At 37.9% G+C, this 144,179-nt stretch overlaps 1 protein-coding gene and 2 pseudogenes across 4 annotated transcripts; 1 reads left to right on the plus strand and 2 right to left on the minus strand.

Annotated features, from left to right (window-relative positions):
- Positions 1-23,829: 23,829 nt before the first annotated feature.
- On the minus strand, positions 23,830-24,580 carry LOC311618294 (ferritin light chain-like; annotated as a pseudogene). Its single transcript has 2 exons — positions 24,480-24,580; positions 23,830-24,258 (listed from the first exon to the last, which is right to left on the minus strand). The product of its transcript is annotated as a ferritin light chain-like (transcript).
- A 647-nt stretch (positions 24,581-25,227) lies between these two features.
- On the plus strand, positions 25,228-25,760 carry LOC311615714 (cell division control protein 42 homolog; annotated as a pseudogene). Its single transcript has one exon. The product of its transcript is annotated as a cell division control protein 42 homolog (transcript).
- Positions 25,761-31,849: 6,089 nt separating this feature from the next.
- PTGFR (prostaglandin F receptor) lies at positions 31,850-74,116 on the minus strand. 2 transcript variants are annotated; one of them, XM_084872184.1, is made up of 3 exons: positions 73,820-74,116; positions 71,449-72,318; positions 31,850-38,537 (listed from the first exon to the last, which is right to left on the minus strand). In XM_084872184.1, the coding sequence occupies exons 2-3, from the start codon at positions 72,244-72,246 to the stop codon at positions 38,208-38,210; spliced, it is 1,128 nt and encodes a 375-aa protein (XP_084728310.1). In that variant the 5' UTR covers positions 72,247-72,318; positions 73,820-74,116; the 3' UTR covers positions 31,850-38,207. The 2 variants fall into 2 exon arrangements, with proteins under 2 accessions (XP_084728310.1, XP_084728309.1); XM_084872183.1 differs by having other exon boundaries at positions 73,605-74,116.
- Between the last annotated feature and the right edge of the window lie 70,063 nt (positions 74,117-144,179).

Raw genomic sequence — 144,179 nt, forward strand, 5'->3', positions numbered from 1 at the left:
TATTTTATATCCAATGGTAACTTAGGTTATTATATTAAATAATTTTTTTAAAATCTATACAAATTTCTAAATAGTTGACTTTGTTATTGAAATATCCGGCCTTGGTTGTAATTTGTGTCATTAATTACGTGTGTTTTTTATATTTTACAATTTTTGTTTCTATCAAGTTATCTGTATATTTTAACACCTTTTCCCATGAAATAGTCAAGCTTATATATTCTGCTAGAACGACTCATGGCTATTATTGTCATTGTGAAGCATACTTATTGATATAAAATTATTCTGTTTAATGATTTGTATTGGATTACCCTTTCTTTGCAATTTAATATTGCTTCCTTTACTTTTCATTTCTAGTTGACCTATAATGTTTTATTATCCCTTCATTTTTTAATGGTTATGTTACTACTTTAGATATACCTTTTATAAACAACATATTTTTGAAATATGTTTTTTTAATTAATATGAGAATGTTGCTGTGTAATAGGGGAGATTAACTTATTTATGTTCATTTTCATAATTAATATAACTATTCTCTAAATTCACACTTTCTCTTTTTAAAATAAGAGCCCTGGTTAGGTGGTTCAGTAGGTTGGAACATCATCCCATACACCAAAAGGTTGAGGGTTCAATTCCCTGTCAGGCACATACCTAGATTGCAAGTCCAATTCCCAGTCAAGATCTGGACTCCATGTCCCTTTACATGCGAGAAGTTTCCACCTGGCTCCCCAATGCTTTCAAAATTCATATTTCTTGTATAGTGTACTCATTGTGTTGTTGGCCCTCCTTCAAGTCATCCTGAACCCTCTGCGCAGGTTGTGGCAACTCTCCCTTTATCTCTGTCTAAAATTCAATAAACATATCTTCCAGTGAGGATATGGATATATATATATATATATATATATATATATATATATATATATATATATATATTTGTAAATTCTTAATTTTTTGCATTTTATTATCTAACCTAAATTTTAGTTTTTACCTACTCCTGTCATTTAACAGCTATATATCCTGTTTTAAAATATGTTGCTAATCACATTAGTATTAAGAAGTAAAAACACTATAATTTTCTGATTATTAAAATTGGTAATGAATTTGCCTTACCCCATTCCATTTAATGTGGGAATTTACTTAGGTTTTCTTCTCTCTATACTACATTTGTAAATGTAACCCCAGGAGTTCACTATATATTAGTCACATAAATTTATTATTTTCAATATTACATGTGTTTTTATTATAAATTACTTTTGATTTTTACAATGTTTTAAAGCCATCTTACCTAATAATAGACAAACATGTAAACTGACCATACCTCTGCTATGCCACCAGCCAATCAGAAGTGATATGCTAACTAACCCAACAAAGATGGCAGTTAATTTGCATGAATAGGCGCTGAGTGACAGGGGCAGGATGCTTGCATCATTGCCACAGTGATGATGCAGGTGTTCTGCCACACCCTGGTTCCTGAGGGCCTCTGGGCAGCATCGGAAGACAGGGCCTGAGCAGAAAGGGGCTGGGCCAGAGTGGAAAGGCAGTGCTATAGCCAGGGAAAGGAAAGCTCATTCTAGCACAAATCTTTGTGCTTAGGAGCTGCTAGTATTTTAAATAATTGCCTATAATTTATTTTGTATTGGAATGTTTTCTATGCCCATCACATTCTTTCAATACCACATTCTTAGGTTAAAAACCTTTATTTCTCTGTTTACTTGTATAATCCTTAAAATATTTCTCAAGAAGCATACTTTTAGGATATAGCCGGTGTACTCTTATGTATCTGAATATATACATTCAGCATTATATATGAACAACTTGATTGAATATAATTTTATTTCATCAAAAGTTTTCACTTCAAAACTTTGTAAATATTGGCTCCAACTGTTATTAATGAACATCTGGGTTGTTTCCACCTTTTGAAAATACATTTGGGTACAAGTTTTTGTTTGAATACCTGTTTCAATTCATCTGGGTATAGTCTTAGAAGTGGAATTGCAGGATCATATGCTTAATTCTCTGTTTAACTTGTTAAGAAAACTCCAAAGTGTTTTCCACAACAGATTCTCTATTTTACTTTCTCACCAGCTATGTACAAGGACTCCAATTTCTTTATATCCTTACCAACATTTGTTACTGGTTTTTAATCTTATGATAGCCATCTTACAAGTATAAAATGATATTTCATTGTGATTCCACAAGGTTTTAATTACTATAATTTAGTAATAAATTTAATATCTGCTTTAGCAAGTATCTTTTCTTATTTTTCTTTGGAAACAATATGGTTGTTTTTGCTTATTTTTCCAAGTAGACTTTATATAAATGAACTTCAGATAATCATTTGCTTTTCTCAATGGACTTTATATAAATTTTTAGGTTTCAAAAAAATACTAAATGATGTAATTTTCATTAGTATTGGGCTAAGTTTAAAGTTAACTTAGGTATAATTAACATCTTAACAATTTTCAAAGATTCTTTTATGTCTCTCAATACAATTTTTTTTCATTTTTATTAAATTTATCCCTACACACTTGACACTAACTGGTTTGGCTACCATACAGGAAAGACAGCCACACTGTAATTTTATTTTGCAACTGGTAATCTAAAGGCTGAATGTGGACTAAAAGCAAGATATCTTATTCTGAATATTTTTTATTTAAAAAATTTTAATTAACATTTTATACTTCTTTTGAAAAACAGGAGATTTGTCCTATTCCCACAAATTGCCACTTGGCTGGACTTAACTTGCTCTGTCTCCTTTGCATAGGAAATACTCTCTCCAATTTAATTTCATCTTCACCGCCCCTTGTTTTATTACAAAATTCAGCCTGAGTAAGAAGAAATAAATATCAGCATTTACTTAGTTTGATTATTTATCTTTTCTAATAACAAAGCTAGAAAAGTAGACCATGTCTTAGTATTTATAATATGATTAAATATAATCATATTTACAAAATATGTTCACTGCTACTTTAATTCTAAAAGCCTTTCATTACCAGAGATAGTCAACAATGAGAATCAGAAAAGTAGAAAAATAACTACCTATAGTTTTTACACCCAGGAACAACTTCCTCCATCTACCTGTAATCCTATCTAGAATTCAATTGAGAGGCACTTGAAATAGTAATGAGGACAGAGTAAAGAGAACATTTAAATGATTAACCTTATCATGGTACCTATCCCATTCAGCTTTCAGTGAGAGACATGCCAGCTCTTTAAGACCTTTAAGAGTACTCACTGTCAAACGTCATTCACTGCTTTAAAGTATTTAAAATAAACACAAGATCTCACTCATTTGTGGAATATAATGAACATAAACTGATGAACAAAAAGAGATCCAGAGACAGAGAAGCATTGATCAGACCATCAAACCTCAGAGGGAAGGTAAGGGGAAGAGATCAACCAAAGCACTTGTATGCATGCATATAAGCCTAACCAATGGACACAGACATCAGGGGTTAAGAGCATGAGTGTGTGTGTGTGTGTGTGTGTGTGTGTGTGTGTGTGTGTGGAGGGGGGCGCAGTGGGGGGAAATAAGGACACATATGTAATACTTTAATCAATGAAGAAAAAAATAAAAAGATAAAATAAACCTACTTACTAAGATCTATGGTTAGCTTGTTCGGCCTACCTTCCACTGTTGAAGCTCAGTGTTCAACAAAATTTAAAACCTGTCATTCTAGAGGGTCTAAATACAAGAGAGTAATGTGCTAACAGATTCATTAAAAGAATAAATTGCTTTCTCAGTCATTTCAAAATCAATGGGGTAGTACTTACTGACATTAATTTATAGTAATTATTTTAATAATAAATTTGAGTTTCATTTAACAGGCACACAATGGGCACTTTGTGGGTATTACTCTGAGTACTGTTCTCAGAAGAAGGCTAGTTTTTTATGCAGTTCTTGGAGGATCGTTTCCATATACTTTCATGACCAATGACAGCAGTGAGTACTCAGGTCTGCATTTGAATATATGTTGATCCCAAGTGTAGACTCTGAAGTTAAATGGAGCTGTCAATCATATTGGGAGTTGGCAGTATTCTCCTTATGGAATCTTCCCAACTACGGAGCATCCTTATCCTTCACTCAGTTACGTCCAAGCCCTCCAACATTCCTTGATCAGTTACCAGAAACCGGCAAATCCTCCTCCTAAACCGACTAGCCTTCCTCTTCAGCTATAGTTTTATTTGTTTTTTTTAGCTGAGCATGTTGTTATCTGAAATAAGGGTGTACTGTCCCAAAGTCCTGGCAAGAACTGGAGGTTCTATGACAAAATTCTGGTCAGTGGATATTGGTAGAAGTGTTTTGTAAAACTTGAAAAAATTGATTGATAGGAGTTGCTAGTTGCCATACTAGTTGGGGCCATTCCCCCCCCCCCATTATACCTTTCCTCCTTCTGCAACAGAGACATGATTAGTGAAGCTCCTTCAGCCTTTCTGGATCATGGTGACCTGAGGAAGGAAACCACACCCCTCACTGGTGAAACATAGGGATTCGCCCTATCTGGTTTGGCTCGGTGGATAGAGCGTCGACCTGCAGACTGAAAGTTCCCAGGTTCTTTTCCAGTCAAGGGCATGTACTTTGGTTGTGGGTACATCCCCAGTAGGAGGTGTGCAAGAGACAGCTGATCGATGTTTCTCTCTCATTAATGTTTCTAGCTCTCTATCCCTTTCCCTTCCTCTCTGTAAAAAATAAATAAAATATATTTTTAAAATTAAAAAAAAAAACATAATAAAATATATTTTAGAAAATTAAATAAACACACACACATAGGGATTAGAGTTGTGCTTCCAATGGAAGCTATGTTGCTGACATACTAACCTTGGTTTACCAATTTCCAGTTCTCTTTGATGTAAAAGTACAATAATTTTATCTTTAAATAAGCCAGTATCATTTGGGTTTATTTATAAACTAATTTAAATTAATGCATCAGTTTTTCAAATACTTATTAATTGTCCTGAAAACTAATTTATTCTCAATCAGAAATAGTAGTGTTGGAGACACTAATGGTGTATTTCATAAAATTAAAACAAATATCCCAAAAATTTATATGGAATCACAAAAGACCCCGAATAGCTTCAGGAATCACACCACCTGATATCAAACTACACTGAGTGGCCAGATTATTATGATCTCTGAACACATAATAATCTGGCCACTCAGTGTGTGTGTGTGTGTGTGTGTGTGTGTGTGTGTGTGTGTATTAGAAGCCCGGTGCATGAATTCCTGAATGGGTGGGATCCGGCCAGCCTAGCCTGGGGGAGGGGACATGGGCAGTTGGCTGGCCTACCTGTTGGTCAAACTCCTGGTTGAGGAGACAATTTGCATATTAGCCCTTTATTAGAGATCATAATAATCTGGCCACTCAAAGTATTATATGATGTCAATTGCTTATAAATTTTCTTTACTGTTCTTTCAATAATATGGAGATTAATTTCATTTGATACAATCACTCTCACTTTGTCTCAGAGATGATTTTTTATTTACCTTCTCTCTTTTCTGGAATTTCCTCTTCAACCTTCCATCCTTTCTTTTTGTCATTCTATATAGTCTATCCACCACTGTCCATCTTGATTGCATGCTAAACTAGAGTTTTCTCATTCTTTTTATCCTGAGTTAATTAATCCTAATGCTATCATGGAAAGGATAGAAGTATAAATTTAAGTTCTGACCTTACCATTTATAATCTATGTAGTTTGGCAGCCTTCCTAACTTCTCTGAGTTCAGTATCTTCATATTTATAGTATAGTTCTTACCCCTGGAGATGACCGACCCTTTTCCATCTTTCTCTTCCCTAGTCTGTGCCTAGTAGTCTGGCATCAATGGACTGCATCCATAGACTCCCTTGCTAGTGTAGCCTAGCACAGGGTTATAATAGGAGATAGTTAAGTGCGGTATTTCTTCCCTGTTTTCCCCCTCTCCCTGCTTCTGTACTATAATATTCAGGCAGTGGCTGAATCTCTCAGGCCTGCAGTTCCTGCCCCCTCCACCGTGGCTCCAACTTCCCTTGGACTCTAGTGAGATGCCCCTTGACCCTTCTAATCTCCTCATCATAATAATTTGCCACTGTTTCTGGGATGCATGTACCTCGGCATCATTTGTTGGTTCCTTTAACATTGTCCCTACATTTGTTAAAGTACTAAAGTAACTTAACACACAGCACATAGCTTCTACTAATAGCTATTATAACTAAGAGCTATTATATCACCTCTCCAAAGTTTGCAAGAGAACCAAATATTTATCTAGAAGTATGCTTTGAAATTCATTCCCTTCCCACATATTTGAAATATACTTGATATCTTGAAAGTATTTAGACACCAACACTAGTATTACATGTTTCATGGTAGTCAGCAGTTTTTAATACACACTTTTAAAATGACATCTAGGCCAATTTAATGGAATTATTTGTATACATCACTTTAGCACTGAGATAAATATTATTTATAAAAGCTTTTAGGATGAGTATAAAAATGAGATATCATTTATTTTACTGGAATATAAAAAATTGAATGGTGTTTATTGGAACATTAGTTATGAAGTTTGAAAAGTTGAGTAAACACATCCGCAAAAATATTTACTGTGGTTTCCCAATGGTAAAGTGCCTTAAATCACATGGCGTTACAAGCTTTAAAGATGTCAGTAGGTATAACAAGCTGCTGTATGATCTCTGGTCAATATTCATCCAGAATGTCTAATAGACAAAACTGATAATCAGTTTCCATGTATTTTAACTTATCATAGACCCGTTTGTTTCTTTCTCTCAGTCTCCTCCTCATCATGACCCTCGCTCACCCCTAGCACCTGCATTTGCATTGGCACACACACACAAACACACAGCGACTGTGTAGGAGACGCTACTCACCCTTCAGTAGTGAAAAAAAAAATGAGAATCAGAAAGGCCATTGAGTGCAACAAAATAGAGTTTTTAAAAGCTATGTGTATTAACTTTAGAATTGTACCAAACACTATCTTTTGAATAAGTGAATATTTACAATATACCTACTGTGTCTTTGCATATTCATTGCCACAGATGTCGTTTCGTTTTATAATAGGTTCACAAAAAATCCCATGTGAAAGAATTAACCCATCCACCTTGCAGATAAAGAGGTTGGCTCAGAGAGGGCAATGCAATAAATGTTTGCTGTCCATTAACCCTTCAGCTTCTACATTGTGTATGTACAGATGTTTAGGACTTCACAGAACAGTATGTGATAATACTGTACTTGCCAAAGATTGAGGACATATAGTTAAATCTAAATATCTCCCCTTGCTGTCATATCTCTGTGTGATACAAAAGTGCTACCTACTGTTCAATAACCACTTCTTGACAGAATCAATTCAAGGTCATGACTTATTAATCTCAGGTTATTTCTACTACTGATTTTTTTTTTACCACAGATATCTCTACTGCTAACTACTTCTAGCTGAATACATTGTTTCATATGTGTGCTTGTATTCCTTTAACTAAATATGTTAGTACTAGAGGCCCGATGCACAAAATTCAGCCCGATTGCCTCGCAGCCCCACCCACTGGTCGTTACAGAAGGTCATTCTGCCATCCAGTCTAATTAGCATATTAGCTCTTTATTATATAGCATGCGTGGGTTTACATATAAATAAACTATGTTTTAAATATTAAAATACTTTCAGCAATCTTAATCAGGTGATGGTAACCTGACACTCTTTTCTGTCTAATACAAAGTCTATAATTCAATCTCTTTGAAATGATGCAAACTAGTTTTTCAGTGGCACTCAGACCTGTTTTTATCAAATGTAATCTGGACTCATTCATTTGGCAATACTAACTCCTTCTAAGACCAATTCTGGATGCCAGGGCTATAAGAGAACAGACAAGGTTTCTAATGGGACCTAACTTTTAGAGTGGGGCACCAACGAGGAAGAGCCAGGCAAACTAATAAACAAAATGACCAAGGTAATAGATGTCAAAGAAATTAAAAAAACACACACAAAAAAAACAGAATATCTGATTGCAGTGGAGGCATGAGAGTGGGGAGAGAACAGTATTTTAGTCATAGTGATCAAGGAAGGCCTCTCTGAAAAGAGAGAATTAATCAGAGACCTGATTAAGAGAATGATCCAACCATCACTTACAGCTCAGAGGAGATTAGAACCCTTGCAGGTAACAAGCCTGTCTTGTTGGAGGAATAGAAAGAAGGCCAGTGCTGCTCAATATCATGGCCTGAAGTCAGAGGACACAGGGTCTAAAGTGGAGAATCTTATTAGTGAGTGTTATTACTCTTTTAAAAAGAATTGAAATTTAATGCCAACTCTCTCATAAATCCTTATCTGTTAGTAATGAGCAATGACATTGGACCTACACAGTATAAGTAGGGTTCAAATGCACATAAATTACTTCTTAGCTTATCAGGAATTAAAATGGGATTACGGAAGGAAAGCCTTCTTTAATTATTTAATTTGAGCTCCATGAATATGTTCTGGAAGGTTTGGGTTATTGGAAGTCTAACTATTGAACAAAGAGAAAGTTACTAATCTAGTTACGTGCACTATGCATACACTATTATCTACATAGACATATTTATGTATTATATATAGACAAAAAGATATATGGATGAATGGTTGGATGGAGGAATGGATGAGTGGATGGATGAACAGATAGATCCTGGATCAGGATTTAAAATAAATGAAGATAAATGTAAAATAAGTTAGGCAATGGCACTCAAGAATCATCAATTTTGCACATGGAAATGATTCAGCAAATACTGATTTCTCCCCTGCTTTTAAAATATTAATTGTTTTTTAAATGCCACAAAATTCCTGGAATTTCAAGATGTCCTACTTGTTTAAGAATTTTTTTTCCAAAATAAATTTAAAACAGCTCAATTCCCTTTTATAAATCAGTGGGTAGTTCAGTAATAGCTTACTTAATGTTTCCATCTAGAAAAAAAAAATACAAACTTATTCCATTTTTCCTTCTTGGATAAAAGATTTGCCTCTGATACAGTCCAGACCTTTGAAACCAAAATATCTATTCATAGATTTGGGGGGAATGAAAGAACACATCCTGGGGAGATTTCATTTTCACGCACACATAAAAGTTGATTCACCCACCCCTTCTACTGCTTCAGCTTTCTGAAGAGATCTTGAGCACTTTCAAGGGAGGCACAAGCATTTGATACTCTTTCTCCCCCAGGGAGAAGTAAGTTTTGTGCCTGGAAGTGATTTATCCTCCCAAAGGCAACAAGATGGTTACCGGGCTGTTACTGGTTGGAGCCAAAATGGAGTGCACTAGTGTAATGTTCTCTAACACCTCATTACAGGCATATGCCACATGCTTGGCATTCTTGCAGAAAATATAAAAAGTCAATATGCTCAAACTTCTTCCAGTGGCATGTAATGGATTGTTCACTGAGGAAAACATTCTCAATTTTCTTCATGAAAGCTAGAAGCTTTGTTTTATCAACAGTATGTCCCAAGTACCTAAAATAGTACCTACCACAGACTGGGAAAAATAAATATTTAATGAATAAATGAAAGTTGGCAGGTGCTCCGCTATGATGGGTTATTTATATTCAAATTAGATTAGATTGGTTAATTGTATCCAAATTAGTTAGACAGAAATCCTCATTCAAGATTTTAACATGAACTTAAAAAAAAAAAAAAAGTTTATGATTGACATGTTTCTGGGCCAGGCCTATGCACTGCATTTGAATGGCTACGTTTTGCTCATCAGTCTTGGCATGACAATTCTGAAATGCTTTTGTTTGGAATTTGTACTAAGGATAAAGAGCCATGCTGAGCAAGCTGCACGAAAGCAATCTGCAGGAAAAGAAAACTCAGTTTCTCCAGATGAATCTACAGGAAAGTTGCTGTGTGTTGAAGCTCAAATTTCTTAGCACAGTTCTTCATGCATAATGAATCATTGAAAAGCAATTTGAAGCAAGAATGTTTCACACAAAATGATTTATCACAGGATTGGAGTTATTGTCACTTGCTCTTCCTGCGTGTTTTAACAGCCACAGGAGTGCAGCTGTTGATGTGTCAATACCTCTACGATGTCCTCAACTGCTAACTAGTGCCTTTTAGCCATAAGAACCAGTACAACATGGGGTTATAGGCATGAAATACCTCTACGATGTCCTCAACTGCTGACCAGTGCCTTTTAGCCATAAGAACCAGTACAACATGGGGTTATAGGCATGACCTATGCATACACACTGCCTCCTTACCAGTGGTATAAGCTTGCACCATGAGACTCTTTTTGCCTCAGGTTTCTCATCTCTAAAACGTAAATGATAATAGTACACACTGCACTTACCTCTTGGGAATCTGCACTGCAATGTCATTTTCTTATTATCAGAACCCAATTTACAGTATTTTTTTGTTAATGAATTGAAATTGCTTCATTCATTGAGATTTATTTATAAAAAAAAGCTTCAGTTAATCTGAATAATAATTATGATAAATCACAGCTACAAAAAACTTTCCCCCAAATCTCAATGATTAAACCAAAAGAGGTTTATTCTTTGCTGATGAAACAGTGCAATACTGGAGGGAGGAGTCCCTCTGTCACACAGTCAGTCAGAGACTCAGGCTGACAAAGGCTCCACCATCTTCAACACATGGCTCCTAAGGCTGCCCCTAGACAATGACATTCCCCCAATACTTGAGGGGGGAAAAAAGATACACAGGATCATGCAAGAGGTTTTAGGAGCCAGTCCTAGACAGGTATATATTGCTTCAGTCTACATTCCATTGGCCAGAACTTGTACACTCCTAACTGCAAGTGCCTGAAAAAATCTAGTCTCCTCCATGGCCAGGACAAAATGAAATGAATTTAATGAACATATAGCCCTGTTTTTACCAGTGTCTCTTTCCAGGGCCTCCTGTCCTGCTATGATGTCTTGATCTACATCTTGATATAATAGTGAAGAAACCTGGATGGGGAAAATTGCAACCATCACTTTCTAAGTGGCACCTCAAAATATGAAAATCTCATGTTATTCTTGCAACAGGAAGAAATAAATATTGTTTAAGATATGGTAGAGGTGGAAAATGATTATAACAAAAATGTGGAAGTGAAAACTAAAGTTTGCAAACTGCTAAAAGTCTCCTCATCTAGGACTGCAGCATTTGCCTTGTAGGAATTTCCAAAATGAAAAGTGCTTATGGCCTAAGTATGTATTTCAATGGACCCTAAGTGTACATACAACCTTTTGACTCCTTTGTTTCTCCTCCTGCTTTAACTGTAATATGTAGAAAAGCACTGAAAATAAAATTTTTAATTATGTGGGAAGTTTTTCTAGAATACCAATAAAAAACAGCTAAGTTATTTAAATGAGATTTTATATTATTTGTCCAGTAAGTCTCCATGTTAAAGAATTATTAAGAATTTCCAAACTGTGACAACAGAGCATAAACCATACACAGGATGCTTTTGAGGACAGAGTCCTATTTTCACAGACTACCCACCCTTGAAGCCAGCTCTGTCTGCATGTCTATCCTCACTGTCTTAGTTGCTGTACTTTACAGTAATTACATTAACAAATCTTGAAATTAAATTATGTGAGTTCTTTACCTTTAATCTTGCTCTCCAGAATCCTTTTGGTTATTCTATTCTTTTGCCTTGCCATGTACTTCTTGAATCTGTTTATAAATATCTATAAAATAGTTGGCTGAGATTTTGATTAGGCTTACATTGAATCTATAAATCAAATTGGGAAGAACTGACATCTAAACAATATCAAGTATTCCAATCCATCAACACAGTATATCTTTGCATTAATGTACATGATTTTAAATTTTCCCTTTTTAAAAAAATATATTTTACTGATCTTCCTCAGAGAGGGAGAAGGATAGAGAGCTAGAAACTTCGATAAGAGAGAAACATCGACCAGCTGCCTCCTGCACACCCCCCACCGGGGATGTGCCCGCGACCAATGCACATACCCATGACAGGAATCAAACCCGGGACCCCTCAGTCTTCAGACCGATGCTCTATCCACTGAGCCAAACCGGTTTTGGAAAATTTTCCCTTTTTAATGTTTATAGTCTTTGGCATATACATCCTGCTCATACTTTTTTTTTAGCTTTCTACATAAAGTTTTTATTTTTGTTGGTACTATTATAAATGATATATATATATATATATATATTATTTTTTTTCAAATTCCAATTGTTCATTGCTGGTGTATAGAAATATGACTGACTTTATGTGTATAAACCTTATACCCTGTGACCTTGTAAAACTCACTTATTGTTTCTAAGAATTTTTTAGTAGAGTTTTTGGGATTTTTCTGTGTAGACATTCATGTCATCTGAAAGTAATGATATCCTTATTTCTTCCTTTCCAATTTTCTATATATAGGTATACCTCCAACTATACTCCATAGGCCTCTATCTCTGTAGGATTTTTCCAGCATTATGGAAATAAAAATTGTGCCCAATGTACTATCATTCAGGAATTTAATCCATATACTTTTGTTCTTCTTTAGGAAATAAGCAATGATATAAAAGCAGATTAAATCCAGTAAACATATCTGCATCTTTGCCATCCAATTCTTACCTCTAATTCAATATAGCACTATTCATCTTGATTTTGTTTATATTTGTACATGAAACAGCAATTTTCAATCTTTGTTCCCTCCCTCATACCCAAATTTTAATTTAATTTAATTTTTAAAATCATTGGACTGTTCACCACCCAATTGGAGATTTAAGTTGTCCACATAAATCTTTATTTTGTGTGATTAAACCAAATAGCTTCCTAATAATCCACCATAATTTGCTATAAGAACTCCCAGTTGTATCTTATAACTGAATGGTCTGGGACTTTTCTGCCTCTTTTTTTGTTAATGTAAGTTGACATAAACCTAGTTATTCATATCTCCTGTTGAATTATAATTTTAATGGGTAAATGATGGGAGATGATTAACTTCTTCTCAGTAGACTATAGGTAGTTGGTTACCAGTACCCCCTGGACCTGGCCTCCCTTAACTTAGCCAAGAATTAAAGCACTTCACTTATACTATAGGAATTAATTAGATTATGCTATGGGAATAAATTATAGAGAATTTGGAAGGAAACTACCTAAAGGATTTTCCTTCTCCCTCAGCAACTCACTTTCAGTTTAACTGGTCATATAATTGGTGATAGAAGGGACTTGACATGGAGTGATGAATACAATATAATATATATGACATATTATAGAATTTTATACCTGAAACCTATATAATTTCATTAACTAATGTCACCTCAATAAATTCCATAAAATTTTTTTAACCTGGGTCCATAATAAGCATTCATTAAACCTTAAAATATATTGTTAATTGTTATTAGTCTTGGGAACATTTATATTTTCATAGGTATAAAAACTTTTAGAAAAAAATAAAACTTCTTATTAAGAATAACAGCAAGCAATTGATAAGGATTTGTGTGTGTGTGTGTTGGGTGGCAGGGGAGGGGGAGTGCTCAATAAATGAAAAAGAAAAATTCTTTCACATTAGTCTACAAAAGATCTCCTTCTACAATGATGTGAAATTATATTAAGGTTTAAGTAAATAGTTTAAAATGTATTTTTATCCTTGCTTAATATTTTCTTTTCGTAGCTTAAAGTATTAGACAAAATAAACACTTTAAAAAGCTATTTTTACAATATGTTAAATTCTCTTTTAAGTATGACTTAATAAAATAGACATGCATTTGTTTCTACATGTTGTTTTTGGTTTCAAACTCTAAAGGACTAGCAAGTTATATTTTTTGTTTTGTTCTGTTTTGAGAATTTTCTTCATTCTCAAGTGGCCAACAAAGGGAATATACAAATATCTCCAACAAATGAAGTTTTAGGATTCTTTCTCTTCTTCATAATGTGCACGACATATGTTGTATATCTATTACTCTTAGCATATCAACACATGTTAAGATTTTTTTTAACAGTTCACTAACAGAATAATTTGTTTTAATTAACTAATATAAAGGACAAGGCTGAGGATAAAAACGTAATGCTAAAATCTGCCAACCCTTCCTCTTTCCCAGATATGAAATGCTCTATTAAAAATTCTTCAAGAAAAAAATTTATGTCAGGCCTTTTGTACAGCAGGCCTGATGTACAGCAGGCCTTTCCTGGTTCTACAAGGCAGTATGTAATCTATTACCATTTAGAAGGTGCTGGAATCAAAACAGAGCGAGTCAAGACAGTAATTGGTCATGTCATCAACCAATAAAGTGAATTAGACTTTTTGTTGGCTTATTCCCTCCTTAGGAGCTTCCCTAGATTTTGAAGTCAAAGGACATTAAATTTCTCTAACAGTCAAATAAACAGCATGATGAAGAAAACTGATAGTAATGTCGGCAAAATGCTAAATGAAAGATTTTCCCAATACAGAGATGGGACCTCTCTGTTTTCAGACAGGGCTTCATGAGTAGCATTCCTGATCATAAGATACCAAGAGTTTTTAAAGATTTTTACAAAATTAATTTCATTTCTGTTCTTAGGAAGATACTAGCTACTGAGTTATCTTTTGTGTTTTCTGTCTTCTGGTTCTAAATTGCTGCTTTAGTTTAAACATGGGGGGTGGAGGGGGCACAAAACAGAGTACAAGAGTATATAAGAAGTGAAGTATAAAACTGAAATGTACTCCAAGTCCTGAAAATCTAACAAGTGGCAAATGTGTCATTTAGACAAATTCAATTGATGATAAAGTCCAGTTATAGTAAGTACTCAAACAATATGTGAAATAAATAAATGTTAGAAAATCTCCAGAAGATCACCATAATATTGATTTTCCCTATCAGCTTTATTCTTCATGTGAAAAGTTATCTATCTAGCACCAAACTGGGATAGGAATCTCAAAGTGTGATCTGATTTGCTTTACCTTATAGTCAAAAGAGGACACAAAGTCTGAAACAGCTGATATTTTTCACACTTTAAACTTTTGGAAAACATGTATTAAGACAACATGATCATATCTATTGGTATTGCTCTTCTCAATGAATTCTTCTTTCCATTTTTTAAATATATATATTTGTATTGATTTTGAAGAGAAAGGGAGAGTGAGAAATAAAAACATCAATGATGAGAGAGAATCATTGATCTTCTGCCTCCTGCATGCCCCACACTGGGGACTGAGCCTGCAATCTAGGCATGTGCCCTGAATGAAAACTGAACCATTACTTCCTGCTTCACAGGTCAAGGCTTGACCACTGAGCCATGCTGGTTGGATTTCTTTTCATTTATTCATTTATTCATTTAACTGCATTTATTCAAAATCACAGTGTGATAGGCAACAAGGGTATTGATTATGAGGTAACTGGTGCACTGGAGCAGAGAAACTGCTACATCCTTTTACTTACATTTTCAGCATAAAACGCACAGGGGTTAATAATGTATAAAAAACAGTATTTGAGTTCCAATTCTGGCCCTTAATAATAACTTGGTGTCATTTTATCCCCTTGGGCCTCCATTGCAGAAGTACAATAATAATACCACAGAACTATTATGATGATAAAGTGTGACCACATATAAAAAAAATTTAGTGGTAGTCATTAACATTAATTAGGTGTGTAATATGTGCCAGGCATTATGCTGAAATCTTCTCAAGCATAATCTCACTTTAAATTTTTAAAGAACTTTAAAAGTAGAAGTTATTTTTCTCTGTTCTGTGTCAATACTTCTTGCATTATGGTAGCTTTACAGTAAGTCTCATAGTAATTTTGAAATCAAGTGGTGTAAATCCTTCAACTTTGCTTTTCTTTGTCAAGATTATATTGGCAATTCTAGATCTATTACATTTTCATATAAATTTTAGAACATGTTCATCGTTTTCTCTAGAAAGAAATCTTGCTCCTTGTAGCTTCTTCTAACAAAATACATGACAATATATTATCACTAGAGGCCCAGTGCACAAAATTCATGCATGATGGAAGGTGGGGGGGGGGGAGAGGAGTGTTCCTCAGCTCAGCCTGCACCCTCTCTAATCTGGGACTCCTTGGGGGATGTCCAACTGCCAGGTTAGGCCCAATCTCACATCCCTCTCACAATCCAAGACTGTTGGCTCCTAACTGCTCACCTGTCTGCCAGCCTGATTGCCCCTAACTGCTCCCCTGATGGCCTAATCACTCCCAACTGCCCTCCCCTGCAGGTTTGGTCTTCCCAACTGCCCTCCTCTGCAGGCCTGGTCGCCCACAACTGCCATCCCTGCCAGCCATCTTGTAGTGACCATCTTGTGGTGGCCATTTTGTGACAATGTGAGGATGGCCATCTTTGTGATGACATCACAGCTGCCATCATGCGACGACATCACATAGTGCCACCTAGGCTTTTATTATATAGAATTATTTATTTAAGTGACTATTACTCTTCTACTAGAAGATCCTGCACAGAAATTCATGTACTTTATTTATCTTATTCTTAGAACCCAGCCTTTTATTTTAGGAAGTATATATTTTATGCCATTAATTGTTTACTGGCTGATGGAAACAATTAAGTCAGCCTTGGATTGCTTATTGTGGTTTCTTTGAAAGAGAATATATTTCTCATAAGTTTTCCCCTGCAAAGCAGAGGCTCCAAAGGAAGTGTACTTTGTATTTTAGCCATCTTAGACAATTGAACCTGTCCCTCACTCCTTAACTAACAATTAAATAATTTATTTCCCTAAACAGATCCATTTGTTTTTAATATCCAAATTGATAATTAACTTAAGGGTTAGATTATGTTTGTTTCCACCAAAAGACAAAATACTTTCTTAGATTATCCAATTTGAGAAAAATAGCTGAGGTACAAAGCATTGCTCTGAGAAATTAAAGAACTATATTATAGTCCTGATCATAGACAAGACTAAGATGTCCATTTTCCCAAAATGATCTTATAGTCAATATAATCTTTACTAAATTTCAGCAGGATTTTTGGATAAATTGATGAACTGATTTAATATTTATATATAAATATAAAGCATTTAAAATTGCACATAATCTTGAAAAAAGAAAAGCCAAGTTGAAGGATTTCTGCCTGCTTTCAAATTCACTTTGCAAGTTATCATAAAACTACTGTAATACAAAAATGTAGTGTTGACAAAGGATAACCAATGGAAAAAAATAGTAGAGTCTAGGGATAGACCCACACATACACATTCAATTGATTTTCAACTAAGGTGTCAAGACAATTTAATGGGATCTGGAAAGTGTTTTTAACAAGTGATATGGGAACAATTAGATATTCATATAGAAATAAACAAACTTTGGCCCTTTCATACCCAATATACAAAAAAAAATCATTCAATAAAATGTATAAAGCTAACATAAAAATCATAGCCAAAAGCTCTTAGATTAAAATATAAAAATATATATTTTCTTTTAAGTAGGCAAAGATTTCCTGAATAGTAAGTACACAAGAAGAAAAAAACAATCTTGGGCTTCAACAAAATGTAAAAATTTTATTCATCCAAAGGTGTCACTAAAAAAATAAATAGGCAAGTCACAGATTGCAAAAAAAAAATTCCATACATATAGTTGACAGAATATTTATACATAGATTACATGAAGAACTCTTATAAAAACAATAAAACAGCCAAAAAAAAGCACAAATAAAAAATGGGCAAAAGATTTTATTAGACACTTTACAAAAGAATGTATACAAATGGTCAATAGAATATAAAAAGATACTTAACATTCAATACAACTCCACTCATATTTAGCTAAGAAAAATGAAAGCATGAATATAAAAAAGACTTATCTTTATTCGCCAAAACATGACTTATTATCTATATACTAGAGGCCCGGTGCGCGAAATTCATACATGGGGATGTGTCCCTCAGCCCCGCCTGCTTGCTCTCCAATCTGGGACCCCTCAAGGGAGGATGTCTGACTGCCTTGTAGGATTGGACCTAAGTGGGCAGTCTGACATCCCTCTCACAATTCAGGGCTGCTGGCTCCCAACTGCTTGCCTGCCTGCCTTCTTGATTGTCCCTAACAGCTTCTGCCTGCCAGCCTGGTCACCCCTTAAACATTCCCCTGCCAGCCTGATTGATGCCTAGCTCCTCCACTGTTTGCCCATAACTGCCCTCCCCTGTAGGCCTGAACATCTATAATACTCTCATCATAAAGATAATTTTTTTAAAAAGAAGCAGCCAATCATTTTATTTTTTAAAAATTCTTCATTGTTTAAAGTATTACATATAGTATTACATATGTCTTTTCCCCCCCATTGACCTCTCCCTGACTACCCCATCCACCAGCACATGCCTTCACCCCACTAGTGTCTGTCCATTGGTTATGCTTATACGCATGCACACAAATCTTTTGGTTGATCTCTTACCACTCTCCTCCCCTGCCTTCCTTCTAAGGTTAAACAGTCTGTTCAATGCTTATCTATCTCTGGATATATTTTTGTTTGTTATCAGTTTATGTTTGTTATATTCCACAAATGAGTGAGACCATGTGATATTTTTCTTTCTCCAACTGGAAGCCAATCATTTTAATTAAGTTACTATCTTATTAACCACACATCTAAATTTTAAAATAAAACTTTATATGAAATTTTTACACAAATGCACTGCCTTCCCAGCAATCAGAAAGTAGCCCCCGTGTTGCAAACTACAATACTTGATCACCCCATACTTGTTCTGTTTTTCACCAGCTCTTAGGTAAATGGCTCTTCTCTAAAGTGAAATGAGGTACTAACAAGATAACATTAGACTTGGATAATCATCTTCAATAAGTATTTTTGGAGTGCACATTGCTTTTATGGTAACATACTATAACCATAGAACAAATTAATCCAAAATCTTTAAGATTAAAGATCATAATCAATTTCTTCACACAATAAAAAAAATGGATATGCATATTTACAATTTAAAAAATTCAATACCTAAACCAATTAATAACTTTTGCTAAATTTAAAATGCTGAACTTGACTCAGTAAGAAAGAATGTAGAATATAAAAATATTTGAAATGTAGAATATAAAAATATTTGGGGAGAAATATAAATGTAGTTTAAGAAAATAAGGGTTATCTTCTGCAATATCCCTAACCATGTTATAGTAGGAAACCAATAAAAATTTGGCCTAGTTGATGATTTTCTGAAACTGATGTAACTCATGAAAATGAGTTAGTGGAGGAAGCATGCTGGACAAGTGGTCAGAAGACCTGACATCTCTTAATCACCAACTACATGACTCACTAGCCAAGGGACCTTGAACAAGCACTTACCTTGACTGTAAGTGAACTAAACACTTGGGACTAGTAAAAACTACTCTTTGCCCTACTGGATTTGGGATTACTGTGACTATTGCTTTTATTTTCATTCCTCAACCACCCTTTACAAGGTAAATATATACTGAGTTCTGGAAGGTAGGTCCTATGGAGAATGCAAAGACAAATAAAGCAAGAAGCTTTTTCTCCACAAGATTTTAAAATGTATATAAATAACCAGAGTAAAAAATACAGTATATAAGCCATAAAATGATAAGACAAAGTACACTAAGCATTCAAAGAATAAAGAAATTATACCTTAATTTGGCATTGTGGTAACTTTAAGGCAATGGTTGTGCCAATTGAGACAAGTAAAAAAAAAATTTAAGTTGGAATTTTTTTCTTTTTTTTTCTTTTCTTTTTTTTATTGTTTAAATTTTACATATGTCTCCTTTTTCTCCAATTGACCCACCCCCCCAGCCATTCCCACCTCAGGCAAGCCCCCACCCCCACAGTGTCTGTGTCCATTGGTTATGCTAATATACATACATAAAGTCCTTTAGTTGCTGTCTAACTTCCCAGACAAGTAGAATTTCAATAGGTGGAAATGTAAAAAGGGATTTTAGTTAAAGGAAGTGCTTGAGCAAAATTGCAATGACAATTTTTTTTAAAGGGCAAATTTTAAAAAAAAGTGAACTAAACACATTTACCCAGATATGTAATGGAGAGCGAGAAATGGTCTAAACTAGCTGGAAATCATATTATATAGATTAACCAGGACTGGAGTAAATTAAGCCTCATTAAATATTAGGTATTTATACTTTTAATATATACCTACAGACAATAATTAGGCTTCTGAAAAGAGTGGGTTTTAAGGAATATCATCCTCAATGAAACCAGTGGCTTTCTCATTATTCTTTTTTTTATTGAAGTATAATTGGTACACAACATTATGATTCTGTTCTCTTACCCATGAACTCCATTTTCACTTGTTTTGTTTTAGATTTTACATATATTGAGACCCTCATTATTCTTCTTTGAGGTTCAAAACATCAATTTTTCGCTCCAACAAATTTTCAGTCAGCAATTCAGAATGTAAAAACTAAAGCAGTTTGAATCCAAGTATAACACTTTATTGATTAAACTGAAATTATGCAAACCTGGGAGAAATATACAGTACTATGTGTGTGTGATATAATGTACATGTACTTTCATGTTACATGAACAGGCACTTTAACTTAATGTGTGAGGGTCAGAGTCAGACTCAACTGTGCACCAATCGTGGTTGACATGATTATAAACTTTTCTCAGTGTCAGATTTATAATCTGATCAGACTTATAAAACTGATCAAGAATCCCTATTTTACAGTGATATTGTATGGATTAAATGAAAAAATATATATATACATCAGCATCAGCACAGTTCTGGTAAAGGTGAGGCCACCTGTTAAATAGAATCTTTACTAAAATAATTATTACTTTTTTTTCCAGAGGAGTCATATCATTGTGTAGTTAAGTTGAAATTGAACTCATACTTGGCAAAAAAAAAAAGGAAGTGTAAAAGGTATGTAATTAGTAATAAAGAAATATGTGTAGAACATATTTCTATGTTCATTAGATATGTCTATTCCTCTATATTATTATATACACAAAAGCTTAAATACTGTGCTTCATAGGTGCTATTCAGGTTGTCAAGCACAGTTCTCACTCATTGACTTAAGTGCTGGCTTCAGAAACGAACCAGCCTTTGACAAGCCACTCTTGGTGTGACTGTTATCAAAATATCAGATAGTCATTGTTTCCCATTTCTCTTTTGAGTGTTCTGCTCTAATTTAGAAGAATAAGCACCCTAATAAATGGGGAACAATCCTATACTTTCCTTATTTGGTTTATACTTTCCTTATTTTTACCTTTTACTGCAGTCAGTCTTCCACATCAAAAACTTATAAAAACCCTTGGATTAACATAAGGAATCCAAGTGGAAGAAATGCTCTCCTTCCATGCTGTGCTTCCATTCCTTCTACCCACCTTAAATATGTACTGATGGGAGTGTCCTGATAACTCTTGCCCAGGGCCCAAACTGTCCTGGAGAACGGATACATTGAAGTGTTTAATCTGTTTCATTTCTAGAATCCTCCATGGACTTTCATAAATTTCCAAGTTGATTTTATTCACATCAGAAATAGTTTCAGTTCTAGTTTTGGAGACACAGAATTCTAAAACATAATTTAAGATTAATAAACATTTATGCTCATCAAAGCAGCTTGAGTTTATCCCAAATGGAATCACATATCTGGCCTAATCTGTTAAATAATCATTGTTATTTATTTTATCAAGACACAAGACTCATGATTTGTAAATAAAAAGCACATTGCAAATGGATTTTCTCTTGATCTACTTCTCCCTGCCTCCATCTCCACTTTTAAAATTTTCCACATTGATTTCTAAAACACTCAGTAAAATATTCTCCACCTAGTGGATTCCATAATACACTGTGATGATCAATGAATATTGAAGAGGCACACACCAAAGAGACTGTGTTCGTTTTATTAGTGATTAATGTACTTGACTATTCTGGAAAGGTTAGGCCTCATGGGACGCTGATATTTTTAAAACTTATTTAAAACATCAAAAGCATAGTCAATATCTCTAAAATATCAACCACATTGATTCCAGAAATACCTTACAGAAGTATTTAAGAGATGTGTGATTAATGATTTAAAATCTTTAGCAAAAGATCTTCTATAATGGGTTTTATTTAGCTAATTCCAGGACACAGTGTTAAAAAAAAAAAAAAAAAATCCTGTTTGCTAAAAGCATTTAATAAAATCAATTGATTTACAAACTAATAATAAAAAATTAAGAACAAAGCAGAGCTTCTTGGAATATTATTTGCAGGAGGAATAAGCTGTAGAATAGAAGAAATAACATAGTTAGGCACACAACTCACTTTTTTTTTTTTTTCCTTCCAGCAATAGGCATTATGTGAAAACTGAACCAAGATCAAAGACAGGCATTTTAGGGAAAATAAAAAATGAGTCAAAGAAGGAAAGACACACGGAAAGAACAATAAAGCATTTCTGTTTTTCTTCTATATTAAGAGGAAGTGAGGAAAGCTGAGAGGATGGGCATCTGCAATGAGTAGGCCAAGGTCATTGTGGCAGTCCCCTTACTTGACTATTCATGCAGTCAGGTTGATAGGTCAACAGCTGTGGTTGGTTTCAGGGCAGACCAGCTTCAATTCTGGAATCTCCAAAACCTGGAATCTTTCTCCTTTTTTTGTTTTCACTCCACTTGTTATTCCATCCTCACCCTTTCTCACTGTTTTTTTGCAGTGTTTTTGACAAGATTCTGATTTTCCCCCCTAAAACTATGATTATCTTTTAAATGATATATTTGATTCCTAAGAATTCATATTTTTTGTAAACAAGTTGGTCCATATTATGTCTTTCTAGAAAAAGAAAAGGGCTACTATCAATAGTTTTTTGATATTACTTAATCTTCTTTTAAGTCTATGTAAATATCTTTTCTTGGATAGCTAGTGCCCTGCTATCTCTACAGATATTAACTTTGTTTATACTTAATGGAATGCATGGTAAGAGTAAAATTGTAGGCACAATATGGCGTATAATCATATTTCCAGAAGTATCTTAAAATCTTAGCTCAGAAACTTTTATTCCAAGGAGGACTATCTTGAATTATAGCCACGGCACTTTGCCCCTGCAGGTTCTCTCTTGCAAATTTATAAATCAATAGCACCACTGCAAAACTACTGCTATAAAAGCAACTGCACTGTACTAACTAGACATAAATCTAGTTTAAAACTTTGTTTAAAACATGGGTTAGGGTTGTGTTTTTAAATTTTCTGTGGTGAGACAATAGATTCCCTGTTTCCTCAACACTTCTCTGTGACTTTTGTATCGAGCAACAACGGCGTGAGGTAAGCTGTGAAGTTGTTGGTAGAGGCACCACAGCTGCAGCAAGAAATGCCATTGGAGTTAAGTCACAAGGAAGCCTACTCTGTTAGCTAATTGAGATTTCCTAAGGACAGGGTAAACTTTTCTTCGTCTTTGGTAGTCACTGGAAGAGTGACCCACTTCTGATTAGAAACTCTCAGTGCTATAGGTTCAACCATCAATGTGATGATGGCATTGTACTCATTCCTTCTTTCTCTTTCTGCTACAGCTTCATGGGGAGGTGGGGAAAGGACAGAAAGAGCAGCATCCATTTCTGAAGATAGTGTAGAACTTTGTTCCTTCCAAGATCACAGATTGTCTAAATAGGCTAAAATCAGCCATTCTCCTTCTCCAAGTAATTGACAATAAGAACAAGGCACCATAACTATGCTATTACAATCAAGATGGAGATTTTACTAGTATTTCAGTGGTCCACATGTCTGACAGTCTAGAAGATTTAATCTGCAAAATTTCCATGGATTTCTATAGAAAAACATTTTTTTTTTTTTCCCCTGCAAAAAGCTTTATTGTTTCATTTGGTCTGGTCGAATGCATGGGAGAGGGCTGGTTAAAATAATGGCTAGTAGTTTCGGGAAGAGGCTCGGGTAAAAGCCAGAGACACCAGGAGGATGAGGTGGGGGGGGGGGGGGTGGAGGGTGGCGCGGAGGGGGCGGGGGGGCGTGCTCTGAAAGGGCTCTGGGCTCCAAAGGCTGCTAGTCGTGCTTGAGGGTGAACCTTTCGAAGAGACACTCGCCCAGCCCAGTCTGGTGCTGGGACCTGCGGATGTTAGTCAGGTGGCCGCTCATCTTCTTGATCAGTTTCACCTCCTCACCCAGGAAGTGGTTCTCCAGGAAGTCGCAGAGATGAGGGTCTGCACAGGTAGAAGCCAGGACCTGCAGCTCCAAAAGGGCCTGGTTCAGGCTCTTCTCCAAGGCCAGGGCGCCTTCCATGGCCCTGAGCTTTGCCCAGTCATCCTGGGAAGGTTTCTGCACGTCCTGGGAGAGAATGCGTCCGCCTCGCTTGTTTTGCATCTTTAAGAGATGCTCAGTGCCCTTGTGCTTCTTCTCTACCAATCCCGGAAGAGGTGCCCCACACCCTCCAAAGCCACATCATTGCGGTCGAAATAGTAGCCCACCAGAAACCTATTTGCCTCAATAGATAGAGCGTCAGTCTGGGGACTGAAACGTCCCAGGTTCGATTCCAGTCAAGGGCATGTACCTTGGTTGTGGGCACATCTCCAGTGGGAGGTGTGCAGGAGGCAGCTGATCAATGTTTCTCTCTCATTGATGTTTCTAACTCTCTATCCCTCTCCCTTCCTCTCTGTAAAAAATCAATAAAATATATATTTTTAAAATAGTAGCCCAGAGAAAGGTAGGTGTAGTGGGCCCACAGATGCAGGTTGACCAAGAGACTGACTGCAGTCTCCACCTCGGTGGAATAATTCTGACGAATTTGGAAGCTCATGGTTGTTCAGCAATAAGGAGTTAAGGTAGAAAAAAACAAACAAACAAACAAACAAAAAAACAGTGTGTTGGCTGGTCCCGGAGGTGGTTCTGAAGGTGGTGACTGGGTGAGACGCAGGAGGGAGGTCGGAGGCTGGAAGAACGGGCATCCCTGGGTCTGTTCCACCCAAACACTGTTGAAGCAAGAGACAGATCCAACATTTCTTAATTAAACAGGCATATAAGAGAAACCAATCAGTTAGCCCGAAACATACTATGCCCAAATTACTTTCTCCATTTTCTTTGTTCTATTTTCTATTTTACTGGTAAAGGACACATTTTTAAAAAAAACTGTGTCTTTCCACTGGGTTATTCTGGGTTATGAATTATACTAGAAACCTGATTTCATAGACTAATTCTACATATTTTTACTATTAATTCATGCTTAAGTTTACTTATTTTTGCTGTAGGAAGAGAAATTGTGAGAATTAGAGATGAATGACAGATGATCACAGAGAGCACAAATTTGGTCTAAGACAAAAGTTCTCTGCAAGCCAGAAGGGATTTCTTAAATGCCTGTCAGAATGAGGCAGTGCTGCCAACACCCTGGTGAAGAAGCTGAGGTCATCATCGGATTTGAAATAAAGTGGGTGGAAAACTGTTTCAGCAATGCAGACAAGTAAGTGGCATTGTGTGGGTGACGGTGTTGTTGGTAAAACATGTCTCCCGATATCCTACATAACAAACAAATTTCAGTCTGAGTGTGTACCCACTGCTTTTGACAACTATGCAGTCACAGTTATGGTTGGTGGAGAGCCATATACTCTTGGACTTTCTGGTACTGCAGGGCAAGAGGAGTGTGACAAATTATGACCGCAGAGTTACCCACAAACAGTTGTTCTTCTAGTCTGTTTATCAGTGGGCTCTCCATCCTCACGTGAAAATGTGAAAGAAAAATGGGTGCCTGGGAAAACTCACCCCTGTCTAAAGACCCCTTTCTTGCTTGTTGGGACCCAAATTGCTCTCATAGATGACCCCTCTACCATTGAGAAACTTGCAAGAACAAACAGAAACCTATCACACCAGAGGATGCTGAAAAGCAGGCCGGTGACCTGAAGGCTGTCAGGTACGTAGAGAGTTCTGCACTCACACAGAGAGGTCTAGAGAATGACTATCTGGGTGCATATATCTCTTTGAATTAGTGTTTTCAATTTCTTTGCATAAACATCTGAAGTGGAATTGCTGGATCATTTGGTAATTTATTTTTTTGTTTCTTCTTGAAGAAATGTTATACTGTTTTCCATGATTGGAACCTGCTGGCAAGGGGGAGGGCCTTCTGCCCGCTTTCCGGTCCCTAGTCTTGCCCCACTGCCACCCCAGTTCCCCCGTGGTTCCCCACTGGCCATCCAGTGATCGGAGCCTGTAGGCTGGGGGCGGGACTGAGAGGATGTCAATGCACCTCATAGCGACTGGTCAGTCAGTCGATCAGTCCTTCCAGTTGTTATACCATTATGGTCACTGGCCTTTTATTATATAGGACGTGTCAAGCAAGTGGAGGTTGGACCACAGACTTTTTCTCAGGTGGTATTGATCATTACAAATTTAACAAAGACTGTCTTACTTACCTGCTTGCAAAATTTACTCAGAATTACAATTGAAATGTTGAATTTCGGGGCATGGTAACAATCTTGTAAACAATTACTGGTAATGCTTATTATGAGAGTTGAATTCCAAGAGCAATGTTTTAATATAATGGTAGATCATCTTCCATTCTTAAAATATGCAGACATTTTTTTCTCTGAAGCTAAAGACAGTAAAATCATTCTTTCTCCATCATGCTTACTCCCCACAAATCAGGATTATGGAAAGTTCCTAAGTACAAATACAGGTGAGTGACAGCAATATCAGCCTCTAAGCTAAGTGGTTGATGTTACTTCATTAGGCCAGAGGGAATTGCTGTCTCGAATCTTGGTTGAATCACAAGCCATGATAAGTTCTCCTAATATGTTGGGAGCCATCAGAGTTGAGACAAGCAACTCTGTCTTAAGAAAATACAACTCCATCTTAGAATTAAGTTCCTTCTAGCAGAAGTTATGCGGTGCCCTGCGGGTTTGGCCAGAAGCTAAAGATTAACCTGCCACTTACATCTTGCTCCAGAGGATCTCTGCAACTCCCCTTCCTGATCCTCCCCCATAACTAGCCCAGGCCTTGGAATGTTACACCTTGGAATGTTACACCACCCTGGCAGTTAGCCAATCCTGTGTTGCCAGGTACCTTACCACCTTGTCACTCAGTGCCTAAACCAATTATACACTGTCAAAGACCCCGCTGCATAGGCAACCCTGCCCCCCTTTGTTCCTGCTGTATATATACTGTTGTTCCAAAAATAAAGTTTGAGGCTTGATCAGAACTTTGTCTTGCCTCCATTTCTCTGTGCCCCTGTCCCTTCTTTTCATCCTCCACAGGTCCTCCCTCTCCCCACGTTGCTGTGCCCCGCGGGTCGGGGCACTAATACATAAAGGCAAGCTGGTCCAAAATATATTTTTATTTAAGATGAACATAAACTGTAGTGAGCTTAAATAAGTATATCACCAACAATCTTATGTTCACAGGCATAGAGGATGGGCTGACACAGTGGTGGGCAGACTGCTGCTCGCGAGCCACATACAGCTCTTTGGCCTCTTGAGTGTGGCTCTTCCATAAAATACCACGGCCTGGGCAAGTCTATTTTGAAGAAGTGGCGTTAGAAGTTTAAGTTTAAAAAATTTGGCTCTCAAAAGAAATTTCTATCATTGTACTGTTGATATTTGGCTCTGTTGACTAATGAGTTTGCCAACCACTGGGCTAACATGTTTAGGGAAACATCTTTAGAGGCTAACATTTTTAGAGACAATGGCCAGTTGTTACCACTTCCTTATTCCACAAAACCACAGCCACCACATAAAACCAAGCTCCTTTTCACTCAAGGCCTCGGCACATAGAGTTCTTGATCATCACAAGTTTCTGATTATTGCAATCAATTAGGGCTGGGAGGTGGGTTCCACAAATCAAAAGAGAATAAGCTCCTCAGGAGCCATAGATCGACCTGAAGAATTCAACCTCATGGGAAATGCCATTTTTTTCTTGAGGCATCACTAAAAGCGTCACTAATAAACAATTTTAATATGTGCCTAACCACAACTTGGAAAGCAGATCCCTATGTAGTGCTTCTAATTTTAGATCCTTTCATTCTTAGTAAATTTTTGAACTCTGTTTTGCATTTTCCTTTGAGACTTGCTCTGAGGAAACCTTTAATCTTATAAAACCAAAATCATAAAGTGATGACAAATTGTCATAATCTTCAGGAGACTGTATCTTATTGCTGTTTTCAACTCTTCTAATAATCCAGGTTTTATAATTTAGTGTATTTGGCACTGAGATTTCACAATGATGTATTTAAAGTGACTACTTAAAACATTTCTTATCTGTGTTTATGCTTGCTTTTGTTAGTCTCCCAGTAACCAATGATATATGAAACTTAAAAGGGAGAGGAACTTTCCTGGGTAGAATTGTATTTTTAAAAGGAACAGCCTGGGCTTTTGCTTCTGTAGTTTTTTCCTCCCTTACTTTACAAATGCCATTGAACCAGTTTGGCTCAGTGGTAGAGCATCGGTCTGTGGACTGAAAGGTCTCAGGTTCAATTCCGGTCAAGGGCATGTACATTGATTGCGGGCACATCCCCAGTAGGGGGTGTGCAGGAGGCAGCTGGTCGATGTTTCTAGCTCTCTATCTCTCTTCCTTCCTCTCTGTAAAAAATCAATAAAATATATATTTTTAAAAATGCCTTTTATTTGGACTTGCATAAAAGTCTTTCATTTTTAATGTCCATAGAATGATATTTTGTGTTCAAGCATTTTTATTTAGTTTTGGCCCACTTATTCACTACTTTCATTCTAATGTAGGAAGGAAAATGTAAAGTTTATCCAAATAGCTTTATACTTTTTTTTTTTTTTTTTTAGGAAAGGGGTCTTCTGGTTATAATTATAAAATATAAGTAATATTTTCAGACTACTATGGAAATTTTGCCTGCTCACATAACAACAAAAATCCTTTTCATACTAGTAAGAGGTTGGCAACCAGCTAAACTGTGGCCTCACTTATTTGCCTTTTTGTATATTATTTTCACTGTCAATTTGTATCATCCCATGTTCATTCATTCATTCCCTTTCTGCATGGCTCTTACATTTTTCAGGACCAATTTGTTTGGGATTCGGGATGGTTGGGGAGAGAGAGCATTTAGAAAAAATTAAGTTGCCAGTACTGACATAGTGATACAATCCTGTATTATCAAAAAGCTTTATGATTCTCTGTATGTTTTATATTGTGCCATCTGTGGCTGATCAGCCTAGTTAAGTAGGTCAGTGTTTCTCAAAGTGTGTTCCTCAGACCAGCATTGCCTGAGACCTTCCTCAATAGAAATGTAAATTTCTGGGCCTACCCAGGACCTACTGAATCAATCAGTCACTGGGTTGGGGCCCTACAATCTGACTGAGTAAGCCTTCCGTGTAAAAGTGCTGCATGCTAATTTTTAAGAAATGCTGGATAACAAACCTGAATTGGCTCAATCCTTGTACAGGCCAGTTACTGTACCTTTACCTTAATGGCACTGTCTGTACTCTTGTTGTGGGCTAAATTGTGCCTTTCCTAAATGCTTATGTTTAAGTCACAAACCCCAGTTTCTCAGAAAGTGACTGAATTTAGAGATAGGATTATTAAAGAGGTAACTGGGGTTAAATGAGGTCACTAGAGTTGTTTTAATCCAATATGACTCGTATCCTTGTTTAAAGAGGAAATTGGATACAGACAAAAGACCATGTGAAGATAAAGAGAAAAGACAGAAAAAAAAATCAACCCTCCAACACCTTGATCTCAGACTTCTAACCTCCAGAATGTGAGGAAATAAACTGCTATTATTTAAGCCACTCGAGTCTATAATATTTGGTTATAGCAGCCCTGGCAAACTAATACACCTTCTAATTAATTTACTTAACCATCTGGAAACTGTTGTTGGTCACAGAAGGCATATAGGAAAAAAGGGGGAAAAAGCATTACATAACAGTACATTCTTTACTAGAAACACAATTCAAAGGCCAGGTCCCGATGACACCTATATGACAAACTTGTTATGAGTAACTGGAAAGGAGCAAATGGAAGGCCAAATACGAGCTGCAGGCCCAGGGAAGTCTGGGTGATGTAGGGAAGGAACTTGCCTCTCAGTCACACTTGGGAACAGGTCATTAGCCAGAGTAGGCATGGCCACTGAAAGCACAGAAACATTTGGGACACTTAAGCTCCTAAATAAAGGTGTCCCCTCTCTTGCCTCTTAGTTCTCTTAGTACTCTTGTTGCAGGGGGGGGGGTGTGCTTTCTTGGCTCCCCTACATTTGTACATGTGGCCCCACAGCCATTGTGGACCAGACACGCAATGGTCTAATGGACCATAACTAGCCTGAGGCTACACCAGACCCAGCTCTGCCATGTAATGGAAGCTCTGGACGCTGGCTTTGCTTCTCGTTCTCCTGAATCCCCTGCTGCACCTCTCCTAGGAGTGGATTAAGGGAAATGGGACTTTAGAACCGAGGGGTGTAATTCCATGCATATATAGCTCTCTGCCACCTCTCATCCTCCTGTGGGGGCCTCCAGAAATGTTTCTTCCAGCGGCAAAAAGTGACTTTAAACAAGAAACAAAACAATGAATTCAGAAAAGATTAATTCTGCACCCAAGCAAAAAGCGGAAATCCTTGTGTGGTGAAAGACCCTTCAATGCAGAAAAAAATGGCAGCCTAGCAGAAGAGTATTTGTAACATATATAAGAAATTAAGTGTGAATAACTGCTTTAGACTAAATTGCACCCTCCCCTATGCCCCCCCCATGCATATGTTTAAGGTATAAAAAGGTTCATGTACTCCACAATGTGACGGGACTGGGAAACGGGACAGTTGGGAGGTGATCAGGTTTAGATAAGGTCATGAGGACAGGGTCTCCATGATGGGATCAGTGCCTTATAAGAAGAAACAACTGTCTCTCACTCCCTGCAGCATAACAATACAGCAAGAAGAAGGCTAGGAAGAGGGGCCTCACAAAGTGTCTAGTCATAGATCTCGCCTCCAGAAATGTAAGAAATAAAGTTCTGTTATTTAAGCCACCTAGCCTGTGGTATTTTGCTATCACAGCCCAAACTAAATGTAATATTGTGATGCATCAGTCATATATATTGGGTCATCATTCAGATGACCAAAATATACAGCACTTCTCATATCTATTTGGTCTTCCTCCAAAATTCCTAGCTCACAGGTTCCAAATTCCTTGGACTCTCATAAGTGTTGAGAGTTATAAAGGGGGTATTTTTTGCTAATGGAGCCAACCGTGTTATTAAAAGGGTTGGAACTTTCAGTCCCACCCCCACATCTCTAGGGTGGGGAGAGTAGCTAGAGATGGAGTTCAATCATTGGCGATCAACAATTTAATCAACCATGCCTAGGTCATGAAACCTCCATAAAAACCCAAAAGGATGGGGTTCAGAGAACTTCTGGGTTCATAGACATGCAGGTGCATGATGAGGAGTGAGCCCAGAGAGAAAGGAAGAGAAGCGCCACACTCCTTCCTACACACCTTGCCTTTTGCCTCTTCTCCATCTGACGATTACTGAGTTATATCCTCTTACAATGAGCCAGCAATCTTGTAATTTGTTTCTCTGAGTTCTGCAAGTTTTCCCAGCAAATTAATTGAATATAAGGAGGGAGTTGTGGGAACCTCAGATTTATAGCCAGACAGCCAGAAGTACAAATAACAACCTGGACTTTCAATTGGCATTCTGAGTTGGGAGATCACTGGAACCCCCAATCTATAGCCAGTTAGCCAGAAGTACAAGTAAGAGCGTGGGTTTGCAGCTGGCATCTGACAAGCGGGGAGACCAGGGAGAAGAAACAGTCCTGGAGGACTGGACACTTAACCTATGGAACCTGATGCAGGTGTCCAAAAATTGTTTATTGGGGGAACCCCCTACACACACACACACACACACACACACACACACACATTAGAATTGGGTCCAGGAACCTGAAAGACTGAGATGATACCCTAAATATGTCCAGTCTTCCCGTAAGTCAGTAAAAAAAAAAAAAATGAACATATTAAGAAGAAATAAAGGTCAGGAACAGGAAATATGCAGAAGAAGAACAAATGACTAACGAAAGTATGAAAAGAAGCTCAACTTCATTAGCGATGTGAAATACAAGTAACATAACAACAAATGACGCAAATATGATTTATTTTTTCCAATCAGATCAGTGACAATGAAAAGATTACTGAAATACAAAGTGGGTGATGTCAGAAATAGGGCGTTTTCTCTTAGCAGAGAATGGGAGCGCACATTGCACAATTTAGCAGCACATATCAGCAATGAAAATGAGCATACTTTAACCCCTCCCCCCTGCCCAATTCCACAAAACACATACACAAAAAAGGTGTCAGGACGTTCATCTTGAAATGGTATTCTTGGGGGGGGGGGGGGGGAAGAATACCATTATTTGAAAGTAGCGAGTAACTTGAAACAAAAGCAACTCTCCTTCAAAGAAAGTTGTTAATACTATTCAGCTGTTGAAAAGGATATTATTCTGTATGAATTAATTGATGGGAACTAAAAACGTGCACAACACAACAGCACATCCAATATGATCTCATTGTTTTTAAACTAAAATTATATTGGTGTGTAGAAGTGTGTAGCATTGCCTCATTTAATGTGGGAAAGTTCACATGATAACAAAAGAGTATTTTTTTTCAATTTTTATTGAATGTTTTGGCTGACATTAAGGGTAAATTTTGTTAATTTGAATTAAATATCAAACACGAAGGCTGAATGTATACTCTTTTATAAGTAGAAAGGTAAAATATACTCCAAATCCAAAATATATTTCCTTTAGCTTTCAATAATTCTGCCTTCAGTTTCTTAATAAGATGTATGGCAAATGGTATTTTCGTTATTCTTTCATAAACTATCTAGATTAAATAATATACTTTAGCAAGTAGTTGTTGTTGTTTTTTATAGCATCAAGACCTTCAGACTACTTTCGCATAATTGCATGTCATGTCTTTATCATATTTACTTTTAGTTACTATTTTTGCAGGGCAGAAACACAGCCCTGCAGAAACTCTTTGCAGTAACTCTCTGTGGAAACTTTAAACAGAACGCTCGAGACATAAATTTACAGCTCCAGATTAGTAAGATCTAATTTTAGCCGCGATTCTGATTTACTTCCTATACTGTGATGACTGGGTTCAAAATGAAGGAACTGTTCTCACGTGGGAGAACAAGAGGGGGAAAGTAGCTTAATCTTGCTCTAGTTCTCTTCTATTCCTCAGGTTTTCTGACAGTTTAATTCACTTCAATGGCATGGGGTATATCAAGGTACACATATTTCTATCACAAGGAAACTGAAAGTACAAAGACAAAACTATATTTCAGACATGTTTATTTATTAGAAAAGCAACAATTTCAGGCAATGCTACAACTAGGCAGTGTATTGGCATTACATGGGAATGTTTCACTTCTCTCATTTTTTTAAATATATATTTTATTGATTTTTTTATAGAGAGGAAGGGAGAGAGATAGAGAGCTAGAAACGTCGATGAGAGAGAAACATCGACCAGCTGCCTCTTGCACACCCCCACCGAGGATGTGCCTGCAACCAATGTACATGCCCTTGACCAGAATCGAACCCGGGACCTTTCAGTCCATAGACCAACGCTCTACCGCTGAGCCAAACCGGTTTCGGCACACTTCTCTCATTTTTAAGAACCAAGGTTTCCGCTCTTTATTTTACAGTGTTTTTTTTTTTTTGTATCATCTAAAATGTCTATTAACTGCAAACAGCATAGGAGGCATGTATATGGCATTATTTCTGCCTTTTCTTTTATAGATTGCAAGATACCTAAAAGGAGTGAATCCTAAAGGTTTTCCTCCAATGATGTTCCTAAATAATAATTTTTTTTTAAATTTAAAAGACAAACACATGTGCTTCCAGTTTGAATTACATTAGAAAGGCATGAATGAAAAAAAAAAATTACCTAATGTAGAAATCATTAGTGCTGTCCACCAATTATTTTCAGCTCTTCTCCTGGGCATATCATATTGCATTTATCTGCCCCCATGGAAGTGGCAGGGCCGTATTACTAGCTTTGGCTAAAGAAGTGTGAGCAAAGTAATATGCATTCCCGCCAGGTGGAAGCTCTAGGAGCCAGGGCATGATGCACCATGCCGACTTGTCCCCTGCTGCGTGACAAACAGCAACATACACGGTGGCATCTGCTTTGTCTCCTGAGGTCTCTGAGGGATTACAAGGAGCAGAGCTTCCTTTCTGAGTGGCAGGGGCCATAGGTGAGATACAAACATGTGTGGATTTATGGCACTGAGACAAATATAGCTTGGCTATCCTGATACATCTAGGTCACTGTGTTCTGGAAATGACCAGTTTCCCATGATAATTATGACCTATCTGGGTCAGGTGAGATAGGAAAAAGAAGATGATATCACAGAGGGGTGAGCAGAAGATGCATAGCTAAAGATAATAACAGTAAACAAGTTTAATTTCTTCCATCTCATAGCACAGCTCAACCATGTGTGTGCCACAAGAATTCTGAAAACATATTACCTGACTACTTAGACAGGGACACTTAACTCTTTTTCCTTAGGAAAACAAAAGTGACAAGTGCCAACACAATAGCTGTCCAGTGTGAATGAATCAAAATTATACCTATTTTTTGTCACATCACACACAAAAAAAATAGTTTTTGGTGTGCCATAGAATTTTAGTAATTAGTTTATGTGTGCTATGAGATGAAAATGGTTGAAAAATCGCTGGCATAGCAAATAAAAATGGGAGTTTAGGTTCAAGAGTTGCAACTTTTAAATGACTTTCCTAAAAAATAACCACTCTTGATAAACACCAGTCCAAGTTTATTATAAAATAATTTGTTTGAAGCTTTAAACTAGTCACAGCACGAAAATTATGATTGGCACACTGATGCAAGCCACAAAACATACATATCCCTAGTTACTCTCCAACTCCATCCAACAAGTATGAAGAGCACAACATACATTTATTCACGTGAGACATTCATCTACTCTTAGTAGCTGTGTGAGTAACAAGTTATGTCAGTAACAAGTTGAAGTCCAACATTATTTACTAGATGGTAAAATATTCTGACACCCAGATGAAGAAAGAAAATGTATATTTACATTCTATATATTTGATTGACCTTAGTTTATTAATTTGAGCAATGATGACGATACAGGTGAATGTAGCAAGCAAGTTGTACAGAAAGTTCACTCTATGTATTAAGCAAGTGCTCTTACTTGGGTTATAAAATTAGACACACAACTAAAGCAGGTTTTTCTTTTTAAGTCTGAAAATGGGCAAACAAGACCATTTGTTATATAAATGTGTGTGTGTTGTGTTTGTGAACTTTTAAGTATCTTCCACTTCCACAATACAGATAAGTAGAAGCAAATTTCTGCCTTTAGGGGAAAAAAATTAAAGCATATTTCTATTACCTAGTTAAATCCACCAGTAAAAAGTCTGGTTCATGGCTAATTATGAGTCAGCATTATCTGGTTCTGATTTCATAATTATTATATAAAAGCCCATTTTCTATTGGATTTTTTTTCTTTTTCTTTCTTTGGTCTTATTTTTTTAAGACTTCATTAATTTCAGAAAAAGCTTGGCATTTTCAAGTGATTTGCCCATAATAATATAATTCCCCAGAAATAAGATGACAAATAGTATAAGTTGCTTAGCTACTACTTTACTCAATGACAAGGGAAATCCAGTTACTCTGGTCTAAATATGAATTTTAAAACAGGGCTTGAAATGTCAAAATTGGTAAACTGGTTGAACATTATTTGTACTATTTATGTCTAGTAATAAGAACAAATATGTTTCTACTTTGAACATTTATATGAAAGTTATTAGTGAATGCTCCACTCTATTATTCATGATACAATAAAATGTACTAACTACATGGAAATACGCATAATAGCAGGAATAAAATTCTGAAGTCAGATATGCATATGGTTGTATTCATTTCCTTGGGTGAAAGCCTAAAACAATGTAAACGAGTATTCTTTTACTAAACTTATTTCCAATTTTTGGTGTCTATTTCTTGGATTTAGCATCATCATAAAACACTTTAGTTGTCTTGAACCTGTGCTCAAATAATATAGATAATTATTCCAGGATATGCACAGAGTGAGTTTCCTGTCACTTCCCAAACCTTGCATGCTCATGTGGTCATGTCCTAGGATCTTCTCCATATGGGTACACAGTGGCCTGGGCATCACAGCAATAGAACAATGACTGTGCCATTCGATTAGGAGAAGGCTCCAGGAAAGAGGACTGGGACTCTGGATGAGTTTCTCCCTCACACCTCTCCCAGGTCATGATTCATGGAAGTGTTTGCTGCAGCCTCCTACCCAGCATAAGGAAGAAGGATGGAGCTTTGGTTCCCTAGCCTCAGTTCACAGGACACCCACACTCTTAAGCAGCTGTAAGAAATAGATATAGTCTCTGAACCATCTCAAAGTTCTTCTGGGCTTTACATACTCTTGAAACACAAAAGAACATTTATATAATACTAGAGACCTGGTGCATGGGTTCATGCACTGGTGAGGGTCATGGTCTATGGATCAGCTGACTGAGGGAGCACCACTCATCCTGGTCAACTGAGGGGTGCTCCCACTGTGGGAGCGTACTGACCACCTGGGGGGCAACTCCTGGTGGTCATTCTGGTCGTTCCACCATTTGGTTGCTGAGCTTTTATATGTATAGATAACAGCAATCATAAATTGCAATGGTTTTTAAGAGCATATACACTGGATATATAAATATATATACATACACAAATATATGCATATATATCTCACAGTAAACATGTAATTATCAATTTAAATTAAAAATGTACAAAATCTTTGCAATTCCAGGCTTATTTCATACCAAGAATTCTTGTGATTTAATTAGGCAAGTATTTATTGAGCATATACTATGTGCTCTATAAATGAGAAAAAACTAAATTTGTATGATTATTTATTTACTGATCTTAAATTGAGAATATGTGTGTCAGTGTGTATATATATGTTTCCCTTTAAATTCACTGAAAAAAAAATGCTTGCCTTTAAGTCTTCAGTGAAACAATTTGCTTAATTTATTTTAACTTATTCATGAGAATTTTCCAAAATTCACAAAAGTAGACAATAACTTCCAATGTACATTACCAATCAAAAGCAAAAACCTGTGAATATAATTTAAGTCTAGTTGAACTGCACAAATTTCCTGGAGAATTTGAAATCAGTCTCACAGGAAACATTAATTTTAAAACATACCCCAGTTAATGAAAACAAAGAATTCTTTTACAGTTCCATTATAAAGCAGAACTACCTGCTTATGCTCTGATGGACCCAGGACATTTTGAATGATTACTAAAACTCCATGGGTTGAATTATACAAACAAGTGAAGAAAAAGTCTAAAGTATTCATGAAAAATTTGGGGAAAGTTTATTACCCCTTGATCTCTTGGTTAACCATTATAATAATCTCCAAATGTCTGGCTTGTTGCCAGTCCTCCCTTTAACACTGGTAGCCCCGGCTTTAGAAGATTCTGTCTTACAGATTTAATGAAGGTGCTTTTGACAGAAATTTTTGATGTCCTTTGGGGTGTGTGTGTGTGTGTGTGTGTGTACACATGGAAAGCAAAAACACATTACCTATAGATAGCCTTTGCATATTTACATATAGATTGTGTTTCTCAAAATAAAGTGCCTGTGCCAAGCTTCTTTGCACCTATCACTTAGTTGAAGTTCTGTTTGCATGATCAATGGCAGAGCTTCTCAGGAACTGTGATAATGCAAATCGCCTCCATATGTGCTAAGATAGAGCCTTTGTTTCTCTAAAAATTATTTTTTGCACTAGAATTTTCAGAGGAAAGGGGGATTATTTGTAAACTAGGCAAATCTACAACTTACCAAGAAACCACTCACCTTCATAATAACCAATGCAAGCAGTCACATTTGTGACAAATATGACAAAGATAGGCTCATTCTAACAGGTTCACAAGATCAGGCAAACTGACAGCCACACCTGGTCTCTATTGAGGTCATTATAATAAGCCACAATGATTCCCACGTGGCATGACCATACCTATATTGGCTGAGGCTACAGGATCAGGCCAGATCAAAATGTGAGAGCGCTTCATTTCATAAAGCCTAGTCTATAAGGAACAGCTACGGAGCAGGGACCCCAAATAGCCATTTCATGGTGGTGGTAGTTTTCAGATGCTCTTTGGCAAATAGGCCAAGTGAATGCTTTAGGACTCAACAGAGTCACTCATTCCAAAAGCAGAAAATAAAATTGTTTTCAACTTGCCTTCCATGGCATTATTTCATATGTTTATCTGCAGTTGGCAAAACAAGTGAAAAGGTGCAATTAAACAGTTAATTTCACAAATTTCAAACACTGAATCTGACCAAAGTGCCCCCCCCAAACTATTTGCTGAAGCCTGAATATTCCAGTTAGGCTTTAAATAGTTATCCAAATAATTAAAATATTGCCAAAACTTTTCTTAAGTTTGTCCCATACCTATGCTGACTTGCTGTCCTATTAAACTGGGTGATTGCTGATTTACTTTTTCTGCAACTGGTGACTCAGAAATCGCAGCAACCTTTAAGGAATTTTTTATGGAGCTAAGTTCCCACATATGTAAGCTGATGACATGCACTCCACAGCAGCGGCGGGCAAGCTTGTAGAGATTCTTAAGGACTGCCTTCCGTAGAAGAATGTACACCCACGGATCTAAAATTTGATTCCACGTTGCCATTCGAAGAGCAAAGAGTGTTGTTTCACAGGTCTCCATGGAATGATTTCCATTTATTCCAATGTTGGCCATTGTCAGCTGCAAAACAAACAAGGGAAATCAGTTGATAGACATGTTCTCAGTCCTGCAGTTTTCTTGTGTTTATTTTTAAGTTAACCAGCTATGTTACATGCTATTCATTTCATCTTCCACAATGGGATGTTATTTTACAAAATACTGACAAAAAGAAATGAACAACAGCAGAAACATTGATGCATACATCTGAACCCTTTGAATTGAAATTGACATCAGAACTACAAAAATTATAATTTATATGGTAAGTCAAATGTACACAAATAGAAAGACCCTAGAGGGCAAACACCGATACTAGTAACTGGCGGTTCTGAGAATAGTAAGTTCAAAAGCCAACACACATTTGTATATTTCAAAGAAAAAAATTAAAATGTATTTGTATAAATAAAGTGTAATTAAGTAAAAGTATAGATAAGCTAAACATAGGAATTTTAAAAAATAAATTTAAAGTATTTTATATTAATTTGTACCTGGCCTATCATATTTTTCTGAAATGTTACTTTTAGAATTTTCTGTAACTACAATGGTACCAATGTCTTCTATTTTGTTTTGCCTTTTCTACATCTCTCATAACCTTAACTTTGCTAAAACATTCCAAGGTATATCATGGAATTTTCTAAGGGCTTTGAGAAAATGAGTTCCCCTCTGTAACTACCACTCAGATTTGATGTAGATTTTGGTCTCGTATCCATTTTCTGACTGCCCATAATGAAAAAGAGACCATTTTGTGGAATAAATTCCATAAACAGTCCCCACTATATGTTAGATCTGGTCTAATCACTGAGCTCAGCTTTGGCTTCTAATTAAACATCTGCAGCACAATCGTTGAAAAGAATTTGGCTATAAAAACAGATAAATGAACAAAAGGTGAAACTGAAAAACTAAGGGGGGCTTAGACTATTATACCACCAGGTTAAAGAGAGGATGTAACAAAATCTAAAACCCAAATAAGAAGAAAAGTAAGTCTTCTTGGTCTTCTTAATGGACATCTATCAGAAGGAAACGTCTTACTTGGGCCTGATGATACTAATGGTTGAAGGATAAATGTCCCTTGTCAACACCATTATTTACACAACAAAGTACAAGCTACTCTTTAACTGGTTCCCTGATTATGCATCTGAAGTGCACATCTACAATCCAATCTCCCTGCAAATATGTGAGGGTCAAAGAAATGCATGGAAAGAAACGTTTATGTTCATTGCCAACTGCAAAGAATGAAATAGATAACACTTGCAATAAAATCTACAGTCTTTTAGGCCATATAATACAATATGTCAATGGTTAAGGTTGCAATATGAATGAATCTGTGAATCTGCCAGGCTACTTTACTCACAGATAACAGAGCTTATGTGCACTAAGGAATCCTTCTGGAAGTTATTCCATCATCCCTTCCCCCTACATCTGAATATCTTGTAGTCCGTATCAGGACTCCAGAGCCTTCTCACAATGAAAAGCAATGGTAAATCAAGAATTATGCTTCTGTCCATTTGCGTAGTCATAAAATCAAACCAATACAGCAGGGAGTCCTTTTTGAGTGTCTACTGTGTCCAGGTACCATGCTGGATGCTAGTGATGCTGGAATTAATATTTAAGAAATCCTATATAACATATGATATATTTTGCTTATGTATCTAGTTCTCATTTCAGTCTCTCACACTAAAATATACTCTTGAAAGCATATTTTTGTCTGTTTCTCTGCAGCCCCAGCAATGTGCAGACAGTAGGGAAGTTGATATCTGTTGAATGAACAAAGGCCCTAGGAGGCAAAAGCAAAATTATGATGTTGTAAATAATAAAGGCATGTCAAATATATCACAAGCAGGGCTATTTATTGGCACATGATCCCTATGTGGTTATTAAAAGGTGTGCTTTTTTGCAATTTTTCTAGTAGATCAAAACTTCAGTTATTCAGATTTGACTAATTTTTAATTTCTGGCAATTCTAACTGCAGATTTTCTGAATTTCCCCTTAGCATTATTTTTATGGAAATTTAAATGAATATATAATCAAAACCATATCTGGTGGAATGTCCAACTTGTTTAGGTACAAAACCATTATTTAGGTTATTAACATATATTTTCACACAAACAATTTCTATGACAATTATACATGGTCTCACCTAGTCAGTGAAGCAGGTATTTTCACATGTAGTTATCTTATTCCAAGAGCCAGACCATTCCTTTCCTCCTTTCTGTCATCATAGAAGACTAATTCAGGGACTGTTATTTGGGGACTAAAAGAGCACCCTGAAGTATAATTCACTGGTTTACAAGTGATAGCCCCTTATAACATTGTCATCCAGAGACTGCTCTTTAGGTTTGGCACTTGAATAATCACAGAAATGGGGACTAATTGTGTGATTACATTACAGTCTTCCTGAATCATCAAAATGGTCCATTTGGAAGCTTTGCCAAAAGGCCATTCTATTACATCTCCATGTGAGAAGTTTAATCTTTGTGTTAATTGGATAACTACTGTCACAGCACCTCTGAGTATTAGCAAATGAGAAATGTCATTTTATTTTAACCTCAATGGCAATTTTGGAAAAGGCAGCTCAGACAAATCACTAAATCCACCTGTGTTCAGCACATGACTCTTAGACTTAAACATATTTGTGCTAATTTAACTTAATCGTGTTTATTTTTGCAAAATATTATTTCATTTCTGCCATAGTGATTACAAGAATCTTCAGAAAAAAATAAAAAGAAAAAAACACATACTCTTGTGCAACTCCAGAATAATAGGTTTAGAAAAGAAAACAGGTAACAAACTGAAACTCAGAGGCTCTCATAGAATATATCTTTTCAATTATGAGCTTTATTCAGACCTAAATTATATTCATGGCTACATTGTTGAATATAGAAGGCAATAACATTTCAGTCATTTACCACTTATTGGATACTCATTAAAACTAATTATTTTGCACATGATGAATGATTCAGAGTTAAGACAGAAATATTACAATAAGGAGGAATAAAAGAACAAAGGGGTATGGTAATTCTTATTCCACAACTTTTTAACAGCTGGGAAATGTTGCCCACCCCAAACTATACCTCAGTGTTCCAAAATATAAACAGTTGTGCAAATAAACTTTTTCCAGCTGGATTTGTTGGTAGAGGCTTAACCAATAACCAAAATGACAACACACTCCTGACTCTGCCCAAAGACTTTGAAAGTTGCAAAGAAACAAGAAAAGAGGACATGCAGTGAGTAAACTGCTCTCTTCAAAATGGGACATTCCCAAATCTAACACTTTATATTCCTCTTCACCCCTTCATGATAATGAGAAAATGGTGTATACAATAAATAAATAAATAAACTGAACAGTACATAGGGGGAAAAGATGTATAATACCTGAAAAAAAAAGTTAATCTTTCTAGAAAAGGTTCATGCATAGGATCCATGTACAATATTTTCATTTGCTATTCCAGTCCCTTCTCCCAGACCTGCACTATTTTTGAGTCTGTTTATTGGAAAGCCTTATGCCACAACTCCTTGGAATAACTGTCCATGGTTCTCTGCTGCTAATCCTTACAAAATACTATTGCAATTTCTTTCTATGACACTTTTCAAGGGAATAAAATATAGTCATTTATCCCAGAATACCAAAATAATAAACATTAAAAATAAATAAAATGTATATGTCATGTGGCATGTGGTGAGTTAAGGGGGAAAATCCTATATAATAAAGAGGTAATATGCAAATTGACCCTCGCACCCTTGCGCAAGATGGCCACCCCCATGTGGTCAAAGATGGCCACCACAAGATGGCTAGCAGGGGAGAGCAATTGTGGGTGATCAGGCCAGCAGAGGAGGGCAGTTAGAGGCAACAGGCCAGCAGGGAAGAGTAGTTGGGGTCAAACAGGCCAACAGGGGAGGGCATTTGTGAGCGACCAGGCAGGCAGGGAGAGCAATTCAAGACAACCGTAGGGGGAAGAAGTTAAGGGAGACTAGGCCTACAGGATAGACATTTGGGGGAACCAGGCCTGCAGGGGAGAGCAGTTGGGGGCAATAAGGCCAGCAGGGGAGGGCAGTTGTGGGCCATCAGGCTGGCAGGGGAGGGCAGTTGGGGTGATCAGGCTGGCAGGGGAGGGCAGTTGGGGTGATCAGGCTGGCAGGGGAGGGCAGTTGGGGTGATCAGGCTGGCAGGGGAGCAGTTAGGAGCCAGCAGTCATGGATTGTCCCCAGAGGGGTCCCAGATGGGTGAGGGTGCAAGTTGGGTTGAGGGACACCCTCTCCCCCTATCTCCTGTGTACAAATTTTATGCACCAGGCCTCTAGTTATTCAATATATATGCTACTATCCACTTGATAACAGCCTACTGGCCTAACTCTGATCAAATTTACCCTCTTCCATGTAGTTTTCATCATTTAAGATACATGTCTTACCTTGACTTGCTTCCCTGAGCAAACCAGACTTCTGACCACAAAACTGGGAGATGATAAAGTGGGCACTACCTCACACTGCTAAGTCTGTGGGGATTTGTTACATGGCCATTGAAAACTAATACAGTACTTATGAGGGACTTAAATTAGGAAACCGTAAAATTTATATACAAAAATCTACAACAATCATTACACTCAATGCAAAAAACATAGATGTTTTAAGATCTGATAGAGAAGGGTGCCCATTATTGCTACCACTGCTTGACGTAGTATCAAAATTCCTGGTTAATGCTATAAGGAAAAAATGAAGTATATGAGAATTTAAAGAAAAGAGACAAACTTTAGTTATCTGGAAGTGATTAGAATAAATATATACATAAAACCAATAAGAGAGTTCAGCAGTACATGACCAACTTAGAAAACCAAAAACGCTTCTCTACACTAACATTATTAACTATAAACTATAATAAAAATACCAAAAAGAGAGCATAGAAATTATAAAGTACTTAGAATTTACTTAAGAAATAAACACCTTTAAAGACACAATTTTAACTTCTGTTCTCTATTTTTCAAACTTCATATTATGAACATATATTATTTTGCTAATGAAAATATACCATATCAATTGTGACGTTCGACATATTTAGAACATTGGCACCAATCAGAACAGCACAGGCAATTAATAGGTAGTTCAGCCACACAGGCCTGTGCCTGATGAAAAAACCTTGCACCTTATTAATTAATTATTTGAGTAAGTTACGCGAATTATATATATATATATCCCAGAACTGGCTGGGAAGGACAAGCTTTAGCCTTCTACTTTCTCTGAAGAATTTCTCTCAAGATTTTTTCCTGTACTCAGGACAAAGGGAATAGAACAAATACATTGAGAGCAATAAGGCAAGGTGGCTTATTTAAAGGATTGCAGGGAACAAAATCTAGAGCTGGCATAGAGGGAGAAGAACGTGTCTAAGGAGCTGGAGAACAGGAAAATAAGCAAGGGGAGTATCACGTGGCCTGCACCTGACCAGCAGGCTACCCATCCTATCCAGACTGAGGGGACAGAGTTAAAAAGTGTAGCTCAGACTACATCTCCTCGCATGAGCTCAGTTGCTCCAAGAATGTGAATGCTGCAGACCTTGCCATTACCTGTTTTCAAATTATGAAATGATAAGGTTAAAAATTCCTCATGGAGCTTGATTCTCAGACCCAGGGAGTCATCAAAAGATAGTAATTAAAGCACATCAACATATTTTATAAGTACTTTTACAAAATCCACCAGATTAGTAAGTATATTTAACACAAAGAGCAGCTTATGAGGTCAACTTGCTTTTACTTTATAAACACATTTATAACTAAGCTACTGAGACACCTTCTATATACTGTAATTATGATTGATCCTAAACTGAAGACGAATCATCACCAAACCACACTAATGATTCACTCATATGACTAAGAAAGGTCTAAATAATCTAACAAGTAGGTCTGAAAATGACCACCAAAAGCATCTTTATGGTTCTTCTTCCCTTAGAGAATTGTCAGCAAAATTTCATCCTTATACTACTGTAAAATTGGGCTCCAATTCCAACTCCCTTCTCTCCATTATATAAATTCTCTGTAATTTTTTCCATCAAGCTATCAAGTTTTGTGGTATTATTTGCAATACCAGAAAACCAAGCCCTTCTTCTGTGGTTATATAGAAGATATTGTACTCTCAAGAGGTTTTGCAAATAATACCACAAAAAATGGCCTTACAAAAAAACATGACTTTTCCCAGAATAAACAAGAGGCGATAAACATAAGTAATTCACAAGAAATTAGGCTTTGCATTCAGGTAAAAGATTTGCTAAAAACGGTGGACTGAACTAGCCTTCAAATTTTCCCAGAGGGGTTAAATAGAAAAAGATACAAGAATCAAAACTACCCTAATCTCAAATTGCAAAAGTCCCAAATCCCAAAAGTTAAAATGGATTATGGTTGGCTTCTTAGAGAAGAATTGATCTTATTAAAAACATTTATATCCAGAAGCACAGAAAAGAAAAAAAAGGTGGTACTCACCTAAAATGACATTTGCTACAAGTTAATGGAAAAGAAATCGGTGTGAAGAAAAGGTGAAGTAATTTCACCCAGTGAAGAAAAGAAAAGAAAGTTTGTAAATCAAAAGATAAGAATTTCATTTCTAGAAGAGAACTCAGTACTTCACTGAGCCCGAAGACCACCAGAGACAACAGTGAACCTCAAAGCAAGGAAACTTTGGTCGAGAATTCTCTACCCTTAGTCGTTTGGCATAGACTAAACACAGATGAAGTTCCTCATCACAGCTGTTCCTTCGAAGGCCGTGGGCACTTCCCCACAGGGTTCTTTGGTAATAGAGTGGTTCTGCTGATGTCTTTCCAAATAAACTACAAATCCCTTTGAAGTTAGTATCCCATTTTAGTATGTTTATATGCCCATGTAACACATGCGCAAATGTCCATGGTAGTCACTGAATGAATGTTTTTTTTAATTACAACTGCGTTTAGTGAAACTCAGTACCAAATGGAATAATGGTTAGGACAGTAATAACAACCATCACACAGCACCTCTCACTAGACGCTTACCAAGTAGGCATCATGTGAAAACTCAAGTTATGTAATTAAAAGGGTGATATACCGTAGTCGTTATTATTATCCATAGCTTTAAAAACTTAAAATTGAAGCTCACAAAGATCCTTAATAAATTTCCAAAGGATATGTGGACAGTATGTCCACACTCAGGTGCTGAAAATTTTCTGCACCTACAATAGGCTCTAGAAGCTCACCTAATTAGAATTAGACATTCAAGCTGGGACCGGTTTGGCTCAATGGATAGAGCGTTGGCTTGGGGACTGAGGGGCCCCGGGTTCGATTCCAGTCAAGGGCATGTACCTTGGTTGCCGGCATATCCCCAGTAGGGGGTGTGCAGCTGATCGATGACTCTCTCTCATTGATGTTTCTAACTCTATCTCTCCCTTCCTCTCTGTACAAGAATCAATAAAATATTTATTTTTTTAAAAAAGAAAGAAAGAAGTAGACATTCAAGTATAAGCTCAGGTGATTCAGTGTCATCATATGATGTAGAGTCAACACTAAGGAAGATATGAAGATACCCATTGAATCAGGCAACATAAATTGATATGTCTTTGCATATAGCCAATGCCTGTTAAATATTTGGAAGTGAATGCAGAACTGAAGTGGGAAATTCAATTACTTTTCCAAGTCAGACCGATGAAGGTCCTAACAATGAAATAACCACTGGTCCTTTCTTTCCAATAACAGAAGCTAGAGAATCGTTAAGCACCTTGACTCAGAAGCACAGCCTCTTCTTGAGTCAGAATTTGCTGAGGCTCATTAGGTGGGGCCATTTCTCTTTCTATGCCCAGGAAGATTCACTTCTGTGGGGAAATTTTAGAATATTCCAAGGTCCTAGAGAAAAGTTCTGCAAAATAAATTGATATTCTGTGTTCATGTTTTACGCAGCTTAAACAGTGAGAACTTTGACATTAAAGCCAATGGTATTTTTAAATTCCAGATTCAAAGCCTAAATAAATTCCAAGCAAGGGAAATGGAAACTCCATACCCATAGCCCATCTGACATGTAAGATACACTCTCCTATAAGAGTCTGTGCATGTACATCCTCATACTAAAATCACAAATGCAGCAAAGGCTGAAAATTTCTCTTTTGCAGTAAATAATTATTAGGGCATTTCTCTGGGGTCAAGAAACAAAATCATTTTAAAATATATTTTATTGATTTTTTAGAGAGGAAGGGAGAGAGATAGAAAACTAGAAACATCAATGAGAGAGAAACATCGATCAGCTGCCTCTTGCACACCCGCTACCGGGATGTGCCCGCAACCAAGGTACATGCCCTTGACTGGAATTGAATCCGGGACCTCTCAATCTCCAGACCAACACTCTTCCACTGAGCCAAACCGGTTTTGGCCACTGAGCCAAACCGGTTTCGGCAAGAAACAAAATCATTTTATAACTAAAACATGGAATGATCTAATTTGTATGTGTTCACACGTGTGGGTGATTAAAAGAGAGCCAAATAACTTTATCTCAAAAGCAAAATGCAAATTGATAATTTCATATTCTTAACTAAATGAAAGATAGTCAAAATGCCCTTTGCTAAACCAGCAGAAAAATATATTGAGATTATCAAGCAAGTAGAATAAAGTATAGCTAAATATGTTCTCTTTAAAATTTTTGCCACAAAATAGAATTTTATTTCATGAGAATCATTTTGAAAGTATTTTCCTTGTTACCCAAAAGCTAATCCTAATTTAACAATGATTTATTATTTGCTTTGCTTCCCAATATAAGTTCTAGCAAAGTAATTAATTCACTGTTCCTGTGTCAAATGAAATTTTAAGCAAACAACTTTCTGCTATATTTCTGCTCCATTGTAACCCATTTTCTGTCCAGCAACCAACAAGCTCTTCTTAAGCCATGCATCAGGTTATATATTTCACTTGTTAAGAAACCCTCAAATAGTTTCCCACCAAATTTTAACCCAAACTCTCCAAGGCCTACAAAGTTCTAGACAATCTGGCCCTCCCTTTCTTCCTCTCTATCCTCAAGTCCTACCACCTTGACCTAAGATCCCTTTGTTCTAGTTAATAGCCTTTCTTTTGTCCCTCACTACAAGATTTTAAAATTTTTATAAGGGGGGGGGGCGGCGGAGATCAACTTGTTGTTCACTTATTTATGCATTCACTTTTGATTCTTGTATGTGCCCTGACTGGAGATCAAACCCCAAACATTGGCATATCAGGAAGATGCTCTAACCCACTGAGCTACCTGGCCAGGGCCCCAGCACTGGTTTTTGTGCTAATTTTTCCCTCTGCCTGCCCACCCTGTCTCATTGCTAGCTCCTTTTGTCATCGAGGGCTGTCCTCATGAGAAGGTCTTCTTTGACCATCCAACCTAAAAGAGCTCTATCTCCACCCTCAGGAACAGAACTTTCCACTATTTGAAAACATCCTGTTATTTGTTTACTTATCTCTCTCCAAAGAGCTCCAACCCCTGGCGTTCCCTCTCCTTACCCCTCCCCTGGGAGAATGTAACCTCTTTGGAAGAGGGTATGCTGCCCTTCTCATCAGCACCATAGCTTTAGCACCTGGAACTATTTGATACACAGAGGGCACTGAGAAAGATGTTTAATGAATAGAAGAATGAGCATTTCTAAACGTATTATATTTATGGATTTAATTACTTTTTTGCAGTGACTTCTCACTAAGGTCACATCTTCCGTTCTCTTTAAAAGTCAAAGGCAATGGCATCCTCCAGCTGCCAACATGCCTGGGTCTGTCTGCAAACAGTAGTGTCTTGATGGCAAAACTGTCAGATTTTGCAAGACGTTTGAAATAAACAAGCTGTTCAGTAAGACATGAACACATTTTCAAGATAAAACTTTGTTTTGTTGTAATCAGAATTCTGAAACTGGCTCCTCATGGCACTCTGGTTTTAATCAAAGCCTCACTGGTCCCCCACAACACCCAGCAAGGACTTTTCTCCTCTAGATGGGGCTTTAACCTTTCGATGACAAAAGAGGAGAAAAAAAGATGTCTCAGAGGGTAAAAAAAATTCTGCACAAAATCTAGGTTACTTTTAATACTCAAAACCAACTAACAAAGCTGCCATGTTATTTTTCATTTGATTTTTTAAATTTGTCCAGATTAATTGAGACCCATTTAGGTAGGGGACAGAGAAAGGTAGGTGGCTAAGTGCATTGTCAATGCTCTGGAAGGAAGAAGCAAAGCAAATATTTTGTTCTTAATCCTCACCTAAGGATATTTTTTCCATTGATTTTTTTTAGAGAGAGTGGAAGGGGGAGGTGATGGGGAATTTTAACTAATTGATTCTGACATTCTAAAATCACATTTTAAGCAAGAACTTTACATTTAAAATGGTCATCACAAATATAAGTAATATTTCAAAAACTTTACTCTTTTCTTTCAAAAATAATATCTTACAAATAAAATCCTTATGTGATATCATATGCAATTATATGCCAGAGCTATAAGAATGTTGTTACTAATTTCATTTATGATTAAAGGATTCTAACATATGAGCTGCATATTCCTAGAGCCTTCTGGGCACTGCAGGAAATAGAGTAGGAGAATGTGACCTTTATTCTGTCCTGATTATATAGAATTAGATGTATTTTATCCATAGAAAGAGAGATTTAAAATGTGCACTAAAATAAGCAAAGCAGGTTTCCTAAGGAAAATCATTATAACTTAAATAAAAACAAATCAAGATTTTTCTGAACTAGTAAACTCAGATTTGGATCCATGTAATGTGCTGAAATAACACATTCTTCTTAGAAACATGATTTTTAGCCGCCAGTCACATATACTTTTGACTACACTCCATGCTAAACTATGAAATATTGGCATTATACTTATGAAACAATGGGCTTCCTTCTAGCAATTTTAGAAGAAAAAAATACCTGATATCTTACTTAATGAGCATTTATATATGAGTGTTCGGTTTTACTTATTTTAATTATAAAAGCCTTATTTAAGGAACCACTTTTACCTGTTCTTAGAGTCATGGCAGCACATTCATTCTTCCCTCCCCACTTCTGGTGGGTAGGTCTGTCACTGAGTAGGGAGGCCTACGACTGGGGTTCTCCCTCTACCCACCGCAGGGAAGGATCCTGACTGTTTCCCACCAATCCAGGTGGTCTTCCCAGATACTGACCATCCCAGGCCAGTATGGCTCAGTTGATTGGAGCGTCATTCTCAGACCCAGAGGGTTGTGATTCGATTCCCAGTTAGGCATGTACAGGAGGCAACTGACCGATGTTTCTCACATCGATGTTTCTCTCCTGCTCCCTTCCTCTCTCTCTCTCTAAAAATCAATAAAACATATCCTCAGATGAGGATTAAAATATATATATATATATACAGTATATTGACCTTTATTCTTAAAGTTAAAATAGTTTTTTAGTGTCTTGGCCTTATTGTAGGATTCATATGGAGATGGGGGGAGGGATGGTAACAGACAAATATCTCAGAACTCATCGGTTTCTATGCTTTGCTTGGTACCTGATTACACAGTGCATCATTCAGAAATCACTCTGAAGCATGATTCTTGACTCATAGCTTCCTTGTCTGTTTATGCTGCTTACTAGATAAATAATCTCTGAGTGAGTTGAATGGATTTCAACGTGAGTTAGGCAACCATGTAATACAAACCAAGAGGTCCAAGAGAAAAGTGGCATCAGTGCAGCGGTCACATATTACTGTCAATTCGTACTTAAGGGAGGTGTTAGAGACAAGGGCAGCAATACAGGCAGAACAGGTTATCCATTCATCTTTATGACCAAGTACAAAATGGTTTGCTAAACAGACAATGTAGAAATCCACATCAATCTAAAATTGTCTAAGTAAGCAGACTGGCTTTTATATTACTACTATTTGCCTTAGACACACAAACCTAAAGTGGGCAATAGGGAGAAGGTAAGCAGCACACAATGGAAATTAATCCTAGACACACTGCTGTCTTTCCCACCATCCAAAAAAGCTTTCCGCAAGCTGGCTTCAGCATCTGTATCCATAGGTCAGCCTGCTATGAGCTTAGAGAGATGAAGGGAAAAGGCAAAGATCTCCTCTAAGTGCCATGAATTTAGAACTGCTTGCTATATTTTATTGACTGAAAACAGCAGTTCTTTATATTCCCTTGAAATAAGGTACAGTCTGCTTTAGACTTTCAGTGGAGAAAAATATCACCACGTGCTCTATAACAGCTTTAAAACCACCTGGTACTATCAAAGTTTATAAAGACTATAGAATTTTTAAAAAATTCTTGGGTATATAGGGCAGTTTTTTTTTGTTCAGAAATAGTACATGAGAGAAATATTGACATTGTCAGTCACAAAATGTCATTAGAGAAGCATGGAAAGGTTAAACTGTATCAGAAACTGATCTTCTGTCCACGGCAATGAGCACAGGAATACTGACAGAGAAGCCTGTTGCTACTTCTGTGCTGCAATTTGGAAATGAGGAGTCAGAAGGCATGCACGCAGTTCTTGCTTCCTATATGCAGTTCTAACCCACGTTTTCCCCAAAAGCGCATTCTAATTGAAGCAGATCCAAAGGAAATGCGAGGTGGGAGAAATGTTCTCAGAAGTTCCTTCCTAGTCTTGGCCAATTCCAAACTAAAAACCCTGCCTGAGCAGAACTGGGAAAGGGCCAGTCCAATTACAGGTGGAGTCTGCAGTGGAATTTTCCTGGGTTGAGGCAGAACTGACCTGTTTTCTAAACTGAAAATATAGCCATGGTCTTCGATTATTTCACTCCCTACTGATTTAACTTCATATTTCCCAAGTTAATGAACCAACGCAGTTACTAGAATACAGGCAATATAATAGAGGAAATTGACTCCTGACGGTATTTTGTTGTTGTTGTTGTTGTTGTTGTTGTTGTTTTTACTATCAGATAACTGGGACTAAGCCCAGAGGTAGTGGGGGCATGACAGTGGCAAAGAAATGCTCTACTTATTCAGTTTGAATATTATCATGATTCTGTATTGCATTAATAAGAATGGCATTAGAGCCTTAGCCGGTTTACCTCGGTGGATAGAGCCTGCAGACCAAAGGGTCAGGGTTCAATTCCTGTCAAGGGCACATACCTTGGTTGCAGGTATGGTCAGGGTTCATGCAGGAGACAATCAATGTGTTTCTCTCACATCAATGTTTCTCTCTGTCTTTCCCTCGCCCAATCTCCCTAAAAATCAATAAAAAAAAAAATATCCTCGGGTAAGGATTAACAACAACAACAACAACAACAAAAATGGCATTAGAAGTTTTGTAGACGATACCAGTAATAGTAAATGCACAAGAAAATGCAACATACTCAAAAAGTCTATGTTATAATTTCAATAATAATACTTACCTTCAGTATAAGATAAAGAAGAATTCAAGGCAAAATGGTTTAAAGTGGAGAGGGAAGGTTACCTGATATTTATAAAAGGAGTAAATTCCCAACAAAGATAGAACAGACATGAATGTTTGATCTCTGGTGACATTACACTGAAATCCAAAACCACTGAAACCTATTAGAAATAAATATATAAACTGAGAAAACACAAATGTTATGAAATTCTAAGTTCTCATTATTTGTTACGATAGTTAAAAATAAGGAAATGGGACCTTATAAAATATCCTTGATTTAACAGCTATGGATTGTACTTTGTAACTTAAAAAAGAGAGAGAGAGAGAGAGAGAAAATGTGGATTCTTTCATAAGCCCATAAAAATATTTATGAAATCTGATAAGAAGTTGACTAATTTGAAAACTGTAAGTTTTAAAAGTTAGTATAAGAAATTGTTAAGTTATTAAACTATACAATGCTCTGTACGTCTATGGGATTTCCTTCTGGAGAGATAAAAATATTCTGGACAAGATAGTGGTGGTGGTTGCACAACACTGTGAATGTGCTCATTGAAAATAAATCATACCATTTAAAGTGGTTAAAATAGTAAAATTTTATGTGAATTTTGTCACAATAAAAATAGAAGTGTTGGCCAACGCCAGGTTCAAGACCCAGTCCAGACAAAGAAATGCTCCCATAAAGCCTGAAAAATCAGGACGAAAAGCCGTGGAGCTGGGGCGCAAGAGGCACGCACCCACCGCCTCCGGAGGCAGGCAGACAGCGGCGCTCAGGGCACTCAGCAGCTGCTTTTCTCATATTTGGAGAAACAGAGGAAGTCATTTCTACAGAGTACAAGAGTTAAACCTGGTCATGGGAGAAGCACCTTCCTGATCAAGGCATTTCTTCACCCAGGACCCACATTTAGGATTCAAATTCTTGAAGTATTTCCTAAAAAGAGGAGGTAAGATGGCGGAAGAATAGATGGGCGGATTCTGAGCCCTCTCCCGAAGCAGAAAGAGAGAGCAACTGAGGGTCTTGTGCTGTGAGTGTTTATTGGCAAGCTGGGAGACAGCGAACACCAGAAGAAACTGCTGGGGGGCTGCTGACAGAGGTGCCCCTCACAGGGAAGCACCCACGCGGGCTGTGTCCCTGCCCGGAGCTACCTACCGGCTTGGACGGGGAAACCTCGCCATCTTGAGAGGAAGATAGGATCGTGTCAGAGGCCTGAATATCCACAGCCGCAGCGACCACCAAGCATCTGTGACCCCCAGAACGCGGATCCCAAGCGGCGCGAACACTTGCCCTCACAGGATTGCCCCACTGCTCAGCGAAAAGGATTACTGTTCTACAGTCTTTATCTATCCTTCTTTCTCCAACGCTTTATTCTATCTCAACCCTACCTTTATGCCCTCACCCTCTTTCCAATCTTTTCCTTTGATACCCTGTTTATCTTAACCCTTTCCTGCTCTAGATTTCCCCCATTCCATCTGTCTACCCCCTCCTAAAATTTCACCCTACTTGTATATATCTAATTTCCAACTACCTGCTCCAAACCCATTCACACCTCCCTCGCAGTTGTCCTAAAAACAAAAAAAAAACAAAAAAAACAAAACAGTCTTACTCTCTAACTCTGAAGTTGTATGTTGAATGTTAACTTTACTGAAGTTGTATGCTTTTCTTTTATAAGATTGATTTGCCTATGCTTTTTGTTTGATTGCATGTTTTTGTTAGCTGGGTTCTAGTCACCCTTATTGGTGGTTATTAATATCGCAAACACATTTCGATTCAGTGCCTTGTGTGTTGTACCTGGTTGTGTTGTATTTTGTGCCTTTAAATCAAAGCAGGAGAGAGAGAACTACACAACCAGACATCATAGATCATGGGGAGACCAAAAAACAGCCCGCATATGAAAGAAAAGCAGGCTTCACCAGAAAAGGAAGTAAACGATATAGAGGCAAGCAACCTACCAGAGCAAGAATTCAGAGTAACAATCTTAAGATGGCTAAAAAGAATGGAAGACAAATTTGACAATTTGAGTAAGACCCAAGAGGAAATGAAAAAAACCCAAGAGGAAATGAAGATGACTCAAGATGAAATGAAAAATGACATCACTACTATGAAGAACTCAATAGATAGCATCAAGAGCAGACTAGAAGAAGCAGAGGATCGCATCAGTGAGCTAGAAGACAAGATGGAAAAAAATACCCAATTAGAGCAGCTTCTAGAAAAAAAAATTAAAAAGCAGGAGGAGAGCCTACGGGAGCTTTGGGACAATGCAAAACAAAACAATATTCGAATAATAGGGGTTCCGGAAGGAAAGAAAACCGAGGTAGACATGGAAAATGTATTTCAAGAAATAATGACAGAAAATTTTCCTGAGATAGAGAAGAAAAAACCCACACAAATCCAAGATGCTCGCAGAGTCCCAAGCAAAATGGATCCCAGAAGACCGACGCCAAGACATATTATAATTAAATTGGCAAACACCAATGACAAAGTTAGAATCTTAAAAGCAGCCAGAGAGAGACAGAAAGTTACATATAAAGGAACCCCCATCAGACTAACAACTGATTTCTCAACAGAAACTTATCAGGCCAGAAGGGAATGGGATGAAATATACAAAGTCATGCAAAGAAAGGGTCTGAATCCAAGAATACTGTACCCAGCAAGACTATCAATCAAAATTGAAGGGGAAATCAGGAGCTTCACAGACAAAAAAAGACTAAAGGAATTTATCTCCTCCAAACCAGCAATGCAAGAAATGCTCAAAGGTCTACTGTAAAAATAAATAAATAGGAAGCGAAGAACGAACACAGGGGTATAGAATAAAAATGGCATCAAATGAGTACCTATCATTAATAACATTAAATGTAAATGGTTTAAATGCTCCAATCAAAAGACATAGGGTAACAGATTGGATAAGAAAACAAGACCCATACATCTGCTGTCTACAAGAAACCCACCTCAGAAAAAGAGATGCACGCAGACTGAGGGTGAAGGGATGGAAAAAGGTTTTCCAGGCAAATGGAAATGAAAAGAAAGCTGGGGTAGCAATACTTATATCTGACAAATTAGATCTCAGAGTGAAGGACATAACAAGAGACAATGAAGGCCACTTCATAATACTAAAGGGAGCAATCAAACAAGAAGAAATAACCCTGGTAAATATATATGCACCCAATACGGGAGCACCCAAATACATAAAAAAACTGCTGGAGGACATTAAGGGAGAGATTAACAGCAATACAATCATAGTAGGAGATTTTAATACCCCACTGTCACCCTTCGACAAATCATCCAAACAAAAAATCAGCAAAGAAATATCAATCCTAAATGACTCACTAGACCAGATGGAATTAATTGACATCTTCAGAACATTCCACCCCAAAGCCACAGAATATACATTCTTCTCAAATGCACATGGGACATTCTCAAAGATAGACCACATTTTGGGACATAGGCAAAGTCTCTTCAAATTCAAGAAGATAGAAATCATATCAAGCATCTTCTCAGACCATAATGGCATAAAACTGGAAATTAACTACAATAAAAATAATCCAAAGAAATCAAACACATGGAGACTAAACAGCATGCTATTAAACAAGGACTGGGTTACCAGAGAAATCAAGGAAGAAATTAAAAACATCCTGGAAACAAATGACAATGAAAACACAACAATCCAAAATCTATGGGACACAGCAAAAGCAGTTTTGAGAGGGAAGTTCATATCCTTACAAGCCTATTGCAAAAAACTAGAAAAAAGTGTAACAAATGATCTAACTCTACAACTCAAAGAGTTAGAAAAAGAGCAACAAGAAAAGCCCAGTGTAAGTAGAAGGAAGGAAATAACAAAAATCAGAGCACAGATAAACGACATAGAGACCAAAGAAACAATACATAAGATCAACAAAACCAAGAGCTGGTTCTTTGAAAGGATAAACAAGATAGATGGACCTCTAGCCAGACTAACCAAGAAACAAAGAGAGAGGACCCAAATAAACAAAATCAGAAATGAAAGAGGTGAAATAACAACAGACCCCACCGAAATACAACGGATTGTTACAAAATACTATGAACAACTCTACTCCAACAAACTGAACAACCTGGAGGAAATGGACATATTCCTAGAAAAATATAATCTTCCAAAACTCAATCAGGAAGAATCTAAAAATCTCAATAAACCAGTGACTTGGGAAGAAATTGAAACAGTCATCAAAAAGCTTCCAGCAAACAAAAGCCCAGGGCCAGATGGCTTCACAGGAGAGTTTTACCAAACATTCAAGGAAGAACTAAAAACTATCCTCCTCAGACTATTCCAAAAAATCCAAGAGGAAGGAACACTTCCAAATTCCTTCTATGAAGCCAGCATCACCCTAATACCAAAACCAGATAAAGACAACTCAATGAAAGAGAATTACAGACCAATATCCCTCATGAACATAGATGCTAAAATCCTCAACAAAATTCTAGCAAATCGACTCCGGAAGAGCATCACAAAGATCATACACCACGACCAAGTAGGATTTATTCCAGGAATGCAAGGATGGTACAATATCCGCAAATCAATAAACGTGATACATCACATAAACAAATTGAAAGATAAAAAATCATATAGTCATATCAATTGATGCAGAAAAAGCATTCGATAAAATCCAACACCCTTTTCTGATAAAAACTCTTAACAAGGTGGGAGTACAAGGATCATACCTCAACATAATAAAAGCTATATATGATAAACCCACAGCCAACATTATACTCAATGGGCAAAAACTAAAACCATTCCCTCTAAGAACAGGAACAAGACAGGGATGCCCACTCTCGCCACTCCTGTTTGACATAGTACTGGAAGTACTAGCCATTGCAATTAGACAAGAGGAGGAAATAAAAGGCATCCAAATTGGAAAAGAAGAAGTAAAGTTATCCTTATTTGCCGATGACATGATATTGTACATAAAAAACCCAAAAGACTCCATTAAAAAACTAATTGACTTAATAAATGAATTTGGTAATGTAGCAGGATACAAAATTAATGCCAAGAAATCCATGGCTTTTCTATACACCAACAGAGAAACTGCAGAAACAGAGACTAAAAAAGCAATTCCATTTACCATCGCACCAAAAAAATTAAGATATCTAGGAATAACTTTAACTAAGGAAGTAAAGGACCTATATGGGGAAAACTACACGACACTGAAAAAAGAGATAGAGGAAGATGTAAGGAGATGGAAGAACATACCATGTTCATGGATTGGTAGGATCAACATCATCAAAATGTCCATACTTCCTAAAGCAATCTATAGGTTCAATGCACTCCCCATTAAAATACCAACGACATATTTCACCGACCTAGAAAGAACTCTCCAAAAGTTCATTTGGAACAATAAAAGACCCCGAATAGCCACAGCAATCCTGAGAAAGAAGAGTAAAGTAGGAGGGATCTCAATACCAGACTTCAAACTATATTACAAAGCCACTGTTCTCAAAACAGCCTGGTACTGGCACAAGAACAGACATATAGATCAATGGAATCGAATTGAGAACCCAGATATCAACCCAAATCACTATGCTCAACTAATATTTGACAAAGGAGGCACGAATATACAATGGAGTCAAGACAGTTTCTTCAATAAATGGTGTTGGGAAAATTGGACAGACACATGCAAAAGAATGAAACTAGATCACCAACTTACACCATTCACAAAAATAAACTCAAAATGGATACAGGACTTAAACATCAGACGGGAAACCATAAAAATACTAGAAGCATCCACAGGCAGCAAAATCTCAGACGTATGCCAAAAGAACTTCTTCACTGATACTACCCCTAGGGCAATGGAAGCTAAAGAGAAAATAAACAAATGGGACTACAGCAAAATAAAAAGCTTTTTTACAGCAAAAGAAACCATCAACAAAACAACAAGAAATCCCACAGTGTGGGAGAACATATTTGCAAATGATACCACTGATAAAGGTTTAATCTCCAACATCTACAAACAGCTTATACAACTAAATAAAAGGAAGATAAATAATCCAATTAAAAAATGGGCAATGGACCTAAATAGAACATTTTCAAAAGAAGACAGAAGGAAGGCCAAAAGGCACATGAAAACATGCTCAAAGTCACTAATTGTCCGAGAGATGCAAATCAAAACAACAATGCGGTACCATCTCACACCTGTCAGAATGGCCAACATCAACAAATCAACAAACGACAAGTGTTGGCGAGGTTGCGGAGAAAAAGGAACCCTCGTGCACTGCTGGTGGGAATGTAGACTGGTGCAACCACTGTGGAGAACAGTGTGGAGTTTCCTCAAAAAACTGAAAATGGAACTCCCATTTGACCCAGTAATCCCACTTCTAGGAATATATCCCAAGAAACTAGAAACACCAATCAGAAAGGATATATGCACCCCTATGTTCATAGCAGCACAATCTACAATAGCCAGAATTTGGAAACAGCCTAAGTGTCCGTCAGCAGATGATTGGATCCAAAAACTTTGGTACATCTACACAATGGAATACTATGCGGCCATAAAAAATAAGGAATTCTCATCATTTGCAGCAAACTGGATGGAACTGGAGAACATCATGCTGAGTGAAATAAGCCAATCAATGAAAGAGAAACACCACATGACCTCACTCATTTGTGGATAACAAAGAGCATTATAAACTGATGAACCAAAAGATAGATATAGAGACAGTAAATCAACAAGTAGACTGTCAAATTACAGCGGGGAGGGGAGGAAGATCTGGGGGAGATAATAGATCAACCGAAGGACTTTTATACATGCATATAAGTATAACCAATGGACACAAAACTCTGGGGAGGGAGGGGATGTGTGGGAGGGAGGGTGGGGGGCAAAAAAAAAAATCAATAAAATATATTAAAAAAAAAAAAAATAGAAGTGTTAAGTCAGTGCTTTCTTATATACTGTTATGAAGAAACTGCTGAATTAGTATTCAAAACATGACTTTACTAATAGGGCAGGTAGATAATGATATCAAATGGGAGTACTCTACATTGTAATTGATACACTGCACACAAGTCTCAATAAAATCTGAAGATGGCAGTTGTATATAAAGTTAAAGATAGCTCAGTAAGATGTAATACAGAGTCCAGAAAGATCCAAACACACTTAAGAATTTCAGATATAATAAAGGTAGACATTTAAAACAATTGCAGGCAGATCATTCAATAAGTAATTTTGAGACAACTAGTTAACCATTCAAAAGAAAATTCATATTATTAACTTGCAAACTAAACCAAAATAAACTATAAATGTACTAAAACCAAGAGCACAAAAAATGAAATGGCATAAGTGCTATACGATTAAAAAGATGAATACTGATATCGCCTTAGCCTGAGAAAAGTATCTCCTAACATGAAACAGAAAGCCGTAACCACAAAAGAAATTATTGATTGATTCATTACTTTTATAAATTAAAATACTAAATGAAAAGGCTAACCATGAGCCTGGGGAAACAATTGCTTTTATATTGGAACTAGAAGCCTGATGCATGAAATTCGTTTACTCAGAGGCGATCACTCAGCCCAGCCTGTGCTCTCTCACAGTCTGTGACCCCTCAGGGGATGTCCACCTGCCAGCTTAGGCCTGAAAGGTGTAATGACCAACGTAGGAGCTTCCCCGTTGGTGGTCAGTGCACTCCCTCAGGGTGAGCACACTCAGCCAGAAGCTCGCAGTCCGCAGTCTGGGACCCCTCGCTCCTACTGCCCGCCTGCAGAGGAGGCGGGAAAGGCTCCTGCCATCACTGTTGCACTCCCTAGCCATGAGCCCAGCTTCTGGCTAAGCGGTGCTCCCCCATGGGAGCACACTCACCACGAAGGGGCAGCTCCTGCATTGAGCCATCTGCCCCCTGGTGGTCAGTGCACATCATAGTGACCAGTTATTCCACTGTTCAATCAATTTGCATATTAGGGTTTTATTATATAGGATAATATCAGTTTTTTGTTATCCAGACAGTACTTGAAAATCATTTAAAAATTCCAACACATTCACAGAAGAAAGAAGATAGTACCCAGTAATATAAGAATATAAAGTTTAGCTACTTTATTAATCAAAGAAATTAAACTAATAACTTTTCCTTCTTGGCTGAGGAAAAGAATGCTAATAGTGGTTACCTGTGTGCTTTGAAAGATTTTTTTTTAATTTTAATTTATAGCTTACCATATTTTATTTTTACTATAAGATGTTATAAAGAAAACAATGCCTTGTTAAAAGTAGTTTGAGGAAATATAATACACAAAATTTAATATTCCTCAATACAGAGAATAAGTCTATGGGGAAAAGGGAGAGCTAATCTTTCCAATCGCTTTCCTAAAACATGCAAGTGCCTCTCTCGGCCCTTCCACCTGCATGCGGCCAGCTTGCTGCTCCTGCATAGCCTTCTCCATGCTCCTCTCCCGTCCCCTGCATTGTCTCTCATCATTCGTGTGCTTTTTATTTTCCTTGCTTTCTGGTCTGCTGCTGCCATGAATATAAATGCAAGAAGAAAACTAAGGGAATATCTAATCAAGGTAATAACAGTAATAACTACTGTTGCTGCAGCTGCTACAGCAGCACTATTATTTAAGATTTATCGATGTACCTTGGGGCCCAAAGATTTCTCCACTATTACTAATGCAATTAACCCTCTGCCTTGCTCCCAGGCAAGGCCAGGAAAATATGATAGTTATTTTTGTTCTATAGTAAAAGTGGAAAGAAATAAAAAGAAGGATATGTGTAAGAGTTGGTGATTGGAGAAGAGAGTTCAAAGATGGTGGTTAAAATAAAGGAGCTAGAAAGTATTATTGTTAGAATTTGCCCCTGAATTATTTTCCCAGGTCAGGTTTCTGTATCTCTGATTCATTTTCAACTGGAGAGACACCCAGCTTTTTGTCAGCAAAGGCCTGCTGAAAGAATAAATCAAATTAACAAGTAAATTAAAGCATACATGAATTTTTAAATTTTATTCATTGATACAGTATTATTAATATTCACAGCAATTTTCTTCCTTATATTCAGCCCTCTAACACTTCCTTAACCTAAATTCTTAGAAAGAGTTGGTGATTTTTGTAATGTTCTATTTCACCATTTATTTCTGTTCTAGTCTGGAGTCACTTTTGTTATCAAAAGGCTGAATAAAATACTAATTTGAATTATTAATTTTTCATGATCTGAATTAATGAAGCTCATGTTTCATTTCATTAGAAAAATTTCCTAGTATTTAATATTAATTTATTACAACCTACTGTATTCTAATTTTGCCCAAGCCTATCTCAAATACTAAAGAGTTTCTTATTCACTGATTTTTGTAGCACTGGGACACATATACAATATCTCTTTTTTTTTTTGGTTTTTACAATTTACATTATTTAACTTAGGATCACATTTATTTCCAGTAATTTTTCCTTCTAAATGATGTACTATAGAATGTTTTCCCTTTTATAAGTAATCAAAAATAATCTCATCCATATACATTCACAACAGAATACCTGCTATTCTAACAGGAAATATAATTGAACATCTTCATATTTCAATTTCCTACACATGTCCTCTCTTTTCATTTTCTGGAAGTACTGCTGTTTAAAGCCCTAGGTACTGTGAAAAGTTAAATCACAGAGATTGTTATTCTAGTATCTAGAACACTGCCTGGCACATGGTAATAAATATTTGTCAAATAAATATACATATAATTACTTGTGGAGCACCAAATTGGAAGTGAAAGCTCCCTATTAGAGCATCCATTATTCATTTAATATCTAATTTAAAAGTGCTTTTGATTATCTTATTAACAAAATTATTGGCTGGCAGCATCAATATTTAATAGTCACATCAACAATAATGAGATAAATATATAGATATATAGATAGATATAGATATAGATAGATATAGGTATAAGTATAGGTATAGGTATAGGTATATGTATAGGTATAGGTATAGGTATAGGTATAGGTATAGGTATAGGTATAGGTATAGGTATAGGTATAGGTATAGATAGATATAGATATAGATATAGATATAGATATAGATATAGATATAGATATAGGTATAGATCTCTATCTATATATAAAAGCCTAAGTAACCATCTAACCATTTGACCATCCAACTGGTAACTATGACGCAAAAAGACCACCAGGGGGGGCAGATGTTCAACCCAGGAGCTGCAGAGCTGCGGTGACTTGGCAGCTGTGGTTCTCAGATGACACACCCAGAACCAGGGAGGAGGGAGCCTGATTTGGGGGTGTGTCATCTGAGAATCACCCTCTCACAATACAAGACCTCTCGAGGGATATCAGAGAGCCAGTTTCAGTCCGATCCCTGCAGGCCAAGCTGAGGGACCCCACCGGTGCACGAATCTGTGCACTGGGCCTCTAGTAATAGTATAATAACTGAAGGATATGGTACTTTCTAGGTCAGGCACTATTCAAATTACATATATTAACTCATTTAGTCTTGACAACAACCCAGTGAGGCAGGTACTATTACTATATCTATTTCACAAAGGAGGAGATTGAGGCAGAGTGGTTATAGTCACATAGCCAGGAAGTAGGAGAAATAGGACTTGAACCCAAACTCTTGAGAGGAAAAAAAAATTTGTTTTTACTGATTCCAAGAGAGGAAGGGAGAGGTAGAGATAGAAACCCTGATGAGAGAGTAACATTGATTGGTTGCCTCCTGCATGCCCCCTACTGGGGATCAACCCAGCCATGTGCCCTGACTGGGAATCTGACCTCCTCGGGCATGGGATGATGCTCAATCAACTGAGCCACACTGGCTGGATGTACCCATACTCAACTACTACATTATATTGCCTCTCCACGAGCTAATATCTTAACTATTAGAATGGGTATGTTGCTTACTCCAACTGAATTATAAGTTCTTTTAGGAAAGAACTTTATATTTAAATCCTTGCAAATATGACCCCAAGAGTAGTGCCTTATATATAATGCTCTCAATAATTTTTTGTTTGCTCCTTTTAACTGGATTCCAATAATGTATAAATTAATACCTTATACATCGTTATCATCATAAATTACTAGTTTATTTAAGTTTGAATAACATGTGAAAGATGAGTGGATGACATCTTCACTTCTGGTGAGATAGTGAAGTAACTTGATTGGAAATGTCCAAGAAAGTTTTCTGAAGCTACGGGCTCCCTCTGTTCCTTTCCACTACAACCAAACCCTCCTAATAGAGGAGCAAATAGAAAACATCTAAAGTAACATAGATAACTGTTTCTAATTGAGATGGTGGGTGGCAACAATAGCAATAGGCTTTCTGAGGATTCTTGGATTTTATTGAGCATTTACTATGTGCCAATGGCTATGTTATAAGATTGTAAAAAGGTCGCATTTTTTTTTGTTAGTACTTTAAAGTACTACCCTTATAATAAGTTCACAGATATACAAAATTGGCTTAGAGTGACACCAGGTCACAGCGAAGAGGTGGTGGGGCTGGGACCCTGTCTTTTGCCTGCACTTGGATACCTGTAGTATTCTAAAGGGAAGGCTTAACTGGGGACCATGCACAAAAAGCTAAAATAAATCCTCTTACATAACCTGACTATCTCTGCCTCCTTCACCATCACACCACAGCCACACCACAGCCTGAATTGTATTTGGCATTCCACAGTCTGAATTGTATTTGGGGGTTCAATAGCAGGAAAAGTGAGAAGAGTCACCTCCCTCTTTGCACAAAGCCACAAGTGCATCCACTCCTCTGTGGCAGCATCCTTATTTCCAGGACAGAGGACACACCGAATGACAAATTTACACAAGTTTTGAAAGGTAATATTTGCACACAGAAGAGACACATTTCTCCTATTAGAAAAAAAGTCCCCTCTAAATATAGGTAAATAGCACTGATATACTAGGTAAAATTGGGTGTGATTAGAAATGCCTTGCAAAGCAGACACAAATGGAATACATTTTATATACCTCCTGTAAGGATAAGACTAAGCAAATAAAATTAAAATTGGTAATGCAAAGATATTTTAGGCTTATCAATGTCTTGAATTGTTCTTCAAATGTTTGGGAGCCTAATAAAAACCCCAAAACACATATATCGACAAGATCTTTATACCCAGGAGGTTATAAATTTAATCCACATGTTTCTGATTTATTTAGACTTGAATCACTCAAGTGATGGTTTATAAGTACTGTCTCAGTGTCTACAGTCTCTTTGGGATTTTTATAAGACTTTCTCCATAAAAACAGGAAGTCATGCTTTGCCAAAAGTAAATGAATTTAAATACCAAAATATTCTAGACCACTGTGCATATCAGGAGCAACAGATTTTAGGGTAAATTCTCAACCTAGGGCTGTCTTGTTTTAATAGATTGGCCTTTGCTGATCCACTCTTACACCATACATCTCCATGAAAGGGGATAATATTCTCAAATGAGTTTAATTCCAAAGGCTCATACATACCTCAGTATATTGATTAAGTCACTGAAAACCTATGTGCAATAAAGTCTGTATTTCATATTTTGATACTGTATGAACAATGGACTTCTGGAAGATTGTCCTGAGCAAAACTCTGCAGGAAATAGACTCTGAAACAGAAATCTCATGTAGAAAGTTTTTTGGGGAGTGTGAGGCGGTGATGGGGGCAGGATTTGGCATAGAGAAAAGCAAAATTGCAATCCAGGTGCAAGAAAGGCCCCAGAAAGCTCTGTAGCATGGAGGACCCTTCTGAAATGTCCCAAATGAGGCAAGGGGGTACATTCTCTGTATCCCTATATCCATCTGTCACTGCCCACAGAGCGACCAAAGAGAAGGGAGCAAACCATGGGGAAGGCAGCTCCCCTTGGTGGAGGGTAATTTCTCCAAGAGCAAGACTCACCCAAAAGGTAGCTGGGTGGGGCACCACAGTGTCCACTAAATAGGTCTGTTGGAGTTTTCTGAGAATTACTCCTCTGTGAATATAAAACCTACCATTAGCAATACAAAATGAGCCATCGGTTCACTGAGCCAGCTGGTAGAGACTTGGGGTAAGCAAACCTGTTTTATAGAAAACATTCAACACTTCCTATAGAGATTGTATTTATGACAATGAGAGAGAAATATTTGTAGATCTTTACTCAAAGAAATTTTGTCTCCTGACAGGATGCCCTCAAAGATAAAGCATCAATAAAAAAAAAAAAATACATTTGGGCGGAGAAATGTGTGCATCCACAGAGAGAAGCAATGCTAAAGATGATGGGACAAAAATAACTTAGAGTAAGTCATATAACCTAGTGTAACACTTCTCATTCTATACTTGATTCCTAGTTTATTCATTCAACAAACATTGGTTTATGGCCTACTGTTTGTAGAAACTAAAACACAAACCAATAATGCAGAACCTAGCCACCAAGGACCAAGACTAACAGAGGGAATCGCTTGTAAACAAATCGCTTGTAAACAAATATATATATACCTAATATGCTAAGTGTCCAACCATTCAACCATTTGACTGGTTGCTATGATGTGCACTGACCATCAGGGGGGCAGATGCTCCGATTGGTAGGTTAGTTTGCTGCTGGGATCTGGCCGATTGGGACTCGGTGAGACAGGCTGGACATACCCTGGAACCCTCCTGCAGTCCCTCCCAGGCTGGCCAACCTCCTGAGGTCCCTCCCCAGTCTCTAAAATAGTTCTTCTAATTAATTTATTTTCAGTGTGCACAAATCCATGCACCGGGCCTCTAGTATTACCATAATAGAATAACATGATCATAGTTGATCCATGAAATTCCTCTGGGTGCTGACAAAATTCCTAGATTCTAGCACCAAATTCAAACAGTGGAATGTTTAGGATTCTCCAGAACTCCACTCCCAGCTAATACTACTGGGGACCTCAGGTCACATTTGCCTGTCTCTGACCCTTCCAGTGCAAATTCCAACTGGAGGTAGAAGTGTCCCTGAGGCTGACCAACTGAGTCGTGCCCTTATTGGAGAGTGGCTCCCGAGTGGAGACGAGTACTGCCACGGACTGAGTGAGCCCTTCCTTACACAAAATTCATTTAACAAATTCTCCCTGACCCCAAGGATGTGCCTAGCATTGGTCCAGGAACTGAGGATAGCAATAAACAAGGTCCCTCCGCTCAAGGAGCTCCCAACCCTACAGACAGAAGCCAAGAAAGGTAGCCTATGTCATCAGAAACTACTAATAAGTGCTAGGAGAGATATAAAGCAGAGGGAGGGAAGAAAGGAGAGAGAGGGTGCACTTTAAGATAGCCTAGATAGAGCAGGTGACATTTAAGAGAGGAGTCAGGAAGAGGACACCAAAGCTCAGGGACAGGAATGTGCTCCCAAATAGTCTAGAGTCGTGGTAACCAAACTGCAGCTCGTGAGCCACATGCGGCTCTTTGGCCCCTGGAGTGTGGCTCTTCCACAAAATACCATGGCCTGGGCGAGTCTATTTGAAGAAGCGGTGTCAGAAGAAGTTTAAGTTTCAAAAATTTGGCTCTCAAAAGAAATTTCAATCGCTGTACTATTGATATTTGTCTCCGTTGACTAATGAGTTTGCCGACCCCTGGCCTAGAGCTAGTCCTCTGCCAGTGACTGTCATCGACCTCACGCCATTTATTCTATCCCCACCCAAACACAAAAGCAGCCTGAATTCCCATCATGTACACTATGTTAATATAGTTCTAAAATATACTTGTTCTTCTTGATATGAATTTTGAGTTCTAAGGGTCTGGGTTGTTTTAAGAATTTTCTAGAATAGAAAAGAACCCAAATGTCATCATCAGTCCTTTATCCAGACAACATCATGGCTGCTTCCAAATTCCAAACATGGGAACACATGCCGCTTCCGAAGGAAACCCCCTGAAACAAGGTATGACAGTAATGCCTCTAAAGTCAGCAGCAGCCCAGGAATAAATCAAAAAGACATACCTTCCAGGTTCTGACACAAAACTACAAAAGAATCCATTTTGTTTTTAACTTTAGAATGAAATCCTTTAGCAGCCCTTCCTTTTGGGTCATTTAGATGTAATGGTGGATTGATTGTTCAATTAATTTTCTTAACTGGGTAAATCATTTGCATATGGACATGTTATATATGTGCATGTGTATACATTTTCACATTTCCTTTATACTTAAATGTGTAATCCACTAACCATTTCTTTCGGCGTAGTGGCAAATGCACAGACACTACACAGGTTTCCATGACACAGCTATTAAATACGAAAATGAGGGCCCACCTTTCAAAGAAAACAATCCTCACTGTGAGTCAAGATGTGCTATGACGTTGCTTGGCTCCATCATTTGCCATTGTCCCTCTCAGACCTGGTCATTATGCTGCCAATACCTTTGGTAATTCAGTCAAAGTTCAGTTAACCACCTAAGACTTTGATTTATATTGACAAACATCTTAGTGACCAAATGTTTAACTACATTGACTAGAAATACTAACATAAACTCTTAGAAAAATCATATTCAAACTCTACAGCTGTAATAAAACATATTTCTGAGGTAAAACTCACCTACATAAGAAACCATTTGGTTCTTCATATACTTTATACTTCCTTTCCCAATTCAAAATGATCCTCTATCTCAGAAGAGAAGGTAAAAGAAGTTTAATAGTGTCAGAAGTGTATAGTTGCTAACTTAGGGAACAGATGAAAAACTACCATTTGGTTACAGTATTTGTTTTATTAACTGCTACCTACAAAACTCAGAATCCACATTCTGGTCAATCATTTGCAATCTCTTGACATTCATACTACTTAGGTTACAGTCAGCCAGTCAACAAGTATTTATTGCTCTACCAAGCTGGTGAAATAAGCATAGCAATAATAATAAATTCCTTTTAGAGCTATATATCCTAGAAATGAAACTTTTAAAAGAATCATTACCTGTATAAAAACAGAAACAAATAATATTAAGGAAATATTACTTGATAGCACTAGTAAATGTCTTTTTCCCCTCACTTAAGAAACATTGAATGTCTTGAAGAGTTATTTATTAGGGAAAGTGATTCACCTCATATGCACACAACACAATTTATTATTACTATTAGACTCTGAAAGATTTTTGTATTAACTTATTACTAAATGGAATTATCAGCTAATAAATGCCTATTGTGCTTTTCTGTATTTTTCAGTTGGGATTATAATTAGGATAATTGATATGTGTTAACCACGTTTAAAATTATAAAACCCAGATATTATAAAAATACTATAAAAAGTCATTAACAATATATATTTTAAATTAATACTATGATTGTACTACTGATCTCAATCCACACACATATATTTTTCCCTTAGGAAAAATGACACAAATTAAAAAGAAAAACACCACAGGGGATTTTTAGGGCACATAATGGTGGAAATATGGCAATATATATTTTCAACAGCCACACAATGTAAAATACTAAAGAAAACCCTAATGTAAACTAGAGACTTTAATCAATAAAAATGTATTCAGTACTTACTCATAAATTGTAACAAATGTATGTCACCAATGCAAGATGTTAATAAGGATGACTGGGGGTTAGATGGAGATATGAGGGGGTAAATGTGAACTCTGTGCTTTCCATTTTGTTTTACAGTAAATCTAAAACTAATCAAGAAAAACAAAGCCTTTTAAAAACACAGAGATGAGATAGAGAGAGAGAGGGAGAGAGAGAGAGAGAAGTCAAACATCATGACCATCTTGCCTTTGTATTGGTTAAACTCAGTCATCAAAATTAATAAAGTATACCCTTTGTCATCAGCTACAAATTTAAATCATTTTAAAAATGATGCCACTATTGATAAATTTTGTGCAGTAAGTCCTATTAAACACAGATTCTATCATCTAAATTTGCTCCTCTTGGTGTGTGAACCTGTACCTTCTGTCCAGTTTCCAGATTGAAAGTGACAGTGACAACAGGTGGAAGAGTGTGTAGAGACATTCATTCAAATTACAAATCCAACAATTCCTATTTATCCATTAAGACAGAAGGCAGTGGTATAAATTAGAGCATTGGCCTAGAAGCGATCATTATCATACCTGTATGGGATTCTGGTTTCAGAGGTATTTGTAAAACTTAAGAAGCTTTTAAAATACAGGGTAGAGAAAGATGGCTCCGTCATTAACAACTATACAACTCCTCCTGGGCATTTAAGGAAAAAAAGGAGAAATGTTTCAACTGAGAGATATTCATGTTGGCTGTTATTTTGGCATTCCCAAGCCTGACTTTTTATTAGGGTTCGATTTAGAGCTGTCTGAATGGCCTTCACCTAATGCCCAAGGCACTTATGTCCAGACCACTAACTGTATAAGCCCTTTAGCCTGAACTTGCCAGGAAGACCCATTCTGCACAAGAGAAACCAGGAATGTAAAGAATGCTTGAAATAAAATATCAATCTACCAAGGAGTTCCTGTGGTATACCTACTAGGCATCTAACACAGAAATAATTTTCATAATATAAAGCATTTTAGAAGTATTAATACCGTGGTGTCATAGATGTCTCAATAATTCATAGCTAAATACAATGTTGACCTCAGAAAATGTTTCATGAAAATAAAATTGTTTTCACTAGGAAATATATTAAAAATGTGAGTGAAATGGTAATGTCCATTTTAATAGTGAAGGAATCCAAGAATTCAGAAAAATACATTAGAGAAAAACTTAAAACCAAAATATCCATGGCAAAAATGATATTTCCTACCTCCCATAGTCTTACAATAGTTAACCTATCACTCTGCTTTATCAAAATCAGAGCCAGAACTAAGCAGAATTTTAAAGGTAACTCAGAACAAATAAAAACTAAAATATTAGTGATTACCTCAGGTGTCCATATTATCTGTCTCTCTCTGAGTTCATATTTTACTTTTTAAGGTTTTTCTCCAGAACTAGGACCTTACTTAAAAAATAAATAAAATTAAAAAAAAATCTTTAAATATTTTCAACTACCTCTTTTCTCACCTTCTTGGTATTCCCTTTCCAACTTCCAAATCAATTTCAGTTCTATTCAAACTCACTTTCTATTTTGAAAACCTACTGCATTTCAAAGTTAAGTTAAGAAGAAGAAGAAGAAGAAGAAGAAGAAGAAGAAGAAGAAGAAGAAGAAGAAGAAGAAAAGAAGTATTATTCTAAGGAAATTTCCTGAGTCAAGCGGCATAAATTAAGCTCTTCAGGAATGAACACTGAAGTGATTCCAAGGGTTGACAGAACTGTTCTCAGCTAAGACTCAACTAACTATACCATGACCACAAGCACAGATCAGATCCGGGTTTGAGTTCACTTAAGGCCTCCGACATTGATAACAAGCAGGCCTCAAAATTTTGCCTTACCACTGACAGACCCAGTTTAGCCTCACCTTGGCTGGGTTCCTAGGACAGATTCAGGAACAACATAAAAAGAAATACTATTCAACAGGCTAAATTCAAATTATGAGAAAATAATATGAACAGAAATAAAAAAGTATTCAAAAGTTGAAATCCTTCTATAAAATAAAATTAGGTGTCACAGGATCTGTCTGTGTCAGCAGCTCTCACACACTTTTCTGTGCATCAGGGATTGTTTATTAAACTCCACTGGCAACAGTTCTTGGACAATGGACCTGTTGGAGCCTTGGGAAAACTGTATGAGTAACAAACCCCTTCATACTACCGTGCAGGGTCTGACCATGCCCTGCGTGTTATGTCTACCTTGGTCTTACCCTTTGCCTCACCTCTACCTGTATGTCACCTGTATCACTGTCTGGATACCAGCCTATTTCCCCGTTGGTACAGAAAAATGAATGAAAACTATCTTTGCTGCCATCAGTAGCTATGGACAGGTGGATTTTTTTTTCTTTCATGGCGTGTGGTCACTCTTTCTATCCTAAAAGAAAACGTTGAAGGGCATTAAGGTCACACTTGTCAAACATAAATATTTTTTTCCTCTACTTGCAAAATAACATAAATGACTTATATGTGTTGCCCATTCCTTAACCTAAGCCTTCACTTCTAAAAACAACAAGCTGTTAAACACAGCTTTTGGATAATTTTTTTTTAAAAGAATGAATGACAAGGGTGGAATTTCTCCACTCTCCTGTCGATCATATCTCTCCTTGCACTACTGGCTTTGTGAACGAGAGATTTCTTCACCTGATCTAGGTGTACAGTTCACCTGAACTATCCAGCTATCTCCACTCATCACCACCCTTGGCCAGCTGAGAGCTGGTCATTGTGTGTTTAGAAGAACCCAGTGGCTAATATGCCTTTTCTATAAATTAAAAGTCTGTGTGATTTTCTAACAAGACTGACTGGAGTCCACTCCAATATTGTATTTTAGAGTTGGTCATTTCCCCCCACACACACACACATTTTAGAAACTAATCATATTCAGTACATTAAAATGATGTTACTTCTGTTAAAATTACTTTAAACTGCACTGCAACTATACTGTTAGAATTACTTAGCAAAGACATCACTTTCACCTCGGGGCTTGTGGGGAAGGGACACTGTGTTTCACCAATAGCTCCATTCACAGCCAGGGCCGAGTGCTGACATACGTTTTAAGGAGGCACAAACCACAGCATTTAAAAGATTGAGCAGCGTCACCCACCAAGACTAATAACTTTGCAAAAGACAGCAAATCTTGTTCTGAACACGGAAACACAGAAGAAAGCAACACTCGTCCAGAGGTTCGGCACAGGCTCTTACCAGAAACGGGCTCCAGCAGATGCAGGAGACGCACATGATAGCCAGGAGCTGGATGATCATTTCGAAATGGTGAGACCTGCCTTGTCTGTGCTGCTGACTTCTAAACTTCACTCTTAAGAGGGTAACTCCTGTGACGGCATTGCACACGAAGGAAACCCCGAGGGCTAAGAGCCCCAGGAAAGAAAAGAGGAGAAGGTAAAACCTATCTTCCCAGTCTTGGATATGTTCTGTTTTGTAGAAACACCAGGTCCTCGAGGCTTGAATCTGATAGTCTCGGTGCCCGAGGATGGGCAGCAAAGCCACGAAAACAGCAAACAAGCACACCCCGGCCAGCATCACTTTCACGTGCTTGGACGTGATTTTTGTAGAATGGAATATCGGTTTGGTGACTCCGATGCACCTCTCGATGGCCATCGCGCTGCCTAGGAAAAGGGGGCACAGGCCAGAAAACACCATGGAGATGCCAAAAATACTGCACAGGATGTTTGACTGGTCGAAGCGGATCCAGTCTTTGTCGGAGGCATATACGAACACGGCTATCGTCCCGTTGACGAGGTGGCCAAAGAAGTCTGTGATTACCAGGCCACTAGCCAAGAGCAGAAAGGACGCTTTGGACTTCTGCCTGAATCTCTGATAGGCCTTCATGAGTATGGCGATGGCGAGGCTGTTTGATAAGATCCCCACCGTCATGAAGATTATGGAGAAAAAGACAGAGAGCCGGTTGCCCGTCTGGCACGTTGTATTGGAAAGGAGCCCAGCTGCGGGAGACACTGGCTGTTTGGAAGTGTTCATGGACATGGTTGTGGAGATAGACGGGGGCTGCTCAAGTCATCTCCCTCTGAGAAGAGTGCAGGCTTGTCCTCCCGGCATCTGTGGCATAAAGACAGAGGAATGAGAGCACTGCAGAACTGCTCCTCCAGCGCAGAAGGCCGAAGGGCCCCAGTCCCTTGTGGTAGGCATCAGATGCAGCCGACCTATCCTAAGCAGGGTTGCATCATCCTGAAGGCAGCACACCTCTGCCCGTGGTCCCCTGTCTCATTTTCCAGGAAAAGAAGCTGCCGAGACTGGGGCTCCCTTGATTAACCTCCTGATGGGTTTGCAAAGTCACTAACAAGATGAGATTGAAACCCAGTAAAGTGTGAAAAAGCCCCAGAGTCTATGTAAATAACTAGATGACCTTCTAAAGTTTCTAGGGTTTTTTGTTTGTTTGCTTTTGTTTGGTTGTGTTTTTTTTGGGGGGAGGGGGGTTCCCAAATGGGCTTTGTCCCCAAACTGCAGATTATTGCTTGGATAAACGACCTGTTTGCCAGGCAGACAAAACAAGCTTCCCCAAACCTTGGGAGGAGGCAGCAAGGTCACTGGTGCTACATGGGGCTTTCCTCAATTAAGTTCTGAAACTATTTTGATTGAGATCAAATAACAGCTCACCGCACGCACCAGAAGGCAGAGCGGTGAGTCTCTAGGAAGGCTTTCTGGGGCAGCTGCCACCTGCGCAGAAATCCCAGGAAGGGAGGCGAGCTGCGTGCGAGGCGCACATCTGCCCAGAGGATGTTGGTTAAGCTACAGCTTAAGCATAGCCACGTAGCAACGTCCAATGCGAAGTATGTTTCGTCGCTCTTTGCTTCATGCCTTGAGGCCTGAGTCACAGACCCTCAATACCCACGACCAGACCCACCCCGCCCCCGAGGTAGTCCCATTGGCCTTTTCCCAAGCAGCTTTTCCCGGAGGCTGGGAATGCTTGGAACCAGCCTGCCCGGGGACCCGCCCGACTGGGTCTGCCCAGGCTGCCTCCTTCAAATCTTACTCACCGCCCGCCTTTCTCACATTACTGCCCCTCTCCGCCCCCGTGTGTCTGTTTGCAACATCCTTCCCAAACCTCCTTCCTTGCTGAAACTTTCTGCAATCGCTCAAACAGCAGCGGGCCGGTTTTCCTCCCACCACCCTGGGGGACGCCAAAAGCCAGATTTCCTCCCACCCACCCTCGGGGGGGCGCCAAAGGCCGGTTTTCCTCCCACCCCGAGGGGCTCGGGGCCCCAAAGGCCAGCGCTGGCCAAGGTGCCGGACTCAGGGTCTGCCGGGGCGGGGGCAGGGAACCACAGGCGCAAAGGGGATCATCTCCTTCTTGCCTGTTTTCCCTCTTCTGAGATCCTGTCTACCTGCTCCTCCAGCCGCTGCTGAGAATGGGAACGGATCCGCCCGAGTACCCTTCTGTCTATGGGTCTCCCCACCGCGGGCATCTGGTCCAAACTTGTGGCCACACGCAGGCTTAGGCGCCCTCCTGGGCGTCCAGGGCTGGGGTGGCTACAGCTCGGTGGCAGTTGAGCATCCGGAGGCCAATGCTTGGGAATCCGGCGGCTGGAGGGGTGGTTACCTGGCATCCCGGGCTCCGGAGGGCTCACGGCGGAGCAGAGGAGCGCGCCGCTCCGTGCGCCATCGCCACGGTGCCCGGCGCAGCGCTGCGCTCCCGGCTCCGGCTCGGGCTCCAGCTGAGTCCCGCTGCCGGCCCCGCCGAACGCTCCCCCTGCGCGGAACCTGCGGGTCCTGCTCGTTTCCTCGGATCCCTCGGATCCCTCGGCACCTAGCGGCGCTCGCAGCCTGGGAGGGATGGAGGACAAGGGTGACCTCCGCCCCTTTCTCTTCTCTCTCCTCTCCGCCCCCTTTTCCGTGAGCCCAGAGATGGACTGAGAGATGGAGATGAGGGCATCGCGCTCCCAGGCTATGCCCCCACCACCACCACCACCACCACCACCACCACCACTCCCCCAGCATCAAAGCTGCTCTCCTAGCCTGACCACTTGGCGAAGAAAAGTTTTGTTACAAACTCGTTTTCAAGCTCAAGGCGCCATCTCGAAGGCTGCAAAATGGGAATCGGGGGAGGTGAGGACAGCTTACAAACAGCTGTGGTAACAGCGTGTTGGACTGTCAGATTGTAATTTGTTTGCAGACTGAACTGACCCCACATCCAGCTCGAATAGGGTAGGGAAACCAGGTAGAAAGATGGAGCCGGTGATGGGGTATGTGAGGAAGGGCTTTGGGGCTGATAGCCTCAGGGAGTTAAAAACGGGGATTCAAGCCACATGTTGTGAATGGAAACAGTCACTGCTTAGGTTCGCTGTCACTTAGAGGACTGGACTGCATTTCAAGCTACTAAGTAATGTGGGGAAAGGAAGGGATGTGGGGTATTCTTAAAGGGCACCTGCAGATAAGGGATTAGAAACGTTTTAATTATTTAAAAAGAATATGTTTAAAAAGTGATGTGTTTACCCAAAGAGATGTGAACCTAGCAGATATTGTGGGGATCATTTTCTGATCAATAAGTATCCACTACTTGGTTAGAAATTACAATTTTAGCCATTTTAATTCTATAACTGCTTTTTGTTGATATCGTTTTGACCCATACCTATTAAGTAGGCCTCATTTTCCAGATAAACACTGAGGGCATCTATCACTGACCTTTGCTCTTTTTATTTTAGAGCAGTATTGCCACTACCTATGGCAAAAATCAGTGCCACATGGAAATAAACCCTCTTTTCTCCATTCTAAAGCCAGAAGGGACCTCTAAATTCCTGTAAATTGAAAAGGATAATAAAATGCTTAAGCAAGATAACATAAATTAGCCATTAACTGTAGAAAAGAACAATTGCACAGTTTTCCCCTGTAATAGATATTGAAATTTTTTTAATGATATGATTGTAACTTGTAAAATAAATCATTACTCGTGTATGGTTGGGAAATTAGACAATTTGAGTAATCAAATATTTTGTTTAGCAGAGTAATATTTTATCGAGATGGCTAGTATCCAAAAAAGAAAAGAATATGTAATAAGCCACAGTAAAAAAAATGTGAATGGCATAGAGCACTATTCTTTCTTTTTAATGATTAATAGCACTTAATCAGTTTACATTGCAATTATCTGTTTACTTTTGTCTCCCACACCGAAGCAAATTTCTGCAGAGATCTTGTTTATCTCTCCATCCTCACCTAGGACTATGCCTGGTCACTTATCAAATGTTGTTTGAGTTCATCAATGTTACAGTCAGCATTCCAGTATATATATTGTAGTTTGATATCTTTCACTGGGACACTTCACTAACATCAGAGGCTTTATCTACTGGGTGAAAAAAGAAAAAAATTTATTCGTGCAATGTCAAATCATAACATTCATTATGTAATATATTAAAAATATTGATTTGGTTTTCAGAGTACTAGATAAATTCCATTTTTTAAATGGATATTTATTTTGCATATATTCTTAGAGTTCCGTTTTTAGAATCAATTCCTTTGTCAAGATCCATTTAATCTGGATATCTGTAAAAGATTCTAAAGCACTCACACCTCTTCTCCTCAAGATAGAAAGAATATGTTATCATTAGTAGTAATATGGGAAATTAAACAACTAAATATCCTTAAAAGAAAAATACAGACACACACACACACACACACACACACACACACACTCACACACGTGCTCAAGTTAGGGAGAAGAGCTAGTTAATCAGCAGATCAGGGAAATAAGCAGATCAAAAGTTAGTAGATGTTGGGGGAAGGCTGAAAAAGTCTTCTGAAAAGCAGTAGTTGGTATTGTTATTTCTGAGAAGTGGACACTCACGTTAAACTATTCATTTATACCTTCAAATTTCTTGAGGACCTCCTTTGTGTCTGGCACTGTTTGTAGGAGGCAGGGGTACAGCTGTGCGAACAAAGCATAGCAGCCCCAGCTCTGCATGGCTTCTAAGCCAGAGGAAGGCACTTAACTTCGGAGTGTGCATGCATGCTCAAAATCTTCATGTGATTTTATATGTCCAGGACTCCTTGTGTTAAATGTCAGCCTGTCCATGGAAGACAGCATACCAAGACAGGTGTGTGTGTGGCAATCACTCTCATTCAGGAGATACAGGATGCTTTGCTCAGAAGATGTGACACTGAGGTTGAAATGAGAACCTTATAAAAATCAGAGGAACTGTTGGAAGTTGATTTTTATAGTTTTAATAAAAATGTCAAGAAAAGCTTTTCCTGAATTCGCCATAAAGATTAATAGCAGAAACATGCCCCAGTTTGATAGTAATGAAAAGAATAATAACTCCTTTTGTCTTTTATTTTTATTATTTAAACATTTGGTACATAAAAAGTAACATGTAACACATTTAGAAGTCATAAACCATAATATAAAATAAACACCCATGTATCTACTACCTAGTGTAAGGATTGCTGAAGCAAAGTACCACAAACTGGGTGGATTAAACAAAAAAATAATTTTTTTTTTTTTTTACAGTCTGGAGACTAGCAGTTTAAAAACAAGGTGTTGGCAGGGTTGGTTCCTTCTAAGGGCTATGAGGGAGAATACGTTTTATCTTGCAGTCAGAATGATCTAAGTATAAGCTCCAAGACCAGACTGGTCAAGCTCATATTCAAGATCCTCCACTTATAACTACAATAGTTTTATAATTTTAGGAAATTACTGAATTCTTTTATGCTTTGGTTTTTCTCATTTCAACAGTGCATAAAAGAATACTAATACCCTCCTCACGGGCTTGTTATGAAATAAAGTTAATTTCAGTGCTTTGGAGAGTACCTGGTGTATCATTTGCGGTAGAAATGATCATTTCTTTATAACATGCAAAAGGGTTCTGTTGGGCCACAACTTACAACCATAAAGTGGCTTTCCTTTACTCATCATTTTCCCCAAGGAGATTCTCAGAGGCCTCAGTTCAGAAGAGGTTAATTTTTTTAAATATAAGTTAGCTTTGGAAAAACTGTTAAACAAATATTAAACAGAATTCTTCACCAAAGAATAGATACTCATGTGCCCTGTGAATCTTGTAGAAGGGAGAAGATGCTCAGTAGGCCCCACTGGAGTGGGTCCCACTGGAAAGCATTGCTTAGGAAGTGCTATTGTCACCCTAACGATCAACTCTGAATGCCTTCACGTGTTTTTCAAGGCCCTTCCTAATCACCCCAGCTATCCCTTTCACTGGAGCTTAACCCTCATTCCTTGCCCCTACAACTCTATGCCTCAGCAGCACTAACATTCTCAGCTCCTGAAACCTGCCTGTTGGCTTTCACTCACCCCCTATTTTGAACAATTTTTCTTCAGCCCTTCATGCAATGCCTGGCTCCTATTCAGGCTTCATGGCTAGCTCCCCACACATTTGTGTGCTTTCTGTACACCATGCTATCTGTATGTCTGCATTACCACTATGTTTCCTGCGCCCTGCACATACTGTGGAGGTACTCAGGAATGAATGAATGAATGAATGAATGAACACAAGTAGGCATGCCACAGATATGGAAACCTAAGTGCAAAACGTTAAGTAACTTGCCTGATTAGAATGGCAAACACGTGGGACAAAACCAAGTCTTGTTTTACTACAAACCCGTATACTTACCAACTTTTCCAATTGCCTCTGGGCTTAATAAATCACCAAGTCCTGTCCTTTACACAGAGGGTTTGTTTCTACTAATCCTACCACCAGAAAAAAACAGATGCCTGTGTTGTTTTTCTTTTAGTGCAATAAGTTTTGCAACAATCCATCTACCCTCTTTCACAACATTCAAAGCCAACAGTGGCACTGCTAAGCGCTAATGTTCTTGTTAACTCTTCATGACAAGAGCAGAACAGAAAGTCTGTGAGGTGGAAAGGAGGGAAAGGTTGGATTGATAAAATTCATTGATTTCCTGCCCGGTGCCCAGCACTGTGACAGGGTTTTTTCATGCACACATTAACACCCCAGGTGGTTATTTTTATCCTCATTGTACAGAGAACAGGTGAGAAAACCGAGCCCAAAATGCATAAATTATTTGCCTAAGATCACAAAGCTATGCTGAAAGCGAGATACAACACAAACCTGATATCATATGCTCTGCTCTTGAGAGCATTCGGGGAATGAGACCCTCTTACAACTCCTGTCTATCTCCATACCTACCCTTCAGCGGGACCCTGCTCCTGGCCACTCCTTCCAGAGCCAGGGTGCCAATCACTATTTGTTATTTATTCTACGAATTTATTGGACTCTTAAAGTGAGCAAGCATGATGCTAAGGCTCTTAAAGTGCAGATATCATGTTTCTGCCCTGGAGTGGCATGCTAGTTCTTATTAATAACCCCAAATTTATTTCCAATTTGCCTTCATCCTTTTGCACTTTTGGAACTTTTCTTCCTGACTTATCTGATTTCAATATTTGATACAGCTATCTAGGATTCAGTAAAAAAACAAAAACAAATTTAATCTACCTAGTAAACTATTGCTTTGCATGGCCTTGAGTGGATGGGCCCAACACATAGTGTTTGACAAGAGTGAAAGTAACAAGCAACAGTTTGTTGCATGGAAGGGAATGGACCAGATACAGCATCACAGAAATGCCTGAAGGCACTAAGGATCCCAGCACAGTGGGACAAAAAAGGAGAGTTAGGCAAAGACACTTTGCCTCTTTCACGTTTTTGTTCCTGCTTGCATATGAAAATATATAGAATTTATATCTATTGAGAACTATGTCTCTAGGACCAAGCTAAACACTTTACATGTGTATTTTTTAATTAACTTTCACAAGAATGCTAATAAATAAATAAAAGGGGGGGGGGCAAAACCATGATCCTCATTTTGCACATGCAGTAACTGAGGCACAGAAAGATTAAGGGGTTAACTTACAAAACAGTAGAGGAGGAATTCAGTCCCAGGTCTGATCAACTCAACTGTAGACAAGTGACCCCTAAAGATCTTAAGCCAGGATACTTTCAACACCTGGATGAGGATGGATGAGAGGTGTGGCCTGCCCTGGCCCAGACAAGTCTCACCCGGAGTGGGAATGGCAGCAGATATGCCTGCTGCTGAGATGCCACAGGGTGTGTGCCTGACCCCAATCCTACCCAAGCCAGGCCCCTTCCTAGAGGAAGAATGGCAGCAACTTTGGGGTGGAATGGGGGAAGGGAGACTGGCTGGGATCCAGGACTTGGGGAATGGGTGGCTGAGAACCCATCCCCGAAAGGCCCATCCCAGCGAGGTGGGGTTGTGCAGGAAGGAATCAGAGGTTTTAAGCCCTGGAGTATGCTGCATTGTCCCAAAGTCAAAGATAAAATTCTTCAGGATTTCAAGATTGCACTGGCTGCATGCCCAAGAAGTTCAGCTCTTTGTACTGTTTCCACGGCTGTGAAGGCTCCTCTTTTAGGGAAAGCGGTTTTCTTTTTGTGCTGAGTTAGAGGAACACTGAGCCTACCAGTATGTCCCTCGCCAATCTCAACTTGACTTGTCATTCAAGATTAATTGTCAGTGTGTGTGTGTGTGTTTTTTAAAATGGTTGATTTTCTTTACTTTTCCAAGGGTGATCTCATTATTCTTCATGGTGGTTTCAGATTCGCTTTGGCTTTGGATGCGGATGTTTTGAAGCTTCACTAAAGCAAAGTTCAAGTGAAAATCATGGACAAGTACTAATACAGTCAAGGACTCAAGATGACCCCTGGTAACCACAAAAGGATATTCTAAGATAGCCACCCGTCCCTGCACAACCCCGTGAATCCAACCACAGTGTGCACGGGAGTCCTGCTGCTTATCATTCTTAGTGAGTTTGACCTTAAAATAACCAATCAAAAATTTATAAAATAAAAGAAGGCAGTGATATCAGTTGAAATTCAGTTGGCCTTGAGTCCTTACAAGGGATTATACAATGTAGTATACCTGAAATTAATATAATATTCTATGTCAACTGAAAAGTAAAATATATATATATATATATATATATATATATATATATATATATATATATTTAAAGAAAAAAGAATGAATAAATTGAAAACAAAAATCAATGACAAACCTTTTCTTGCATACATAATAATCGGCATTATTCTTCCAAACTGTTTGGTGCTCTATTCCTAATTTAGAAGGTGTCTCTGAGTTTATATTTACCCTATCCAAGGTTTATTTCCATTCAAAATGATTTAACTGAATTGGCCAGATATGTATTATCTTGTAGAAAATAACTGCTAGCAAATCTGTGAAATAGTTTCTCTTCCTGATGGTAGGCTTTTGCACTGCCACTATCTATTCCTCCTTCTACTGTCCCTTCTGTTTAATCCCCCCGGCCTTTTTCATTAGACAATCAGGCACACTCCTACTTTAGGGGATTTGTACTATTGTTCCCTCATCCTGGAATAGTTTTCCACAGATATATATCCACTTGTCTGTCTCTTCACCAACTTCCTGTCTTTGTTCAAATCTCATGGTCAGTGAGGTCTATTCCACCGAATCCTACTTATACCATAAACTGCCCCCCATGCCTCACCAGCCCCTCTACATGAACCAGGCCCTCTCTGTCCCTCTTACCCTGAGCTTCCATTTTTCTTTTCACACAGCACTTATTATCTGATTTATTTCTTATTGTAATTGTTTACTGTCTGTCTCCTTCTCTAGAATTAAATCTCCAGGAATGCTTTTGTTTTCCATGGCCTTTATAACAAATTACCACACATTTGGGAGCTTAAAATAACAAATTTGTCCTCTTACAATTCTTGGGGGCAAATTGGTTTCACTGGATTAAAGTCAACGTGTGGGCAGGGAAGCTCAGGGGACGGTCTGTTTTTCTCTTTTTCTTCTTCTCATAGCCACCCACATTACTTGGGTCCTGGGCCCTTTCCATGACTTCAGAGCACATCACTCCAATCTCTGTTACATCATCACATTGCCCTTTCCTTTTCTGAAGGAAAATCTTGCTCTGCCTCCTTCTTGTAAATACACTTATAATTAGATTTAGGGTTCACCTGGATAGTCTAGGATAGTCTTCCATCTTCTCTAGATTTTTAACTTAACCATATCTGCAAAGTCGTTTCTGCCATGTAAAATAACATAGTCACAGGCTCAGGGATCATGATGGACATCTTTGGTGGATATTATTTAGCCTACCATGAGAACAGGAATTTGTCTATTTTGTTCCCTCAGGTATCTCAAACTAAAACCTGGAACACAGTAGGGACTCAATAAGTATCTATTGGATTAGTAATGTTAAACTATTGAATAAAGTAGAATCATAGAAGTAGTTTAAATATTTAGGTCGCAGCTTGAACGAATCATATGCAATTTTAAGAATCATTCACAGAGAATTCCACAAACTGCTAGATGCATCCAAATAAGCCATCCAGCCTAGTGTTACCTAATCCTTTTATCTCTGCCACATCTTAGAATATTTTTTCTCTGCAAGAAATGAGTTCTCTCCTCAATTGAAAATTGACTAAATGATGAGATCGAAATATGAGCTTCCCTTCTATTTTCTCTTTTTATTTTTATTTTAACTTTCTGTTTTGTCTATACACTATAAAATATATATGAATGACTAATTCTTGAGATACATACATTTGGAGTTACTAAATCAGAATGTTTAGCTAGCCAGTCAACAGTTGTTGAATGACCTATTGGTCTCGCATGCTCCCAGAAAAGAATTACAACTTCAGATAATACTCTACAATATTAACTTTCAAAAATGTTTATTTTGTCACTTGATTGTTTGGGAGTCATAAACAATCAAATAACAACTTAAAGCAATGGTCAGCTATTAGGTCTTTAAACCACCATGTTGAGCAATGTATCAAGTTATGAATATAGGCTTTATTTATTTATTCATTTGTTTTATTCCACACAAAAATCTGACTGTGGCTTAAAAGGTGCTGTTTTAATAAACAGATGGTTAAATGAAAATACAAGTTTAGAATTCAAAATCAAGACTGGGAAAAATACAAATAAGAGATCAGGATATCAATACCAGGGAAGCTTAAACGCATATTTTATCAGCATAATAGAATTTCTGTATCTGAGCCTCATATTTGGATCTAAGCTTCTGAACAGATATTTATATAAAGGAAGAAATAGCCATGTGGTTGTTGCAAAGAGAGAAGGAAAGGGGAAATGTCAGTTCTTTTAGGGAGCAAAAGTTGTTCTTAGCATATGAGTGAAAGATATGATGATGAAATGTGCAAATCACGATACTGACATATAATATGCAATGATGACTAAGAACACTACAGTCACAAACATCTGGGTTAAAAACCAGCCCCTCAGTTTTCTCACCTGTTAATAGATATTTAAAAAATCTAGTTTATCATCTTATTGTAAATAGTAAATTATTTGATACATGCAAAGCAATTGAACACGGATAACAATATCTACCTTAAAGAATCCCTGTACAAAGTCAGTGATGCAAGTGATGAAAAATGATCATTGTCAGACACTATACTAGTCCAGAAAGGACATGATAGATGCTTGGACCAGGTTGTAGAAATATAAAAAGTGGTTGAACATATTTTGAAGGTAAAGACAATAGGGGAGGAAAGAAAGAGAGTCAAAGTTTATCTTAGCTAAGAAGGGTAACGTGAGGGGTAGAGAAGATTTGGTGAGAAAGGTAGGAATTCAGCTGCAGATAGGGTAAGTTTTAGATATTCCTATGTGGTGCAATGGAAAGAGATATCTACAAGGCTATTACGTATTGATTTTAAAATGCTCAATTGTCATTTATTTTCCAGGTAATTTTAAAACTATGAAAGGTTAATTGTATAACACTCTTTACCCATTTTTCTCTTTTATCATCTGTTTATTTCAAAATCATACATCTTGGGCTATCTTCCTACACCTTACAAGAAATGTGGATATAAAATACTATGTAGAATTTGTTGTTAAGAGAACAATGATTCTTATGTCTTGACATTTCAATTTGGATTGCAAGAGGTGATCGTTAACTATTTTATTCCATTCCTATGTTCTTGAGAAGAATTTCTTTCAGGAATAGGTTATTCCAGTAATCATAACATAAAATTTCTTTATTAAATAAATTCATAAATTTTTACATTCTTTCTTGCATCACTCTAATGTTTTTCCAGACCTTTTAATTCTATCACAGGACTTTTCCATGAGTTATCTTCAGCCAAATTCCTAAAGTTGTGCTTGGTTTTTATATTGTATTGCTTCCCAAATGCTCTGTGAGTGATTTACTGACTAACAGAAAATCCTCTAGAAATGAATATGTACATATAAATATTCTATGCAATATACAGTGTGCATTCAACTCCACCACCAATTGATAATATATTATTACTAATAATAACAGTGCTATGTTCTCTTTCACTTATTTGGAGATAACAAATATTTTTGGAAAATAATCCAAAATATAGAATTGCTAAGATTCTAAATCAAGTTAGAATAATACAATTGCTATATTCCACCAACAATATATATTTATAGTATATATAATTATATGTACTTTATTAATATTGTATATTTAAATAATTATAATATATAATTATATATTTTAATAAACTTATATACTACATATTTTATTATATGTAATATATATTATATACATTGTATGATATGTCATGCATAATACATTAAATATTGCATTATCTATAATAATAAAAGTATAATATGCAAATTGACCAAACACACCATTTGGATGACCTTCTGGATGACCTTCCAGATGAAGCTGGGCTGCGAAGGCAGCTGAGGCAGCCAGGGCTGCAAAGGCCTACTCTTGCACATATTTTGTGCATTGGGCCTTCTCATATATATATATTATATTATATATAACAATATATTATATATATACAAATAGTGTATATAATTGTATAGTATAAATATATATTTGTATATATTTATTTATTTTTTAATATATTTTATTGATTTTTTATATTTGTATATATTTATATCTTTATATAATAATATTTACTTTTAATTAAATTAATCATTATATTGTATCATATACCGCTAATAGAATATAGCAATTGTATTGTATTGCTCTCTCTTGATTTAGATTTTAGACTTTCATCAATTCTATATTTTGGGTTTATTTTCCAAAAATATTGGTTATCTCCAAATAAATGCCAGAGAACGTAGTGTCTCTACACAAACAGAATGTTGTTGAGCAGCAGTCCTAGCATTAAGGGAAGAGATGTCCACAAATGTGTTTAAAAAAAATAGCCTTTCACAGAACAAATAAGTGTGTTTGTTTAGCTGTTAAGCAAGTTAACCGGGTTTCTTTTATCCTGGGGGATTCCTCAGGGGCTTTACTGTGCCAATGGGTTTGTTCTGCAGCTCCTCTGTAAGGGCATTTAACGTGCTGTTTCCCAAGCTTCTGTGGCTACCAACCTTGGTTCTCCCTTCTGAGAGCATTTCAACACACAGTTTAGAAAGGCTGCTCTGCAACACTGAAGGCATCTGCACTAAATTACCAACAAATATGGCTGGTGTGGCTCAATTGGTTGGGTGATATCCCATGCACCAAAAGGTCATTGGTTTAGTTCCTGGTCTGGGCACAGGCCTGGGTTGTGGGCTTGATCCCTAGTGGGAGCATGCAGAAGGAGTTTCTCTCTCTCCCCCTTCCTCTCTCTATAAAAATCAAAATATATATATATATATATTTTTTAAATATTAACAAATAAGGATTCCTACTCTGACAGCTACTACTCACCATTACTTTAGACAAGTGATTTTCAACCTTTTTCAACTCATGGCACACATCAACTAATTACTAAAATTCTGCAGCATATTTTTGCCGATCTGACAAAAAAAATAGGTATAATTTTGATTCATTGACAGTTATTGTGTTAGCTGTCATCATTTTTTTATTTGACAATCCAAAAAAAAAAAAAGACATCAGTTCCCTTGATTAAATAGTCAGGTATTGCATGTTTTTAAATTCTTGTGGCGCGCTAGTGTGCCTCAGTACACCAGTTAAAAATTGCTGCTCTTAGATGACCTAACCAATGCAATAAGAGGAAAAGAATAAGAGGTAAATATTGAAAAGGGAAAAAAATGCTATTTGTAAATTATATGATTGCCTACATAAAAAAAATTCAAGATCAAGATATATAATTAAAACCTCAAAAAAGACAATAACAGATAAATTGCTAGATATAAAATAAGTATGTGTGTAAACTGATTTCTACTGTCAATGAGTTCATAATTTGTCCAGACAGACTTATGTGTAGTCAGAAATAACAGCTAAAGTTGTCAGAAGACACAGCCTTTGCTAATTTAAAATAGCAATGTTTCTTAAATAAATTGTTCAAATTATTGATCTGTTTTTTTAAATATTCAATGCCTGCCTATCAAATGTCTATGCTGGGGATAGGGTAAGTAACAGCCTGAAAGCTTTTCAAGTAGCAAAATACTGCATTCTTCATCACCAATTTTTTCCTGTTGTTCAAGAAATCTCATAATAATTCCATCTACTGGGTAAGGAGTCAACAAAAAGAATTGTTCTACCTATTCGGGAGATGAGAGACTAAGAATGAGGCCCACTGTTAATAAGAAATCCCTTAGCCCCAAAGATTTATAAAGATCACTAGTAACAGAATATTTTTTGCAAAAAGTTCCAACAAAAGCAAACAAAAGTATATATATCATCCCTACAGGCCTATAAAACCTAGTTAGTCATACAAGAAGACTTACGGTATTAAAATAGGTAGACCAAAGGGAAAAAAACTATAAAATTAAAATACAGGATTGAGGAAAATGTGGTCACATTCAAGTATGATAAAAGCTGAAAAAATACTATACCACAGGCACATCTGTGAGCAAAGGCTTGGGTGATAGCCAGTGGAAGAGGAAGGAGGAAAAAGCAGAGCAGTCCTCTCTCACCCTCAAGCCCTTGACTCTCAGTTACTGAGACACTTTTGTGTATAGGAAGGTGACTCCACAAAGTAACGTTCTGAGTTGCCAACAGTTTCCTGAGATAATTTTATAACTGGGAGATTAAGAACACAGGAATTGTCCCCAATTTTTTTTTCTGCAGTTACCTCCCTGTTCTGCCTTGTCACTCTCTCCCCTCCATTCAATCACCTGGAGCTGTGGTCAGCAAACTGCGGCTTGCGAGCCACATATGGCTCTTTGGCCCCTTGAGTGAGGCTCTTCCACAAAATACTACGGCCTGGGCGAGTCTATTTTGAAGAAGTGGTATTAGAAGTTTAAGTTTAAAAAATTTGGCTCTCAAAAGAAATTTCTATCGTTGTACTGTTGATATTTGGCTCTGTTGACTAATGAGTTTGCCGACCACTAACCTGGAGCATTCAAACATACTCTGAATTACAGCTTTACTACTTTCAAGTGTAAAAATAATTAATCTATTTCACAAGCACCAAGGAGGATATGTACCTTAAGAAAGGATATGTATTTTTAAAGTATGTATTATGTATACATATACTTACATATAAATATGTAATCATACATATTTCATTTATATAATCATATATTTCTATATAATCATGCATATTTATACATAATAAAATCATAAAGTCTATAACATAGAATTACACATATTTATGTATATAAAATCATTTATTTAGTTAGTTATTCATGGGCCCTGCTTTCAAGATGCTCAAAATCTAGAGAAGAATAAAACACAGGCTACTGCAATTGTGTCTGACAATTCTTTGCCTCTAGTTTTACTGCCTTTCAATCCACCCAGGAGCCTGGATGATCTTTCTAAAAAGCCAGATCTCATCAAGACCCTCCTTTGCTTTGAAGCCTGCATTGCTATTGGAATAAAATGAAAACTGGTGAGCATGCCCCAAACCCACCAAATCTAGGCCCTGCTGCTTCTGCAGCTTCATCCTTTCTCATCACCTCACCATCCTCCTCTTCCTCCCCTCTTCCTGGATCCTACATTCCCAGCCACATTAAGAGACATGCATTTCCTTGAAAGAACCTGGCTTCGCTTATGGAACTCTCTCTGCCCAGAATACCATTCCTTCTGTTCTACCTGGTAAAGCTCCATCTTGCCGGGCATCCCAAGCATCATCTCTTCTATGAAAGTTTTCATTGGCATCAACAGACAGAAACACACACACACACACACACACACACACACACACACACACACAATGCCTTTATCATTCTCCATAGTATTGCAACACCATTCCACCACTGAGTCATAATACCTACCACACTGTACTGTGTGCTATTCAGATCCCCACCTCAAAACTGAGGCACTGAATCCCAGCCGAACGCTGGGAAATTGTCCTTGGTTAAAATGAACCTTTTTGCATAGGGCAGCTAAGATTTCATCATTAGTCAATAAAAAAAGGTGGACTACAAAGACCCCCTTGTTTCAAAGTGAGACAACTGGGAAATGCCTCCCCTGATCCAGATCTCCTGGGAAGACTGTATGGTAACAGTTCAACTTCTTCCACTGCCCAGTTCTCCTCCTCCACTTTCCTACAGGAATACATTAGTGTACTCCCCAATAAACTCTCTTTCAGAATGTATTTCCCTGGGATATTAAGACACTCTGTCTTACTGGTCAGTGGTAATGGATAATGATGTGCAACTAAATATAATGTGCAATTTTTGCATCATGTCCTGGTAATGGATAAATGTGCCCTCCTTTGTCCTGCTCTGTCTGCCCACTGGTTGTGATGTGGATGTAGTGACTGTGGTTTGGATGTTCTTTGACCATTTGGACAAGGCCAATACCTTGGGATGGCAGAGCCTAAGTTCAGTATCGAGGAACTGCTCTATTAATATTGGGCTCAGAGTGGTAAAGAAAAGAGATTCCATTTCAGTTTAGTTTAAGTCTTCATATCTTGGAATCTATGATATAGTATTCTGAACCTTTATAGCAACACTTGCCAAAAGCTACTTTGTTTAGAGTATTATAGAGAGAGGAAGGTGTTGGTGTCTAATAGACACATTAGACAAATTTAAATTGTCTAATGATCAATATTTTAAATTCAAATTTTTTTCCAAATTTGTCAAATGTATCTATTAACCAAGATATTTTTTCTAAGATATTTTTCTTTTACATCTTTATAGAGCTGTCATAAACTTATGGTCCTCCAGTAAGAGACTGTGGGAAGCCAGGATTCTAAGTTCCTCAGACTTCCAACCTCTCCCCTGCCCCTAGCCCCTTCCTGGCTGTCTGATTCTTAATCTCCCAACTCTCAACAATAACAGCTGAGGTTGTACTTCACTGACTCTTCTTTCTTCAGTGGAGTGCCCCTATCTCTCTTCTCATGGTTGAACTTGTTCCAAGTAAACTTGGAAAGGAGATGAATAGTGTTCTTCCATGTAAACCAAAGAAGTAGAAGAAATTTGTCTAAAGGAGAGAAAAATGATACAAACTCATCCAGAGTAGTTAATAAGTGAACCAGAGAGTCTGATGATATTGTAACACCTGGTTCTGGATATAACTACTGCTCAATCCTTGAGTGCCAGGAGATAGCCATGCATCCTCTGAATGCTTTAATCTAGCTCAAATGAAATTTTGATGCTTGTACCAAAAAAGTCACAAGAGAATTTTATTTGAAACTTTCCAACTAAATATCTTAATGCCGTTCTTCAGCAAAGTAATGTGAGCAACTATCTATATATATAAAAGCCCAGCTACCACAAAGGTGGAACAGCCAGAATGACTGGTGGCTATGAAACGCACTGTGGCAGCCAACTGAATTGATTCAGGCCCCAATAAGCCCACCCCATCCCCCACCAGCCTCACCTTCGATCAGTCCCAACTCCCTGATCCGGGGTGAGGTGGCTGGCCAACCACCCTCGGCCCCTCCCCTCATTGGCCCAGCCCAGTGGGCCCCCATCAGGGTGGGCCGGCCAGACCCCACCCATGCATGAGTTCATGCACCAGCCTTTAGTCATTAAATAATACAACCCATTTACAACACTTTTCTCCCCATTGTGGTGCTGGCTAGCCACGAGATTAACTTTGATGAGAAGATAGTTTGGGGATTCCACAGTGTTAGGTATAAATAGATCTGTGTGTGCCGGAGACTAAAAAGAATAGGGACACCAGGCACCTCAAGAAATGCTAAGAATTATAATGGAGGAACAGGCTTTCTGAAATGGAAGGGGACTAAAGTTAATTCTGTACTTGTCTACTTCACAATTACCAACATCAAACCAAGGATACTATTATTGAGATATACTCAATAAAAGCAATGAAACACAAAAGGAAGAGCAAGAATAGGAGGTAAAAATTGAGAAGGAGGAGGAACTGGAGGAGGAGGAACAGGAGAAGAATGATCAAGAGATAAATTAGATAAACTCCCAAGTTCTCTTCAAACTGCAAGAGGAAACATGAGCTGTGAATATAGAGATGCCAGTTCTCTCTATATTCATATGCTATATGATAGTTCAACTGTAAAAAGAGCGGGGGGGGGGGGGGGGGGAGAGTGTTACTGCAGATTTTTAAAAACAACATGCCTATTAAATTATTGGGTTTTTAAACTCTAACAACTTGATGAAAAAAGAAATGTTCTTTTCCTTGAATTTTCCATAATGGGTTTTTTTCTTTAATAAAAGAAATAAATGATTAATCATCAGACACCATCACAATAAAAGTTTCTAAGGAATGGGCTAACTTCAGAACACTTGGGGCTTGGGGATTATTTCAAGATATTTTTCAAATGTCTGTGGCTTTTCCAAATCCAAAACACGTTTTGTGCTTTACTAAATCTCAAATAAGATTTTGCCAAGTACTTTTTTACATTTAATTTTTTAAGTTAAGTGTATTTTATGTGAAATTTAATTCATATGTTTCTGATATATTTATAAACAAATAAAATTTTGTTTTCTAAGAACTATTTGATGTCAAACAGACATATATTGTAGACTGTAAAAATTACATTAATAACCTTTTAAAGCCGTTTTTCCCTGGAAATAGACAGCTTTTTTTCTTGAATTCAGTTAAACCTTTTCCTTTCCCTACCAATTTAGACCTCAAAGTAACTATAATATAAAAGCTAGCATTTTTTTAAATTAGAAATGAAAAACATTCTGTTTTTTTTCTAGTACTATGAATAAAGAAAACTAAAACATTTTATTTTTTTTGCTATCTTTTCACTTCCTTTTTTCTACATATCATTAGTGAAAGAAAATATTATGTGTGTTTTAAAAAATTTAATGCAAGGGATTTAATCTCATAGAAAACAAAATAGGAACTTTGGTAAAGTCTGTGTAGCAAAGCCAAAGACAAACAATCTATATATATAAAAGCCTAAGCAACTAACAATCGAACTACCAAACAACCGGTCAACAGGTCACTATGATGCACACTGACCACCAGGAGAAAGACGCTCAACACACAGGATCAGGCTCCCTCCTATCTGGATCAGGCCTGAGGGGATTAGGCCAAAAATGGCTATCTGACATCCTTTGAGGGGTTCCAGATTGCAAGAGGGTGCAGGCCAGGCTGAGGGACCCCACTGGTGCACAAATCTGTGCACAGGGCCTCTAGTAATTAAATAGAGAAGTAACACTGCAGCATCATATTATCACTGCTAATGCTAAACCCAAAAAGACAGCAGGCAAAATTGATGAAAAGCCCTTGTTGTTTGCTGGTTCTCTAAAATAATATGTAATCAAGACTTAATTAAAATATTTTTATGCAAACTTTACCATTTCATTTTCTCTTTCACCTTTCTCTCTCTCTCTCTCTCTCTCTCTCTCTCTCTCTCTCACACACACACACACACACACACACACACACACACACTCCTTAAAAATGAGATCTCAGAATTTGTTTTAAATTTTATTTTCTTTTTTCCATCACTTTTTATCCCCTCCATGCTTTTTTTCACCTTCATCCACTGCCTCCAGCTCCATAATCACCTCACTATAGTCCACGTAAGACCTCAGAATTTAACATTTGACATCATAGTATGATCCTTTTAATCTTCTCTTCTGAAAAACCTAAAGAATTTATACAAACTCTCCTCAATAGGCTCTTTATCTCTCTGTAATAAAAATATCAACAATAATAAAAAGTTTATAATTTATTTGAAAATTTATTTCTGTACAATTATTTATGTCTACTTTAATTTATCCTTTAATATTCTATTCTTCAGAGAATTCTTTATATTCCTACATTCCTAGAGTTTAATTCCTTAACCTTCGATTCCTTTGCTTAAGTTGTTCATTCTTTTTTAAAAATAAATTTAGTGGTTCTAAGAATACAGATGTAACCAAAATTGGCCAAAATTTTTTTCTGTCTTTTTGGAGCTTATGTTCCAAAATGTTATTATAAAATTAACTAGACAGAAAGGATAAGTAATAGTAAATCACTTAAAATTAAATGTTACATTTAAGGATGTACTTAAGTGGATTAACTAACTATAACTTTTGTACTCAAAAGTATTTCATGCTTAAGCTCTTTATAATTTCACATATTTGTTCACCTTTCTAATGTTTGCGTCCAAAAAATATCATGAGTAATTATGAGGACAAAAAACATATTCCTGACATCTCTATGAGTATTAAATATTTGCTTGTATTTCGTATCATTATATCAGATCAAGAAACTATTTAAAGGATGCCATCTATGAAGGCTTAGAAAAAATAAATTATCATCACAAGCACACAAAATTATCAAATAGGTATCACATTTATTTCATTATACAAAGTTTGGAATATCAAATTTCCTCAAATTTATTCTTTATATATGGGTTTAGAAATACATTGTCATTAGAAAACATAGCTTGCCTATAGTACTCTGTTTATAAGAAGGAAATGGAGAAATTTGCAAAACATTGTACTTCAAAAGAAGAGGCATAAAAGTACACTCACTCCTCCCAGTAACTACAAATTATTACTCCAACTAGAATTGAACAATAGTATGTTTTTTGCTTGGGATTTCTGGCCTGACATCTTATCACATATGTTGTAGGCAATTATCTGTTTTGTAGTCATTGAGTGCAGCAGCAGGAGTGAGGGCTGTGGGGTCAGTCCAGATTAAAACACCATCTTGACCACTTTCTCGCTGTGTGATATTGGCTGGGTCACCTTAACCTTATTAAGATTTATAGGGTTGTTGTGAGAATTTAGTGTACTAGATACTACCTATTTTATCTCATTTAATCCTCATAACAATCCTGTAATAATTCAATGAGTAACATCCTGCAATAATTTAATAGGTATTTTAGAGTTAAAAAAAATGATTTAAATAAAATGTCCACCAAAGTACTACCTGGCACATAATACACATTCATAAGATATTTAAATGTTCAAGTGCCTTGTATGCATAAGGAGAATAAGTGTATATGCAGCTGTCTAGTTACTTAATTCTTGTCATGGACTTAATAAACACTATTTATCCTTTTTCAATCAGTTTGCATCACAAAAAAGATGGTTGTGAAGTCCCTAACTTTCTCCTACTTCAAAGTAGCTTCTTCTGTCCTTTCACAAGTCAAAAACAAGGCTTATTGTAAAGATTAAAGACTCATCAGCTTAGTCATCTCACATTCCAGTAGATTCTTTTTACAGTCTCCGGGAGGGTTGGAGGGGAAGGGCCATCTTTCATAAAGAAAGGTGGGTGGGCTTGTTTTCCCTCACATTCCCCTTTCCTTCTCCCCTTCAATAATTTTGTATAGTTCATTGTGGTAAAAAGCTTTAAAGAGGATGAGTGACTGTCTACTTATTTGTGTTTTTTTTTAATACAGAGGGGAAATGTACGCAATAGTTTTTAGGTGGTTAGGGTGGAAGAAAAATACCCAGAGAGGAAACAAAAGAATCCTCCCCTGGCCAGCAGACCAGAGCTTTCCTGAAAGGACCTGGGAGGACACTAATGAAAATGTCCATGTTATTTCATTGTTGCTCTTCTTATTGTTTCATCTCCATACAACACTGAATTCTTAGTCATTGACTCACAACCTAAACAAGTGTGCCCACTGAGCATCCCTGAAGAATCAGAATGTTAAGGCAAACAGCCAAGTAACAACTCTCTGCACTTGGCTCATTGGTGCTCTGAAGGTTAAGTCTTGGGTACTGCTTTCACTCTGAGCTCCCTGATGCTTGAGGATCACCTAATGGTTTCCCTTTTCTGCAGGTCTTTCCTGCCATAATTACAATACTCTTAGGTTAGATGGTTTCACTGGTTATACTATCATACTTGTATTCTAAGTTCAAACCCTTCGTTTGGCAACTTATTTGTCTGGAAAACTCTCCTTTTCTGTAAAGAGTTGTCTTCATATTTATAAACATTTTTATTTCTTAAGATCCATATGAACTTCTAATTCATTAGCATAAGGTGGGTCCTCTACCTTTATGCTTACTTCATATTTGATATTTCAAACTTGTTAATAATAATTAAAAGTGAACTACTGACTTACAGTGAGCAAGCTTTTAACATATGTTTTCAAATTTTGGCCTTAAGTTGTCTAAAGAGTTGCTGAGTTACTGATATATATTTATTAAAACTTTAAAAAACATTAAGCTTCTATCTGTACACAGCACTATGTTAGGTTCTAAAATATAATAACATGTCTGAGATTTAAATCAAAGTAATTGCAGAAATGACCATGTAGCCGAAACCGGTTTGGCTCAGTGGATAGAGCATCAGCCTGCGAACTGAAAGGTCCCGGGTTCGATTCCAGTCAAGGGCATGTACCTTGGTTGCGGGCACATCCCCAGTAGGGGGTGTGCAAGAAGCAGCTGATCGATGATTCTCTCTCATCGATGTTTCTAACTATCCCTCTCTCTTCCTCTCTGTAAAAAAAATCAATAAAATATATATTTTTTTAAAAGAAAAAGAAATGACCATGTATTATACATAGCAGCGAAGGTAGACTCTCTATGATCACTTAAAAATATAATTGCCTACCTATCTAATAAAAGGGTAATATGCAAATTCACTGTCACTCCGTCACTAAGATGGCGGTGCCCATAGCCACAAGATGGCAGTGCCCAGTCCCCTCAGCCCTGTCAGTTTCCCAGTCCTGGGGGGTGGCCCCTGAGAGCTAGCGGGAAGCCTGAGCAGCCTGGCAGAATGCTTGCTTCATCACCGTGGCAATGAGGCAAGCATTCCACCCCAGCCAAGGAGGGCCTCTGGGCCCCCCACACACATATGCATGGAGCAGCTGGAGCAGGATGCTTGCATCATTGCCACAGAGACAAGGCAAGAGTCATGCCCCGGCTTCAAAGGGCCTCTGGGCTGCAGAGAGCCTCTGGGCAGAGGGCATGGAGTGGCTAGACCCCGCAGAGAGCTACTGGCACATGGATTTGTGTGCTGGGCTACTAGTCTATACTAATAAAAGGCTTGGGGGTGATTAGGCCAGCAGGGGAGGGCAGTTGGGGGCAATCAGGCCAGCAGGGGAGCAGTTAGGCATCAATCAAGCTGGCAGGGGAGTGGTTAGGGGGCTATCAGGCTGGCAGGCAGAAGCAGTAAAAGGCAATCAGGCAGGCAGACAGACGAGTGGTTAGGAGCCAGTGGTCCTTGATTGTGAGAGAGATGTCTGACCAGCAATCAGACATCCACTTAGGGGTCCCAGATTGGAGAGGGTGCAGACCGGGCTGTGGAACACCACCTGTCCCCATGCACGAGTTTTGTGCACCAGGCCACTAGTAATATATTAATTATTTTTCTCTTGCATTAATACTTTTTAAAACCTTAATATTCCAAAATCCTCTCTACCCCTGCAATATTTTAGTTTAACTCTTTAATATTCTATCCCTGTATCTAGGATACAAGTTAGTTTGGTAAACTAAACAGCAAAATGTGGACATAACCTTATTTCTTTTAAAGTTGTGGTCCTACCTCCCACTTGTGTAGAATATATTGTAATTACCTAATAAGTACCTGCTTTCAACATTCAGTCATCCTATTTTCTTCAAGCAGCTTAAGTAACTTGTTTTTATGTTTAACATTAAATAGTCTAATAGTTTATTACCAATATGAAGTTTAATCATAAAATTTAAATTATTTTCATAGCAGGGTCTAGCTCTCTGGCAAAAGCAATAACCATATTAAAACTTTATGATTTACAGAAAATTTAAAATAGTTCTTTAAATACATAGCCCTAGCTTGTTTTATGAGATGAGCATTTTAACTTTCTAACTTGAAAGACCTTTTAATTGTTCAATTTTCCACATCTTTTCAGAGAGACAAGGACCAATTCTCCATCTGCACAATATCTGCAGTGCTATTTGTTGCTCACCTACCCAAGCATAGAGTGAAAATTTATGAGTTGGTGTTAAAAGCAGTGAGTGACTCATATAGAAAGATAATGTAAATACCAACTAACATGATATCATCAGAATAATGGTTGCTTGAGGGAACACAACAAATGAAAAGAGACCTTGAGAGCCTGCCAGTAGATTTTACTCCCTCCCCCTTGAGCCAAATTCACGCTGGCCCTCCCCTACTATGCTTCTTGATCCAAGCATTTTGTAAGACCCTACAAAGCTTCATAATTTTACGGGCTAGGCTGTCTGGTGGAATTCAATTTGTAGCTCTGGGTCAGGCTCATATTTTCTTTCACAAAGTCTTCATTTTTTATTAATCCTCACCTGAGGATATTTTCCATTGAATTGGGGTTTTTTGTTGTTGTTGTTTTTTAGAGAGAGTGGAAGGGAGGAGGAGAATCAGAGAGAGAGAGAAAAACACCATTGTGAGAGAGACACATTGATTGGTTGCCTCCCACACAAGCCCTGACCAAGATCAGGGATAAAGCTGCAATGGAATTGAACCCAGGACCCTGCAGTCTACAAGCTGACAGTCTATTCACTGAGCCCACTGAGCCAAATCTGCTAAATCTTAATTCTTAATTATTGGAGGAAAGAGAGCTATAAACTTCTTTTTTGCATATATCATTATTTTTTTACTTTTGTTCCTCAGAAGGAAACTATAAAACCAAAACTATATTCTATTTATTATAGAATGATTGAAACATACCAATAGAATATTTACAACAGGTGCCAACACCAGACTAAAGAAAGATCCTAGAAATTGAAGTATGTTTTCCCATTATGATTCTGGTGTCTAAACAACTGGCAGGGAGTCTGCAATCATATGCAATATAAAAATATATTTTTATTGATTTCAGAGAAGAAGGGAGAGAGAGACAGAGACATCAATGATGAGAATCATTGATCAGCTGATTCCCGCACGCCCTCCACTGGGGATCTAGCCCACAACCCAGGCATATGCCCTGACCAGGAATCAAACTGTGACTTCCTGATTCATAGGTCAATGCTCAACCACTAAGCAACACTGGCCAGTCACTAGAATGATTTGATACTACTCTGGTTCAATGCAGATATAGAAAGAATACTGACAACAAAGCAATTTTCAATATCACCTAACTTGAGTCATAAATATTTGTTGAAATGATCATGATCTCACTTGGTTCCTGCTCAAAAGAAGTTAAAAGGGAGGAAGGACCTTTGGAATCAAATAAAACAAGGCAATAATACAAATATATTTATTAGGTCATTCTTTCTACAACTTTCATGTTGGACATGAATATTCTCCACATACAGATTGATTGATTCATGGCTCTAAACATAAAATTCATAAGTCCATACTGAGATAGAGATTGATAGACAGACAGTAAATTTGATAAGGAATGGGATATCTACTAGTCTCAAAATATATCTTTAGAGAACATTTATTAATTACAAAAAGTAACTAATTACAAAGATTAGTTCACAAAAACCACCTTAATCAAATGATCAAAATGAATCTAAAATAATAGAAGCATAATATGCTAATTAGACCTGATGACCTTCCGGACGAAGCTGTGGTGGGGGGAACTGAGGCAGAGGCAGTCGCCACAGCAGCGGGGACCAAGTCCCTCGCACAAATTTCGTGCATCAGGCCTCTAGTATATCAATAATGGGACAAATAGACATTATGATGGAATACAATGAGAAAAACCCTGAACCACTTCCATGGTATTCCTGCCAAAGACACATAACTGAATCTAATCACTAGAGAACAAGAAAAGTATATATTGAGGAAACACCACAAAATAACTGCTCTATGATGTACAAGGTCATGAAAGGAAAAAAAGTGAGGAAAGTTGAAGTAGACTAAAGAGGCACACATGAGAACTGAAAGTAATAAGAGATTATGACTTGGATCCTTTGCTAAGAAGGGCATTTCCAAGATAATTCATGAAACCTGCATGGTGTTTTAAAAACAGATGGCAATAAAGTGTCAGTGTTAATTTCCTAATTGTATGGTTTTATTGTGGTTCATTAAATGGGCAAACTGTTGGCAATATTAGAAAATGCACCAAAGTTACCCAAGGGTGATGGCAACTTCTCTCAAATATTTGCAGGGGGTGGTCGGGGGGGAGATTTTGTACTTTCAATATTTTTGTAAATTTGAGTTTTTGAGTTTGCTTTCATATAAAACACCTTTTGATAAAACACACTGATATAGATTCACTGAAGTACAAGAACTTTTAATACATCAGGAAAAGATAGAAACAGAACTTTTGAAACAAGTCAGTAGTTGCTACAAGCTACCAGGAAAGTTTTATGTAAAGGTTTGTAGAATAAAATGGTCTTTTATTGTTTGTAGCATTTCATTCTGGGTGTCTTGTTGCCACCACCAATGCTTTTCAAGTAGAGCATGACAACTTTGAATCTCAAGATCCATCATGGCAACCCACATCTTTGTTTACCTACTAGCATAGGAACTCTTTCTTACTATCATGATTTCATATGCAAGCTAATTTTTTAAAACCAAAATTGGCACCCCAATGGGTCTATTTCAGTACCAGACAGACAGTTTGTGACATGTGTGGTTATAAGAATATGTCATTAAAGAGGTGGCAAGTACCCTGAACCAAAATGGCTTTCAGGTTAATGGCCAAGAGCAGTAAATAAACAGCCTAAGGAGGTATGTAATGGACAGCACTGGTGACATGATTTATAGAGTGTGAAATCCCACAATGTAAGAAAACAAACAACAACCTTGGTCTTAATGTCTCTGGTGATTAACAATCATTTGAGAATTTTCAAATATTATATATATGTGTTCTAAATTAATCCATGATCTTATACAAAACGTATTTCTCCAACATTATCTAGGTCTGGGCCATTGCAGATATGAAACTATAGCTAATAACCACACAGATGTGTTCATATCTTTAAGGCATCTCAGAAGGTTCTGCTGCTCCAGCACAGCTCCCACCTCCAGCAGGGAGTTGACACATCATAGGTCATGCAATCTCAGTCATTTTCAAAATTAATTTTTTTTTTCCTATTGTGGTTTGCATCTTATCAAGTTCCCCCAAGCCAGGAAATATATTCATTTTATTTTTAGTTAAATGGTATATATATTCTATATATTTATTTTAGTCTGTCTTTTTCTTCCCTTACCAACATATTAAAATACTAGAGGCCCGTTTGCATAAAATTCATACACTCCAGGGTTCCCTCAGCCTGGCCTGCACCCTCTCTCAGTCTGGGTGCCTTCGGGGGATGTCCAACTGCCACTGAGGCAGGAGAGGCTCCTGCCACCACTGCTGCACTCGCCAGCCATGAGCCCAGCTCCTATGGGAATGCACTTACCACCAGAGGGCAGTTCCTGCATTGAGCATCTGCCCCCTGATGGTCAGTATGCATCATAGCAACCAGTCGTTCTCCCCTTAGGCCAAAACTGGCTCTCTGACATCCCCCTAGGGGTCCCAGATTCTGAAAGGATGCAGGCCAAGCCAAAGTACCCCATTGGTGCATGATTGGGGCTGAAGAGGGACACAGGAGGTTGACCAGCTGGGAAGGGACCGTGGGAGGGCTCCAGAGCATGTCTGGGCCATTTCATTCAGTCCTGATCAGCCAGACCCCAGCAGCAAGCTAACCTACTGGTCAGAGCATCTGCCCTCTGGTGGTCAGTGCATTTCACAGTGAGCTGTTGAGTGGCCTTAGCATATCATTAGCATATTACACTTTGATTGGTTGAACAGCTGACCAGACAATGGGACACTTAGCATATTAGGCTTTTATTTTATATAATAATTATTTCTTATGTCAAGAAACATTTTCAGAACTTGAATTCATAGAATTCCCTTGAATAGATGTATCTATTTTTCTTTAACTATTTCCTTATTAATTGACAAACAGTCTACTCTTTTCATCTAAATCTCTGATTATTTCTTTTGGATAATTCCCTAAAAGTTGGAAGACAAGGCAAAATGTGTACACACATTATGATTTCTAGTAGTATTAACACATTGCTCTCCAAAAAGGTTTTAACAGTTTGTTCTCCCATGAGCATTTCCTCTCCCCATTGCGAGCACTGAATATTATCATATTTCAGTGAAATGAATTGAATTATTAAATAATTAAATAATTATGCCTACTTAGGTAGATCACTCCTTGAAAAATATATATTGCTTAGGGAGTCAATTTTGAGCACCAGGGAGTTTTTGTTTGTTAGAACACTTTTGCCTTGAAAGGCTGGTTATCTACTTTTCTCAGTAGTACCTCTTGGATACTACTGTAGTTCCCAGAGATGGTTGACTGAAGTCAACTGCCCACAAGGCAAAGAAATACTTTTCTTGGATTTCTTTCCCGGTTCAACACCAGTCACCTCAAGTATTACAACTCATTTCTTTTTGCCAAAATCAGCTCACTCACCAACTGTTTTTAATTAGCTACAGTTGAGATGGTGTTTGCATTTGCTGCCCCCACCCCTCCCCTTTTTAGAAACAACTTTCCAAAACAATTACCAATTACCTATTAGGCTGGGCGTCTCATGCTTTTTGCTAAGCCTGGAGGTAGAGATTTTTCTTTTTCTTTTTCTTCTTTTTTTCTGTGTGTGTGTGTGTTTTTGTTTGTTTGTTTGTTTTTGTTTTTTGTTTTTTGTTTGAACTTGTTTTAGAAAATTTGTAAATCCATTTATTTTTTTCTGAGGAGTGGATAGCCAAATAAATATAGGTGCCACTATTGACAACATAGTTACTAAAATACTGTACATTCTTCTGATTATTCTACTTGGTTTTGGCTTTCTGAAGCACTACTATATGAAACACATAAAATATAAGACAATTGGGTTTAGCTAGTTAAATATATTTAGAGAAAAGTGTACTTAAATGTATGTGAGCTGACATCTAACATTTATTTGGGCTTTTCAAAATTAATCTTTTTCATGTTGCCAAGTAAAAATTCCTCTCTTTAACATCCAATTGTTATTTTTATTTAAAATATCTTATAGTATAAAAGGTAATGTAGTAAAAAGACATTGTAAATTAAGTGAGGAGGGGAAATTCTTATATTCCTACTAGAGGCCTGGTGCATGAAATTCGTGCACTCAGAGGCTGGGGGGAAGGGTTCCTCAGCCCAGACTGCATCCTCTCGCAGTCTGGGAGCCCTCAGGGGATATCCGATTAAGGAGAAGGCCTAAACCATCAGTTGGACATCCTTATCACTGCTGTAGAGGCGGAAAAGGCTCCCACCACCACTGCTACGCTAGCCAACCATGAGCCTGGCTTTTGGAGTGGCACTCTCCCTGTGGGAGCACACTGACCATGAGGGGATAGCTCCTGCATTGAGCATCTGCCTCCTGGTGGTCAGTGCGTGTCATAGAGACCAGTCGTTCTGTTCAGTTGATTTGTATATTAGCCTTTTATATAGGACTAGAGGCCTGGTGCACGAAATTCATGCATGGGGGGAGGGGAATATCCCTCAGCCCAGCCTGTACCTTCTCCAATCTGGGACCCCTTGAGGGATCTCCAACTACCCATTTAGGCCCAATCCTACCTCTCACAATCCAGGACTGCTGGCTCCCAACTGCTTGCCTGACTGCCCCTAACTGCTTCTGCCTACTAGTCTGATCACTTCCTAACCACTCCCATGCCAGCCTAATTAATGCCTAACTGCTCCCCTGCCAGCCTGATTGCCCCTAAATGCCCTCCCCTGCAGGCCTGGTCTCTCCCAACTGCCCTCCCCTGCTGGCCATCTTGTGGTAGCCATCTTTGTGTCCACATGGGGGCAGCCATCTTTGACCACATGAGGGCAGCCATCTTATGTATGAGAGTGATGGTCAATTTGCATATTGCTCTTTTATTAGATAGGATTAGTATTCAGTTCTTTTAACTTTAATATTTATTTTATTGTAATGAAAATACCAACGTAATGTTACATAAAAATCATTTTTGCATTTAAATTTCTTTACTACTACAGAATATCCACTTGGAATAAAGTACAAAGAATCATAATTTTTCATTAATTAGCCTAAAAGAATGATGTTTCGTGAATGGTTTTCATCTGCTATTACACATTCCAAACTAGGTCTGCAAAATAGTTTGGTCTAACACCAGGGGGGCAACGGGGGCGGGGGGGGGGGGGGGGGCTATACCCAAACAGTTGCATTTCTTCAGAACTCCTAGCCTGAGCAATAATATTAAATCAGGAATCACACTTTATAGTTTATAAGGTTCCTCACTATTCAGCTTGACTCTGTAATATCTAAAAAAAAAATCATTTTAGTTTCAAAATGGACCTTTTATTCTTGTACACATCCATTCCTTTTTAACCTGGAGTTCCCTCATCAGATCATTTTAGAAGTAATGTGGATATTTCTTTTGCCAGAGCAAATAATTTGGGGTACTTTAGGAACAACAAGTTATTTGTTAGTTGGACTCAGTATTTTGATCGATGTCCCCATCTCTGCACACTGTGGGAACCAGTTCCTGCAGGAGTTGTACCCACCAAGCTCTTGCTGAGCTCTGGGCATAACAGACCCGCAGAACTGTGAAATGTGGAGTCAGAGAGACCTGTGCTCCAAACTCTTTATTCCACTTGCTGGCTGTGTGACCTTCACAAGTTATTTAAACTCCATGCCTCAGTATTTTTGGATGTAAAATGAAAAGAATAGTAATACTTGCCTGACGGGGTATTGTGAGGATTAGGAAACATAATGCACATGATGCAGGGTTTAGGACATTATATGCACTGTAACATTTTAGCTATGTGTATTATCCTTTTAATGTACTCTCTGTAATCCAGAAACGTTCACAGAAAGCAGAGGAACTGGATTGTTTTCCAAATTTAAGTTCATTGGACTGTTTCAAATTTTACCATTTCTCTTCTTTGGCTATTCAAGATATAAAACTTTTTAAATTACAGTATTTATATACTTATTTATAAGATTTAAATGTGAGATGCTTTTATACCTGCTTTAAAAATGAATAATTAAAACATTCCGATTTTATTTACATCTTTATTTTTCTTGGAGTTTCCCCACATGACTAGAACCCCGATGTCTAAGGTCTATGAAGAGAGTTGATTTAGCCTACCTTATTTTCATAAAAATCCAATTTCTCTGTCTACATGATGACAAGTACATTACCTTTAAATTTTCAATTTCAGTAAGCTCACTGCTTAAAATCACATAAACTGCCTTATAGGGCAGTTTTGAAAATTAAATGACAACATTTATACAACACTTAGTACAGTGTAAAAACACAATAAATGACAGCTATTAGTTATTATTATTTAGAGCTACAGCAATAGGAAGATTCACATCCACATTTTAGTCTACATAGCATTAATCTTTTGTTTTGTGTGGCTAGTATGGTTCCCAGTGCAAATTTAACCCATGTAATAATAACTTTCACATTATAATTTTAAATATTTTCCAATTATTAAGAGGACTTCTCTAGTCTCAGTTTTCATACATCGATTTTTCATAATAATTCCTATATATTCATCATTTTACAAAGGAAGAAACTGAGGTTTTCAGAGTTCTATAATCTTGCCAAATTGACATAGTTATTAAGCCGCAGAAACAGGATTCAAACCTAGACTTGTCTGTCCCCAGAGTCTTCCCATTTGTCATGCTGCCTCTATTGGAAAACTTTTGTTAATAAAATTGAACTTATAAGATTGTTTTCCAAACTGTTCTTTCTTCTTGAGCCCAGAATTCCTAACTCCAAAGAGATGTCTGGAACTGGCTAACCACTATTTCAACAAAACTATACACAAAGAAAATGTTTCTACAGTTTGATTTTGTTACACAATAATTTCCCAATATCAGAGAAACCAAAGGTGATTTTAGAGTGACAAAAGCATCACCTGGGCAGCTGAAGGTTTGGCCTGGTGATACACAGCTCCTTCCCACCTCCCACTGTGTCTCTTTTCAACAGAAACCAACAGACAACATGCAGGATTCTCGGGTGGAGGTTTTCTCACTGAAGTGAACACAGCCACGGGACCGTGTGATACCTGCTGTCATTTCTCAGTGTTGAGAAGACGTTGGCAAATTTACACACCAAGCCAAAAGTGGGCAACAAACATGTTCCCACAGCACATGGAGAGTATGAAACACCTTTTAGTTCAAAAGGGGAATATAGTCATGGTCAAAATTGCCACCAGATTTACTGATACATGTCAGCTTTTAGACTGACAAGATAATTCTGCATGGGAAATTTTGATGGGTCAAGTGTTGATTCCCATTAGGAAATCCAAGAGTGATGGAAAGGCAAACTGAGCAATTACCCTGGAAATAAATAAAAGCATATTCTTAGCACAGGCAAGGAATCTCCATGAAGTACAAAAACAAAACGATTTAAGGTACTTGTATTTAAGAGGTGAAATCAAATTAACGTAATTAAATAGTTTAATACTTTCTTAAATCACATAGAGGTAATTTTAATACTTTCTTAAATCACATAGAGGTAATTTTAGAGGCAAATATTCATTTAAATACTCTGAATTTCCATCCAGTGTGATTTATCATTTCCTTTCTGACTTAAGCAATTTTTAAAAAGATACTTAACATATGCATTTATGGTATATTTTTTGTTCAATGTCTTACCTACATGCAGAATTGATATCTTTAATCTGCTTAATGCTCAGGAATTCTAGTGGAATGGTGAGAAATACCCTGAGAGTTCTTTTGCCTGTGCATTCAAGTCAGCCACACAACCTCAAGTACAACTAATTGAGCCAAACACTTATCAATACAAATAAAATTGCAAGAGACTTGGCAGGTCTTCATGTGTTGTCTGAACATTTTCCATTAACCAATGCCAGCTCCACCACCACTTAGCTACTCCAATTCTACTTGCAATCAAAACTCCAACATCTGGAAAGAATAATCATAATTTTTAGCATGTTGGTCCTTAGAGGGCTCATGAGAGTAGAGAAAATAAGAATTCCTCCAGGATGTCTAAGTCACTTAGACAGTTAAGTGGATAAAAAAAAAAATAGTAGTCTTTCTTTCCCCTACATTTGTAGTTAAAGAGGGAGAGCAAAAATTAAATATGTACAGGGAGCTGCCTTTTATTGGCATTTACGATGTCTTACAAATCTTATATATTCTCCTGGCACTTGCAGCCTCAGCAGGAGTATTCTCCCAGTAAATTCTTAAATGCTAACTTCAGGGCAATGTCGTTCTTCCTTGTTAAATCCTCTGAATCTTAAGTGACTATAGACCATGATAGTGTCCTTATTAGGAAGCAGCATGAAGCAGCAAAAAGAACAAAGACTTTAGGTTCAGACAGGCCTATTTCTTTTCTCATTTTCTTTTCTTTATTTAAATATATATTTTATTAATTTTTTTTTTTTACAGAGAGGAAGGGAGAGGGATAGAGAGCTAGAAACGTTGATGCGAGAGAAACATCGACCAGCTGCCTCTTGCAGAAACCCCCCCCCCCCCCCCCCCACCGGGGATGTGCCCGCAACCAAGGTACATGCCCTTTACCGGAATCGAACTGGGACTTTTCAGTCCGCAGACCGACGTTCTACCACCGAGCCAAACCGGTTTCGGCTCATTTTCTTTTTTAAAGTATTGCATATGTCTCCTTTTTCCCCCATTGACCCCCTCCCCGGCCACTCCCACCCCCAGTGTCCGACAGACAGGCCTATTTCAATCCTAGCACTGCCACTTACTGGTTTTGTTACCTCAGGCGAATTGTTGGAGACTCAGATCCAAGGTTCTCTCATTTGTAACAGAGGGCTAATTTGGGGTAAAGTTGCAATTTTGAGACTATTAAATGGAACATGCTACACACATTCTAGCATATTTCCTAAGATATACTAGGTACTCAATAAGTGTTGGTTGAAAGAAAATTGAATGGAAAATCTACCTGTATTGGGCTCATAAAGTCCCTTGTAAAAAAGCAATGAAGAGCACTAAGGAATAATGTTCAAGATTGGTACACTAAGCATAACAAAGAGTTGTCCCAAACAGAGCATAAAATACCCACTAAAAAACTGTAAGAAACTCACGCTAACATAGGATGTGAAAAGACTCAGGCGCAGCCCTAACTTGATCACTGCCAGAGAGTGAAGACTCACTTCTCAGGATGAGGCCCAGCCAATGTCCTTGGGTTCCTTTCTGCGGACACAAAATTTCATTTCCTGTGAAATCATATTCCCCAGTTCTAAGAACTGGTCTACCAACACTGCTTAAAGAGCAGTGGCCAAAGTCTACACACTGACAAAAGGCAGCCCTGGGGTCAAGGCAGCAAGAGTTGAAACCACAGCTCACAGCTAAGAGTCCTCAGCACCCAAAAGCTAGAGCCAAAGAGAGACCAGTAATACCACCTGGTGAAGTCAGAGCACAAACTGTCACCATGACGACCCATGCCCTTGATTAACTTGGTAACAAGGACTACAGAGAGGAATCTATTCTATCCAGCCAATTATTCAGTCCAGGGTAAAAGCCATGGTTCGGGTTTCATTTCTGATACGACTATGAGTTTTATGGAAAGAGGTGTGATTATATGGAATTTTGGTGTAGACAGCCAAATTGATGCGAATGAACAGAGGCGAGAATATAAAGCAATCATAATCCCAACACTTTCTTACTTTGAAACAAACATTTCACAGATCTGAGCATCAGATTCCTTGACTGTGAATTGGATGCAATTCTACTTTCCCTGAAAGTTCCACAAGGTAGTTCTAACGTGTAAAGAGATTGTGTACTTAGAAATTCTCCGAAAGGTGGGACCCAGTTTTGTTCTTATTTGGGGAGGAAAGAAAAGCAATCTCTGAGAAAATAGTATTGAGGAAGCTTCAGCTCTAGAGATTATTTAAGCTTAAATGCATCCACTTTAGAACACTCAGAGTCCTTGTTTTCTAGTCCAATGGACTGACATAAAAAAAAAAAAAACTATCATAAATTATGCTTAAATGATAAAAAAAAAATGCTACAGAAACACACTGAATTACATTTGAGAGATCATTGAAGAGGTGGCATATGAGGATGTAGAAGTTTGCCAAAAGAATGAATGCGGAAGACATCTGAGTGCAAGTAGGAGGGGTAAAAGGGACCATGTGAGTAAAGGCACAGAGGCATGAAAATACATGATGTTTGGGGATCAGCAAGTATTCTTGTTTGGCCACAGCCTAAGATACATGAGAAGGAGTAGGTAGAGACTGGAAAATTCATCTAGGAGCAGAGTTTAAAGCCATACAAAGGAATGTGACCTTTCTTCATTAGGCAACAAACACATCACTCAAGGTTATTAAGCAAGGAAAGTGACAAAAACAAATTCCCGTTTCAGAGAGCTCGCCCCAGCAGCAGTGAGCAAAACAAACTGAAGACCATTGCAAAGGGCTTTACATTCATTGCCAAATATGTGTCACTTAAGTGCTTTGCTCCAGGAGGCCAGGAAGAGAGTGTGTTTTGTCCACCGCTGTATTTCGCTGGGGACACAGGGCCTAACACAGTATCTTGTTTATGTCCGGGTTTCACGAATTCTTTTTTTTTTTTTTTAATATATTTTATTGATTTTGTATAGAGAGGAAGGGAGAGAGATAGAGAGTTAGAAACATCGATGAGAGAGAGAGTCATCGATCAGCTGCCTCTTGCACACCCTCTACTGGGGATATGCCCGCAACCAAGGTATATGCCCTTGACCGGAATCGAACCCAGGACCCTTCAGTCCCCAAGCCGACGCTCTATCCATTGAGCCAAACCGGTCCTGGCACGAATTCTTATTGAGTTCATTCATTGATACTGGAACGATTGTGGAAAATATTTTCAGATGTACCTTAATCTTATTTAACCCTTAATGCTACAATATGTGGCACTATTCTCACATATTTATATCCTAGTCATTTTAATATTCCCAATACCTGGCTCCCTCTCTAATAAATAATAGGAGCCCAATAAATTCTTATGAACCGGACTGAACACAGAAGCATTCACAAGACCTGCCCAAATGGACACAGGAATGTGGTACTACTATTGAGCTTTAGCAAAATAAAAGTGTCCAAATCAGTGCTGACACATTTCACCTTGAAATGAATTTGCAAAACAGGTAGGCCTACTCCTGAAAGTAAAAATAACCACCCTCCAAAATCTGTTTTCACTGGAATATGCACTGTGAGGTACAAGATTGTGACAACTCAGTTAACCAGACAATAGCACAGGTCCATTATTGACCCGATGGACTTCTTTCCAGAAGTAAATGAGCACAGTATTTTAATTTCCAAGTTTTAATGAAAACATTACATTTAGAAGGGGGCAGGGGGGGGGAAAATCAGTGAGTTTGAAAATAAATATGAGTAATAATAGTTGCCATTTTTGGCCTAATAGCAATTTCACATAAACCAAGCTAATGTTTAGTCAATATAAGTCTGCTATGCTTTTGAAAATTCTTCATTACAATGTGTCCAAATGAATTCAAAGGAAAAAAAATAGACACTACTCTTTCTTGCTATATGTATAAAATAAAATTGACAATTTCAGAAAGCTTATTACAGATTAAATTCTAAAATTTATTAGCAATGTTAGGAAAATTAAGGTGTTGAGCCAAATTTTATTTACTTTGTAGAAAAGATTTTGAAAACTTTCAATAAAATTTTTATATAAGCTAATAATTCTTGTAGGTCATATCTACACAGGAATAAATCCAAAATTTGAAAATGCCATTAAACCAATTATTCATCATTACATAGAATAGCAAAACAATGTTTGTTTGTTTTTGCAGATTTCAGTCAAATACATTTGTATGTGTGGATACAACCACATTGTGAGAAAGACTTGCAAATTATATTAAGACTTATTACATCCTAAAATGGCTTTCCCCAGAGCACAATAGACTTGGCAAACAAATTAGATAATTTATAAACAAATAGAGCTTAGCAGTCCAAGAATTGTTGCTTGAACAAAGAACAACTCACCAGTAGAAAAATATAAACACAATGCCAAAGAAAGAGGACTTTGGTTGGTTACGGGAAGTGTTTCCAATAATGAAGAAGAAACATAGTAAATTTGAGAAAATAAGAGCAGACAAACAGTACACAAGTCTCATGGAACAAAAGAAAAGCGGGAAGGACCCTAGCCAACAGGTCTTAGTCTCCTCAGGCTACTATAATAAATACCTGAGACTGTGTGGCTTAAACAACAAACATTTATTTCTCTGGAGCGTGGGAAGTCCAAGATCAAGCTGCCTATGAAATTAATCACAATCCAGAAGGCAGTCTGGACAAAAATTCAAGTAATCTTTCTCCTTTTCAGCAAGAAGTTCAATGTCACCTTTGCTATCAGTGAAACTGAATTACAACTTTTGTTTTCCTGCTCCAGGAAGTTAATACTTCTCAGATAATCTGGTATTTCTTTTTTATTATATATTATTTTAATATTTTGCACACCCCTGTGACAAGACATTACATAATATGTGATCATCCCAATAAATCCTGTATCCATCCAGCATCATGCCTAGTCATTAGAATATTATTGACTATGTTCCCTATGCTGTACTTTACATCCCCATAACTATTCTGTAACAACCAATTTGTAATTCTTAATCCCTTCACCTTTTTTGCCACCTCTCTTCCCCACAATTCCTCTCCCATCTGGAAACCAACAAAAAGTTCCCTGAATCAATAAATCTGTTTCTGTTCTGCTTGTTCATTTTGTTTGTAGATTCAATTGTTGATAAATATGTATTTATTGCCATTTTATTGTTCATATGTTTATCTTCTTTTCTTCTTCTTAAATAGACATTTTAACCTTTCATGTAATACTGGTTTGGTGGCAATGAACTCCTTTAGCTTTTTCTTATCTGGGAAGCTCTTTATCTATCATTTGATTCTAAATGATAACTCTGTGTGATAGAGTAATCTTGGTTAAAGTCCTTGCTTTTCATCACTTTCTTGCCATGGCCTTCTAGCCTGCAAAGTTTCTTTTGAGAAATCAGCTGACAGTCTTATGGAAGCTCCTTTGTATGTAACTAACTGTTTTTCAATCGCTGCTTTTAAGATTTTATGTTTGTCTTTAACCTTTTGTATTTTAATTACAATGTGTTTTAGTATGGGCCTCTTTGGGTTCATCTTGTTTGGGACTCTGCACTGCCTGTTTCCTTAGCCACATTATTTTTTTAGTTGGTTTTAAATTTCTTATTCTCTTTCTTCTTCTCCCAGAACCTCCATGATGCAAATGTTGATACATTTGAAGTTGTCCCAGAGGCTCCTTATACCATCCTCATTTTTTAAAATATTTTTCTCTTTTTGCTGTTTTGATTGGGTGGTTTTTGCTTTCTTATATTCCAAGTTGCTGATTTGATTTTCAGCTTCATCTACTCTACTGTTGATTCCCTGTATGTTATTCTTTATTTTAGTTAGTGTAGCCTTCATTTCTAACTGGTTCTTTATTATGCTGTTGTGGTCCTCAGTAAGTTTCTTGAGCATCTTCATAACCAGTTTTCTTAAAATGTCCTCCTTACAACTTTCCAACCAAGTCTTTTGTGCTTCCCAACATTGCAGGACTTCTACTCAGCTCAGTTTCAGGCAGTTCTGAATAATAGTTATTCTGTAGTCGTAATTTTTATGTGGTTGTGGGAGGAGGCAAGCAATAAGGTTACCAACGTTACCATTTTGGCTGGAAGTCCTCCTTATTTATAATACTATATAATAAAAGAGTAATATGCAAACTGACCCTAAAGGCGGAAAGACCAAGAATTATGATGTACACATACCACCAAGGGGCACACAGACCACAGGAGCTGCCCCCTGGTGGTTAGTGCGCTTCCACAGGGGGAGCGCCGCTCAGCCAGAAGCCAGTTCATGGCTGGCCAGCACAGCGGCAGTGGCAGGAGCCTCTCCTGCCTCCACAGCAGTGCTAAGGGGTGTCTGACTTAGCCTCCTGGAGTGAGCCTAAGCTGACAGGTGGACAACCCCAAGGGGTCCCATGCTGTGAGAAGCTGCAGGCTGGGCTGAGGGACCCGCACCCTCCCCTACCCAAGCAAGTGCATGAATTTTCATGCAATGGGCCTCTTGTTTAAATATAATATTAGTTCAGATTTTTCTAACTCTAAAATCAAGTAACATTTAGATAGCTATATATGTGACTCTTTTATTCCTGTTTTTTTTGTTGTTGTTGGTGGTGGTGGTGGTCTTTAAATATTATTTTCTAAGGCTACATTTTCAGAAGAGGGAGAATATAAGGCCAGGAGTGAGCCTTCAATAAGGAATTGGTCAAAAATATAGTACATGGCGTATATTACCAATTTGTCTTTCAAAAGTGTAAGCATGCCGAAAAGGTTTAGCTCAATGGATAGAGCGTCGGCTTGGGGACTGAAAGGTCCCGGGTTCGATTCTGGTCAAGGGCATGTACCTTGGTTGCGGGCATATCCCCAGTAGGGGGTGTGCAAGAGGCAGCTGATCGATGACTCTCTCTCTCATCGATGTTTCTAACTCTCTATCTCTCTCCCTTCCTCTCTGTACAAAATCAATGAAATATATTTTTTTTAAAAAGTGTAAGCAATTGCATCTTTTACTCCTTCCCTGGTATTAGAATATTATCATTTTTTAAATCTTTACTAATTTTAAAGGTGAAAATGAAACCTCATTCTTGTCCTAATTTTTATTTATTTGATTATTAGTTGTCTCAAATATTATATCATATATCTCTTAGTCATTCCTTTTCTTCTTTTTTTAAAAACATATTTTTATTATTTCAGAGAGGAAGGGAGAGAGATAGAGATATAAACATCAATGATGAGAGAGAATCATTGATTGGCTGCTTCCTACATGTCTCCTACTGGGAATTAAGTCTGCAACCTGGCATGTGGTTCTTACCAGAATCGAACCAGGGACCCTTTCGTCTGCAGGCTGATGCTCTTATCTACTAAGCCAAACCAACTGGGGCCATGTTTTTTTTTTTTTCTTTTTAGGAGCTTTTTATGTGCATGTTCTTTAGCCATCTAAGATCTCAGAACTTCTATTATTGATTTCTATATAACCTGTACATATTAAGAATAATATTATTTTATTATTTTATCATATTTGTTATATTTTTCCATTTTATTTATTTCCCAATTTTATGTTCTTTAATACATAAAGATACCTTAAGTATTTGTGTGTATTGAAAGTTGTAGAACTTTCCATTTTCTATAGGAATATATTTTTAAAAAGAAACATTACCCTGCCCCTTAGTTCATTTGGGGTAAAATAAATAAATAAAGGCATGCTCTTGATAAACGTAATGCGAGATCTTGTTTTCTTTGACTTGAAAAGAAGTAATAAATCCTAAGACATGACCTAGTGCAAGGTAAAGTTCAAATAGAAGAGTCTAAAACACAGGATAGAATAACAGCCATCTTCCCAGATCAGTCAGTTGACTAAAAAGAATCACTCAAAACCAGAAAGAAAGAAAAAAAAATGCATGCCTAGTACTTTCCAAATCTAGGAATCTATCCACTATTTTTTCTGGGAAATCTTGCCCTTTCAAAAGACCACAAACCACTTCAAGGTCTTCATAATGGTAGGGAAATTGTGCCAACCAAGCTTTGAAATTCACAGTACATAAATACAAGATAATAAACACAATAGGGCAACCACACACCATCCATCAATATGGTTACTCAATTGATACTAGGAAGAAGACAAAGCTATTCTAGAGACAATAACATTTTATTTTTCTATCTGAAAGCCTTCAATATCCACTGTGAAATCTCAGCTCTGTCATGTAGGATGGGGAAGCTGGGGGAAGATACCACCTTAAGTAGGAGCAGTGTCAGGATCCAAACTGGTGAAAACCAATGAAGGTCAAAAACAGGCCGAAAGGAGGCACAGGGGAACCAGTAACCCCACCTACCATGTTGGGACCCGACACCTCTTGGGTACCTGTTGGTATAAAAATTCTTTATATACAAAGATACAGGACAATAAATAATTCAAATAGACACCATTTATCCTTTCAACATTCAGCCAAAGACCTCCTCTAGCTGTACTCTATGCTGGCACCTTCAGGGGATATGATATATAATGATAAAAAGACACTTCTATTGCACATTAGAATTTTGAAGGTGCTCACACATGAATTATTTAATTAAATTCTTGAAACAAACCAGTGCAGAACATAATCAGGAAACTGAAGCTCAGACAAGGAGGGTGGCAGAACTCAGGTTATAGACCACTTCATTCATTCATTCATTCATTCATTCATATAGCATGAGAAGAATTTTTCAGAATTTATTTTGGTATAGATCTGTCATCTTTTATAAAAGACTGAGGTCAGAGGACTCAGGAGCTTGTGAGAGGAAAGAACATCTGTTTTGTTGACATGGTTTCCCCAGGAAAGTGGCTACTTTCTTAAACAAAGTTTGCCTCCTTCAAATTGTGCTTCTCCCTCTTGCTCAATTCCCAGTAGTCCAGAAACAAATCATACCAGTGAAACTGAGGCAGCCTGCAGCCAGCAGTCAACCTCGAAGTGAGCTGTCATTTTACACTGTTATTGCATCTCCTCGATATCTCTATAAGTGTGTTTTAAAACACCCAGTTTACAGATGAGAAAAGCAGGAGATAAATAGGAAGCTGCATCCTTGCCACTGCCCTGCAGGTTGCCAGGAGACCCTGGTTTTCTCTCTCCTGCACATTGCAATAGTGCCAAATTTTTCATTAAAAATAGGGATACAGGTATATGTATATATATTTAATGAATTCCAGCAGTGTTCCAAGCTCTGTGATAGCCACTGGGGATATAATGAGGAGCATGACATAATGCCGGTCACTCTAGTGAGGGACACCATAGAACAGGCACACTAATATTCCAAGTGAGTACTGTATCAGGGGAAGTCTAGGTGCAGCAAGGTGAGCTCATGGCAGATGCACCCAGTCCAGCTGGGGAGAGTGGGGAGAAGTGGTACTCGTGGGTCAAGGGAGACTTGAACCTTCATGATGAGTTCAAGTCAACCAACTTCTTCACAACCCCTTTTGAGAGTCCTTTTGAAAATGAAAACCCAAGCAAACCATTCTTCTTCTCAATACTCTCCGGTAGACTGAATGAAGAACAGACCCTTTAGCAAGGCCCACAAAGCTTTCCAAGTTCTGACCTCAACTCCCACCACATAGTCTGTCTCCTCCACAGTGGAAGCATCTTAGGGAGGCAGGGCCAATATCCAGTTTAGAGTTCCATATCCAGGGCCCAGAACAAGACTGCTGTGTTATAGGTGCTTGAAGTATTTATTAAAACAATGAACATATTCCTGAGGTCTGAGTCATTGACCCAAAAGAGAAGGCCAATTCTGCTTTCTCCGGGTAGAAATGGCCCAAGTCCTGTGTAATATTGATCAGTGAGGAGAGAAGGGGGGTTGACTAAGGAATGGGCACATGGCTTCTCAAGATGCAGCTCCAATCCCACTATTTCCTGTGGAAAACCCTACGAGCCCTATCAGGAATCCTTCCCAAGTCTTGACACAAGGGAATTCCTAGCCAGTTTACTTGTCCTCTGAGCATGGAGGACAAGTCCTACTCATTCCATCCCTAGGACCCCAGCACGATGCTCCATACATACCAAGCATTTAGAAAGTTCTGTGTGAATTTTGATCACTCTACACTTCCCACAAGAATGGGGTTTATATGGTTTATAATTAGGGATACCTTCTCCTGTACTGATTTTCAAGGAAAAAAGAAAAAAATGCCTGGGAAGATTTCTAGCCAGGAGAATATTTGTTAACCTTTGGCCACCTTCACCATATAACCTCTTTGTTATTGCTATTTCTTTGGGAGATGGCAGACAGTAAAAGAAGAAAAAGAGAAGAAAAAAGAGGAAACACTGGGACTATGTATACCAGGCAGGCACTGTCCTGGACTTAATTTAATTCCCATCAGGATCACTCTTCACTGTCCCTCTTTTAAAGCTGAGGAAATGCAGGTTCAGGAGCCTTTAAGTAGGTTAACCTCCTAAAGTCACAGTGTGAAGTCCAATGTCAGTAATTTGACTGCTTCCTTCTTACTTGGCCCATCAAAAAACTGACTAGAATAAGATTTTACCTCAGGTTTTTCTGACTCAGAAGCTTAAATCCTATGCTATTCTGATGAACCACCATGGGCTGCTTTGGGAAACAATTACCCTCCAGGGGTCCTCAAACTTTTTAAAGTGGGGGCCAGATCACGGTCCCTCAGAGAGCTGGAGGGCCAGACTATATGAACTACTAATTCCTACTGTAACACCTTGGCTGCGCTCACTGCCCAAAAAACCTGGCGGGCAGGATCAGACTCCCCTGGGGGCTGCATGTGGCCCGCGGGCCGTAGTTTGAAGACCCCTGCCCTAAACTATTCTAGGAACTTCCAGAGTCTACCAGATATTTCTTTAAAAGAGCTTCCACCATTTTCCTATCTAGAGTTGATCAAATCTTCTAATATTACCTCCATATCATTTCTGTGTCCAATACCAAAATGTATCTAAAAGAACCAAGTTTTGAAAATCCCATGATCATTTAAAAAAAAAAAAGTTATTGTACTGAATATGCCTTTTAGAAAGTATTGGGAAACTCTCGTGTTCTACCTGAAAAAATAAAGCAGATAGATCTGTATGACCTGGAACTATTTGTCACTGATAACAGAGGCTTCCGTAATAATTGTTGGGAAGTACTTTTCCACTGCAAAGTGCTATATAAATAGTGGCTGACAATAATACAAAACTATGCCAAACTGCAACAGGATGTCCCTTATGAATTATATAAGCAAAAACAGGATCGAGCATAGCCAGCCACACTTTTCTATATCGTTTACAAATCTCAAGTGGGCCAGCAAAAACTGTTTGACATTTTAAAAATAAATGTTTAAACACAAAACCTCCTTGGTTTTAGTAAGAGTTGAGATAGAAGGGGGCTTTGGGCCTAGATTTCACTGGCTAGGAAGGCGAGGCCGTCGTGGTACATGAGGCAGATACAGTCAGAGGAAGGTGTTGAGAAAGAAAGTCAAGACATACCATCTGACTTAAGTGCCTAAAATTTTCCAGAGCTTTTCACATCTGTTAAGCCACTTGGATTCTTTATAAGATCCTAAGAGACCAAGGACTTAGATTTTTTTTCAAGTTCATCTAGTAGACTTCCAGTGGAAAGAAAAGCAAACAGTTCTTTGCCTTTTTTTATGAGACCTCACCAAAGGCCAAGACAAAGCCAGACAAAGCATCAGACAGAGCCACCATTTCTCAGCATGGTTGCTTTTAAGGACAGGAAGGCGCCGAGCTCATTGCATTTGGGGGTAAAATATAAAACCGACTGCTCTCCTCATCACTCTTCACAAATATATTTATTTTTTAAATATGTTTTTATTGATTTCAGAGAAGAAGGGAAAGGGAGAGATAGAAACATCAATGATGAGAGAGAATCACTGAACGGCTGCCTCCTGCAAGCCCCGCACTGCGGCTTGAGCCCACATCCCAGGCATGTGCCCTGACAGGGAAGCAAACCATGACCTCTTGATTCATAGGTCAATGCTCACCTACTAAGCCACACCAGCTGGGCTTCACAGATATACTTATTAACTTGAGGGCTATTTGTTAAGCACCTGCTGTATACCAGACACTATGATAACTTCTGGGAATACAGTAGAAAACAGTCTTTATCTAATCACTGGGCAGTGTTACTGCCCCATTTTCTAAAGAGAAGACTACAGTTCAGAGGAGTCAAGGATTCAGCCCAAAGTGGCAGGGATTGAGTCCCAGCACTGGCATCCCAGCCCTCACCTGCCTCAGCATCAGACAGGCTCCCCTTCACTGAAGCTGGAGGATGCCATATGGTTCGCTCTCCCTTGGGGCTGACCTCCAGGCCATAGGGAGAAGCATACGCCACGCCTCACAGCGAAGGAATTCTGGGTGGAAGGAGACAAAGTGAAGAGCCAAATGGGCAGACTTCTCCCTGCAATGAATGAATAAACTGCAAATTAAGTTATTATTCAAATCTTTCACAAATGCAAACAAGCAACCCTTCTGAATTCTCCTTCATTTTTTCATGTCTATGTCTATAGTGCTCTGTGAGATTACCCCTCTAGTTCTCCTCCACATTCTACGTTCTACAAGCCCAAGCTTGGCTTTATCAAACCCCAGTATAAAATGTTTTCCTCTACTTATTCCTTCTTACAGCATGTAACACAAAGAGTAAGTCTATACTGTACCTTTGGGTTTAAATCTATCTCCCACATTAAAATGCAAGGTCCACACAACCCAGGGCCTTAGTCCCTTTTTCCTAATTCCTGAGACAGTTATTTAGTAAATATAGTAGGTGGTCAATAAATATTGATTAAGTTAATGGATAAATGAATATATATTTGCCTATATCCTGAAACTATAGCCAAATATTTTCTGCACCCAACTACTGATTTAGCATTGTACCTTACCCCTTGAGGTAAAAATATTATTTTATATTTCTTTTTCTGTCTTTTTAAAATTATTATCACCTTCTGATGTAAGATTATACTTATGTACTTACTTATTTATTATGCTTATTATTTATGGTTTGTTTTCCTCTACAAAAATACAAGACTCAGAAAAGATGGCAAAGGCCAGCTCAGAGTAGATGCTCAATAAATATTTGTTAAATGATGAATGAAAACTTTTCTCAGTCTCTTAGTATAAAGCACTGAAGGATACATTGGCGATTTTTTTAATAGTGATTTACATACGTTTAATATGTGATATATAACTATTGATATATATCACACATTAATATATATATTACAAAATTAATGCACAGGGTTGGGAGGTCCCTCAGTCCAGCCTGCACCCTCTCCAATCTGGGACCCCTTGTGGGATGTCCAATTGCCGGTTTGGGCCCAATTCCTGCAGGATGGGGCCTAAATCAGCAGTCGGACATCCCTCTCACAATCTGGGATTGCTGGTTCCTAATCACTCACATGCCTGCCTGCCTGATCACCCCTAACCACTTTACCTGCCTGCCTGATCACCCCTAACTGCTCTCCCCTGCCGGCCTGACTGCCCCTAACTACCTCTGCCTCAGCCCAGCTACTGTGGCTTTGTCCAGAAGGATGTCCTGAAGACATCTGTTCTAATTAGCATATTACCCTTTTATTAGTGTGGATATGTAGCTGAATTTAATTTCTATAAAACCTCAGTATTCTCATGGGCTTTTGACTAACTGAATTCTAAGGGGAAAAAATCAATGATCAAAAAATAGATCTACATATTATTACAATTGTTAAGTTGGAAAAGCAAATATGTTTTTTAAATGTTTAACAAATGTTTTTAGTAGATTATCCAGGGTTACCAAAGCCTTCTATCTCTCAAAAATCCAAATTAACTGAGGCCTTATTCTTTTAATACCTGTCCTCCAAGATTCCTTCAATAAAATTAAAATTTTAAAGAGGTGTTTTATTGTCATAAATCTCATGTGTGACTAAATGTTTGGCTCTGTGCCCAAATGAATGAATCAATTCAGCAAGTATTTACTGAGAGTGTATTTTATGCTTTGTACCATGCTATTCATGGTGAGGTATTAAAGTAAAAATGCTGTTTCCAAGGAGTATTTATTATCCTTCACTGAGGATACAAGGCTCAGACATAAAGCAATAAAAGAAAAATAAATCCTCTCTATACAGAGTCCTTGAGAACATAATAGTTAAATCAGGTGCTATGAGGGTAGAAATGGTCAGGAATCGGTGAGAATAAAAAATTCTGAAAAAGTCCTAGAGAAAATGTATGGTAAACTTTAAAAAAAAAAAAAATAGATAGGCCATGGCTGGTTTAGCTCAGTGGATAGAGCATCAGCCTGAGGACTGAAGCGTCCCAGGTTCAATTCTGGTCAAGGTTTCTATCCCCAATGGAGGGCATGAAGGAGGCAGCCAATCAATGATTCTCTTTCATCATTGTTGTTTCTGTCTCTGTCTCACCCGACCTTCCTCTCTGAAGTCAATAAAAAAAATTTTTTTTAAAGAATAGATAGGGTATGTGTACTGCCTAAACTAATGGAATAGCACTAATAGAAGCTTTAATATTATGTAGACAATCATCAACTTATCAAGGAATATAACAGCCTCCTCTCTTCCCTCAATGTACTTGAACTGTCTTGAATTATTTTGAACAGTCAAGTAGTATGGGTAGCTAGGAATCCTTTAACTTTGCTAAAAATTCAACATTTCTGAAAAAGCTCAAAAAAGACAATCTTGAAAGACCATAAATAGCTCAATGGCAATAACATTGTATTCACCTGTCAAGACAAATTTCCATTTAATGGGAATATTAACAATATCATCAACAAAGAACCCAAAATACTTAAGGAAAATCAATATGGAATCCGTGTAAACCAACTTCTCCAGCCATCAGTGAGAGAGCCAACAGAAGGGTAAATTGTCTCACCACTTGATATGCATACACAAACATCTAGTTCTTTAGACAGTTATCTGAGAGACAGAAACTCTTTCTGCCTCAGAGAAATGACCAGACTAATAGGATCATTTCATAAATACACCCAATAGCAGGTCTCCAGCCATTAGCTGTTTCTGCAGCTTAGAGGACTTATTGTACATTAGTCTTAGTCAACACTTCTATCCTCAGCAAACAAAATGAATGTATCTTGACTAATGAAAGTTGGCAAACATAAGAGTTGCTATCTTTAGGCTATAGGGGAGAAGGGTAAAATTATGCTTTAGTTTCCACACTATCCAACCCAGCCAACAAGAAAGAAAGATGGTTGATGAATTTTGGGCCAAAACCATGATCATATGTTAAAACTGTGTGCTAGCCTAGCCTGCTTTCCCATCCTGAGTAACCTAACATAGGAGAAAACTGGAGAGTTAATATTTGGGGCCTCAAATCCCTTTTCCATTCTACACCTAGAGAGATCAATCCACCTCCCAGATTGTTGTGAGAAGTGAACATAAGAGTTCAGACTCCAACTCGCTGCCTGACATCTAGTAAGCACTAATTACATATTGACTATTACTGCTATCACCATTAGCATTTCCATTCTCAAAGTGACTTCTTTTAAGGCTGACTTCACTCAAAGCCAATGAAGATTTTTAAGTAAATCAAAGCAATTAACTGTTTTAGGGCACGATAGACATTGAAATATTGAATTTCTTTAATATATTTGCCTTGCTTGCTTTCAGAAACGTCACTAGCCACTTCTCAGATTCACTCTTATTCACCTACAGCTGTCTGTAACTACATGTCTACAAAGTATTTTTCTCCTCTGAAACACGTGCCTTAAAAAATAACTATTATCCAAGATTATTTCAATTTCTCCCATTTTGCATAGACAAAGGCAGTATGGAATAATGAAACAAATAGAAATTAAGATATCTGAATGAGGAAATTGTAGTTCAAATTTCATCTGTGTCTTAGTACCTATGATGTAAGAGAGTTTTTTTTTATAACATCTCTGATTGTAATTCTTTATATAAAAGTACAGATAACAAGAACTATCGTACTTTGCGCCGAAGCCGGTTTGGCTCATTGGTAGGTCGTCAGTCTGCAGACTGAAAGGTCCCAGGTTCGATTCTGGCCAAGGGCATATACATTGGTTGCGGGCACATCCCCGGTAGGGGGTGCACAAGAGGCAGCTGGTAGATGTTTCTCTCTCATCGACGTTTCTAGCTCTCTTCCTCTTTGTAAAAAATCAATAAAATATATTTACAAAAAAAAAAAAAAAAGAACTACTTTGCAAAGTTTATATAAGAATTCTAGAAAATGTACAGAAGCTTATAGTGAATGCTTAATATGTTTTAGCAGTTGTCATCTATACTAATAAAAAGGTAATATGCTAATTAGACTGGGTCGACAGGACATCTTCTGGACATCTGACTTCCTTCCAGACAGTTAGGGGGTGACCAGGCTGGCAGGGGGCAGTTAGAGGGCAACCAGGATGACAGGGGACCAGTTAGGGGGTGACCAAGCCAGCAGGGGATCAGTTGGAAGGAGATCAGGCCAGCAAGCAGAGGCAGTTAGGGATGACCAGGCAGGTAGGCAGGTGGTTAGGGGTGATCAGGCAAGCAGGTAGAGTGGTTAGGGATGATCAGGCAGCCAGGCAGGCAAGCGGTTAGGAGCCAGCAGTCCCGGATTGTGAGACGGATGTCTGACTGCCATTTAGGCCCCATACCGCAGGAATTGGGCTTAAACCAGCAGTCAGACATCCCCCAAGGGGTCCAAGATTGGAGAGGGTGCAGGCTGGGCTGAGGGACCACCCTCCCCTGTGTATGAATTTCATGCAACCAGGACTCTAGTTGATAATAAATATTTTCACTGGTTAGAAAATTTCTCTGTTGTCAAGATTATGGATATACAAGACAAGCAATTATTTTTATCTGAAGACCTAGATGATTTTGCTGCTGTTGTTTTTTAAAGAAGCCTTTTGTAAAACAATTTACCCTATATCATTCTCTTACTTAGTGAATCTGATGTATATTTATTGTGCTTTAAGTTGTATAATCACACCTACCCATGCAAAGTCTGTAACTGAAAATTTAACAGAGTCCTCAAATCAAATTAAGAGGCAGAATTTTAGCTGAACAGAACCTTGCATAACTACCAAATGCATGGTTTTTACATCTAAACAACCTTCACACGAAGCCTCCTACATAGAGAATTAATATTGCTTCATTGAGTTTTATGACTCAGCCACAGTATGACTCTGATAAGGTATTCCTTCTAATGAGAGGAAAGTTTCTGAAGCTGCTGACACAGGAACAATTTTATCAACATTTAAATTTTATAGCTTCTAAACAATGTTTTAAATATGCTAATAGCAGGTTAAGTCAAAATTCCTTCCCTACCCAGGAAACACCAAGTATGTGAAGTGAAGAAGGAAGATGGTACCTTTCTGAGAGGTGAGACAAGTCCCATCATTCTCAGTGATCAATGGCATAACAATGCAAGACATTTGGAGGCACATGATGGGTTTGAATATTTAGGATAGATTTGTTTGGTTGGCTACTCAGAGTTCCACACTTAGAGGTAATCTAGAAGAGTTAAAGGATTCTGAGTCATGAGCTTAGCAGTATTTCAATATTTGGAGGAAAGTTTAGAAGTATATAGAAACTATAAAAGGAATCAGGACAAAATCTGTTTGCATTTCCCATGATTAGATTTACTAGGGATTGTGTCTCCCCAGAATTCAGATGCGGAAGCCCTAATCTTCAATGACATTTGGAGATAAAACCTTTGATGCGATTAGTGTAGATGAGGTTATAAGTGAGGGTCCTCATAATGGGATTAGTGCACGTAAGAGAGGAGACATCAGAGAGCATGCTCTCTTTCCCTCTGCACCATGTGAGGACACGGGGAGAAGACATCCATCCACAAACCAGAAAGAGAGCTCCCATACAAACTTAATCGTGCAGACTAGCAGCCTCCAGAACGGGAAGAATAAGACTGTCAGTTGCTTAAGCTACTTGGTTCATGGAATTTTGTTATGGCAACTTGAGCTAAGACAATACTTTTCCAAAGGATGCCCCCGTTTTTGTTTCCTCCCTCCAAAACCACAGACCTACTTCATCTGCTGTGTCAGGCACAGCTTTGAAGGTGGCCCCTGCTGCTCCCATCAACCAGAATGCTGAGGCTCATCCTCTAAGACCTTTTTTCTGTCTTTCTTACATGAAGACCTCCTTGCATCATATTCTAACCTTCTCTTTAGGATCCTACTTGGTACTTTTCGAAATGATAGCAACCTGCCTGATAAATGTGTCCTGGTAATAAACCTCCTGTTTCTTTTCCAAGATGCCCAGGGATGGCTATCATTGGACATCCTGGAAAAGACACCCTAATGGTGGATACTTCAGGTATTATAACAGCTTATCTGGGAAGACATGACTGCATAATAATACATAAAGAGGTTCATCAAATTATGCTTCATCTATGGACGAAGCCAACTTTAACTGTACTGATATTTCTAGATTTAAAATGTGGGGCTGAAAGTTTTCATCCTTTGAATCTTTATCACCTGTAACAAAGAGTCTATTAGGCCTGTGTTTCCCAACCTTCTCTCATGATGAGAATCACCTGGTGGAGTTGTTAGTGCTCTGAAGAGCACTAAGTTAGGTATGCAATTTTACCTATATGTTCCCAAAAATTCTAGTTTAGCACTTCTTAGTTGGGATTCAGGAATCTGTGTTTTAACAACTCCACCAGGTGATTCTCATCATGAGAGAAGGTTGGGAAACACTGTATTAGGCTTACATGAAGTCAAGAAATAGACTTCACAGCCAAAGAGAGCTTTCACAATCAGTACCCCTTTGAAACCTCACAATCATTAAAACTTTGTAACATAAATAATGCTATAATCCGTATGAACCTCATCATAAAGTTCTCAGCAGGAAATAAGGAGTTTAATAAGGGAATGGATAAATCAATTGAGGCTCAAAAGAATATAGTTCTGGTGCATAGTAAACTCTCAAGTACATGTTGAAATAATGAATTAATACTCTCCAATCCTACTGGGACCTAACACCGATACAGACATTCACCTGAGAAAGGGCTGAGTGGTGGGTGAGTGTAAGCCACTAAGGCCTCAGCATCAGAGCAGAGAGGTCCATTTCAGGTAATCCAACCAGCAGGAATAGGGGACAGTCCTGGAGGTCAAAGATTGGCCACAAATAAGTAACAGAAACTAGAAGTCAGGCTAGAGTCCCAGCAGGTGAGCCAGTGAAAACCAGGTGGTAGGCCAGAAGACTATCTGAAACATGACCACCCATGATAGTGGTCCAGTAGAAAGGCTAGGGTCCAAAACTCATTCAAGTGCCCCTTGTCCCAAGATTCCACCAGCTCAGACACTAGTCATGGTAACCACAAAGCACTATTGACAAGCCATTTTTAAGAACTGAGAGGGGACTCCAAACCAAAATCTAGAATTACTTCTAACTGGCTAGTGGCTTTAGGGGGTGCTGAGCTAGCAGAGAGCAAATTACTAATGGCAGCTGACTCAAGCTAGAGACAGCATGGGCTTACAAAGCATGTTATTACCCTCATTTTTCAGATGATGAAGTGAAAACTTAGTGAAATTAACTGACTTACATAAGACCACACAGCCAGGAAATGATGGGACCAAAATGTAACCTAATACTGTATTCAAATTCTAGATTTGTTTAGCATAATGGAACCTGCTAATTACTTGCAGCTAAACTGCAGCAGGCTTAAACAATGACTGTTCTTTCTGTTCATAGATGTTGTTTCAAATCCCATTCACCCTTGCTACTCACAGTGTGGCCCATGGAGCTGCAGCAGCATCAATCTGGAAATTTGTAAAAAAAATGAACCTCAGGCCTCAGTCCAGATCTACTGAATCAGAAACTGCATTTAGCAAGATTCCCAAGTGATCTATATGTACACTGAAGACTAAGAAGCATTATTCTCTCCCATGCTATCTCTTCACACAAGTTTTTTTTTTCTCATGAAGAAATAACACATAACTTGTAAAACAAGAGCAAAAATACTTTGCATCATGGAGAAAAAAGAGAGAAGCTCAGAGGACGGAGTTCAGAGGAGGTAAATAACCTCCAGCTGAAGAGATTTAGAGACAATGCATTCAACCTGACCTTTGAAAACGGGGTAGGATACATACACACAGGAAGAGGCGACCTGGGGTGTACCTTCCACAGGGGACAGGTCAATGAAAAGACCCAAGGCAGGAAAGTGTAGAACATGTATGAAAATAGGCGGTGTTTCCAGCTACCTGGAGCACAGGGGTGTGTGGAGAACAATGGAAATATGTGCTTGAAAGAAAGATTAGGGACAGGATTGGGTAATTATTGGCTAACTGGAAGTAGGGCTTTCTTGTGTAGGGAGTGCCCTACAATTGAAGGATTCTGAGCAGAGAACTGACAGACTCAAAAATTAACCTTTAAGAAGGTTAATTTATACTAGGATGCAGAAATAGGGGTGGAAGACCAAAAAGGAAACTAGAATTCTAATAGTAGGTGTAAGGCAGTAGAGAAAAAAACCTGTGTGGAGGGGGGGGGGGAAGAGGGGGAGAGAAGGGGAGGATAGCAGTGGGAATAAAGAGATCAAAGATTTAAGAGACATCTCTGGTAACCTTTAAGCCCATGCAGCTAACAGGATGAGCTCTTCAGACTGCATACCCCCTTTAGCACCCACTTATTAATGCCACAGGCTATATGTAGGCAGAAACTTACAGAAGTTCCATCATTAAAACATAAACACTTAAAATCCAACAGAGCCCCTGCAGTGTCTGACCCATTATAAATGCCCCCAAATTTGTGTGAAATATTGCTGAATATAAGCTGAATATCAGGCAACAAGTCATATGTTCCCTGAGAGCCAAGGTCTGAAAAATAGATTCTCAACTTGGTGACTGTCACATTTGGTAGATTTTCTTGGTTTTTCTCAGTCAAAATGGCATTTAATTCAAAATTAACATAGCAATATAAATTTACATTAAAAATTGTCAAGCTTAAGTAATTGACTACTGTAGCAAAGTAGAAGCTCTTATTAATGTCTGACCATCCTTAGTAAAATGGTAAAGTTTAATTTTTTAAACTTACAACCTTGAGGACTAGCCTGAACTCATTATGACCCCACTAAGGTGCAGACCCAAGTAGCTAGCATCCTCACTCTCTCTCAGAGAAATACTATCTTAACTGCAGTTACTACACCTCAAAATATCTATCTTTCCCTGCCTCCCACCAACCTTTCACTCTCTCCTCTCTCCCTCCTTCCCTCTTATAATACAAAAAGTCATTAAGAATAAGAATTAGGCCAAAACTGGTTTGGCTCAGTGGATAGAGCGTCAGCCTGCAGACTGAGAGGTTGGATTCCGGTCAAGGGCATGTGCCTTGGTTGTGGGCACATCCCCAGTAAGGGGTGTGCAAGAGGCAGCTGATCGATGATTCTCTCTCATCGATGTTTCTAAATCTCTGTCCCTCTCTCTTCCTCTCTGTGAAAAATCAATAAAATATATTTTTTTAAAAAAATAAGAACAAGAATTAGGATTATTTATTATCTCTAGGCCAGGCTTACTCCACAAGGCAATGGTGACATTTGGGGTCAGATAAATCTTTTGGGAATATGACAGCTGGCATGAAGGTTGCTGTTCTGTGCACTATAGAATGGTTAGCAACATCTCAGGCCTTTACCCCCTAGATACACTTTCATCTAGAAATTTCCCAAACTTTTGACATATGTGTACCCCTTCTATAATTTTCATAATGCTGAGTACCCCTCGTACTCATGAGAATGTAGAATTAGGCGCAGCTAAGCACGGTGCAGTGCATATCCCCACCAAACTCCGGTGCAACGCGTACCCCCACCAAACTCTTCCCGTACCCTTGGGGGTACGCGTACCACACTTTGGGATACACTGAGATGATCCCACTGGTTGTGACAACCCAAAATGTTTCCAGACATTGCAAATGTCCCATGATCGAGACCCACTGCTCCAGAGCACAGCAAACTACAGGCACACGATTCACACTGAGTAATGTCATGAACGCCAGGAAGACCTGAGCATTTTTTAGAAGCCTGAGAACCCTGTTGTGCCTTTCCTTGTATTTGTTATTTGGAGCAGCTTCACTGAATCAAACCACAGGCCTCCTAAGTTTACTCTCCAGTTGATCACTTCCACACTAGTGAGTTTTCCTGCGTCCCACAGAGTCGTCCAGGATGCCAGGCTATCCTGGGAAATGTTCACTTTGCATTGGAAAGTGGTATTGAAGTGCCATGCCATGAGGACATAGAGTCCCTAACTAAGGCATCTTTAGAAGAGGCTGCACATATATCATCAATTAAAAATCTCTTAAACAATAACTCCAGAGTGGTGAATAAAAACAAGAATAGAAGACTACACCCAGAGCAGGAGGAATGACAGTGACCATAGGGGCTGGGGAACTTGAAAAGAAATCAGCTAAGTACTGTAAATACGCCTTTTCATCAGATTTTGATTCACATCGCCTCAAACATCAAGAGTTTCATGCAGAGCTCTCAATGCAGTTTAACAGGAGCCAAACCACACAACTGAAACATTGGACTTCTAAAGTAAAGTGAAACCCAGAGAAGTTTTGCCAGCTCAGACTGGAGCCACGCTTACAAAGATGGCCAGATTAGTAAGACAGCTGGGGTGGAAATGGGGTTTTCAGCATTTCCCCACTTGCCAGAATTGGGTATTGGTCTTGCCAGGCCTTCAGTCTTACATCAAGAGCTTGTAAACTTAGTATCCTTTGGGACTCGAGTGCTATTCGTATATTGTTTGTCTGTTATTATGGGCCGCTGAGTAAACACTACAGCAAATCTTTCACAGTTAAATTAATGGATTTAGACTTGAGAATTTTGAGGGAACAGCTACAGACAATATTTCTCCAAAAAAAAAAATTTAGTTGCACTATTATAATCTGTTTCTTATTATATTTGGCTATTCAAATTATACACAGCCCATAAAATCTCAGAAATAGACACAAATAAAATAGCAGGAGTTGAAAAAGCATATTCCCAAATTGTTCATAGAAGGCAGCTGCAAAAACAGTTTTTGTCTCCCTCTGGATCAAGGCCTATATATTTATTCCAATAGAAGTTCTCTCTATCCTATCTGAAGGGTTACAAGCGATAGTAACCCGGAAAACAGACAACCAGAATACGTGTGTGAACATTCAAATGCATGGATTAGCAGATAAACCATTGATTGGAATAACCTCTTCTAATGTGGCCATGATCAGACACAACATGATGTCACCACCCCAATTTCCATTAGGAAAAAAATGTTGGGAGGGAGATATTAGTAACCATTTCAATAGATTGTCTCCATTACAAGTTTACTGTGTATTCGCTTGAGAAACATTTCCCAAATACTTTCTATGTGTGAGAGACATATTTCTGGCTTCAATGAACTTATGGCATAAAGGAGAAGTAATAGATTCATGACGATTACCTAGTAGAAAGGGTAAAAGAATTAAAAAAAATAAATAAAACATAATAATGAGATAGGTTTCCATGGAAATTTAGAAGAGAGATTGATTCCTGCTGTGGGAATTAAACCAGGCTCCAGGGAAAAGATAACATTTGATCTGAAGCTTCCAGGCCAAGGTCAAATGCATTCCTGAAGGAGGCATTCACGATTCTTATTGTCAACATACTTTCCAGAAGTATAATACTTTATTCAAATTCTATTTTATTTTATTTTTTAATATATTTTATTGATTTTTTCACAGAGAGGAAGGGAGAAGGATAGATATAGTTAGAAACATCGATGAAAGAGAATCATCGACCAGCTGCCTCCTGCACACCCCATACTGGGGATGTGCCTGCAACCAATGTACATGCCCTTGACTGGAATTGAACCCGAGACCCTTCAGTCCGCAGACCGACGCTCTATCCACTGAGCCAAACTGGTTTCGACTTTATTCAAATTCTAATGCAGTTTTGTCATTAGTAAACATCTCTCCGTCCTCCTAGTAGAGGAAGGCTCCTTGAGAGCTCGAGTGTGTCCTTGTGGTATTTCTTATTACCCCTGTTGATGCCCAGCACAATACCTTCCTGACCACAGTGACTTAGTAAGCACTGTAGATTTGATCTGACCTGAACATGAGATGTTTTGTTGAATATTGCTATTGTCTATGTGATTCCCTGGAAAGAAAGCTTTCTCCCCCTTGTTTTCTCTGGCCTTGGAGTTCTCACAGTATCTCCTGAGCAATTAAGAACACAATCTCCAACTTCTAGATGTAGAAGAGTACAAATATGGTTGCCCTATACGTTTAACACTCCCTAAAACTCATCTGGTTTCTCTCCTTGACTCACGTCACCACAGGGGAGATAAAATAAACTACCAGATGAATGAACTGGAGAATAATTGGGCATTCTCCCCATGCTTTCCTGTAGGGAGCTAGCTGTTGGCACAGACCTGCCCCCACATGGTCTGTCTTAGTCTAACATGACTTGGGAATGTTGGATGGGAAAATCTGACTAATCCCAGGATTAGATTTACAGGCAACTTCAACTTCACACTAAACTGTTTCTTCCAATTTTATTATTCATAAAAATCACTCTTTGTATTCAATCTATTTTAATAGGATATATCTACCACATGTCCAGGAATTTGTCTGCTTTGTTCAATGATTATGAAACTGAAAGGGCAGGGCAGGAGTAACTCCTTACAATGAGAGGGCAGGGCAGAACTACTGATCCTCCATTTTGTGTAACTGGACCCTAACCCTCACCCAACCAATCAGGGTCAGCCAAAGCAGTGACACCACCACCCCTATAAAACCCTTTGATCTGTTGAAGCTCATGCTCTTCTGTCACTCCGCTGCCGCCGGTGTAAGTGGGACAGAGCCCATGCTAGCATGGAATACAGGCTTTCTGCTATTGCATCCGACTCGGCTCCCTGGTGGTCCTTGGGGATTGTGTAATCTGGGCATAACAAAACAAGAATTTTGGGCAGTGAAAAAGACAGGTTTTAGGAAATTTTAGAAATTAAGGGGACCAAGGAAGAAACACAGGGCCCACAGAGCAGAAGAAGGTATATTTCCATAGAATGAGGGAGCTGGGAACAGCAAAGGGTCTATATTTACAAAATAAAGAGAAGGAAGCAACTTCATCCAGAAGGAGGAGAAGAAAGCCCAAAGGAATAGAAAAACAATAAGGAAGGAGGGGGGAGAACCTCACAAACCCACTTGAGGTTTGACCTTTGAGCTCATGAGTTACTATAGTAACCAGTCTAAGAGAATAGTGACCAATCAGAGGGAATATCAAGGCACCAGGATCTGCAGCCTTTATAAGCCATAGGAAAAAAGAACTCAGTGGGACCTTTTCCCTCTCCCCACGTGGGAGTCTGTACTTGTTATTCAATAAATCTCCACCTTTGCTATACTACTTTCTGTCTGTGGATTCATTCTTCAACTCCGGTGGACAAAGAATCCAGGTTCCAGTCCAAAAATTCTGTATAATTATATCCCAGTTTCTAGAACAGTGCCTAGGTCATAGTAGACATTCAGTAAATATTTGACTGTTTGTTGAATTAATTTGCTTAAATCTTGGTCAAGAGAGGAGGTACTCCTTATCGATCCTCATCAGAGTTCCCAAAACTGCTTCAAGTAGATATTTAATAAATGAATGAATGAGTGATTCTGTCACCAATCACAACTTCTATATATTTGCAAAAATAACCTGCTTATTATATTTTAAAAACTACATGGCTTAAGACATACATTTTTTGCTATATTTCAACTTAATAGTTTTATTTAGTCAAAGAGAGTGTTGAACTTTGCCTGTCACATTAAGTTGCATAGCAAGTGCTCAGTGCTAAGTCTAATTAACACCTCTGTCCAGTCTCAGTATTTGGCCTGTGGAATAGACTTCAACAGGGATAGCTGTTCCCCTGCTCAGCCAGTGAATGTAGTCTCATGTGCTGCCAGAAAATAAGCTTGCTGTTCAGCAAAAGATAATATGTGTGTTTTTAGCTAATAGGAACCTTGGCTCTATTGTGAGATTCTAATCTAAGGGTTTCCACTTTGAACTTCGTAGATAGAAGCTAGGAACAGGTCCTTCTAGAACCTCACTTGAGCAAGTAACACTGTGAAATAACCTTGTTATTTTATCATTTTTGCTATTGTGTTATTTGTTATGTAAGAAAAAATGGGAGGAAAATGGAGACAGGAAGAAAATTACTTTTATCTTCTTTGGAAATTAATCATGAAGTCATTTTGATAAATTAAGACCAAAGTATTCAAAAGTTAATGTATCATCAATAAAAAGCTTTAATATAATTATTCAATGTTTTAAAGTATGGCGTGTGTTTTTTAATGTTTAGACTAATTTAAGATCAGCCTAATTTTATGTTTAGAATAATTTTAGATCTCCAAATGGGCAAGAGCTCTGATGCAAATAACAAAAAAACTCTTTAAGGCATTAAAACTGATAAGGTTCTCCAAGATGCAAATAAACAATTGAAAGTATGTGTAATGTATTTGGTATACGGTAGTATCAGGTGGCCTCGTAAAATAAATGATTCTAACAAGAAATGCTTTTTTGACTCACAATGCTAAGATATTTTCATTTGTTTGTTATGGTTGCTGTTGTGATTGTTTTCTTATGATAAAGCATTTTAAATCAATCATTTGTCTTTCAATGTGTTTTTTGAGCGTCAAATTAGGTAGCCAAATATTTTCACACCTGCAATTTTATTTAAATTACAAAAAAAAAAAGATATGAGGTAAGATTTTTTTAAAAGAGGAAAGGATAGAGTTGGTTGTATTAACTAAATAAATAGGGGGATTATCAGTCTGATAATGAAATGAGCAAAGAGCAAGCAACAAATAAGAGGAAACAATAGAATCTGGAGTTAGCAAAAATGAAAGCATAAAAACACCAGAAAAAGTAGCAAGTTCTAGAATGAAAAGTTCACTGAAACTGACCTGAGAGGAATCTCTCCTACCCCTTACCTCTGTCCCTATATCCCTGCAACAGCAAAACTAGTAGCATTCCTCCGGGAGGATAGTGCTGATCAAATGCAGCAAAAGTCATTTATAGATGCAAAAGCCTACTGTATCTGGATTGATTCTCACCCATCTATTCCTTAGTATGACTTTCCCTTCCAACAGTATTTGGCCCCAAGACTCTCATCATGCTTAACCATGACAGGAATAAGACTGGACTTTGTCATGTGGCTGATTAAAGATGTCCACAAGTACTTTGACACTCTTCCCATAGGAAGGTGGGGTCTATGGTCCACGCCCTTGAGTGTGGGTGGGCTCTTGATCTACTTTGATCAATAGATTATGGAAGTAATGCTGACAGCTTCTGGGCCTCAATCTTAATACACTAATAGTTCTATTTCCTGTGTCTTGGAACATTTATTCTTAGAACCCAGAGACCACATCCCAAGGAAGAGATCCAAATGAAAAAAAAAAAAAAAGCCACCAGCCTTGTTCCCCAGATCAGCTACCAGCTAACAGCATCAGTGTATTAGCCATAGAATGAGCATCTTGGAAGTGGATACACCAGCCACAGCCAAACTGCTAAGCTCTGTCCAAGTTGCATATTTGTAAGCAAAATCAATAGCATTGTTCAAACCACTGTGTTTTGGTGTGGTTTATTACACAGTAATAAATAACTGGAATAGCCATCCAACAAAATAAGTACATTTTATATGTTAACAAAGCATTTTTGAAGTTGAATAAAGTTGACGGATAAGGGACATTTCAGTATCTAGATAAAGTGAAGAAATTTTTTCTCATTCTCTATTTTTCTCTCTCTATCTTTAAGGTCCTGTCCTTTAGTCTTTTGTTTTCATATTGTGAAACACACACACACACACACACACACACACACACACACACAATAGCCTGTAACCAGAACCTTCTGGTTACATGTGGTTTATTGACTCACATGGCTCTCTGAGACCTCAAAACATTAGAAAGAATGACTAAGCTAGGCAAGTAAATAGAGGCTCACATGTACTAGTCAGTTTGTTCCCAGTGTGCCTGTTTGCCATTTGTCGCTGTAGTCTTCAGACAAGCCTTCCCGATCGAGGTGTCCCTAGAGGATGTTTAAACTGACATTATTTTTATTCTAAACAGCTAGTCCAAAACATTTCTATGAGCACCTTCCTAGACATTTGTGCAAGGCCTACTTGGTTTTCTTTATTGTTATCAATTTGAAAATCAGCAACAAGAGAAAGAATCAAGGTAATCTGGTAAATTCATTGAATAGCCTGTTTTGCTTCTCAGTTCTTTAGAGATAGTCTATTGTCATCTGACAATCTGTTGTGACTGATGAGAAATCCGCTAGTGATCTAACTGTTGTTCCTTTGTAAGTAAACTGTTGTTTTTCTTTGATAATTCTTTAGGTTTTCTTTGTGTATTTGATGTTCTACAGTTTCATCACGGTGTTTCCAAGTATGGGCTTATTCTTATTATCCTATTAAGTATTCATAGTGCACTTTTTAATAGAGATTTGTGTATTTCTTTAAATCTTAATAATTTTCTGCCATATTTTTTTTCTAATTATGCTTCCCCACTGTCTACCCTATTTCTTCTGAAATTCTCATTAGATGTATGTCGAAGCCAATCTTTCTCTTAAACTGATTTTTATATGTTTTTAACCCATTGTTTGTCTGTAATGCATTCCAGTTGAATTCCTTATACTGATCAGTTATGTTCCAACTCATTTATTCTCTTGTCAATTAAGACCAATGTAGACTTTGTTCTCTTTGTTGAGTTTTCATTTCAATAATTACATTTTTTATTTCTAAGATTCTTAGTTGGTTCTTCTCACATTTACCCATTCTTCTTTTTTCATTTTTGCCTGCTTTATTTCAAGGTATGTCTTTTTGTCATTGTATTGTTGTTTTTGCACATCCATGTCAAGCATTTATTCTACAAATATTCTCACACATGAGACATAATGTTGAATAGGAAAAAACACAGATTCAAACATTGCAACAGAGACCAGTTACATGGATTACTTCTATTCACAGAACGAAATATTTTGCCATTGTTAAAAAGAATGAAACAAAATTACATGTTCTGTGTCAATATAATGTTTTAAATATATTTTCTCTCTTTGTTATATATTTGAATCAGATAGTGAACTTCAAAGAATGAATTTGAAACCCTGTTTTGACCAAAGGTCTACAGAGGCCAAAGTGAAAAAAAAAAAAAAAAAAAAAAAAGTAAATTCAGAGTATAATGATTCAAACACAGTGGGACTTTTGTCACTGTTCTTTGTTTTCTCAAGTATAGGTGTGACATGTTGGCAAGGATCAGGAAGGCGGTAGGTCTTTTCTATCCAATCATTCAGAGACCTGGCTTTCAGAAGTACTGCAATCCTCAGCATATGGCTTCCATAATCACTCTGGATGTTGCCCTCCCGAGTGGTTCAATGGGAAAGCCCATGGAGGACCACACAAAAAAGGTTTTTTGGCCAGGCTTGGAAGTATCACGCCTTATTTCTACTCGTATCCTATTGGGGACAGCATGGTTATATGACCATCCTAACCACAGGCTGAAAGGGAAGCTAAAAACACAGGGTAGCTGTGCAGCTCTATGTCTTGCTAATAGAAGTGAAACAACTTTTACTAGCCATTAAATAGATTCTGCTACAATATCCAAAGAGCCATCCATCTGCAAAGTGTACTAAGCATTACTTAAATGATTTCTTCTAACACTCTCCAGGTCCTTAAAATAAAAGCAATTCAAGTATATTTTTGAGTATAGTGTCTGTGTATTCGTATGTACATTCAAATATACTTTTTGTTGTTGTTGTTAATCCTCACCATGTGCTATCTTTACATTGATTTTGGATAGAGTGGAAGGGAGGGAGAAAAGGAAAAAGAGTCAGAGAGAGAGATAACATGGATGTGAGAGTGACACATGGATTGGTTGCCTAGTTGCCTCCTGCATCTGCCCAACTGAAGCAGGGATGGAACCTGCAACTGAGGTACATATCTTTGACGGGGAATCAAACCTGCAACCCTTCAGTGTGTGGACCAAAACTCTAACCACTGAATAATGCCATCCAGGTCTCAAATGTACATTTTAATTTCCTATTTTAAAGTAATAAAGTGTCCCCTAGGATAATTTTATGCTTATTCTTAAGATCATGAAATGTTTACATAAAACCAGATATGTTGTTCAAATGCCTGATCCTAATGTTGTTTTCCTAATACTCCCTCCATCCATCATGAAATGAAACCAGAAGAGTTGATCCAAAAGAAAGGCTCCCCAAGATACATTTTTGGATTGAGGTCTCCTATTTCTTTTTTCTATGTATGTGTTCTCTGTAAGATCTTATATGTTATTTCTAAAATTACTTATTGCTTCTAATTAGTTTCTGAAAGTCTCATATCTTTATGACTCCCAGGAAGAATTTTACTGGTAACCAGGAACTCAGTTAAATTATAATCATAATAGCGACAATTTATTAAGAGCCCATTCCGAAGTAGGCACAGCTGTGCTAAGAGCTATCACAGTCATTTTCTCATTGAATTATCTCAGTAGTCCTCAGGATGCTCACTTTTATTCTCATTTCACAAATGAACAACTAAGGTTCAGGAAGCTTAGGAAATTTTTTCAATGCCCTAGTTATATATGGCAAATCTGGAACTCAAAATCAATACTGTTCTAAATCATAAAGTTTACTTTACAAACTGCTCATGAACTTTCTAGGTAAATGATGGTCTTATTAGCTAAGATTTCAACTCCAAATTACTATCAGCTTCTTTTCTTTGTTGAACTAAGCTGAGCATTGTGGATTTCAAATATCCGCCTGACACAGTGGTCAGCAAACTGCAACTCACGAGCCACATGCGGCTCTTTGGGCCATTGAGTTTTAAGCAAAGGCCAGCTTAGGAGTACCCTAATTAAGTTAATAACATACTATATAGCTTAAGTTTAAAAAAATTTTGCTCTCAAAAGTAATTTCAATTGTTGTACTGTTGATATTTGGCTCTGTTGACTAATGAGTTTGCCCACCACTGGTCTGGCACATCTTATATAATAAAGAGGTAATATGTAAATTGACCTCATGCCTTCACACAAAATGGCCTCCCCAATATGGTCAAAGATGTCTGCTCCCATGTAGTCACAGGATGGCCAGCAGGGGAGGGCAGTTGTGGGCCATCAGGCCAGCAAGGGAGGGTAGTTGAGGGCAACTGGGCCAGCAGGGGAGGACAGAAAGAGGTGACCAGGTCAGCAGGAGAGGGCAGTTAGGGATAATTTGGCTGGCAGGGGAGGGCAGTTGGGGCAATTTGGATGGCAGGGGAGTAGTTAGGGGGTGATCAGGCTGATAGGCAGAAGCAGTTAGGGGCAATCGGTCAGGCAGGCAGGCGAGCAGTTGGAAGTCAGCAGTCCCAGATATAAGAAGGATATCCCAGATTGGAGAGGGTGCAGGCTGGGCTGAGGGACACCCCTTCATCCCCAGTGCACAAATTTCGTGCACCAGGCCTCTAGTTTAGAATAAGATGTAGATTAAACATACATCTGGTAGTTCTTAGCTGTCAGGATCTTTCCACTCTAATGTGAAAGGAAGGAAGGAAGGAAGGAAGGAAGGAAGGAAGGAAGGAAGGAAGGAAGGAAGGGAGGGAGGGAGGAAGAAAGGAAGGAAGGAAGGAAGGGAGGGAGGAAGGAAGGAAGGAAGGAAGGAAGGAAGGAAGGAAGGAAGGAAGGAAGAAAGGAAGGAAGGACAAAAAGAGAAGCTACCCTTCCTCCTAAGACTTCACTTTGATCATCCCAAGCAAGAGGAACCTGTAGGCTCCCCAAATGCTAAGAGCATGAGAGAGAAGAAAAGCCACAGAATAAATCATACAAATGTTAGTATTTTAACTCCACTGTATTTTACCCTTTTGCATTGAAGACCCCTAATGTGACCTTGATAACTCCATTTTGTCCTTGACCAGGCCAGAGCTTCTCTATTTTGAGGTATAAAGAAAAAGGAATGCCTTGAGGGCCCCTAGAGCAGAGCTGATGAAATATTTTCATCCCCATCTCCAGAGATTGTGACAATGATCTCTCTTGGAAGCAAGTGCCCCAACTGAGAATCACTGATGTCTCTATAACAACACCAACTAAGATTCTGTTGAATTTTACTTTTTTAATTTGTGTCATTAAAACAATAGGTTTCATTTTCAGAAATAAACTTATGTACTGAATGTAGTTTTCAAGCTATACATGCATCTCACAACAGAGTCTAATGTTATTGTTCCATGACAGAATCACTGCTCAGAAAGACAGAGTAAATAATGTTGTTGTGCCATTAAAATACATTACTTTATGAATTTTCCTTAAAGCTTTAGAAATGTGAGACTATAAAATGAGGTTACACAAAGAATTCTAAAAACAAAAAAATTCTGATTTTTTTCTCTTAGCCTAAAATTGCCAAAACATCTTAAAGAGTCATGACATTCCTATTGTGGATTTTAGCACAAATAAGTTTAATTTCCATTATACAAAAAGTCTAATAAAGCTGACATTTATTAAGTGCTTATAAGAGCCAGACATTGAACCATGGGCTTTCATACTAAGTAAGAGTTATACGAAATTCTCTCTTTCCCTTACTTCTAACAACATGTCTATTAGCAAGTTCTGTGGGATCTATCCACAATATATACTGAGTTCATTTCTACCTATCTTCACTTTAGCACTCAAGCTCCAGCCACCATCCTTTCCTGCCTGGATCATTATGATAACCTCTTAATTATTCTTTCTGCTTCCACACTGGATGCCCTACAATTTATTCTTTATAGTACATTTTTATACCATAAATAATATTATACCATGCACATAATCCCAATCCTTCATACACACATACACAACCCAATCACACCCACACAAGACCAAATGGCTAATTATAGCACTTTGAATAAAATCTAAACTTTCCCTGGTTTAGAAAGTCTGACTTAATCTAGCTCTCACTTAGTTGTCTAACTTTATCTCATGCTACATTCCCCTAACCCCATGCCAGTTACCTAACTTCAATAAACGTCGTCTTCCTTAAATAAACTAAGTTCTTTCTGCCTCCATTATTTGCCCACCTGTTCTCTGTGCCTGGAATTCTTTCTCTGTTCATCTTTTAATAGTTGGCTCTCTCTCATCATCCAACTATCAGATCAAACATCACTTCCTCATAGAGATCTTTCTTATAGAATTGCCAGACTTAGAAAAAGTACAGGTCTCACCCTTGCCAGTTTAACTAAGTGGATAGCGCGTTGACTTGGGGTTTGATTCCTGTCATGGGCACGTACCTTGGTTTCAGGCTCCTCCTTAGTTTCAGGCTCCTCATGCAGGAGGCAACCAATCAATCTGTTTCTCTCCCTTCAATATTTCTCTCTGTCTCTCTTCCACTTTCTCTAAAAATCAATGGGAAAATATCTTTGGGTAAGGATTAAAAAAAAACACAAAAGTACAGATCTCCCCAGTAAATTTGAATTTCAGATAAACAACAAAAAATTTCAGTATAAAAATTTAGTATGCCCTGTGAAAAGTTTGATATCTACTTATACTTTTTAAAATTTATCAATTATCTGAAATTCAACTTTAATTGGGAATGCTGTATTTTATCTGGCACCTTCTTCATTGACCATCTAAAGTACTTCCCATTTTACTCTCCATCACATCCTCTGGTTTTATGTTCCCAACTCACCAATGATATTATTTTGGGATTTATATGAAATTCAAATTCACTATAGTGAACCAATTTCTGTCTATTATACATATTCTTGTCCAGGGCTTGCTCAAGTTTGGGTGAGCTTTAATGCACAGAAAGGTCTTGATAGCAAGATATATAGAGAATATTTATAACTCTAAAAAGCATCATTTTTAGGATTTCATTTTAAAAACATTTGATATTTCCATATTCTCAAAAATATATGTTAACAATAAAACTTTTTAAATTACATGGTTATTCACCCAAAATTAACAAATAATTTTTTAATGATATATCAAATTAAGTTCTTGACATCTGGTAGAAAAAGTATATGTCAAGTCCTGCCAGCATAGCCCAGCCATTGAGCAATGACCTCTGAACCAGGAAGTTAAGGTTCAATTTCCTGTCAGGGCACTTACCCTGGTTGTGGGCTAGATCCCCAATTTGGAGCTTGCAGGAGGCAACAAATCAATGATTCTCTTTCATCACTGATGTTTCTCTCTCTCTCCCTTCCTCTCTGAAATCAATAAAAATATTTTTTAAGTATATGGCAAAAATATTATCTTCAAGGAGATTTTAAAAAAAGAAAAAAGAAGCAACTCAGTCAGAAGAAAACGTTTTAAAGGCATCTAAATGATAAATAATTAAATCAGATACCGTATTTACTGGGTCATTTCCAGGATTGTCAGTTCTCAACTTGCATTGTTCTGAAGATGAAAAATATTCTAACCACAAGGCAATCAGAAAACAAAAGACTGCTTTTCCTTACATGAGATCTAAAGATAGGCTGAAAGAAAACAATGTAAAAGAAACAAATGAATAAAATTCTGATGTCAAAAAGGAAAGTGTGCGAGGGAAATCACATAAAAGAGGGAAGGTCCTCTGATAAAGTAGGCAAGGTTTTGATGAAACAACCACAAGTTGTTCACCTTAGAACCAGAAACTAAAAATTCAGGGAATAAAGTGGTTTTTATCGTAGTCAGATTTCAATTTAAAACTATACAGTGAGATTGACAGGTTTTGTTCTCCAAAGGGACACTCCAAAAATATTGCACTACAAAAATATTTGCCCAAGCCCTCTTAAGCTTTAACACACACACACACACACACACACACACACACACACACACTGCACAAAACACACAAAGGTCACATCTATTTGCATGATCCAAAACAGCTATTTTTCAACAAAATGTTTCCCTTGAATTTTTTAAAGATAAAAGTATTTTGCACATAAAAACACATTTAATGTCTCTGTTACTTTGCTTTACAATAGGTGACTAAGATAATGAACCTATAAAAATGTTTTAAAGTTTGTTTTGAATGAATATACATGGGTATGCATGTGTGTACCTAGAAGAATCTTTAAAAATAACTTTATTAGAAAGTGAATCCAGAATTGAAATGACTTAAGAATCATATCAACTTATTCCTATGGATCACTTCTCAGTAGTGAACAATTTAATTTAAAAGTCATCATGTTGCCCTAACCCAGTGGTCGGCAAACTCATTAGTCAACAAAGCCAAACATCAACAGTACAACTATTGAAATTTTTTTTGAGAGCCAAATTTTTTTAACTTAAACTTCTTCTAATGCCACTTCTTCAAAATAGACTCGCCCAGGCCTTAGTATTTTGTGGAAGAGCCACCCTCAAGGGGCCAAAGAGCTGCATGTGGCTCAAGAGCCTCAATTTGCCGACCATGACCCTAACTGGTTTGGATCAGTGGATAGAGTGTTGGTCTGTGGGCTCAACGGTCCCGGGTTCGATTCCGGGCAAGGACATGTACTTTGGTTGCAGTCTGATCAATGTTTCTAACTCTCTATCCTTCTCCCTTCCTCACTGCAAAATAATCAATAAAATATATATTTTTTTAAAATAAGTCATTATGTTAAATGTTAAAAAAGAAAAAAATTTTATATTCAACTAATCCAATTTTTTTATCCATGAGTAGAAAATATGGGAGAGTAGTTACCATCAAGAACTCTGGAGTGTAGTGTGGGTTTAATTCTGAATCCATCATACAATCTCTAAATTCTTGGAAAATTTATTTAAAACTTTTCTAAATCTCAATGACATCATTTTTAAAACAGTTCCTTACCATGTGTGTACATATTGTGATGAGTGTTAAATGAGGCATCACATATTAAATGTTTACATGGTGCCCATCTTTTGAATTATCATCATAAAAGAAAGTGCATATCAGCCCAATAGACACCATGAAATTTATCATTTATAAGAAGAAAGTAACCCTCAACAAGTAGCTCACTTGATTAGAATGTCATCCCCATATGCCAAGATTGAAGGATCTCCGGTCAGGGCACATATAAGTAGTAACCAATGAATGCATAAATAAGTGCAACAACAACAAATCAATCTCTCTCTCTCTCTCTCTCTCTCTCTCTCTCTATATATATATATATATATATATATATATATATATATATATATATATATATATATATCACTGTCTCCCTTTCTCTCTCTAAAATAATTGAATACTTTAAAAAGAAAAAGAAGAAGAAGAAGAAGAAGAAGAAGAAGAAGAAGAAGAAGAAGAAAAAGAAGAAGAAGAAGAAGAAGAAGAAGAAGAAGAAGAAGAAGAAGAAGAAGAAGAAAAAGAAGAAGAAGAAGAAGAAGAAGAAGAAGAAGAAGAAGAAGAAGAAGAAGAAGAAGAAGAAGAAGAAGAAGAAGAAGAAGAAGAAGGAGAAGAAGAAGAAGAAAACCAAAACCGGTTTGGCTCAGTGGATAGAGCGTCGGTCTGCGGACTGAAGGGTCCCAGGTTCGATTCTGGTCAAGGGCATGTACATTGGTTGTGGGCACATCCCTGGCAGGGGGTGTGCAGGAGGCAGCTGATTGATGTTTCTCTCTCATCTATGTTTCTAGCTCTAGCTCTCTATCCCTCTTCCTTCCTCTCTGTGGAAAATCAATAAAATATATTAAATTAAAAAAAAAGAAGAAAATTAAACAAAAAAATTGACCACAACTGTCAGATTCAATCAATATATTTGACTACCTATTAGATAGCAAACAGTATCATACTTAGTAATTTTATATGCTATTTTATTTTATTTTTATTTTTTTAATATATTTTATTGATTTTTTTACAGAGAGGAAGAGAGAGGGATGGAGGGTTAGAAACATCGATGAGAGAGAGTCATCAATCAGCCACCTCTTGCACACCCCCTATTGGGGATGGGCCTGCAACAGAGGTACATGCCCTGGACCGGAATTGAACCCGGGACCTTTCAGTCCACAGGCCAACACTCTATCCACTGAGCCAAACCGGTTTCGGCTGCAATTTTATTTTTGATAATGTATGGATGAAACAGAAATTCTCATAACTTTATTCAAATATGGTAGAAATAATTTGAATTAAGGTCACATAAATAAGTAGTAGTAAACTGGAATTAATTTTCTCATTCAATTTCAATCATCCTATATAATAAAAGCCTAATATGCTAAGTATCCAGTCAACCAGTTGGTCATTCAACCAATCAAAGTGTAATATGCTAATGATATGCTAAGACTGCTCAACGGCTTGCTATGATATGCACTGATCACCAGAGGGCAGATGCTGAGACCAGTAGGTTAGCTTGCTGCTTGGGTCTGGCCAATAGGGACTGAACAAGATGGGCCAGACATGCCCTTGAGCCCTCCCGCAGTCTCTCCCTAGCTGACCAACCTCCTTTGTCCCTCCCCAGCCCTGATCATACACTAGTGGGGATCCTTCAGCCTGGCCTGCACCTTCTCGAAATCTGGGACCCCTTGGGGGATGTCAGAGAGCCGGTTTTAGCCCAGATTCCACAGGCCAGGCCAAGGGACCCCACTGGTGCACAAGTTCGTGCACTGTGCCTCTAGTGATTAATAATTAAGGATGTGGCATATACAATATAACATGATAAAATTTTAAAAATAGAAAAAATATGATAAATTTTCACATTTGCTTCTATTCAACATGATATGGTTAATTAAGAAAATATAAAGACATTGTAATCATGAATACAAAGTCAGCACTATATTATGGATAAAGCTTGAACTGAAAATTATGAAACCCAGCTTCAAAACAGCACTGTAACAACATAAAACTTGGCCAAATCATGTCCTGGGCCTAAGTTTACTAATTTGTAAAACTAAGATGTTGAACAAGCTATTTTCTCAGATTGTTTCTAGGTCAAATTCTAGGCCATTAACTGAAATTTGCAAATTAGAGCAAAATGTCAGTGATTGGATTTCAATCCAAACACCATGTCACAGTGGCTTAGCTTCATTACTCAACTGAGGGCAATGAGAAATGTAGTATCTGGAGTCTGGAAATAGAAGGTGCCAGCACTCTGCAAAGGAAAATCAGACTCTCTGTTCCTGGTGATGTCTCTTTTCCAGTCACAGCAGGTGAGAACTCTTGTGAGTGCACCTCCCCTTCATTCAGAAATATCCACACCTTTTTATATACAAATAAGCCATTACCAAAAAGATGTAGGGGAAAAAATATATATGTTTTAAATGTATCTCCTTTGACAAAGCTCCTTACTCAGGACCCAATCAATTGAAGTTTTTCCATTCCACTGTCAAGTGAAGGTGTGTTCTAACTAATCATCACCAAATTTTGGTGCAAGGAATGTTGAATTGGGCTAACTTCAGCTTTGTCATCATGCTTCTTTCTGTTAAGCAGCAATTACATAAATTCTGTGGACATCTATTTCCTGGAACACTAAAGTCCTACTCTGAAGCACAGAAAACCTTGTAATTAGTCTCTTTAGAACACTATTCTAATGCAAAAGAATCCAAAATTCAAAGACACTGAGTCATATTAATTCCTTTATTCTACCTTTATTATTAAAGCTCCCAACACCCACAAGCAATACCTTTTAGCCTGATAATAATAATACCTTCAGCGCCAATATTCAATATTCATTTTCAGTAGTTATGGCTTTCCATTTCTGCCTCTTTGTTCTCTGTACCTTTTGTATTTCCTGCCTGTATTAGTTCCCTAGGGTGGCCGTAACTAAATATCATAAACAAACTAGGTGACTTAAAACAAACTTGCTCTCTTGCAATTCTGGAGGCTAGAAATAGGACATCAAAGTGTCAGCAAGGCTATGGTCCCTTTAAAAGCTCTACAGCTAATCCTCCCTTACCTCTTCCAGCTTCTAATAGGCCCAGCTTCCTTGGTTTGTGGCAGCATAACTCCAATCTAGTCTATGAGCTTCTCCTACATGGTTGGAGCTGAAAGGATTAGAATGGCAGGATGGATGGGGACTAGAGATTCTGGTAGGAGAATTGTCCTAACTTCTTAGAAAGCTGATTAGCCTTGAGCTCTAACCCAGCCACATTGTGCTCTCCAAATAAGGTCTCCCCACCCCACCCCCAACAGCTAAGTCATCCTAAGAGGTTGCGACCCTACACCATCTGCTTAGTAGTGACAATCACAATCCTAATAATAACCATCGTTTACTGAATGCTCACTGTGTATCAAGCATTTGCTAAGTCTTGTGTTACATACATTATTTCATTCAGCCCTCACAAATGATCCTTAACTCTCACATTGCAATATCTCCTATCCATTTCTCCCATAGGTGGGGGTCAGCGGGGGAGAGAATGCACTGCTAGATTTTTGTTTGTTTGTTTGTTTTGTTTTTTATATCTTATTGATTTTTACAGACAGGAAGGAAGAGAGAAAGTTAGGAACATTGATGAGAGAGAAACATCGATCAGCTGCCTCCTGCACACCCCATACTGGGGATGTGCCCGCAACCAAGATACATGCCCTTGACTGGAATCGAACCTGGGACCCTTCAGTCTGCAGTCCGACACTCTATCCACTGAGCCAAACCAGCTAGAGCTGCACTGCTAGTTTTTGTTTATTCCTCCCATTCACAGTGTTGCTGTCATTTTTTTGTCCCCATTTCCATCCCCATACATAGAGGTGTCCAGTGTAAAACCTTGAGAGATGAGCCATGCTCCCATCCAGCCTTCCCCAATGCAGTGATCTTAGAAGGCTAATATGGACAAGCAATAGTCTTTCCTAGTCATTATGGATTCAATTTTTCAATTGAAAGCACCAGAGCAGATGTGATATTAAGGTAATTGAAATGATTAATAGTGTAAATGTTAAAGAGGTGGTGACTAAAGCTGTAAACAGAAATTAAGATTGTTTCAGGCTGCAGTTAATTCAAGTATTTCAGAATATAAGCTTGTTATTTCAAGCTCAAGCTATTTTCCAAACTTGCCATGCTTGTTATATTTAACCACACTTGCAGAAACTTGACTATTGGCCTCTATTGCTCATAATTTCAAAAGAATGTGGTTACAGAATCAGCCACAAAAAGATAAAGTTTATCTTGTGACCCAGAGATCTGGGCGCCTTGGGCTGGTTCCAGAGGCCTGCTCTGCATCGTTTACTTAGCATCCCCTGCCCAAGGTGACCAGTGCTGTAAACGCAGCCTGCCTTCTTATTAGATGAAACCAGAGGTTTAAGGAATGCCTTTCAATGTTTGTGTTGAAAAACCTGAGAAGTTCATTAAGTTGGAGTCTCAGATTTAAAAGGGTCAATTGGGCAAACTACTCATTCTCTATAGCATGACTGCCTGAGTAACGGGCTAACCCATTCTTAAATATTTGCTTCTATAGAATTCTTCTTTGTGTCGAGCTGAAACCTATCATCACATTAGGTCCACCACTGAACCTAACACAACATTCACTACATTATAGTTCTTCAAACGTCTGAGGACAACTCTCATCTCAACTCTCATGGTTCC

Source organism: Pipistrellus hanaki, assembly GCF_964339955.1.
Source record: "Pipistrellus hanaki genome assembly, chromosome: 2".
In the NCBI taxonomy this organism is placed as follows: Eukaryota; Metazoa; Chordata; class Mammalia; order Chiroptera; family Vespertilionidae; genus Pipistrellus; species Pipistrellus hanaki.

Excerpts from the sequence above, each read along its gene's own strand:
- PTGFR (XM_084872184.1), bottom strand. The coding sequence starts at position 72,246 with ATGTCCATGAACACTTCCAAACAGCCAGTGTCTCCCGCAGCTGGGCTC. Across the intron at positions 38,538-71,448 it reads TCTGCTGGAGCCCGTTTCTG|CTGACAATGGCCAACATTGG; the intron begins GTAAGAGCCTGT and ends TTTGTTTTGCAG.